This window comes from Parasteatoda tepidariorum, chromosome 7, assembly GCF_982258835.1.
Source record: "Parasteatoda tepidariorum strain Cologne lab strain chromosome 7, Ptep-v5.0, whole genome shotgun sequence".
In the NCBI taxonomy this organism is placed as follows: Eukaryota; Metazoa; Arthropoda; class Arachnida; order Araneae; family Theridiidae; genus Parasteatoda; species Parasteatoda tepidariorum.
In genome coordinates this window covers 16,982,468-17,126,646 of record NC_141761.1, presented here as the reverse complement: position 1 = coordinate 17,126,646, position 144,179 = coordinate 16,982,468, and the positions used below count along the sequence as shown (strand labels likewise).

Below are 144,179 nucleotides of genomic sequence, written 5' to 3'. Positions count from 1 at the left end.
GTATCGAAATCGTAAGAATTTTTCTAAGTACCGAAAACGTCAGAAATTTTCTAAGTACCGAAAACTTCTGAGTCTTTTCAAAGTACCGAAAAAGGCAGAAATTTTCTAAGTACCGAAAACGTCAGATATTTTCTAAGTACCGAAAAGGTCAGAAATTTTCTAAGATCCGAAATCATCAGAATTTTCCTAAGTACCGAAAACTTCTGATTGTTTTCTAAGTACCGAAAACGTCAGAAATTTTCTAAGGACCGAAGAGGTCAGAAATTTTCTAAGATCCGAAATTGGCAGAATTTTTCTAAGTACCGAAATCGACAGAATTTTTCGAAGTACTGAAATCAACACGATTTTTCTAAGTACCGAAATCGGCAGAATTTTTCTAAGTACCGAAAACTTCTGAATGTTTAATAAATATCGAAATCGTAAGAATTTTTCTAAGTACCGAAAACGTCAGAAATTTTCTAAGAACCGAAAACTTCTAAGTCTTTTCAAAGTACCGAAAAAGGCAGAATTTTTCAAAGTACCGAAAACTTCTGAATGTTTAATAAGTATCGAAATCGTAAGAATTTTTCTAAGTACCGAAAACGTCAGAAATTTTCTAAGTACCGAAGACTTCTGAATGTTTTCTAAGTACCGAAATCGACAGAATATTTCTAAGTACCGAAAACGTCAGATATTTTCTAAGTACCTAAAAGGTCAGAAATTCTCTAAGTACCGAAAAAGGCAGAAATTTTCTAAGTACCGAAAACATCTGAATGTTTTCTAAGTACCGAAAACGTCAGAAATTTTTTAAGGACCGAAAAGGTCAGAAATTTTCTAAGATCCGAAATCATCAGAATTTTCCTAAGTACCGAAATCGTCAGAATTTTCTAAGTACCGAAATCGTCAGAATTTTTATAAGTACCGACATCGTCAGAAATTTTCTAAGTACCGAAACTTCTGAGTCTTTTCAAAGTACCGAAAAAGGCAGAAATTTTCTAAGTACCGAAAACGTCAGATATTTTCTAAGCACCGAAAAGGTCAGAAATTTTCTAAGTACCGAAAAAGGCAGAAATTTTCTAAGTACCGAAAACTTCTGAATGTTTTCTAAGTACCGAAAACGTCAGAAATTTTCCAAGGACCGAAAAGGTCAGAAATTTTCTAAGATCCGAAATTGGCAGAATTTTTCTAAGTACCTAAAACGTCAGAAATTTTCTAAGTACCGAAAACTTCTGAGTCTTTTCAAAGTACCGAAAAAGGCAGAAATTTTCTAAGTACCGAAATCGACAGAATTTTTCGAAGTACTGAAATCAACACAATTTTTCTAAGTACCGAAATCGGCAGAATTTTTCTAAGTACCGGAAACTTCTGAATGTTTAATAAATATCGAAATCGTAAGAATTTTTCTAAGTACCGAAAACGTCAGAAATTTTCTAAGTACCGAAAACTTCTGAGTCTTTTCAAAGTACCGAAAAAGGCAGAAATTTTCTAAGTACCGAAAACTTCTGAATGTTTTCTAAGTACCGAAAACGTCAGAAATTTTCTAAGGACCGAAAAGGTCAGAAATTTTCTAAGATCCGAAATTGGCAGAATTTTTCTAAGTACCGAAAACGTCAGAAATTTTCTAAGTACCGAAAACTTCTGAGTCTTTTCAAAGTACCGAAAAAGGCAGAAATTTTCTAAGTACCGAAAACGTCAGATATTTTCTAAGTACCGAAAAGGTCAGAAATTTTCTAAGATCCGAAATCATCAGAATTTTCCTAAGTACCGAAAACTTCTGATTGTTTTCTAAGTACCGAAAACGTCAGAAATTTTCTAAGGACCGAAGAGGTCAGAAATTTTCTAAGATCCGAAATTGGCAGAATTTTTCTAAGTACCGAAATCGACAGAATTTTTCGAAGTACTGAAAGCAACACGATTTTTCTAAGTACCGAAATCGGCAGAATTTTTCTAAGTACCGAAAACTTCTGAATGTTTAATAAATATCGAAATCGTAAGAATTTTTCTAAGTACCGAAAACGTCAGAAATTTTCTAAGTACCGAAGACTTCTGAATGTTTTCTAAGTACCGAAATCGACAGAATATTTCTAAGTACCGAAAACGTCAGATATTTTCTAAGTACCTAAAAGGTCAGAAATTCTCTAAGTACCGAAAAAGGCAGAAATTTTCTAAGTACCGAAAACATCTGAATGTTTTCTAAGTACCGAAAACGTCAGAAATTTTTTAAGGACCGAAAAGGTCAGAAATTTTCTAAGATCCGAAATCATCAGAATTTTCCTAAGTACCGAAAACGTCAGAAACTTTCTAAGTACCGAAAACTTCTGAGTCTTTTCAAAGTACCGAAAAAGGCAGAAATTTTCTAAGTACCGAAATCGACAGAATTTTTCGAAGTTCTGATATCAACACAATTTTTCTAAGTACCGAAATCGGCAGAATTTTTCTAAGTACCGAAAACTTCTGAATGTTTAATAAATATCGAAATCGTAAGAATTTTTCTAAGTACCGAAAACGTCAGAAATTTTCTAAGTACCGAAAACTTCTGAGTCTTTTCAAAGTACCGAAAAAGGCAGAAATTTTCTAAGTACCGAAAACTTCTGAATGTTTTCTAAGTACCGAAAACGTCAGAAATTTTCTAAGGACCGAAAAGGTCAGAAATTTTCTAAGATCCGAAATTGGCAGAATTTTTCTAAGTACCGAAAACGTCAGAAATTTTCTAAGTACCGAAAACTTCTGAGTCTTTTCAAAGTACCGAAAAAGGCAGAAATTTTCTAAGTACCGAAAACGTCAGATATTTTCTAAGTACCGAAAAGGTCAGAAATTTTCTAAGATCCGAAATCATCAGAATTTTCCTAAGTACCGAAAACTTCTGATTGTTTTCTAAGTACCGAAAACGTCAGAAATTTTCTAAGGACCGAAGAGGTCAGAAATTTTCTAAGATCCGAAATTGGCAGAATTTTTCTAAGTACCGAAATCGACAGAATTTTTCGAAGTACTGAAAGCAACACGATTTTTCTAAGTACCGAAATCGGCAGAATTTTTCTAAGTACCGAAAACTTCTGAATGTTTAATAAATATCGAAATCGTAAGAATTTTTCTAAGTACCGAAAACGTCAGAAATTTTCTAAGTACCGAAGACTTCTGAATGTTTTCTAAGTACCGAAATCGACAGAATATTTCTAAGTACCGAAAACGTCAGATATTTTCTAAGTACCTAAAAGGTCAGAAATTCTCTAAGTACCGAAAAAGGCAGAAATTTTCTAAGTACCGAAAACATCTGAATGTTTTCTAAGTACCGAAAACGTCAGAAATTTTTTAAGGACCGAAAAGGTCAGAAATTTTCTAAGATCCGAAATCATCAGAATTTTCCTAAGTACCGAAATCGTCAGAATTTTCTAAGTACCGAAATCGTCAGAATTTTTATAAGTACCGACATCGTCAGAAATTTTCTAAGTACCGAAAACTTCTGAGTCTTTTCAAAGTACCGAAAAAGGCAGAAATTTTCTAAGTACCGAAAACGTCAGATATTTTCTAAGCACCGAAAAGGTCAGAAATTTTCTAAGTACCGAAAAAGGCAGAAATTTTCTAAGTACCGAAAACTTCTGAATGTTTTCTAAGTACCGAAAACGTCAGAAATTTTCCAAGGACCGAAAAGGTCAGAAATTTTCTAAGATCCGAAATTGGCAGAATTTTTCTAAGTACCATAAACGTCAGAAATTTTCTAAGTACCGAAAACTTCTGAGTCTTTTCAAAGTACCGAAAAAGGCAGAAATTTTCTAAGTACCGAAATCGACAGAATTTTTCGAAGTACTGAAATCAACACAATTTTTCTAAGTACCGAAATCGGCAGAATTTTTCTAAGTACCGGAAACTTCTGAATGTTTAATAAATATCGAAATCGTAAGAATTTTTCTAAGTACCGAAAACGTCAGAAATTTTCTAAGTACCGAAAACTTCTGAGTCTTTTCAAAGTACCGAAAAAGGCAGAAATTTTCTAAGTACCGAAAACTTCTGAATGTTTTCTAAGTACCGAAAACGTCAGAAATTTTCTAAGGACCGAAAAGGTCAGAAATTTTCTAAGATCCGAAATTGGCAGAATTTTTCTAAGTACCGAAAACGTCAGAAATTTTCTAAGTACCGAAAACTTCTGAGTCTTTTCAAAGTACCGAAAAAGGCAGAAATTTTCTAAGTACCGAAATCGACAGAATTTTTCGAAGTTCTGATATCAACACAATTTTTCTAAGTACCGAAATCGGCAGAATTTTTCTAAGTACCGAAAACTTCTGAATGTTTAATAAATATCGAAATCGTAAGAATTTTTCTAAGTACCGAAAACGTCAGAAATTTTCTAAGTACCGAAGACTTCTGAATGTTTTCTAAGTACCGAAATCGAAAGAATATTTCTAAGTACCGAAAACGTCAGATATTTTCTAAGTACCGAAAAGGTCAGAAATTCTCTAAGTACCGAAAAAGGCAGAAATTTTCTAAGTACCGAAAACTTCTGAATGTTTTTTAAGTACCGAAAACGTCAGAAATTTTCTAAGGACCGAAAAGGTCAGAAATTTTCTAAGATCCGAAATCGTCAGAAATTTTCTAAGTACCGAAAACTTCTGAGTCTTTTCAAAGTACCGAAAAAGGCAGAATTTTTCAAAGTACCGAAAACTTCTGAATGCTTAATAAGTATCGAAATCGTAAGAATTTTTCTAAGAACCGAAAACGTCAGAAATTTTCTAAGTACCGAAGACATCTGAATGTTTTCTAAGTACCGAAATCGACAGAATATTTCTAAGTACCGAAAGCATCAGAAATTTTCTAAGATCCGAAATCATCAGAATTTTCCTAAGTACCGAAATCGTCAGAATTTTCTAAGTACCGAAATCGTCAGAATTTTTATAAGTACCGACATCGTCAGAAATTTTCTAAGTACCGAAAACTTCTGAGTCTTTTCAAAGAACCGAAAAAGGCAGAAATTTTCTAAGTACCGAAATCAACAGAATTTTTCTAAGTACCGAAATCGACAGAATTTTTCGAAGTACTGAAATCAACACAATTTTTCTCAGTACCGAAATCGGCAGAATTTTTCTAAGTACCGAAAACTTCTGAGTCTTTTCAAAGTACCGAAAAAGGCAGAAATTTTCCAAGTACCGAAAACGTCAGATATTTTCTATGTTCCGAAAAGGTCAGAAATTTTCTAAGTACCGAAAAAGGCAGAAATTTTCTAAGTACCGAAAACTTCTGAATGTTTTCTAAGTACCGAAAACGTCAGAAATTTTCTAAGGACCGAAAAGGTCAGAAATTTTCTAAGATCCGAAATTGGCAGAATTTTTCTAAGTACCGAAAACGTCAGAAATTTTCTAAGTACCGAAAACTTCTGAGTCTTTTCAAAGTACCGAAAAAGGCAGAAATTTTCTAAGTACCGAAATCGACAGAATTTTTCGAAGTTCTGATATCAACACAATTTTTCTAAGTACCGAAATCGGCAGAATATTTCTAAGTACCGAAAACTTCTGAATGTTTAATAAATATCGAAATCGTAAGAATTTTTCTAAGTACAGAAAACGTCAGAAATTTTCTAAGTACCGAAAACTTCTGAGTCTTTTCAAAGTACCGAAAAAGGCAGAATTTTTCAAAGTACCGAAAACTTCTGAATGTTTAATAAGTATCGAAATCGACAGAATATTTCTAAGTACCGAAAGCATCAGAAATTTTCTAAGATCCGAAATCATCAGAATTTTCCTAAGTACCGAAATCGTCAGAATTTTCTAAGTACCGAAATCGACAGAATTTTTCGAAGTACTGAAATCAACACAATTTTTCTAAGTATCGAAATCGTAAGAATTTTTCTAAGTACCGAAAACGTCAGAAATTTTCGAAGTACCGAAAACTTCTGAGTCTCTTCAAAGTACCGAAAAAGGCAGAAATTTTCTAAGTACCGAAAACGTCAGATATTTTCTAAGTACCGAAAACGTCAGAAATTTTCTAAGGACCGAAGAGGTCAGAAATTTTCTAAGATCCGAAATTGGCAGAATTTTTCTAAGTACCGAAATCGACAGAATTTTTCGAAGTACTGAAATCAACACGATTTTTCTATGTACCGAAATCGGCAGAATTTTTCTAAGTACCGAAAACTTCTGAATGTTTAATAAATATCGAAATCGTAAGAATTTTTCTAAGTACCGAAAACGTCAGAAATTTTCTAAGTACCGAAAACTTCTGAGTCTTTTCAAAGTACCGAAAAAGGCAGAATTTTTCAAAGTACCGAAAACTTCTGAATGTTTAATAAGTATCGAAATCGTAAGAATTTTTCTAAGTACCGAAAACGTCAGAAATTTTCTAAGTACCGAAGACTTCTGAATGTTTTCTAAGTACCGAAATCGACAGAATATTTCTAAGTACCGAAAACGTCAGATATTTTCTAAGTACCGAAAAGGTCAGAAATTCTCTAAGTACCGAAAAAGGCAGAAATTTTCTAAGTACCGAAAACATCTGAATGTTTTCTAAGTACCGAAAACGTCAGAAATTTTCTAAGGACCGAAAAGGTCAGACATTTTCTAAGATCCGAAATCATCAGAATTTTCCCAAGTACCAAAATCGTCAGAATTTTTCGAAGTACTGAAATCAACACAATTTTTCTAAGTACCGAAATCGGCAGAATTTTTCTAAGTACCGAAAACTTCTGAGTCTTTTCAAAGTACCGAAAAAGGCAGAAATTTTCTAAGTATCGAAAACGTCAGAAATTTTCTAAGGACCGAAGAGGTCAGAAATTTTCTAAGATCCGAAATTGACAGAATTTTTCTAAGTACCGAAATCGACAGAATTTTTCGAAGTACTGAAATCAACACGATTTTTCTAAGTACCGAAATCGGCAGAATTTTTCTAAGTACCGAAAACTTCTGAATGTTTAATAAATATCGAAATCGTAAGAATTTTTCTAAGTACCGAAAACGTCAGAAATTTTCTAAGTACCGAAAACTTCTGAGTCTTTTCAAAGTACCGAAAAAGGCAGAATTTTTCAAAGTACCGAAAACTTCTGAATGTTTAATAAGTATCGAAATCGTAAGAATTTTTCTAAGTACCGAAAACGTCAGAAATTTTCTAAGTACCGAAGACTTCTGAATGTTTTCTAAGTACCGAAATCGACAGAATATTTCTAAGTACCGAAAACGTCAGATATTTTCTAAGTACCGAAAAGGTCAGAAATTCTCTAAGTACCGAAAAAGGCAGAAATTTTCTAAGTACCGAAAACATCTGAATGTTTTCTAAGTACCGAAAACGTCAGAAATTTTCTAAGGACCGAAAAGGTCAGACATTTTCTAAGATCCGAAATCATCAGAATTTTCCCAAGTACCAAAATCGTCAGAATTTTTCGAAGTACTGAAATCAACACAATTTTTCTAAGTACCGAAATCGGCAGAATTTTTCTAAGTACCGAAAACTTCTGAGTCTTTTCAAAGTACCGAAAAAGGCAGAAATTTTCTAAGTACCGAAAACGTCAGAAATTTTCTAAGGACCGAAGAGGTCAGAAATTTTCTAAGATCCGAAATTGACAGAATTTTTCTAAGTACCGAAATCGACAGAATTTTTCGAAGTACTGAAATCAACACGATTTTTCTAAGTACCGAAATCGGCAGAATTTTTCTAAGTACCGAAAACTTCTGAATGTTTAATAAATATCGAAATCGTAAGAATTTTTCTAAGTACCGAAAACGTCAGAAATTTTCTAAGTACCGAAAACTTCTGAGTCTTTTCAAAGTACCGAAAAAGGCAGAATTTTTCAAAGTACCGAAAACTTCTGAATGTTTAATAAGTATCGAAATCGTAAGAATTTTTCTAAGTACCGAAAACGTCAGAAATTTTCTAAGTACCGAAGACTTCTGAATGTTTTCTATGTACCGAAATCGACAGAATATTTCTAAGTACCGAAAACGTCAGATATTTTCTAAGTTCCGAAAAGGTCAGAAATTCTCTAAGTACCGAAAAAGGCAGAAATTTTCTAAGTACCGAAAACATCTGAATGTTTTCTAAGTACCGAAAACGTCAGAAATTTTCTAAGGACCGAAAAGGTCAGACATTTTCTAAGATCCGAAATCATCAGAATTTTCCCAAGTACCGAAATCGTCAGAATTTTTCGAAGTACTGAAATCAACACAATTTTTCTAAGTACCGAAATCGGCAGAATTTTTCTAAGTACCGAAAACTTCTGAATGTTTAATAAGTATCGAAATCGTAAGAATTTTTCTAAGTACCGAAAACGTCAGAAATTTTCTAAGTACCGAAAACTTCTGAGTCTTTTCAAAGTACCGAAAAAGGCAGAAATTTTCTAAGTACCGAAAACGTCAGATATTTTCTAAGTACCGAAAAGGTCAGAAATTTTCTAAGTACCGAAAAAGGCAGAAATTTTCTAAGTACCGAAAACTTCTGAATGTTTTCTAAGTACCGAAAACGTCAGAAATTTTCTAAGGACCGAAAAGGTCAGAAATTTTCTAAGATCCGAAATTGGCAGAATTTTTCTAAGTACCGAAATCGTCAGAATTTTCTAAGTACCGAAATCGTCAGAAATTTTCTAAGTACCGAAAACTGCTGAGTCTTTTCAAAGTACCGAAAAAGGCAGAAATTTTCTAAGTACCGAAATCAACAGAATTTTTCTAAGTACCGAAATCGACAGAATTTTTCGAAGTACTGAAATCAACACAATTTTTCTAAGTACCGAAATCGGCAGAATTTTTCTAAGTACCGAAAACTTCTGAATGTTTAATAAGTATCGAAATCGTAAGAATTTTTCTAAGTACCGAAAACGTCAGAAATTTTCTAAGTACCGAAAACTTCTGAGTCTTTTCAAAGTACCGAAAAAGGCAGAAATTTTCTAAGTACTGAAAACGTCAGATATTTTCTAAGTACCGAAAAGGTCAGAAATTTTCTAAGTACCGAAAAAGGCAGAAATTTTCTAAGTACCGAAAACTTCTGATTGTTTTCTAAGTACCGAAAACGTCAGAAATTTTCTAAGGACCGAAGAGGTCAGAAATTTTCTAAGTACCGAAATCGGCAGAATTTTTCTAAGTACCGAAAACTTCTGAATGTTTAATAAATATCGAAATCGTAAGAATTTTCCTAAGTACCGAAAACGTCAGAAATTTTCTAAGTACCGAAAACTTCTGAGTCTTTTCAAAGTACCGAAAAAGGCAGAATTTTTCAAAGAACCGAAAACTTCTGAATGTTTAATAAGTATCGAAATCGTAAGAATTTTTCTAAGTACCGAAAACGTCAGAAATTTTCTAAGTACCGAAGACTTCTGAATGTTTTCTAAGTACCGAAATCGACAGAATATTTCTAAGTACCGAAAACGTCAGATATTTTCTAAGTACCGAAAAGGTCAGAAATTCTCTAAGTACCGAAAAAGGCAGAAATTTTCTAAGTACCGAAAACATCTGAATGTTTTCTAAGTACCGAAAACGTCAGAAATTTTCTAAGGACCGAAAAGGTCAGACATTTTCTAAGATCCGAAATCATCAGAATTTTCCCAAGTACCGAAATCGTCAGAATTTTTCGAAGTACTGAAATCAACACAATTTTTCTAAGTACCGAAATCGGCAGAATTTTTCTAAGTACCGAAAACTTCTGAATGTTTAATAAGTATCGAAATCGTAAGAATTTTTCTAAGTACCGAAAACGTCAGAAATTTTCTAAGTACCGAAAACTTCTAAGTCTTTTCAAAGTACCGAAAAAGGCAGAAATTTTCTAAGTACCGAAAACGTCAGATATTTTCTAAGTACCGAAAAGGTCAGAAATTTTCTAAGTACCGAAAAAGGCAGAAATTTTTTAAGTACCGAAAACTTCTGAATGTTTTCTAAGTACCGAAAACGTCAGAAATTTTCTAAGGACCGAAAAGGTCAGAAATTTTCTAAGATCCGAAATTGGCAGAATTTTTCTAAGTACCGAAATCGTCAGAATTTTCTAAGTACCGAAATCGTCAGAAATTTTCTAAGTACCGAAAACTGCTGAGTCTTTTCAAAGTACCGAAAAAGGCAGAAATTTTCTAAGTACCGAAATCAACAGAATTTTTCTAAGTACCAAAATCGACAGAATTTTTCGAAGTACTGAAATCAACACAATTTTTCTAAGTACCGAAATCGGCAGAATTTTTCTAAGTACCGAAAACTTCTGAATGTTTAATAAGTATCGAAATCGTAAGAATTTTTCTAAGTACCGAAAACGTCAGAAATTTTGTAAGTACCGAAAACTTCTGAGTCTTTTCAAAGTACCGAAAAAGGCAGAAATTTTCTAAGTACCGAAAACGTCAGATATTTTCTAAGTACCGAAAAGGTCAGAAATTTTCTAAGTACCAAAAAAGGCAGAAATTTTCTAAGTACCGAAAACTTCTGAATGTTTTCTAAGTACCGAAAACGTCAGAAATTTTCTAAGGACCGAAAAGGTCAGAAATTTTCTAAGATCCGAAATTGGCAGAATTTTTCTAAGTACCGAAATCGTCAGAATTTTCTAAGTACCGAAATCGTCAGAAATTTTCTAAGTACCGAAAACTGCTGAGTCTTTTCAAAGTACCGAAAAAGGCAGAAATTTTCTAAGTACCGAAATCAACAGAATTTTTCTAAGTACCGAAATCGACAGAATTTTTCGAAGTACTGAAATCAACACAATTTTTCTAAGTACCGAAATCGGCAGAATTTTTCTAAGTACCGAAAACTTCTGAATGTTTAATAAGTATCGAAATCGTAAGAATTTTTCTAAGTACCGAAAACGTCAGAAATTTTCTAAGTACCGAAAACTTCTGAGTCTTTTCAAAGTACCGAAAAAGGCAGAAATTTTCTAAGTACTGAAAACGTCAGATATTTTCTAAGTACCGAAAAGGTCAGAAATTTTCTAAGTACCGAAAAAGGCAGAAATTTTCTAAGTACCGAAAACTTCTGATTGTTTTCTAAGTACCGAAAACGTCAGAAATTTTCTAAGGACCGAAGAGGTCAGAAATTTTCTAAGTACCGAAATCGGCAGAATTTTTCTAAGTACCGAAAACTTCTGAATGTTTAATAAGTATCGAAATCGTAAGAATTTTTCTAAGTACCGAAAACGTCAGAAATTTTCTAAGTACCGAAGACTTCTGAATGTTTTCTAAGTACCGAAATCGACAGAATATTTCTAAGTACCGAAAACGTCAGATATTTTCTAAGTACCGAAAAGGTCAGAAATTCTCTAAGTACCGAAAAAGGCAGAAATTTTCTAAGTACCGAAAACTTCTGAATGTTTAATAAGTATCGAAATCGTAAGAATTTTTCTAAGTACCGAAAACGTCAGAAATTTTCTAAGTACCGAAAACTTCTGAGTCTTTTCAAAGTACCGAAAAAGGCAGAAATTTTCTAAGTACTGAAAACGTCAGATATTTTCTAAGTACCGAAAAGGTCAGAAATTTTTCTAAGTACCGAAAAAGGCAGAAATTTTCTAAGTACCGAAAACTTCTGATTGTTTTCTAAGTACCGAAAACGTCAGAAATTTTCTAAGGACCGAAGAGGTCAGAAATTTTCTAAGTACCGAAATCGGCAGAATTTTTCTAAGTACCGAAAACTTCTGAATGTTTAATAAATATCGAAATCGTAAGAATTTTCCTAAGTACCGAAAACGTCAGAAATTTTCTAAGTACCGAAAACTTCTGAGTCTTTTCAAAGTACCGAAAAAGGCAGAATTTTTCAAAGTACCGAAAACTTCTGAATGTTTAATAAGTATCGAAATCGTAAGAATTTTTCTAAGTACCGAAAACGTCAGAAATTTTCTAAGTACCGAAGACTTCTGAATGTTTTCTAAGTACCGAAATCGACAGAATATTTCTAAGTACCGAAAACGTCAGATATTTTCTAAGTACCGAAAAGGTCAGAAATTCTCTAAGTACCGAAAAAGGCAGAAATTTTCTAAGAACCGAAAACATCTGAATGTTTTCTAAGTACCGAAAACGTCAGAAATTTTCTAAGGACCGAAAAGGTCAGAAATTTTCTAAGATCCGAAATCATCAGAATTTTCCTAAGTACCGAAATCGTCAGAATTTTCTAAGTACCGAAATCGTCAGAATTTTTATAAATACCGACATCGTCAGAAATGTTCTAAGTACCGAAAACTTCTGAGTCTTTTCAAAGTACCGAAAAAGGCAGAAATTTTCTAAGTACCGAAAACGTCAGATTCTTTCTATGTACCGAAAAGGTCAGAAATTTTCTAAGTACCGAAAAAGGCAGAAATTTTCTAAGTACCGAAAACTTCTGAATGTTTTCTAAGTACCGAAAACGTCAGAAATTTTCTAAGGACCGAAAAGGTCAGAAATTTTCTAAGATCCGAAATTGGCAGAATTTTTCTAAGTACCGAAATCGTCAGAATTTTATAAGTACCGAAATCGTCAGAAATTTTCTAAGTACCGAAAACTTCTGAGTCTTTTCAAAGTACCGAAAAAGGCAGAAATTTTCTAAGTACCGAAATCAACAGAATTTTTCTAAGTACCGAAATCGACAGAATTTTTCGAAGTACTGAAATCAACACAATTTTTCTAAGTACGGAAATCGGCAGAATTTTTCTAAGTACCGAAAACTTCTGAATGTTTAATAAGTATCGAAATCGTAAGAATTTTTCTAAGGACCGAAGAGGTCAGAAATTTTCTAAGATCCAAAATTGGCAGAATTTTTCTAAGTACCGAAAACGTCAGATATTTTCTAAGTACCGAAAAAGGCAGAAATTTTCTAAGTACCGAAAAAGGCAGAAATTTTCTAAGTACCGAAAACTTCTGAATGTTTAATAAATATCGAAATCGTAAGAATTTTCCTAAGTACCGAAAACGTCAGAAATTTTCTAAGTACCGAAAACTTCTGAGTCTTTTCAAAGTACCGAAAAAGGCAGAATTTTTCAAAGTACCGAAAACTTCTGAATGTTTAATAAGTATCGAAATCGTAAGAATTTTTCTAAGTACCGAAAACGTCAGAAATTTTCTAAGTACCGAAGACTTCTGAATGTTTTCTAAGTACCGAAATCGACAGAATATTTCTAAGTACCGAAAACGTCAGATATTTTCTAAGTACCGAAAAGGTCAGAAATTCTCTAAGTACCGAAAAAGGCAGAAATTTTCTAAGAACCGAAAACATCTGAATGTTTTCTAAGTACCGAAAACGTCAGAAATTTTCTAAGGACCGAAAAGGTCAGAAATTTTCTAAGATCCGAAATCATCAGAATTTTCCTAAGTACCGAAATCGTCAGAATTTTCTAAGTACCGAAATCGTCAGAATTTTTATAAATACCGACATCGTCAGAAATGTTCTAAGTACCGAAAACTTCTGAGTCTTTTCAAAGTACCGAAAAAGGCAGAAATTTTCTAAGTACCGAAAACGTCAGATTCTTTCTATGTACCGAAAAGGTCAGAAATTTTCTAAGTACCGAAAAAGGCAGAAATTTTCTAAGTACCGAAAACTTCTGAATGTTTTCTAAGTACCGAAAACGTCAGAAATTTTCTAAGGACCGAAAAGGTCAGAAATTTTCTAAGATCCGAAATTGGCAGAATTTTTCTAAGTACCGAAATCGTCAGAATTTTATAAGTACCGAAATCGTCAGAAATTTTCTAAGTACCGAAAACTTCTGAGTCTTTTCAAAGTACCGAAAAAGGCAGAAATTTTCTAAGTACCGAAATCAACAGAATTTTTCTAAGTACCGAAATCGACAGAATTTTTCGAAGTACTGAAATCAACACAATTTTTCTAAGTACGGAAATCGGCAGAATTTTTCTAAGTACCGAAAACTTCTGAATGTTTAATAAGTATCGAAATCGTAAGAATTTTTCTAAGGACCGAAGAGGTCAGAAATTTTCTAAGATCCAAAATTGGCAGAATTTTTCTAAGTACCGAAAACGTCAGATATTTTCTAAGTACCGAAAAAGGCAGAAATTTTCTAAGTACCGAAAAAGGCAGAAATTTTCTAAGTACCGAAATCAACAGAATTTTTCGAAGTACTGAAATCAACACAATTTTTCTAAGTACCGAAATCGGCAGAATTTTTCTAAGTACCGAAAACTTCTGAATGTTTAATAAGTATCGAAATCGTAAGAATTTTTCTAAGTACCGAAAACGTCAGAAATTTTCTAAGTACCGAAGACTTCTGAATGTTTTCTAAGTACCGAAATCGACAGAATATTTCTAAGTACCGAAAACGTCAGATATTTTCTAAGTACCGAAAAGGTCAGAAATTCTCTAAGTACCGAAAAAGGCAGAAATTTTCTAAGAACCGAAAACATCTGAATGTTTTCTAAGTACCGAAAACGTCAGAAATTTTCTAAGGACCGAAAAGGTCAGAAATTTTCTAAGATCCGAAATCATCAGAATTTTCCTAAGTACCGAAATCGTCAGAATTTTCTAAGTACCGAAATCGTCAGAATTTTTATAAATACCGACATCGTCAGAAATGTTCTAAGTACCGAAAACTTCTGAGTCTTTTCAAAGTACCGAAAAAGGCAGAAATTTTCTAAGTACCGAAAACGTCAGATTCTTTCTATGTACCGAAAAGGTCAGAAATTTTCTAAGTACCGAAAAAGGCAGAAATTTTCTAAGTACCGAAAACTTCTGAATGTTTTCTAAGTACCGAAAACGTCAGAAATTTTCTAAGGACCGAAAAGGTCAGAAATTTTCTAAGATCCGAAATTGGCAGAATTTTTCTAAGTACCGAAATCGTCAGAATTTTATAAGTACCGAAATCGTCAGAAATTTTCTAAGTACCGAAAACTTCTGAGTCTTTTCAAAGTACCGAAAAAGGCAGAAATTTTCTAAGTACCGAAATCAACTGAATTTTTCTAAGTACCGAAATCGACAGAATTTTTCGAAGTACTGAAATCAACACAATTTTTCTAAGTACGGAAATCGGCAGAATTTTTCTAAGTACCTAAAACTTCTGAATGTTTAATAAGTATCGAAATCGTAAGAATTTTTCTAAGGACCGAAGAGGTCAGAAATTTTCTAAGATCCAAAATTGGCAGAATTTTTCTAAGTACCGAAAACGTCAGATATTTTCTAAGTACCGAAAAAGGCAGAAATTTTCTAAGTACCGAAAAAGGCAGAAATTTTCTAAGTACCGAAATCAACAGAATTTTTCGAAGTACTGAAATCAACACAATTTTTCTAAGTACCGAAATCGGCAGAATTTTTCTAAGTACCGAAAACTTCTGAATGTTTAATAAATAGCGAAATCGTAAGAATTTTTCTAAGTACCGAAAACGTCAGAAATTTTCTAAGTACCGAAAACTTCTGAGTCTTTTCAAAGTACCGAAAAAGGCAGAAATTTTCTAAGTACCGAAAACGTCAGATATTTTCTAAGTACCGAAAAAGGCAGAAATTTTCTAAGTACCGAAAACTTCTGAATGTTTTCTAAGTACCGAAAACGTCAGAAATTTTCTAAATACCGAAACCTTCTGAGTCTTTTCAAAGTACCGAAAAAGGCAGAATTTTTCAAAGTACCGAAAACTTCTGAATGTTTAATAAGTATCGAAATCGTTAGAATTTTTCTAAGTACCGAAAACGTCAGATATTTTCTATGTACCGAAAAGGTCAGAAATTCTCTAAGTACCGAAAAAGGCAGAAATTTTCTAAGTACCGAAAACATCTGAATGTTTTCTAAGTACCGAAAACGTCAGAAATCTTCTAAGGACCGAAAAGGTCAGACATTTTCTAAGATCCGAAATCATCAGAATTTTCCCAAGTACCGAAATCGTCAGAATTTTTCGAAGTACTGAAATCAACACAATTTTTCTAAGTACCGAAATCGGCAGAATTTTTCTAAGTACCGAAAACTTCTGAATGTTTAATAAGTATCGAAATCGTAAGAATTTTTCTAAGTACCGAAAACGTCAGAAATTTTCTAAGTACCGAAAACTTCTGAGTCTTTTCAAAGTACCGAAAAAGGCAGAAATTTTCTAAGTACCGAAAACGTCAGATATTTTCTAAGTACCGAAAAGGTCAGAAATTTTCTAAGTACCGAAAAAGGCAGAAATTTTCTAAGTACCGAAAACTTCTGAATGTTTTCTAAGTACCGAAAACGTCAGAAATTTTATAAGGTCCGAAAAGGTCAGAAATTTTCTAAGATCCGAAATTGGCAGAATTTTTCTAAGTACCGAAATCGTCAGAATTTTCTAAGTACCGAAATCGTCAGAAATTTTCTAAGTACCGAAAACTGCTGAGTCTTTTCAAAGTACCGAAAAAGGCAGAAATTTTCTAAGTACCGAAATCAACAGAATTTTTCTAAGTACCGAAATCGACAGAATTTTTCGAAGTACTGAAATCAACACAATTTTTCTAAGTACCGAAATCGGCAGAATTTTTCTAAGTACCGAAAACTTCTGAATGTTTAATAAGTATCGAAATCGTAAGAATTTTTCTAAGTACCGAAAACGTCAGAAATTTTCTAAGTACCGAAAACTTCTGAGTCTTTTCAAAGTACCGAAAAAGGCAGAAATTTTCTAAGTACTGAAAACGTCAGATATTTTCTAAGTATCGAAAAGGTCAGAAATTTTCTAAGTACCGAAAAAGGCAGAAATTTTCTAAGTACCGAAAACTTCTGATTGTTTTCTAAGTACCGAAAACGTCAGAAATTTTCTAAGGACCGAAGATTTCAGAAATTTTCTAAGTACCGAAATCGGCAGAATTTTTCTAAGTACCGAAAACTTCTGAATGTTTAATAAATATCGAAATCGTAAGAATTTTCCTAAGTACCGAAAGCGTCAGAAATTTTCTAAGTACCGAAAACTTCTGAGTCTTTTCAAAGTACCGAAAAAGGCAGAATTTTTCAAAGTACCGAAAACTTCTGAATGTTTAATAAGTATCGAAATCGTAAGAATTTTTCTAAGTACCGAAAACGTCAGAAATTTTCTAAGTACCGAAGACTTCTGAATGTTTTCTAAGTACCGAAATCGACAGAATATTTCTAAGTACCGAAAACGTCAGATATTTTCTAAGTACCGAAAAGGTCAGAAATTCTCTAAGTACCGAAAAAGGCAGAAATTTTCTAAGAACCGAAAACATCTGAATGTTTTCTAAGTACCGAAAACGTCAGAAATTTTCTAAGGACCGAAAAGGTCAGAAATTTTCTAAGATCCGAAATCATCAGAATTTTCCTAAGTACCGAAATCGTCAGAATTTTCTAAGTACCGAAATCGTCAGAATTTTTATAAGTACCGACATCGTCAGAAATGTTCTAAGTACCGAAAACTTCTGAGTCTTTTCAAAGTACCGAAAAAGGCAGAAATTTTCTAAGTACCGAAAACGTCAGATTCTTTCTATGTACCGAAAAGGTCAGAAATTTTCTAAGTACCGAAAAAGGCAGAAATTTTCTAAGTACCGAAAACTTCTGAATGTTTTCTAAGTACCGAAAACGTCAGAAATTTTCTAAGGACCGAAAAGGTCAGAAATTTTCTAAGATCCGAAATTGGCAGAATTTTTCTAAGTACCGAAATCGTCAGAATTTTCTAAGTACCGAAATCGTCAGAAATTTTATAAGTACCGAAATCGTCAGAAATTTTCTAAGTACCGAAAACTTCTGAGTCTTTTCAAAGTACCGAAAAAGGCAGAAATTTTCTAAGTACCGAAATCAACAGAATTTTTCTAAGTACCGAAATCGACAGAATTTTTCGAAGTACTGAAATCAACACAATTTTTCTAAGTACGGAAATCGGCAGAATTTTTCTAAGTACCGAAAACTTCTGAATGTTTAATAAGTATCGAAATCGTAAGAATTTTTCTAAGGACCGAAGAGGTCAGAAATTTTCTAAGATCCAAAATTGGCAGAATTTTTCTAAGTACCGAAAACGTCAGATATTTTCTAAGTACCGAAAAAGGCAGAAATTTTCTAAGTACCGAAAAAGGCAGAAATTTTCTAAGTACCGAAATCAACAGAATTTTTCGAAGTACTGAAATCAACACAATTTTTCTAAGTACCGAAATCGGCAGAATTTTTCTAAGTACCGAAAACTTCTGAATGTTTAATAAATAGCGAAATCGTAAGAATTTTTCTAAGTACCGAAAACGTCAGAAATTTTCTAAGTACCGAAAACTTCTGAGTCTTTTCAAAGTACCGAAAAAGGCAGAAATTTTCTAAGTACCGAAAACGTCAGATATTTTCTAAGTACCGAAAAAGGCAGAAATTTTCTAAGTACCGAAAACTTCTGAATGTTTTCTAAGTACCGAAAACGTCAGAAATTTTCTAAATACCGAAACCTTCTGAGTCTTTTCAAAGTACCGAAAAAGGCAGAATTTTTCAAAGTACCGAAAACTTCTGAATGTTTAATAAGTATCGAAATCGTTAGAATTTTTCTAAGTACCGAAAACGTCAGATATTTTCTATGTACCGAAAAGGTCAGAAATTCTCTAAGTACCGAAAAAGGCAGAAATTTTCTAAGTACCGAAAACATCTGAATGTTTTCTAAGTACCGAAAACGTCAGAAATCTTCTAAGGACCGAAAAGGTCAGACATTTTCTAAGATCCGAAATCATCAGAATTTTCCCAAGTACCGAAATCGTCAGAATTTTTCGAAGTACTGAAATCAACACAATTTTTCTAAGTACCGAAATCGGCAGAATTTTTCTAAGTACCGAAAACTTCTGAATGTTTAATAAGTATCGAAATCGTAAGAATTTTTCTAAGTACCGAAAACGTCAGAAATTTTCTAAGTACCGAAAACTTCTGAGTCTTTTCAAAGTACCGAAAAAGGCAGAAATTTTCTAAGTACCGAAAACGTCAGATATTTTCTAAGTACCGAAAAGGTCAGAAATTTTCTAAGTACCGAAAAAGGCAGAAATTTTCTAAGTACCGAAAACTTCTGAATGTTTTCTAAGTACCGAAAACGTCAGAAATTTTCTAAGGTCCGAAAAGGTCAGAAATTTTCTAAGATCCGAAATTGGCAGAATTTTTCTAAGTACCGAAATCGTCAGAATTTTCTAAGTACCGAAATCGTCAGAAATTTTCTAAGTACCGAAAACTGCTGAGTCTTTTCAAAGTACCGAAAAAGGCAGAAATTTTCTAAGTACCGAAATCAACAGAATTTTTCTAAGTACCGAAATCGACAGAATTTTTCGAAGTACTGAAATCAACACAATTTTTCTAAGTACCGAAATCGGCAGAATTTTTCTAAGTACCGAAAACTTCTGAATGTTTAATAAGTATCGAAATCGTAAGAATTTTTCTAAATACCGACATCGTCAGAAATTTTCTAAGTACCGAAAACTTCTGAGTCTTTTCAAAGTACCGAAAAAGGCAGAAATTTTCTAAGTACCGAAAACGTCAGATTCTTTCTATGTACCGAAAAGGTCAGAAATTTTCTAAGTACCGAAAAAGGCAGAAATTTTCTAAGTACCGAAAACTTCTGAATGTTTTCTAAGTACCGAAAACGTCAGAAATTTTCTAAGGACCGAAAAGGTCAGAAATTTTCTAAGATCCGAAATTGGCAGAATTTTTCTAAGTACCGAAAACGTCAGAAATTTTCTAAGTACCGAAAACTTCTGAGTCTTTTCAAAGTACCGAAAAAGGCAGAACGTCAGAACTTTACTAAGTACCGAAAACTTCTGAGTCTTTTCAAAGTACCGAAAAAGGCAGAAATTTTCTAAGTACCGAAAACGTCAGATATTTTCTAAGTACCGAAAAGGTCAGAAATTTTCTAAGTACCGAAAAAGGCAGAAATTTTCTAAGTACCGAAAACTTCTGAATGTTTTCTAAGTACCGAAAACGTCAGAAATTTTCTAAGGACCGAAGAGGTCAGAAATTTTCTAAGATCCGAAATTGGCAGAATTTTTCTAAGTACCGAAATCGACAGAATTTTTCTAAGAACCGAAAACGTCAGATATTTTCTAAGTACCGAAAAGGTCAGAAATTCTCTAAGTACCGAAAAAGGCAGAAATTTTCTAAGAACCGAAAACATCTGAATGTTTTCTAAGTACCGAAAACGTCAGAAATTTTCTAAGGACCGAAAAGGTCAGAAATTTTCTAAGATCCGAAATCATCAGAATTTTCCTAAGTACCGAAATCGTCAGAATTTTCTAAGTACCGAAATCGTCAGAATTTTTATAAGTACCGACATCGTCAGAAATTTTCTAAGTACCGAAAACTTCTGAGTCTTTTCAAAGTACCGAAAAAGGCAGAAATTTTCTAAGTACCGAAAACGTCAGATTCTTTCTATGTACCGAAAAGGTCAGAAATTTTCTAAGTACCGAAAAAGGCAAAAATTTTCTAAGTACCGAAAACTTCTGAATGTTTTCTAAGTACCGAAAACGTCAGAAATTTTCTAAGGACCGAAAAGGTCAGAAATTTTCTAAGATCCGAAATTGGCAGAATTTTTCGAAGTACCGAAAACTTCTGAATGTTTAATAAGTATCGAAATCGTAAGAATTTTTCTAAGTACCGAAAACGTCAGAAATTTTCTAAGTACCGAAGACTTCTGAATGTTTTCTAAGTACCGAAATCGACAGAATATTTCTAAGTACCGAAAACGTCAGATATTTTCTAAGTACCGAAAAGGTCAGAAATTCTCTAAGTACCGAAAAAGGCAGAAATTTTCTAAGAACCGAAAACATCTGAATGTTTTCTAAGTACCGAAAACGTCAGAAATTTTCTAAGGACCGAAAAGGTCAGAAATTTTCTAAGATCCGAAATCATCAGAATTTTCCTAAGTACCGAAATCGTCAGAATTTTCTAAGTACCGAAATCGTCAGAATTTTTATAAGTACCGACATCGTCAGAAATGTTCTAAGTACCGAAAACTTCTGAGTCTTTTCAAAGTACCGAAAAAGGCAGAAATTTTCTAAGTACCGAAAACGTCAGATTCTTTCTATGTACCGAAAAGGTCAGAAATTTTCTAAGTACCGAAAAAGGCAGAAATTTTCTAAGTACCGAAAACTTCTGAATGTTTTCTAAGTACCGAAAACGTCAGAAATTTTCTAAGGACCGAAAAGGTCAGAAATTTTCTAAGATCCGAAATTGGCAGAATTTTTCTAAGTACCGAAATCGTCAGAATTTTCTAAGTACCGAAATCGTCAGAAATTTTATAAGTACCGAAATCGTCAGAAATTTTCTAAGTACCGAAAACTTCTGAGTCTTTTCAAAGTACCGAAAAAGGCAGAAATTTTCAAAGTACCGAAAAAGGCAGAAATTTTCTAAGTACCGAAATCAACAGAATTTTTCTAAGTACCGAAATCGACAGAATTTTTCGAAGTACTGAAATCAACACAATTTTTCTAAGTACGGAAATCGGCAGAATTTTTCTAAGTACCGAAAACTTCTGAATGTTTAATAAGTATCGAAATCGTAAGAATTTTTCTAAGGACCGAAGAGGTCAGAAATTTTCTAAGATCCGAAATTGGCAGAAATTTTCTAAGTACCGAAAAAGGCAGAAATTTTCTAAGTACCGAAATCAACAGAATTTTTCGAAGTACTGAAATCAACACAATTTTTCTAAGTACCGAAATCGGCAGAATTTTTCTAAGTACCGAAAACTTCTGAATGTTTAATAAATAGCGAAATCGTAAGAATTTTTCTAAGTACCGAAAACGTCAGAAATTTTCTAAGTACCGAAAACTTCTGAGTCTTTTCAAAGTACCGAAAAAGGCAGAAATTTTCTAAGTACCGAAAACGTCAGATATTTTCTAAGTACCGAAAAAGGCAGAAATTTTCTAAGTACCGAAAACTTCTGAATGTTTTCTAAGTACCGAAAACGTCAGAAATTTTCTAAATACCGAAACCTTCTGAGTCTTTTCAAAGTACCGAAAAAGGCAGAATTTTTCAAAGTACCGAAAACTTCTGAATGTTTAATAAGTATCGAAATCGTTAGAATTTTTCTAAGTACCGAAAACGTCAGAAATTTTCTAAGTACCGAAAACTTCTGAGTCTTTTCAAAGTACCGAAAAAGGCAGAAATTTTCTAAGTACCGAAAACGTCAGATATTTTCTATGTACCGAAAAGGTCAGAAATTCTCTAAGTACCGAAAAAGGCAGAAATTTTCTAAGTACCGAAAACATCTGAATGTTTTCTAAGTACCGAAAACGTCAGAAATCTTCTAAGGACCGAAAAGGTCAGACATTTTCTAAGATCCGAAATCATCAGAATTTTCAAAAGTACCGAAATCGTCAGAATTTTTCGAAGTACTGAAATCAACACAATTTTTCTAAGTACCGAAATCGGCAGAATTTTTCTAAGTACCGAAAACTTCTGAATGTTTAATAAGTATCGAAATCGTAAGAATTTTTCTAAGTACCGAAAACGTCAGAAATTTTCTAAGTACCGAAAACTTCTGAGTCTTTTCAAAGTACCGAAAAAGGCAGAAATTTTCTAAGTACCGAAAACGTCAGATATTTTCTAAGTACCGAAAAGGTCAGAAATTTTCTAAGTACCGAAAAAGGCAGAAATTTTCTAAGTACCGAAAACTTCTGAATGTTTTCTAAGTACCGAAAACGTCAGAAATTTTCTAAGGTCCGAAAAGGTCAGAAATTTTCTAAGATCCGAAATTGGCAGAATTTTTCTAAGTACCGAAATCGTCAGAATTTTCTAAGTACCGAAATCGTCAGAAATTTTATAAGTACCGAAATCGTCAGAAATTTTCTAAGTACCGAAAACTTCTGAGTCTTTTCAAAGTACCGAAAAAGGCAGAAATTTTCAAAGTACCGAAAAAGGCAGAAATTTTCTAAGTACCGAAATCAACAGAATTTTTCTAAGTACCGAAATCGACAGAATTTTTCGAAGTACTGAAATCAACACAATTTTTCTAAGTACGGAAATCGGCAGAATTTTTCTAAGTACCGAAAACTTCTGAATGTTTAATAAGTATCGAAATCGTAAGAATTTTTCTAAGGACCGAAGAGGTCAGAAATTTTCTAAGATCCGAAATTGGCAGAATTTTTCTAAGTACCGAAAACGTCAGATATTTTCTAAGTACCGAAAAAGGCAGAAATTTTCTAAGTACCGAAAAAGGCAGAAATTTTCTAAGTACCGAAATCAACAGAATTTTTCGAAGTACTGAAATCAACACAATTTTTCTAAGTACCGAAATCGGCAGAATTTTTCTAAGTACCGAAAACTTCTGAATGTTTAATAAATAGCGAAATCGTAAGAATTTTTCTAAGTACCGAAAACGTCAGAAATTTTCTAAGTACCGAAAACTTCTGAGTCTTTTCAAAGTACCGAAAAAGGCAGAAATTTTCTAAGTACCGAAAACGTCAGATATTTTCTAAGTACCGAAAAAGGCAGAAATTTTCTAAGTACCGAAAACTTCTGAATGTTTTCTAAGTACCGAAAACGTCAGAAATTTTCTAAATACCGAAACCTTCTGAGTCTTTTCAAAGTACCGAAAAAGGCAGAATTTTTCAAAGTACCGAAAACTTCTGAATGTTTAATAAGTATCGAAATCGTTAGAATTTTTCTAAGTACCGAAAACGTCAGAAATTTTCTAAGTACCGAAAACTTCTGAGTCTTTTCAAAGTACCGAAAAAGGCAGAAATTTTCTAAGTACCGAAAACGTCAGATATTTTCTATGTACCGAAAAGGTCAGAAATTCTCTAAGTACCGAAAAAGGCAGAAATTTTCTAAGTACCGAAAACATCTGAATGTTTTCTAAGTACCGAAAACGTCAGAAATCTTCTAAGGACCGAAAAGGTCAGACATTTTCTAAGATCCGAAATCATCAGAATTTTCAAAAGTACCGAAATCGTCAGAATTTTTCGAAGTACTGAAATCAACACAATTTTTCTAAGTACCGAAATCGGCAGAATTTTTCTAAGTACCGAAAACTTCTGAATGTTTAATAAGTATCGAAATCGTAAGAATTTTTCTAAGTACCGAAAACGTCAGATATTTTCTAAGTACCGAAAAGGTCAGAAATTTTCTAAGTACCGAAAAAGGCAGAAATTTTCTAAGTACCGAAAACTTCTGAATGTTTTCTAAGTACCGAAAACGTCAGAAATTTTCTAAGGTCCGAAAAGGTCAGAAATTTTCTAAGATCCGAAATTGGCAGAATTTTTCTAAGTACCGAAATCGTCAGAATTTTCTAAGTACCGAAATCGTCAGAAATTTTCTAAGTACCGAAAACTGCTGAGTCTTTTCAAAGTACCGAAAAAGGCAGAAATTTTCTAAGTACCGAAATCAACAGAATTTTTCTAAGTACCGAAATCGACAGAATTTTTCGAAGTACTGAAATCAACACAATTTTTCTAAGTACCGAAATCGGCAGAATTTTTCTAAGTACCGAAAACTTCTGAATGTTTAATAAGTATCGAAATCGTAAGAATTTTTCTAAGTACCGAAAACGTCAGAAATTTTCTAAGTACCGAAAACTTCTGAGTCTTTTCAAAGTACCGAAAAAGGCAGAAATTTTCTAAGTACTGAAAACGTCAGATATTTTCTAAGTACCGAAAAGGTCAGAAATTTTCTAAGTACCGAAAAAGGCAGAAATTTTCTAAGTACCGAAAACTTCTGATTGTTTTCTAAGTACCGAAAACGTCAGAAATTTTCTAAGGACCGAAGATTTCAGAAATTTTCTAAGTACCAAAATCGGCAGAATTTTTCAAAGTACCGAAAACTTCTGAATGTTTAATAAGTATCGAAATCGTAAGAATTTTTCTAAGTACCGAAAACGTCAGAAATTTTCTAAGTACCGAAGACTTCTGAATGTTTTCTAAGTACCGAAATCGACAGAATATTTCTAAGTACCGAAAACGTCAGATATTTTCTAAGTACCGAAAAGGTCAGAAATTCTCTAAGTCCCGAAAAAGGCAGAAATTTTCTAAGAACCGAAAACATCTGAATGTTTTCTAAGTACCGAAAACGTCAGAAATTTTCTAAGTACCGAAAAGGTCAGAAATTTTCTAAGATCCGAAATCATCAGAATTTTCCTAAGTACCGAAATCGTCAGAATTTTCTAAGTACCGAAATCGTCAGAATTTTTATAAGTACCGACATCGTCAGAAATGTTCTAAGTACCGAAAACTTCTGAGTCTTTTCAAAGTACCGAAAAAGGCAGAAATTTTCTAAGTACCGAAAACGTCAGATTCTTTCTATGTACCGAAAAGGTCAGAAATTTTCTAAGTACCGAAAAAGGCAGAAATTTTCTAAGTACCGAAAACTTCTGAATGTTTTCTAAGTACCGAAAACGTCAGAAATTTTCTAAGGACCGAAAAGGTCAGAAATTTTCTAAGATCCGAAATTGGCAGAATTTTTCTAAGTACCGAAATCGTCAGAATTTTCTAAGTACCGAAATCGTCAGAAATTTTCTAAGTACCGAAAACTTCTGAGTCTTTTCAAAGTACCGAAAAAGGCAGAAATTTTCTAAGTACCGAAATCAACAGAATTTTTCTAAGTACCGAAATCGACAGAATTTTTCGAAGTACTGAAATCAACACAATTTTTCTAAGTACGGAAATCGGCAGAATTTTTCTAAGTACCGAAAACTTCTGAATGTTTAATAAGTATCGAAATCGTAAGAATTTTTCTAAGGACCGAAGAGGTCAGAAATTTTCTAAGATCCGAAATTGGCAGAATTTTTCTAAGTACCGAAAACGTCAGATATTTTCTAAGTACCGAAAAAGGCAGAAATTTTCTAAGTACCGAAAAAGGCAGAAATTTTCTAAGTACCGAAATCAACAGAATTTTTCGAAGTACTGAAATCAACACAATTTTTCTAAGTACCGAAATCGGCAGAATTTTTCTAAGTACCGAAAACTTCTGAATGTTTAATAAATAGCGAAATCGTAAGAATTTTTCTAAGTACCGAAAACGTCAGAAATTTTCTAAGTACCGAAAACTTCTGAGTCTTTTCAAAGTACCGAAAAAGGCAGAAATTTTCTAAGTACCGAAAACGTCAGATATTTTCTAAGTACCGAAAAAGGCAGAAATTTTCTAAGTACCGAAAACTTCTGAATGTTTTCTAAGTACCGAAAACGTCAGAAATTTTCTAAATACCGAAACCTTCTGAGTCTTTTCAAAGTACCGAAAAAGGCAGAATTTTTCAAAGTACCGAAAACTTCTGAATGTTTAATAAGTATCGAAATCGTTAGAATTTTTCTAAGTACCGAAAACGTCAGAAATTTTCTAAGTACCGAAAACTTCTGAGTCTTTTCAAAGTACCGAAAAAGGCAGAAATTTTCTAAGTACCGAAAACGTCAGATATTTTCTATGTACCGAAAAGGTCAGAAATTCTCTAAGTACCGAAAAAGGCAGAAATTTTCTAAGTACCGAAAACATCTGAATGTTTTCTAAGTACCGAAAACGTCAGAAATCTTCTAAGGACCGAAAAGGTCAGACATTTTCTAAGATCCGAAATCATCAGAATTTTCAAAAGTACCGAAATCGTCAGAATTTTTCGAAGTACTGAAATCAACACAATTTTTCTAAGTACCGAAATCGGCAGAATTTTTCTAAGTACCGAAAACTTCTGAATGTTTAATAAGTATCGAAATCGTAAGAATTTTTCTAAGTACCGAAAACGTCAGATATTTTCTAAGTACAGAAAAGGTCAGAAATTTTCTAAGTACCGAAAAAGGCAGAAATTTTCTAAGTACCGAAAACTTCTGAATGTTTTCTAAGTACCGAAAACGTCAGAAATTTTCTAAGGTCCGAAAAGGTCAGAAATTTTCTAAGATGCGAAATTGGCAGAATTTTTCTAAGTACCGAAATCGTCAGAATTTTCTAAGTACCGAAATCGTCAGAAATTTTCTAAGTACCGAAAACTGCTGAGTCTTTTCAAAGTACCGAAAAAGGCAGAAATTTTCTAAGTACCGAAATCAACAGAATTTTTCTAAGTACCGAAATCGACAGAATTTTTCGAAGTACTGAAATCAACACAATTTTTCTAAGTACCGAAATCGGCAGAATTTTTCTAAGTACCGAAAACTTCTGAATGTTTAATAAGTATCGAAATCGTAAGAATTTTTCTAAGTACCGAAAACGTCAGAAATTTTCTAAGTACCGAAAACTTCTGAGTCTTTTCAAAGTACCGAAAAAGGCAGAAATTTTCTAAGTACTGAAAACGTCAGATATTTTCTAAGTACCGAAAAGGTCAGAAATTTTCTAAGTACCGAAAAAGGCAGAAATTTTCTAAGTACCGAAAACTTCTGATTGTTTTCTAAGTACCGAAAACGTCAGAAATTTTCTAAGGACCGAAGATTTCAGAAATTTTCTAAGTACCGAAATCGGCAGAATTTTTCAAAGTACCGAAAACTTCTGAATGTTTAATAAGTATCGAAATCGTAAGAATTTTTCTAAATACCGAAAACGTCAGAAATTTTCTAAGTACCGAAGACTTCTGAATGTTTTCTAAGTACCGAAATCGACAGAATATTTCTAAGTACCGAAAACGTCAGATATTTTCTAAGTACCGAAAAGGTCAGAAATTCTCTAAGTCCCGAAAAAGGCAGAAATTTTCTAAGAACCGAAAACATCTGAATGTTTTCTAAGTACCGAAAACGTCAGAAATTTTCTAAGGACCGAAAAGGTCAGAAATTTTCTAAGATCCGAAATCATCAGAATTTTCCTAAGTACCGAAATCGTCAGAATTTTCTAAGTACCGAAATCGTCAGAATTTTTATAAGTACCGACATCGTCAGAAATGTTCTAAGTACCGAAAACTTCTGAGTCTTTTCAAAGTACCGAAAAAGGCAGAAATTTTCTAAGTACCGAAAACGTCAGATTCTTTCTATGTACCGAAAAGGTCAGAAATTTTCTAAGTACCGAAAAAGGCAGAAATTTTCTAAGTACCGAAAACTTCTGAATGTTTTCTAAGTACCGAAAACGTCAGAAATTTTCTAAGGACCGAAAAGGTCAGAAATTTTCTAAGATCCGAAATTGGCAGAATTTTTCTAAGTACCGAAATCGTCAGAATTTTCTAAGTACCGAAATCGTCAGAAATTTTCTAAGTACCGAAAACTTCTGAGTCTTTTCAAAGTACCGAAAAAGGCAGAAATTTTCTAAGTACCGAAATCAACAGAATTTTTCTAAGTACCGAAATCGACAGAATTTTTCGAAGTACTGAAATCAACACAATTTTTCTAAGTACGGAAATCGGCAGAATTTTTCTAAGTACCGAAAACTTCTGAATGTTTAATAAGTATCGAAATCGTAAGAATTTTTCTAAGGACCGAAGAGGTCAGAAATTTTCTAAGATCCGAAATTGGCAGAATTTTTCTAAGTACCGAAAACGTCAGATATTTTCTAAGTACCGAAAACTTCTGAGTCTTTTCAAAGTACCGAAAAAGGCAGAAATTTTCTAAGTACCGAAATCAACAGAATTTTTCGAAGTACTGAAATCAACACAATTTTTCTAAGTACCGAAATCGGCAGAATTTTTCTAAGTACCGAAAACTTCTGAATGTTTAATAAATAGCGAAATCGTAAGAATTTTTCTAAGTACCGAAAACGTCAGAAATTTTCTAAGTACCGAAAACTTCTGAGTCTTTTCAAAGTACCGAAAAAGGCAGAAATTTTCTAAGTACCGAAAACGTCAGATATTTTCTAAGTACCGAAAAAGGCAGAAATTTTCTAAGTACCGAAAACTTCTGAATGTTTTCTAAGTACCGAAAACGTCAGAAATTTTCTAAATACCGAAACCTTCTGAGTCTTTTCAAAGTACCGAAAAAGGCAGAATTTTTCAAAGTACCGAAAACTTCTGAATGTTTAATAAGTATCGAAATCGTTAGAATTTTTCTAAGTACCGAAAACGTCAGAAATTTTCTAAGTACCGAAAACTTCTGAGTCTTTTCAAAGTACCGAAAAAGGCAGAAATTTTCTAAGTACCGAAAACGTCAGATATTTTCTATGTACCGAAAAGGTCAGAAATTCTCTAAGTACCGAAAAAGGCAGAAATTTTCTAAGTACCGAAAACATCTGAATGTTTTCTAAGTACCGAAAACGTCAGAAATCTTCTAAGGACCGAAAAGGTCAGACATTTTCTAAGATCCGAAATCATCAGAATTTTCAAAAGTACCGAAATCGTCAGAATTTTTCGAAGTACTGAAATCAACACAATTTTTCTAAGTACCGAAATCGGCAGAATTTTTCTAAGTACCGAAAACTTCTGAATGTTTAATAAGTATCGAAATCGTAAGAATTTTTCTAAGTACCGAAAACGTCAGAAATTTTCTAAGTACCGAAAACTTCTGAGTCTTTTCAAAGTACCGAAAACGTCAGATATTTTCTAAGTACCGAAAAGGTCAGAAATTTTCTAAGTACCGAAAAAGGCAGAAATTTTCTAAGTACCGAAAACTTCTGAATGTTTTCTAAGTACCGAAAACGTCAGAAATTTTCTAAGGTCCGAAAAGGTCAGAAATTTTCTAAGATCCGAAATTGGCAGAATTTTTCTAAGTACCGAAATCGTCAGAATTTTCTAAGTACCGAAATCGTCAGAAATTTTCTAAGTACCGAAAACTGCTGAGTCTTTTCAAAGTACCGAAAAAGGCAGAAATTTTCTAAGTACCGAAATCAACAGAATTTTTCTAAGTACCGAAATCGACAGAATTTTTCGAAGTACTGAAATCAACACAATTTTTCTAAGTACCGAAATCGGCAGAATTTTTCTAAGTACCGAAAACTTCTGAATGTTTAATAAATATCGAAATCGTAAGAATTTTCCTAAGTACCGAAAACGTCAGAAATTTTCTAAGTACCGAAAACTTCTGAGTCTTTTCAAAGTACCGAAAAAGGCAGAATTTTTCAAAGTACCGAAGACTTCTGAATGTTTTCTAAGTACCGAAATCGACAGAATATTTCTAAGTACCGAAAACGTCAGATATTTTCTAAGTACCGAAAAGGTCAGAAATTCTCTAAGTACCGAAAAAGGCAGAAATTTTCTAAGAACCGAAAACATCTGAATGTTTTCTAAGTACCGAAAACGTCAGAAATTTTCTAAGGACCGAAAAGGTCAGAAATTTTCTAAGATCCGAAATCATCAGAATTTTCCTAAGTACCGAAATCGTCAGAATTTTCTAAGTACCGAAATCGTCAGAATTTTTATAAGTACCGACATCGTCAGAAATGTTCTAAGTACCGAAAACTTCTGAGTCTTTTCAAAGTACCGAAAAAGGCAGAAATTTTCTAAGTACCGAAAACGTCAGATTCTTTCTATGTACCGAAAAGGTCAGAAATTTTCTAAGTACCGAAAAAGGCAGAAATTTTCTAAGTACCGAAAACTTCTGAATGTTTTCTAAGTACCGAAAACGTCAGAAATTTTCTAAGGACCGAAAAGGTCAGAAATTTTCTAAGATCCGAAATTGGCAGAATTTTTCTAAGTACCGAAATCGTCAGAATTTTCTAAGTACCGAAATCGTCAGAAATTTTCTAAGTACCGAAAACTTCTGAGTCTTTTCAAAGTACCGAAAAAGGCAGAAATTTTCTAAGTACCGAAATCAACAGAATTTTTCTAAGTACCGAAATCGACAGAATTTTTCGAAGTACTGAAATCAACACAATTTTTCTAAGTACGGAAATCGGCAGAATTTTTCTAAGTACCGAAAACTTCTGAATGTTTAATAAGTATCGAAATCGTAAGAATTTTTCTAAGGACCGAAGAGGTCAGAAATTTTCTAAGATCCGAAATTGGCAGAATTTTTCTAAGTACCGAAAACGTCAGATATTTTCTAAGTACCGAAAACTTCTGAGTCTTTTCAAAGTACCGAAAAAGGCAGAAATTTTCTAAGTACCGAAATCAACAGAATTTTTCGAAGTACTGAAATCAACACAATTTTTCTAAGTACCGAAATCGGCAGAATTTTTCTAAGTACCGAAAACTTCTGAATGTTTAATAAATAGCGAAATCGTAAGAATTTTTCTAAGTACCGAAAACGTCAGAAATTTTCTAAGTACCGAAAACTTCTGAGTCTTTTCAAAGTACCGAAAAAGGCAGAAATTTTCTAAGTACCGAAAACGTCAGATATTTTCTAAGTACCGAAAAAGGCAGAAATTTTCTAAGTACCGAAAACTTCTGAATGTTTTCTAAGTACCGAAAACGTCAGAAATTTTCTAAATACCGAAACCTTCTGAGTCTTTTCAAAGTACCGAAAAAGGCAGAATTTTTCAAAGTACCGAAAACTTCTGAATGTTTAATAAGTATCGAAATCGTTAGAATTTTTCTAAGTACCGAAAACGTCAGAAATTTTCTAAGTACCGAAAACTTCTGAGTCTTTTCAAAGTACCGAAAAAGGCAGAAATTTTCTAAGTACCGAAAACGTCAGATATTTTCTATGTACCGAAAAGGTCAGAAATTCTCTAAGTACCGAAAAAGGCAGAAATTTTCTAAGTACCGAAAACATCTGAATGTTTTCTAAGTACCGAAAACGTCAGAAATCTTCTAAGGACCGAAAAGGTCAGACATTTTCTAAGATCCGAAATCATCAGAATTTTCAAAAGTACCGAAATCGTCAGAATTTTTCGAAGTACTGAAATCAACACAATTTTTCTAAGTACCGAAATCGGCAGAATTTTTCTAAGTACCGAAAACTTCTGAATGTTTAATAAGTATCGAAATCGTAAGAATTTTTCTAAGTACCGAAAACGTCAGATATTTTCTAAGTACCGAAAAGGTCAGAAATTTTCTAAGTACCGAAAAAGGCAGAAATTTTCTAAGTACCGAAAACTTCTGAATGTTTTCTAAGTACCGAAAACGTCAGAAATTTTCTAAGGTCCGAAAAGGTCAGAAATTTTCTAAGATCCGAAATTGGCAGAATTTTTCTAAGTACCGAAATCGTCAGAATTTTCTAAGTACCGAAATCGTCAGAAATTTTCTAAGTACCGAAAACTGCTGAGTCTTTTCAAAGTACCGAAAAAGGCAGAAATTTTCTAAGTACCGAAATCAACAGAATTTTTCTAAGTACCGAAATCGACAGAATTTTTCGAAGTACTGAAATCAACACAATTTTTCTAAGTACCGAAATCGGCAGAATTTTTCTAAGTACCGAAAACTTCTGAATGTTTAATAAGTATCGAAATCGTAAGAATTTTTCTAAGTACCGAAAACGTCAGAAATTTTCTAAGTACCGAAAACTTCTGAGTCTTTTCAAAGTACCGAAAAAGGCAGAAATTTTCTAAGTACTGAAAACGTCAGATATTTTCTAAGTACCGAAAAGGTCAGAAATTTTCTAAGTACCGAAAAAGGCAGAAATTTTCTAAGTACCGAAAACTTCTGATTGTTTTCTAAGTACCGAAAACGTCAGAAATTTTCTAAGGACCGAAGATTTCAGAAATTTTCTAAGTACCGAAATCGGCAGAATTTTTCAAAGTACCGAAAACTTCTGAATGTTTAATAAGTATCGAAATCGTAAGAATTTTTCTAAGTACCGAAAACGTCAGAAATTTTCTAAGTACCGAAGACTTCTGAATGTTTTCTAAGTACCGAAATCGACAGAATATTTCTAAGTACCGAAAACGTCAGATATTTTCTAAGTACCGAAAAGGTCAGAAATTCTCTAAGTACCGAAAAAGGCAGAAATTTTCTAAGAACCGAAAACATCTGAATGTTTTCTAAGTACCGAAAACGTCAGAAATTTTCTAAGGACCGAAAAGGTCAGAAATTTTCTAAGATCCGAAATCATCAGAATTTTCCTAAGTACCGAAATCGTCAGAATTTTCTAAGTACCGAAATCGTCAGAATTTTTATAAGTACCGACATCGTCAGAAATGTTCTAAGTACCGAAAACTTCTGAGTCTTTTCAAAGTACCGAAAAAGGCAGAAATTTTCTAAGTACCGAAAACGTCAGATTCTTTCTATGTACCGAAAAGGTCAGAAATTTTCTAAGTACCGAAAAAGGCAGAAATTTTCTAAGTACCGAAAACTTCTGAATGTTTTCTAAGTACCGAAAACGTCAGAAATTTTCTAAGGACCGAAAAGGTCAGAAATTTTCTAAGATCCGAAATTGGCAGAATTTTTCTAAGTACCGAAATCGTCAGAATTTTCTAAGTACCGAAATCGTCAGAAATTTTCTAAGTACCGAAAACTTCTGAGTCTTTTCAAAGTACCGAAAAAGGCAGAAATTTTCTAAGTACCGAAATCAACAGAATTTTTCTAAGTACCGAAATCGACAGAATTTTTCGAAGTACTGAAATCAACACAATTTTTCTAAGTACGGAAATCGGCAGAATTTTTCTAATTACCGAAAACTTCTGAATGTTTAATAAGTATCGAAATCGTAAGAATTTTTCTAAGGACCGAAGAGGTCAGAAATTTTCTAAGATCCGAAATTGGCAGAATTTTTCTAAGTACCGAAAACGTCAGATATTTTCTAAGTACCGAAAACTTCTGAGTCTTTTCAAAGTACCGAAAAAGGCAGAAATTTTCTAAGTACCGAAATCAACAGAATTTTTCGAAGTACTGAAATCAACACAATTTTTCTAAGTACCGAAATCGGCAGAATTTTTCTAAGTACCGAAAACTTCTGAATGTTTAATAAATAGCGAAATCGTAAGAATTTTTCTAAGTACCGAAAACGTCAGAAATTTTCTAAGTACCGAAAACTTCTGAGTCTTTTCAAAGTACCGAAAAAGGCAGAAATTTTCTAAGTACCGAAAACGTCAGATATTTTCTAAGTACCGAAAAAGGCAGAAATTTTCTAAGTACCGAAAACTTCTGATTGTTTTCTAAGTACCGAAAACGTCAGAAATTTTCTAAATACCGAAACCTTCTGAGTCTTTTCAAAGTACCGAAAAAGGCAGAATTTTTCAAAGTACCGAAAACTTCTGAATGTTTAATAAGTATCGAAATCGTTAGAATTTTTCTAAGTACCGAAAACGTCAGAAATTTTCTAAGTACCGAAAACTTCTGAGTCTTTTCAAAGTACCGAAAAAGGCAGAAATTTTCTAAGTACCGAAAACGTCAGATATTTTCTATGTACCGAAAAGGTCAGAAATTCTCTAAGTACCGAAAAAGGCAGAAATTTTCTAAGTACCGAAAACATCTGAATGTTTTCTAAGTACCGAAAACGTCAGAAATCTTCTAAGGACCGAAAAGGTCAGACATTTTCTAAGATCCGAAATCATCAGAATTTTCAAAAGTACCGAAATCGTCAGAATTTTTCGAAGTACTGAAATCAACACAATTTTTCTAAGTACCGAAATCGGCAGAATTTTTCTAAGTACCGAAAACTTCTGAATGTTTAATAAGTATCGAAATCGTAAGAATTTTTCTAAGTACCGAAAACGTCAGAAATTTTCTAAGTACCGTAAACTTCTGAGTCTTTTCAAAGTACCGAAAACGTCAGATATTTTCTAAGTACCGAAAAGGTCAGAAATTTTCTAAGTACCGAAAAAGGCAGAAATTTTCTAAGTACCGAAAACTTCTGAATGTTTTCTAAGTACCGAAAACGTCAGAAATTTTCTAAGGTCCGAAAAGGTCAGAAATTTTCTAAGATCCGAAATTGGCAGAATTTTTCTAAGTACCGAAATCGTCAGAATTTTCTAAGTACCGAAATCGTCAGAAATTTTCTAAGTACCGAAAACTGCTGAGTCTTTTCAAAGTACCGAAAAAGGCAGAAATTTTCTAAGTACCGAAATCAACAGAATTTTTCTAAGTACCGAAATCGACAGAATTTTTCGAAGTACTGAAATCAACACAATTTTTCTAAGTACCGAAATCGGCAGAATTTTTCTAAGTACCGAAAACTTCTGAATGTTTAATAAGTATCGAAATCGTAAGAATTTTTCTAAGTACCGAAAACGTCAGAAATTTTCTAAGTACCGAAAACTTCTGAGTCTTTTCAAAGTACCGAAAAAGGCAGAATTTTTCAAAGTACCGAAAACTTCTGAATGTTTAATAAGTATCGAAATCGTAAGAATTTTTCTAAGTACCGAAAACGTCAGAAATTTTCTAAGTACCGAAGACTTCTGAATGTTTTCTAAGTACCGAAATCGACAGAATATTTCTAAGTACCGAAAACGTCAGATATTTTCTAAGTACCGAAAAGGTCAGAAATTCTCTAAGTACCGAAAAAGGCAGAAATTTTCTAAGAACCGAAAACATCTGAATGTTTTCTAAGTACCGAAAACGTCAGAAATTTTCTAAGGACCGAAAAGGTCAGAAATTTTCTAAGATCCGAAATCATCAGAATTTTCCTAAGTACCGAAATCGTCAGAATTTTCTAAGTACCGAAATCGTCAGAATTTTTATAAGTACCGACATCGTCAGAAATGTTCTAAGTACCGAAAACTTCTGAGTCTTTTCAAAGTACCGAAAAAGGCAGAAATTTTCTAAGTACCGAAAACGTCAGATTCTTTCTATGTACCGAAAAGGTCAGAAATTTTCTAAGTACCGAAAAAGGCAGAAATTTTCTAAGTACCGAAAACTTCTGAATGTTTTCTAAGTACCGAAAACGTCAGAAATTTTCTAAGGACCGAAAAGGTCAGAAATTTTCTAAGATCCGAAATTGGCAGAATTTTTCTAAGTACCGAAATCGTCAGAATTTTCTAAGTACCGAAATCGTCAGAAATTTTCTAAGTACCGAAAACTTCTGAGTCTTTTCAAAGTACCGAAAAAGGCAGAAATTTTCTAAGTACCGAAATCAACAGAATTTTTCTAAGTACCGAAATCGACAGAATTTTTCGAAGTACTGAAATCAACACAATTTTTCTAAGTACGGAAATCGGCAGAATTTTTCTAAGTACTGAAAACTTCTGAATGTTTAATAAGTATCGAAATCGTAAGAATTTTTCTAAGGACCGAAGAGGTTAGAAATTTTCTAAGATCCGAAATTGGCAGAATTTTTCTAAGTACCGAAAACGTCAGATATTTTCTAAGTACCGAAAACTTCTGAGTCTTTTCAAAGTACCGAAAAAGGCAGAAATTTTCTAGTACCGAAATCACAGAATTTTTCTAAGTACCGAAATCGACAGAATTTTCGAAGTACTGAAATCAACACAATTTTTCTAAGTTCCGAAATCGGCAGAATTTTTCTAAGTACCGAAAACTTCTGAATGTTTAATAAGTATCGAAATCGTAAGAATTTTTCTAAGTACCGAAAACGTCAGAAATTTTCTAAGTACCGAAAACTTCTGAGTCTTTTCAAAGTACCGAAAAGGCAGAAATTTTCTAAGTACTGAAAACGTCAGATATTTTCTAAGTACCGAAAAGGTCAGAAATTTTCTAAGTACCGAAAAAGGCAGAAATTTTCTAAGTACCGAAAACTTCTGATTGTTTTCTAAGTACCGAAAACGTCAGAAATTTTCTAAGGACCGAAGAGGTCAGAAATTTTCTAAGTACCGAAATCGGCAGAATTTTTCTAAGTACCGAAAACTTCTGAATGTTTAATAAATATCGAAATCGTAAGAATTTTCCTAAGTACCGAAAACGTCAGAAATTTTCTAAGTACCGAAAACTTCTGAGTCTTTTCAAGTACCGAAAAAGGCAGAATTTTTCAAAGTACCGAAAACTTCTGAATGTTTAATAAGTATCGAAATCGTAAGAATTTTTCTAAGTACCGAAAAAGGCAGAAATTTTCTAAGTACCGAAAACTTCTGAATGTTTTCTAAGTACCGAAAACGTCAGAAATTTCTAAGGACCGAAAAGGTCAGAAATTTTCTAAGATCCGAATTGGCAGAATTTTTCTAAGTACCGAAATCGTCAGAATTTTCTAAGTACCGAAATCGTCAGAAATTTTATAAGTACCGAAATCGTCAGAAATTTTCTAAGTACCGAAAACTTCTGAGTCTTTTCAAAGTACCGAAAAGGCAGAAATTTTCTAAGTACCGAAATCAACAGAATTTTTCTAAGTACCGAAATCGACAGAATTTTTCGAAGTACTGAAATCAACACAATTTTTCTAAGTACGGAAATCGGCAGAATTTTTCTAAGTACCGAAAACTTCTGAATGTTTAATAAGTATCGAAATCGTAAGAATTTTTCTAAGGACCGAAGAGGTCAGAAATTTTCTAAGATCCGAAATTGGCAGAATTTTTCTAAGTACCGAAAACGTCAGATATTTTCTAAGTACCGAAAAAGGCAGAAATTTTCTAAGTACCGAAAAAGGCAGAAATTTTCTAAGTACCGAAATCAACAGAATTTTTCGAAGTACTGAAATCAACACAATTTTTCTAAGTACCGAAATCGGCAGAATTTTTCTAAGTACCGAAAACTTCTGAATGTTTAATAAATAGCGAAATCGTAAGAATTTTTCTAAGTACCGAAAACGTCAGAAATTTTCTAAGTACCGAAAACTTCTGAGTCTTTCAAAGTACCGAAAAGGCAGAAATTTTCTAAGTACCGAAAACGTCAGATATTTTCTAAGTACCGAAAAAGGCAGAAATTTTCTAAGTACCGAAAACTTCTGAATGTTTTCTAAGTACCGAAAAACGTCAGAAATTTTCTAAATACCGAAACCTTCTGAGTCTTTTCAAGTACCGAAAAAGGCAGAATTTTTCAAAGTACCGAAAACTTCTGAATGTTTAATAAGTATCGAAATCGTTAGAATTTTTCTAAGTACCGAAAACGTCAGAAATTTTCTAAGTACCGAAAACTTCTGAGTCTTTTCAAAGTACCGAAAAAGGCAGAAATTTTCTAAGTACCGAAAACGTCAGATATTTTCTATGTACCGAAAAGGTCAGAAATTTACTAAGTACCGAAAAAGGCAGAAATTTTCTAAGTACCGAAAACTTCTGAATGTTTTCTAAGCACCGAAAACGTCAGAAATTTTCTAAGGACCGAAAAGGTCAGAAATTTTCTAAGATCCGAAATCGTCAGAATTTTCCTAAGTACCGAAATCGACAGAATTTTTCGAAGTACTGAAATCAACACAATTTTTCTAAGTACCGAAAACGTCAGAAATTTTCTATGTACCGAAAACTTCTGAGTCTTTTCAAGTAACGAAAAAGGCTGAAATTTTCTAAGTACCGAAAACGTCAGATATTTTCTATGTACCGAAAAGGTCAGAAATTTTCTAAGTACCGAAAAAGGCAGAAATTTTCTAAGTACCGAAAACTTCTGAATGTTTTCTAAGAACCGAAAACGTCAGAAATTTTCTAAGGACCGAAAAAGTCAGAAATTTTCTAAGATCCGAAATCGTCAGAATTTTCCTAAGTACCGAAATCGTCAGAATTTTCTAAGTACCGAAATCGTCAGAAATTTTATAAGTACCGAAATCGTCAGAAATTTTCTAAGTACCGAAAACTTCTGAGTATTTTCAAAGTACCGAAAAGGCAGAAATTTTCTAAGTACCGAAATCAACAGAATTTTTCTAAGTACCGAAATCGACAGAATTTTTCGAAGTACTGAAATCAACACAATTTTTCTAAGTACGGAAATCGCAGAATTTTTCTAAGTACCGAAAACTTCTGAATGTTTAATAAGTATAGAAATCGTAAGAATTTTTCTAAGGACCGAAGAGGTCAGAAATTTTCTAAGATCCGAAATTGGCAGAATTTTTCTAAGTACCGAAAACGTCAGATATTTTCTAAGTACCGAAAAAGGCAGAAATTTTCTAAGTACCGAAAACTTCTGATTGTTTTCTAAGTACCGAAAACTTCTGAGTCTTTTCAAAGTACCGAAAAAGGCAGAAATTTTTTAAGTACCGAAAACGTCAGATATTTTCTAAGTACCGAAAAGGTCAGAAATTTTCTAAGTACCGAAAAAGGCAGAAATTTTCTAAGTACCGAAAACTTCTGAATGTTTTCTAAGTACCGAAAACGTCAGAAATTTTCTAAGGACCGAAAAGGTCAGAAATTTTCTAAGATCCGAAATTGGCAGAATTTTTCTAAGTACCGAAATCGTCAGAATTTTCTAAGTACCGAAATCGTCAGAAATTTTCTAAGTACCGAAAACTGCTGAGTCTTTTCAAAGTACCGAAAAAGGCAGAAATTTTCTAAGTACCGAAATCAACAGAATTTTTCTAAGTACCGAAATCGACAGAATTTTTCGAAGTACTGAAATCAACACAATTTTTCTAAGTACCGAAATCGGCAGAATTTTCTAAGTACCGAAAACTTCTGAATGTTTAATAAGTATCGAAATCGTAAGAATTTTTCTAAGTACCGAAAACGTCAGAAATTTTCTAAGTACCGAAAACTTCTGAGTCTTTTCAAAGTACCGAAAAAGGCAGAAATTTTCTAAGTACTGAAAACGTCAGATATTTTCTAAGTACCGAAAAGGTCAGAAATTTTCTAAGTACCGAAAAAGGCAGAAATTTTCTAAGTACCGAAAACTTCTGATTGTTTTCTAAGTACCGAAAACGTCAGAAATTTTCTAAGGACCGAAGAGGTCAGAAATTTTCTAAGTACCGAAATCGGCAGAATTTTTCTAAGTACCGAAAACTTCTGAATGTTTAATAAATATCGAAATCGTAAGAATTTTCCTAAGTACCGAAAACGTCAGAAATTTTCTAAGTACCGAAAACTTCTGAGTCTTTTCAAAGTACCGAAAAAGGCAGAATTTTTCAAAGTACCGAAAACTTCTGAATGTTTAATAAGTATCGAAATCGTAAGAATTTTTCTAAGTACCGAAAACGTCAGAAATTTTCTAAGTACCGAAGACTTCTGAATGTTTTCTAAGTACCGAAATCGACAGAATATTTCTAAGTACCGAAAACGTCAGATATTTTCTAAGTACCGAAAAGGTCAGAAATTCTCTAAGTACCGAAAAAGGCAGAAATTTTCTAAGAACCGAAAACATCTGAATGTTTTCTAAGTACCGAAAACGTCAGAAATTTTCTAAGGACCGAAAAGGTCAGAAATTTTCTAAGATCCGAAATCATCAGAATTTTCCTAAGTACCGAAATCGTCAGAATTTTCTAAGTACCGAAATCGTCAGAATTTTTATAAGTACCGACATCGTCAGAAATGTTTCTAAGTACCGAAAACTTCTGAGTCTTTTCAAAGTACCGAAAAAGGCAGAAATTTTCTAAGTACCGAAAACGTCAGATTCTTTCTATGTACCGAAAAGGTCAGAAATTTTCTAAGTACCGAAAAAGGCAGAAATTTTCTAAGTACCGAAAACTTCTGAGTCTTTTCAAAGTACCGAAAAAGGCAGAAATTTTCTAAGTACCGAAATCAACAGAATTTTTTCTAAGTACCGAAATCGACAGAATTTTTCGAAGTACTGAAATCAACACAATTTTTCTAAGTACGGAAATCGGCAGAATTTTTCTAAGTACCGAAAACTTCTGAATGTTTAATAAGTATCGAAATCGTAAGAATTTTTCTAAGGACCGAAGAGGTCAGAAATTTTCTAAGATCCGAAATTGGCAGAATTTTTCTAAGTACCGAAAACGTCAGATATTTTCTAAGTACCGAAAAAGGCAGAAATTTTCTAAGTACCGAAAAAGGCAGAAATTTTCTAAGTACCGAAATCAACAGAATTTTTCGAAGTACTGAAATCAACACAATTTTTCTAAGTACCGAAATCGGCAGAATTTTTCTAAGTACCGAAAACTTCTGAATGTTTAATAAATAGCGAAATCGTAAGAATTTTTCTAAGTACCGAAAACGTCAGAAATTTTCTAAGTACCGAAAACTTCTGAGTCTTTTCAAAGTACCGAAAAAGGCAGAAATTTCTAAGTACCGAAAACGTCAGATATTTTCTAAGTACCGAAAAAGGCAGAAATTTTCTAAGTACCGAAAACTTCTGAATGTTTTCTAAGTACCGAAAACGTCAGAAATTTTCTAAATACCGAAACCTTCTGAGTCTTTTCAAAGTACCGAAAAAGGCAGAATTTTTCAAAGTACCGAAAACTTCTGAATGTTTAATAAGTATCGAAATCGTTAGAATTTTTCTAAGTACCGAAAACGTCAGAAATTTTCTAAGTACCGAAAACTTCTGAGTCTTTTCAAAGTACCGAAAAAGGCAGAAATTTTCTAAGTACCGAAAACGTCAGATATTTTCTATGTACCGAAAAGGTCAGAAATTTACTAAGTACCGAAAAAGGCAGAATTTTTCTAAGTACCGAAATCGTCAGAATTTTCTAAGTACCGAAATCGTCAGAAATTTTCTAAGTACCGAAAACTGCTGAGTCTTTTCAAAGTACCGAAAAAGGCAGAAATTTTCTAAGTACCGAAATCAACAGAATTTTTCTAAGTACCGAAATCGACAGAATTTTCGAAGTACTGAAATCAACACAATTTTTCTAAGTACCGAAATCGGCAGAATTTTTCTAAGTACCGAAAACTTCTGAATGTTTAATAAGTATCGAAATCGTAAGAATTTTTCTAAGTACCGAAAACGTCAGAAATTTTCTAAGTACCGAAAACTTCTGAGTCTTTTCAAAGTACCGAAAAAGGCAGAAATTTTCTAAGTACTGAAAACGTCAGATATTTTCTAAGTACCGAAAAGGTCAGAAATTTTCTAAGTACCGAAAAAGGCAGAAATTTTCTAAGTACCGAAAACTTCTGATTGTTTTCTAAGTACCGAAAACGTCAGAAATTTTCTAAGGACCGAAGAGGTCAGAATTTTCTAAGTACCGAAATCGGCAGAATTTTTCTAAGTACCGTAAACTTCTGAATGTTTAATAAATATCGAAATCGTAAGAATTTTCCTAAGTACCGAAAACGTCAGAAATTTTCTAAGTACCGAAAACTTCTGAGTCTTTTCAAAGTACCGAAAAAGGCAGAATTTTTCAAAGTACCGAAAACTTCTGAATGTTTAATAAGTATCGAAATCGTAAGAATTTTTCTAAGTACCGAAAACGTCAGAGATTTTCTAAGTACCGAAGACTTCTGAATGTTTTCTAAGTACCGAAATCGACAGAATATTTCTAAGTACCGAAAACGTCAGATATTTTCTAAGTACCGAAAAGGTCAGAAATTCTCTAAGTACCGAAAAAGGCAGAAATTTTCTAAGAACCGAAAACATCTGAATGTTTTCTAAGTACCGAAAACGTCAGAAATTTTCTAAGGACCGAAAAGGTCAGAAATTTTCTAAGATCCGAAATCATCATAATTTTCCTAAGTACCGAAATCGTCAGAATTTTCTAAGTACCGAAATCGTCAGAATTTTTATAAGTACCGACATCGTCAGAAATGTTCTAAGTACCGAAAACTTCTGAGTCTTTTCAAAGTACCGAAAAAGGCAGAAATTTTCTAAGTACCGAAAACGTCAGATTCTTTCTATGTACCGAAAAGGTCAGAAATTTTCTAAGTACCGAAAAAGGCAGAAATTTTCTAAGTACCGAAAACTTCTGAGTCTTTTCAAAGTACCGAAAAAGGCAGAAATTTTCTAAGTACCGAAATCAACAGAATTTTTCTAAGTACCGAAATCGACAGAATTTTTCGAAGTACTGAAATCAACACAATTTTTCTAAGTACGGAAATCGGCAGAATTTTTCTAAGTACCGAAAACTTCTGAATGTTTAATAAGTATCGAAATCGTAAGAATTTTTCTAAGGACCGAAGAGGTCAGAAATTTTCTAAGATCCGAATTGCAGAATTTTTCTAAGTACCGAAAACGTCAGATATTTTCTAAGTACCGAAAAAGGCAGAAATTTTCTAAGTACCGAAAAAGGCAGAAATTTTCTAAGTACCGAAATCAACAGAATTTTTCGAAGTACTGAAATCAACACAATTTTTCTAAGTACCGAAATCGGCAGAATTTTTCTAAGTACCGAAAACTTCTGAATGTTTAATAAATAGCGAAATCGTAAGAATTTTTCTAAGTACCGAAAACGTCAGAAATTTTCTAAGTACCGAAAACTTCTGAGTCTTTTCAAAGTACCGAAAAAGGCAGAAATTTTCTAAGTACCGAAAACGTCAGATATTTTCTAAGTACCGAAAAAGGCAGAAATTTTCTAAGTACCGAAAACTTCTGAATGTTTTCTAAGTACCGAAAACGTCAGAAATTTTCTAAATACCGAAACCTTCTGAGTCTTTTCAAAGTACCGAAAAAGGCAGAATTTTTCAAAGTACCGAAAACTTCTGAATGTTTAATAAGTATCGAAATCGTTAGAATTTTTCTAAGTACCGAAAACGTCAGAAATTTTCTAAGAACCGAAAACTTCTGAGTCTTTTCAAAGTACCGAAAAAGGCAGAAATTTTCTAAGTACCGAAAACGTCAGATATTTTCTATGAACCGAAAAGGTCAGAAATTTACTAAGTACCGAAAAAGGCAGAAATTTTCTAAGTACCGAAAACTTCTGAATGTTTTCTAAGCACCGAAAACGTCAGAAATTTTCTAAGGACCGAAAAGGTCAGAAATTTTCTAAGATCCGAAATCGTCAGAATTTTCCTAAGTACCGAAATCGACAGAATTTTTCGAAGTACTGAAATCAACACAATTTTTCTAAGTACCGAAAACGTCAGAAATTTTCTATGGACCGAAAACTTCTGAGTCTTTTCAAAGTAACGAAAAAGGCTGAAATTTTCTAAGTACCGAAAACGTCAGATATTTTCTATGTACCGAAAAGGTCAGAAATTTTCTAAGTACCGAAAAAGGCAGAAATTTTCTAAGTACCGAAAACTTCTGAATGTTTTCTAAGAACCGAAAACGTCAGAAATTTTCTAAGGACCGAAAAAGTCAGAAATTTTCTAAGATCCGAAATCGTCAGAATTTTCCTAAGTACCGAAATCGTCAGAATTTCTAAGTACCGAAATCGTCAGAAATTTTATAAGTACCGAAATCGTCAGAAATTTTCTAAGTACCGAAAACTTCTGAGTATTTTCAAAGTACCGAAAAAGGCAGAAATTTTCTAAGTACCGAAATCAACAGGATTTTTCTAAGTACCGAAATCGACAGAATTTTTCGAAGTACTGAAATCAACACAATTTTTCTAAGTACGGAAATCGGCAGAATTTTTCTAAGTACCGAAAAACTTCTGAATGTTTAATAAGTATAGAAATCGTAAGAATTTTTCTAAGGACCGAAGAGGTCAGAAATTTTCTAAGATCCGAAATTGGCAGAATTTTCTAAGTACCGAAAACGTCAGATATTTTCTAAGTACCGAAAAGGCAGAAATTTTCTAAGTACCGAAAACTCTGATTGTTTTCTAAGTACCGAAAACGTCATAAATTTTCTAAGAACCGAAAACTTCTGAGTCTTTTCAAAGTACCGAAAAAGGCAGAAATTTTCTAAGTACCGAAATCGACAGAATTTTTCGAAGTACTGAAATCAACACAATTTTTCTAAGTACCGAAATCGGCAGAATTTTTCTAAGTACCGAAAACTTCTGAATGTTTAATAAGTATCGAAATCGTAAGAATTTTTCTAAGGACAAAAGAGGTTAGAAATTTTCTAAGATCCGAAATTGGCAGAATTTTTCTAAGTACCGAAAACGTCAGATAAGTAAAGAAAAGGTCAGAAATTTTCTAAGTACCGAAAAAGGCAGAAATTTTCTAAGAACCGAAAACATCTGAATGTTTTCTAAGTACCGAAAACGTCAGAAATTTTCTAAGGACCGAAAAGGTCAGAAATTTTCTAAGATCCGAAATCATCAGAATTTTCCTAAGTACCGAAATCGTCAGAATTTTCTAAGTACCGAAATCGTCAGAATTTTTATAAGTACCGACATCGTCAGAAATGTTCTAAGTACCGAAAACTTCTGAGTCTTTTCAAAGTACCGAAAAAGGCAGAAATTTTCTAAGTACCGAAAACGTCAGATTCTTTCTATGTACCGAAAAGGTCAGAAATTTTCTAAGTACCGAAAAAGGCAGAAATTTTCTAAGTACCGAAAACTTCTGAATGTTTTCTAAGTACCGAAAACGTCAGAAATTTTCTAAGGACCGAAAAGGTCAGAAATTTTCTAAGATCCGAAATTGGCAGAATTTTTCTAAGTACCGAAATCGTCAGAATTTTCTAAGTACCGAAATCGTCAGAAATTTTATAAGTACCGAAATCGTCAGAAATTTTCTAAGTACCGAAAACTTCTGAGTCTTTTCAAAGTACCGAAAAAGGCAGAAATTCTATAAGTACCGAAATCAACAGAATTTTTCTAAGTACCGAAATCGACAGAATTTTTCGAAGTACTGAAATCAACACAATTTTTCTAAGTACGGAAATCGGCAGAATTTTTCTAAGTACCGAAAACTTCCGAATGTTTAATAAGTATCGAAATCGTAAGAATTTTTCTAAGGACCGAAGAGGTCAGAAATTTTCTAAGATCCGAAATTGGCAGAATTTTTCTAAGTACCGAAAACGTCAGATATTTTCTAAGTATCGAAAAAGGCAGAAATTTTCTAAGTACCGAAAAAGGCAGAAATTTTCTAAGTACCGAAATCAACAGAATTTTTCGAAGTACTGAAATCAACACAATTTTTCTAAGTACCGAAATCGGCAGAATTTTTCTAAGTACCGAAAACTTCTGAATGTTTAATAAATAGCGAAATCGTAAGAATTTTTCTAAGTACCGAAAACGTCAGAAATTTTCTAAGTACCGAAAACTTCTGAGTCTTTTCAAAGTACCGAAAAAGGCAGAAATTTTCTAAGTACCGAAAACGTCAGATATTTTCTAAGTACCGAAAAAGGCAGAAATTTTCTAAGTACCGAAAACTTCTGAATGTTTTCTAAGTACCGAAAACGTCAGAAATTTTCTAAATACCGAAACCTTCTGAGTCTTTTCAAAGTACCGAAAAAGGCAGAATTTTTCAAAGTACCGAAAACTTCTGAATGTTTAATAAGTATCGAAATCGTTAGAATTTTTCTAAGTACCGAAAACGTCAGAAATTTTCTAAGTACCGAAAACTTCTGAGTCTTTTCAAAGTACCGAAAAAGGCAGAAATTTTCTAAGTACCGAAAACGTCAGATATTTTCTATGTACCGAAAAGGTCAGAAATTTACTAAGAACCGAAAAAGGCAGAAATTTTCTAAGTACCGAAAACTTCTGAATGTTTTCTAAGCACCGAAAACGTCAGAAATTTTCTAAGGACCGAAAAGGTCAGAAATTTTCTAAGATCCGAAATCGTCAGAATTTTCCTAAGTACCGAAATCGACAGAATTTTTCGAAGTACTGAAATCAACACAATTTTTCTAAGTACCGAAAACGTCAGAAATTTTCTATGTACCGAAAACTTCTGAGTATTTTCAAAGTACCGAAAAAGGCAGAAATTTTCTAAGGACCGAAAAAGTCAGAAATTTTCTAAGATCCGAAATCGTCAGAATTTTCCTAAGTACCGAAATCGTCAGAATTTTCTAAGTACCGAAATCGTCAGAAATTTTATAAGTACCGAAATCGTCAGAAATTTTCTAAGTACCGAAAACTTCTGAGTATTTTCAAAGTACCGAAAAAGGCAGAAATTTTCTAAGTACCGAAAAAGGCAGAAATTTTCTAAGTACCGAAATCAACAGAATTTTTCGAAGTACTGAAATCAACACAATTTTTCTAAGTACCGAAATCGGCAGAATTTTTCTAAGTACCGAAAACTTCTGAATGTTTTCTAAGCACCGAAAACGTCAGAAAATTTCTAAGGACCGAAAAGGTCAGAAATTTTCTAAGATCCGAAATCGTCAGAATTTTCCTAAGTACCGAAATCGACAGAATTTTTCGAAGTACTGAAATCAACACAATTTTTCTAAGTACCGAAAACGTCAGAAATTTTCTATGTACCGAAAACTTCTGAGTATTTTCAAAGTACCGAAAAAGGCAGAAATTTTCTAAGGACCGAAAAAGTCAGAAATTTTCTAAGATCCGAAATCGTCAGAATTTTCCTAACTACCGAAATCGTCAGAATTTTCTAAGTACCGAAATCGTCAGAAATTTTATAAGTACCGAAATCGTCAGAAATTTTCTAAGTACCGAAAACTTCTGAGTATTTTCAAAGTAACGAAAAAGGCAGAAATTTTCTAAGTACCGTAATCAACAGAATTTTTCTAAGTACCGAAATCGACAGAATTTTTCGAAGTACTGAAATCAACACAATTTTTCTAAGTACGGAAATCGGCAGAATTTTTCTAAGTACCGAAAACTTCTGAATGTTTAATAAGTATCGAAATCGTAAGAATTTTTCTAAGGACCGAAGAGGTCAGAAATTTTCTAAGATCCGAAATTGGCAGAATTTTTCTAAGTACCGAAAACGTCAGATATTTTCTAAGTACCGAAAAAGGCAGAAATTTTCTAAGTACCGAAAACTTCTGATTGTTTTCTAAGTACCGAAAACGTCATAAATTTTCTAAGTACCGAAAACTTCTGAGTCTTTTCAAAGTACCGAAAAAGGCAGAAATTTTCTAAGTACCGAAATCGACAGAATTTTTCGAAGTACTGAAATCAACACAATTTTTCTAAGTACCGAAATCGGCAGAATTTTTCTAAGTACCGAAAACTTCTGAATGTTTAATAAGTATCGAAATCGTAAGAATTTTTCTAAGGACCGAAGAGGTCAGAAATTTTCTAAGATCCGAAATTGGCAGAATTTTTCTAAGTACCGAAAACATCAGATATTTTCTAAGTACCGAAAAGGTCAGAAATTTTCTAAGTACCGAAAAAGGCAGAAATTTTCTAAGTACCGAAAACTTCTGATTGTTTTCTAAGTACCGAAAACGTCAGAAATTTTCTAAGGACCGAAGAGGTCAGAAATTTTCTAAGATCCGAAATTGGCAGAATTTTTCTAAGTACCGAAAACGTCAGATATTTTCTAAGTACCGAAAAGGTCAGAAATTTTCCAAGTACCGAAATCGTCAGAAATTTTCTAAGTACCGAAAACGTCAGATATTTTCTAAGTACCGAAAAAGGCAGAAATTTTCTAAGTACCGAAAAAGGCAGAAATTTTCTAAGTACCGAAATCAACAGAATTTTTCGAAGTACTGAAATCAACACAATTTTTCTAAGTACCGAAATCGGCAGAATTTTTCTAAGTACCGAAAACTTCTGAATGTTTAATAAATAGCGAAATCGTAAGAATTTTTCTAAGTACCGAAAACGTCAGAAATTTTCTAAGTACCGAAAACTTCTGAGTCTTTTCAAAGTACCGAAAAAGGCAGAAATTTTCTAAGTACCGAAAACGTCAGATATTTTCTAAGTACCGAAAAAGGCAGAAATTTTCTATGTACCGAAAACTTCTGAATGTTTTCTAAGTACCGAAAACGTCAGAAATTTTCTAAATACCGAAACCTTCTGAGTCTTTTCAAAGTACCGAAAAAGGCAGAATTTTTCAAAGTACCGAAAACTTCTGAATGTTTAATAAGTATCGAAATCGTTAGAATTTTTCTAAGTACCGAAAACGTCAGAAATTTTCTAAGTACCGAAAACTTCTAAGTCTTTTCAAAGTACCGAAAAAGGCAGAAATTTTCTAAGTACCGAAAACGTCAGATATTTTCTATGTACCGAAAAGGTCAGAAATTTACTAAGAACCGAAAAAGGCAGAAATTTTCTAAGTACCGAAAACTTCTGAATGTTTTCTAAGCACCGAAAACGTCAGAAATTTTCTAAGGACCGAAAAGGTCAGAAATTTTCTAAGATCCGAAATCGTCAGAATTTTCCTAAGTACCGAAATCGACAGAATTTTTCGAAGTACTGAAATCAACACAATTTTTCTAAGTACCGAAAACGTCAGAAATTTTCTATGTACCGAAAACTTCTGAGTATTTTCAAAGTACCGAAAAAGGCAGAAATTTTCTAAGGACCGAAAAAGTCAGAAATTTTCTAAGATCCGAAATCGTCAGAATTTTCCTAAGTACCGAAATCGTCAGAATTTTCTAAGTACCGAAATCGTCAGAAATTTTATAAGTACCGAAATCGTCAGAAATTTTCTAAGTACCGAAAACTTCTGAGTATTTTCAAAGTACCGAAAAAGGCAGAAATTTTATAAGTACCGAAATCAACAGAATTTTTCTAAGTACCGAAATCGACAGAATTTTTCGAAGTACTGAAATCAACACAATTTTTCTAAGTACGGAAATCGGCAGAATTTTTCTAAGTACCGAAAACTTCTGAATGTTTAATAAGTATCGAAATCGTAAGAATTTTTCTAAGGACCGAAGAGGTCAGAAATTTTCTAAGATCCGAAATTGGCAGAATTTTTCTAAGTACCGAAAACGTCAGATATTTTCTAAGTACCGAAAAAGGCAGAAATTTTCTAAGTACCGAAAACTTCTGATTGTTTTCTAAGTACCGAAAACGTCATAAATTTTCTAAGTACCGAAAACTTCTGAGTCTTTTCAAAGTACCGAAAAAGGCAGAAATTTTCTAAGTACCGAAATCGACAGAATTTTTCGAAGTACTGAAATCAACACAATTTTTCTAAGTACCGAAATCGGCAGAATTTTTCTAAGTACCGAAAACTTCTGAATGTTTAATAAGTATCGAAATCGTAAGAATTTTTCTAAGGACCGAAGAGGTCAGAAATTTTCTAAGATCCGAAATTGGCAGAATTTTTCTAAGTACCGAAACCGTCAGATATTTTCTAAGTACCGAAAAGGTCAGAAATTTTCTAAGTACCGAAAAAGGCAGAAATTTTCTAAGTACCGAAAACTTCTGATTGTTTTCTAAGTACCGAAAACGTCAGAAATTTTCTAAGGACCGAAGAGGTCAGAAATTTTCTAAGATCCGAAATTGGCAGAATTTTTCTAAGTACCGAAAACGTCAGATATTTTCTAAGTACCGAAAAGGTCAGAAATTTTCCAAGTACCGAAATCGTCAGAAATTTTCTAAGTACCGAAAACTTCTGAGTCTTTTCAAAGTACCGAAAAAGGCAGAAATTTTCTAAGTACCGAAATCGACAGAATTTTTCGAAGTACTGAAATCAACACAATTTTTCTAAGTACCGAAATCGGCAGAATTTTTCTAAGTACCGAAAACTTCTGAATGTTTAATAAATATCGAAATCGTAAGAATTTTTCTAAGTACCGAAAACGTCAGAAATTTTCTAAGTACCGAAAACTTCTGAGTCTTTTCAAAGTACCGAAAAAGGCAGAAATTTTCTAAGTACCGAAAACGTCAGATATTTTCTAAGTACCGAAAAAGGCAGAAATTTTCTAAGTACCGAAAACTTCTGAATGTTTTCTAAGTACAGAAAACGTCAGAAATTTTCTAAGTACCGAAACCTTCTGAGTCTTTTCAAAGTACCGAAAAAGGCAGAAATTTTCTAAGTACCGAAATCGACAGAATTTTTCGAAGTACTGAAATCAACACAATTTTTCTAAGTACCGAAATCGGCAGAATTTTTCTAAGTACCGAAAACTTCTGAATGTTTAATAAGTATCGAAATCGTAAGAATTTTTCTAAGGACCGAAGAGGTCAGAAATTTTCTAAGATCCGAAATTGGCAGAATTTTTCTAAGTACCGAAAACGTCAGATATTTTCTAAGTACCGAAAAGGTCAGAAATTTTCTAAGTACCGAAAAAGGCAGAAATTTTCTAAGTACCGAAAACTTCTGATTGTTTTCTAAGTACCGAAAACGTCAGAAATTTTCTAAGGACCGAAGAGGTCAGAAATTTTCTAAGATCCGAAATTGGCAGAATTTTTCTAAGTACCGAAAACGTCAGATATTTTCTAAGTACCGAAAAGGTCAGAAATTTTCCAAGTACCGAAATCGTCAGAAATTTTCTAAGTACCGAAAACGTCAGATATTTTCTAAGTACCGAAAAAGGCAGAAATTTTCTAAGTACCGAAAAAGGCAGAAATTTTCTAAGTACCGAAATCAACAGAATTTTTCGAAGTACTGAAATCAACACAATTTTTCTAAGTACCGAAATCGGCAGAATTTTTCTAAGTACCGAAAACTTCTGAATGTTTAATAAATAGCGAAATCGTAAGAATTTTTCTAAGTACCGAAAACGTCAGAAATTTTCTAAGTACCGAAAACTTCTGAGTCTTTTCAAAGTACCGAAAAAGGCAGAAATTTTCTAAGTACCGAAAACGTCAGATATTTTCTAAGTACCGAAAAAGGCAGAAATTTTCTAAGTACCGAAAACTTCTGAATGTTTTCTAAGTACCGAAAACGTCAGAAATTTTCTAAATACCGAAACCTTCTGAGTCTTTTCAAAGTACCGAAAAAGGCAGAATTTTTCAAAGTACCGAAAACTTCTGAATGTTTAATAAGTATCGAAATCGTTAGAATTTTTCTAAGTACCGAAAACGTCAGAAATTTTCTAAGTACCGAAAACTTCTGAGTCTTTTCAAAGTACCGAAAAAGGCAGAAATTTTCTAAGTACCGAAAACGTCAGATATTTTCTATGTACCGAAAAGGTCAGAAATTTACTAAGAACCGAAAAAGGCAGAAATTTTCTAAGTACCGAAAACTTCTGAATGTTTTCTAAGCACCGAAAACGTCAGAAATTTTCTAAGGACCGAAAAGGTCAGAAATTTTCTAAGATCCGAAATCGTCAGAATTTTCCTAAGTACCGAAATCGACAGAATTTTTCGAAGTACTGAAATCAACACAATTTTTCTAAGTACCGAAAACGTCAGAAATTTTCTATGTACCGAAAACTTCTGAGTCTTTTCAAAGTACCGAAAAAGGCAGAAATTTTCTAAGTACCGAAAACGTCAGATATTTTCTATGTACCGAAAAGGTCAGAAATTTACTAAGAACCGAAAAAGGCAGAAATTTTCTAAGTACCGAAAACTTCTGAATGTTTTCTAAGTACAGAAAACGTCAGAAATTTTCTAAGTACCGAAACCTTCTGAGTCTTTTCAAAGTACCGAAAAAGGCAGAAATTTTCTAAGTACCGAAATCGACAGAATTTTTCGAAGTACTGAAATCAACACAATTTTTCTAAGTACCGAAATCGGCAGAATTTTTCTAAGTACCGAAAACTTCTGAATGTTTAATAAGTATCGAAATCGTAAGAATTTTTCTAAGGACCGAAGAGGTCAGAAATTTTCTAAGATCCGAAATTGGCAGAATTTTTCTAAGTACCGAAAACGTCAGATATTTTCTAAGTACCGAAAAGGTCAGAAATTTTCTAAGTACCGAAAAAGGCAGAAATTTTCTAAGTACCGAAAACTTCTGATTGTTTTCTAAGTACCGAAAACGTCAGAAATTTTCTAAGGACCGAAGAGGTCAGAAATTTTCTAAGATCCGAAATTGGCAGAATTTTTCTAAGTACCGAAAACGTCAGATATTTTCTAAGTACCGAAAAGGTCAGAAATTTTCCAAGTACCGAAATCGTCAGAAATTTTCTAAGTACCGAAAACGTCAGATATTTTCTAAGTACCGAAAAAGGCAGAAATTTTCTAAGTACCGAAAAAGGCAGAAATTTTCTAAGTACCGAAATCAACAGAATTTTTCGAAGTACTGAAATCAACACAATTTTTCTAAGTACCGAAATCGGCAGAATTTTTCTAAGTACCGAAAACTTCTGAATGTTTAATAAATAGCGAAATCGTAAGAATTTTTCTAAGTACCGAAAACGTCAGAAATTTTCTAAGTACCGAAAACTTCTGAGTCTTTTCAAAGTACCGAAAAAGGCAGAAATTTTCTAAGTACCGAAAACGTCAGATATTTTCTAAGTACCGAAAAAGGCAGAAATTTTCTAAGTACCGAAAACTTCTGAATGTTTTCTAAGTACCGAAAACGTCAGAAATTTTCTAAATACCGAAACCTTCTGAGTCTTTTCAAAGTACCGAAAAAGGCAGAATTTTTCAAAGTACCGAAAACTTCTGAATGTTTAATAAGTATCGAAATCGTTAGAATTTTTCTAAGTACCGAAAACGTCAGAAATTTTCTAAGTACCGAAAACTTCTGAGTCTTTTCAAAGTACCGAAAAAGGCAGAAATTTTCTAAGTACCGAAAACGTCAGATATTTTCTATGTACCGAAAAGGTCAGAAATTTACTAAGAACCGAAAAAGGCAGAAATTTTCTAAGTACCGAAAACTTCTGAATGTTTTCTAAGCACCGAAAACGTCAGAAATTTTCTAAGGACCGAAAAGGTCAGAAATTTTCTAAGATCCGAAATCGTCAGAATTTTCCTAAGTACCGAAATCGACAGAATTTTTCGAAGTACTGAAATCAACACAATTTTTCTAAGTACCGAAAACGTCAGAAATTTTCTATGTACCGAAAACTTCTGAGTATTTTCAAAGTACCGAAAAAGGCAGAAATTTTCTAAGGACCGAAAAAGTCAGAAATTTTCTAAGATCCGAAATCGTCAGAATTTTCCTAAGTACCGAAATCGTCAGAATTTTCTAAGTACCGAAATCGTCAGAAATTTTATAAGTACCGAAATCGTCAGAAATTTTCTAAGTACCGAAAACTTCTGAGTATTTTCAAAGTACCGAAAAAGGCAGAAATTTTATAAGTACCGAAATCAACAGAATTTTTCTAAGTACCGAAATCGACAGAATTTTTCGAAGTACTGAAATCAACACAATTTTTCTAAGTACGGAAATCGGCAGAATTTTTCTAAGTACCGAAAACTTCTGAATGTTTAATAAGTATCGAAATCGTAAGAATTTTTCTAAGGACCGAAGAGGTCAGAAATTTTCTAAGATCCGAAATTGGCAGAATTTTTCTAAGTACCGAAAACGTCAGATATTTTCTAAGTACCGAAAAAGGCAGAAATTTTCTAAGTACCGAAAACTTCTGATTGTTTTCTAAGTACCGAAAACGTCATAAATTTTCTAAGTACCGAAAACTTCTGAGTCTTTTCAAAGTACCGAAAAAGGCAGAAATTTTCTAAGTACCGAAATCGACAGAATTTTTCGAAGTACTGAAATCAACACAATTTTTCTAAGTACCGAAATCGGCAGAATTTTTCTAAGTACCGAAAACTTCTGAATGTTTAATAAGTATCGAAATCGTAAGAATTTTTCTAAGGACCGAAGAGGTCAGAAATTTTCTAAGACCCGAAATTGGCAGAATTTTTCTAAGTACCGAAAACGTCAGATATTTTCTAAGTACCGAAAAGGTCAGAAATTTTCTAAGTACCGAAAAAGGCAGAAATTTTCTAAGTACCGAAAACTTCTGATTGTTTTCTAAGTACCGAAAACGTCAGAAATTTTCTAAGGACCGAAGAGGTCAGAAATTTTCTAAGATCCGAAATTGGCAGAATTTTTCTAAGTACCGAAAACGTCAGATATTTTCTAAGTACCGAAAAGGTCAGAAATTTTCCAAGTACCGAAATCGTCAGAAATTTTCTAAGTACCGAAAACTTCTGAGTCTTTTCAAAGTACCGAAAAAGGCAGAAATTTTCTAAGTACCGAAATCGACAGAATTTTTCGAAGTACTGAAATCAACACAATTTTTCTAAGTACCGAAATCGGCAGAATTTTTCTAAGTACCGAAAACTTCTGAATGTTTAATAAATATCGAAATCGTAAGAATTTTTCTAAGTACCGAAAACGTCAGAAATTTTCTAAGTACCGAAAACTTCTGAGTCTTTTCAAAGTACCGAAAAAGGCAGAAATTTTCTAAGTACCGAAAACGTCAGATATTTTCTAAGTACCGAAAAAGGCAGAAATTTTCTAAGTAAGAAAACTTCTGAATGTTTTCTAAGTACAGAAAACGTCAGAAATTTTCTAAGTACCGAAACCTTCTGAGTCTTTTCAAAGTACCGAAAAAGGCAGAATTTTTCAAAGTACCGAAAACTTCTGAATGTTTAATAAGTATCGAAATCGTAAGAATTTTTCTAAGTACCGAAAACGTCAGATATTTTCTATGTACCGAAAAGGTCAGAAATTTTCTAAGTACCGAAAAAGGCAGAAATTTTCTAAGTACCGAAAACTTCTGAATGTTTTCTAAGTACCGAAAACGTCAGAAATTTTCTAAGGACCGAAAAGGTCAGAAATTTTCTAAGATCCGAAATCGTCAGAATTTTCCTAAGTACCGAAATCGACAGAATTTTTCGAAGTACTGAAATCAACACAATTTTTCTAAGTACCGAAATCGGCAGAATTTTTCTAAGTACCGAAAACTTCTGAATGTTTAATAAGTATCGAAATCGTAAGAATTTTTCTAAGGACCGAAGAGGTCAGAAATTTTCTAAGATCCGAAATTGGCAGAATTTTTCTAAGTACCGAAAACGTCAGATATTTTCTAAGTACCGAAAAAGGCAGAAATTTTCTAAGTACCGAAAAAGGCAGAAATTTTCTAAGTACCGAAATCAACAGAATTTTTCGAAGTACTGAAATCAACACAATTTTTCTAAGTACCGAAATCGGCAGAATTTTTCTAAGTACCGAAAACTTCTGAATGTTTAATAAATATCGAAATCGTAAGAATTTTTCTAAGTACCGAAAACGTCAGAAATTTTCTAAGTACCGAAAACTTCTGAGTGTTTTCAAAGTACCGAAAAAGGCAGAAATTTTCTAAGTACCGAAAACGTCAGATATTTTCTAAGTAAAGAAAAAGGCAGAAATTTTCTAAGTACCGAAAACTTCTGAATGTTTTCTAAGAACCGATAACGTCAGAAATTTTCTAAGGACCGAAAAAGTCAGAAATTTTCTAAGATCCGAAATCGTCAGAATTTTCCTAAGTACCGAAATCGTCAGAATTTTCTAAGTACCGAAATCGTCAGAAATTTTATAAGTACCGAAATCGTCAGAAATTTTCTAAGTACCGAAAACTTCTGAGTCTTTTCAAAGTACCGAAAAAGGCAGAAATTTTCTAAGTACCGAAATCAACAGAATTTTTCTAAGTACCGAAATCGACAGAATTTTTCGAAGTACTGAAATCAACACAATTTTTCTAAGTACGGAAATCGGCAGAATTTTTCTAAGTACCGAAAACTTCTGAATGTTTAATAAGTATCGAAATCGTAAGAATTTTTCTAAGGACCGAAGAGGTCAGAAATTTTCTAAGATCCGAAATTGGCAGAATTTTTCTAAGTACCGAAAACGTCAGATATTTTCTAAGTACCGAAAAAGGCAGAAATTTTCTAAGTACCGAAAACTTCTGATTGTTTTCTAAGTACCGAAAACGTCATAAATTTTCTAAGTACCGAAAACTTCTGAGTCTTTTCAAAGTACCGAAAAAGGCAGAAATTTTCTAAGTACCGAAATCGACAGAATTTTTCGAAGTACTGAAATCAACACAATTTTTCTAAGTACCGAAATCGGCAGAATTTTTCTAAGTACCGAAAACTTCTGAATGTTTAATAAATATCGAAATCGTAAGAATTTTTCTAAGTACCGAAAACGTCAGAAATTTTCTAAGTACCGAAAACTTCTGAGTCTTTTCAAAGTACCGAAAAAGGCAGAAATTTTCTAAGTACCGAAAACGTCAGATATTTTCTAAGTACCGAAAAAGGCAGAAATTTTCTAAGTACCGAAAACTTCTGAATGTTTTCTAAGTACCGAAAACGTCAGAAATTTTCTAAGTACCGAAACCTTCTGAGTCTTTTCAAAGTACCGAAAAAGGCAGAATTTTTCAAAGTACCGAAAACTTCTGAATGTTTAATAAGTATCGAAATCGTAAGAATTTTTCTAAGTACCGAAAACGTCAGAAATTTTCTAAGTACCGAAAACTTCTGAGTCTTTTCAAAGTACCGAAAAAGGCAGAAATTTTCTAAGTACCGAAAACGTCAGATATTTTCTATGTACCGAAAAGGTCAGAAATTTTCTAAGTACCGAAAAAGGCAGAAATTTTCTAAGTACCGAAAACTTCTGAATGTTTTCTAAGTACCGAAAACGTCAGAAATTTTCTAAGGACCGAAAAGGTCAGAAATTTTCTAAGATCCGAAATCGTCAGAATTTTCCTAAGTACCGAAATCGACAGAATTTTTCGAAGTACTGAAATCAACACAATTTTTCTAAGTACCGAAATCGGCAGAATTTTTCTAAGTACCGAAAACTTCTGAATGTTTAATAAGTATCGAAATCGTAAGAATTTTTCTAAGGACCGAAGAGGTCAGAAATTTTCTAAGATCCGAAATTGGCAGAATTTTTCTAAGTACCGAAAACGTCAGATATTTTCTAAGTACCGAAAAAGGCAGAAATTTTCTAAGTACCGAAAAAGGCAGAAATTTTCTAAGTACCGAAATCAACAGAATTTTTCGAAGTACTGAAATCAACACAATTTTTCTAAGTACCGAAATCGGCAGAATTTTTCTAAGTTCCGAAAACTTCTGAATGTTTAATAAATATCGAAATCGTAAGAATTTTTCTAAGTACCGAAAACGTCAGAAATTTTCTAAGTACCGAAAACTTCTGAGTCTTTTCAAAGTACCGAAAAAGGCAGAAATTTTCTAAGTACCGAAAACGTCAGATATTTTCTAAGTAAAGAAAAAGGCAGAAATTTTCTAAGTACCGAAAACTTCTGAGTCTTTTCAAAGTACCGAAAAAGGCAGAAATTTTCTAAGTACCGAAATCGTCAGATATTTTCTATGTACCGAAAAGGTCAGAAATTTTCTAAGTACCGAAAAAGTCAGAAATTTTCTAAGTACCGAAAACTTCTGAATGTTTTCTAAGTACCGAAAACGTCAGAAATTTTCTAAGGACCGAAAAGGTCAGAAATTTTCTAAGATCCGAAATCGTCAGAATTTTCCTAAGTACCGAAATCAACAGAATTTTTCGAAGTACTGAAATCAACACAATTTTTCTAAGTACCGAAATCGGCAGAATTTTTCTAAGTACCGAAAACTTCTGAATGTTTAATAAGTATCGAAATCGTAAGAATTTTTCTAAGTACCGAAAACGTCAGAAATTTTCTATGTACCGAAAACTTCTGAGTCTTTTCAAAGTAACGAAAAAGGCTGAAATTTTCTAAGTACCGAAAAAGGCAGAAATTTTCTAAGTACCGAAAACTTCTGATTGTTTTCTGAGTACCGAAAACGTCAGAAATTTTCTAAGGACCGAAGAGGTCAGAAATTTTCTAAGATCCGAAATTGGCAGAATTTTTCTAAGTACCGAAAACGTCAGATATTTTCTAAGTACCGAAAAGGTCAGAAATTTTCCAAGTACCGAAATCGTCAGAAATTTTCTAAGTACCGAAAACTTCTGAGTCTTTTCAAAGTACCGAAAAAGGCAGAAATTTTCTAAGTACCGAAATCGACAGAATTTTTCGAAGTACTGAAATCAACACAATTTTTCTAAGTACCGAAATCGGCAGAATTTTTCTAAGTACCGAAAACTTCTGAATGTTTAATAAATATCGAAATCGTAAGAATTTTTCTAAGTACCGAAAACGTCAGAAATTTTCTAAGTACCGAAAACTTCTGAGTCTTTTCAAAGTACCGAAAAAGGCAGAAATTTTCTAAGTACCGAAAACGTCAGATATTTTCTAAGTACCGAAAAAGGCAGAAATTTTCTAAGTAAGAAAACTTCTGAATGTTTTCTAAGTACAGAAAACGTCAGAAATTTTCTAAGTACCGAAACCTTCTGAGTCTTTTCAAAGTACCGAAAAAGGCAGAATTTTTCAAAGTACCGAAAACTTCTGAATGTTTAATAAGTATCGAAATCGTAAGAATTTTTCTAAGTACCGAAAACGTCAGAAATTTTCTAAGTACCGAAAACTTCTGAGTCTTTTCAAAGTACCGAAAAAGGCAGAAATTTTCTAAGTACCGAAAACGTCAGATATTTTCTATGTACCGAAAAGGTCAGAAATTTTCTAAGTACCGAAAAAGGCAGAAATTTTCTAAGTACCGAAAACTTCTGAATGTTTTCTAAGTACCGAAAACGTCAGAAATTTTCTAAGGACCGAAAAGGTCAGAAATTTTCTAAGATCCGAAATCGTCAGAATTTTCCTAAGTACCGAAATCGACAGAATTTTTCGAAGTACTGAAATCAACACAATTTTTCTAAGTACCGAAATCGGCAGAATTTTTCTAAGTACCGAAAACTTCTGAATGTTTAATAAGTATCGAAATCGTAAGAATTTTTCTAAGGACCGAAGAGGTCAGAAATTTTCTAAGATCCGAAATTGGCAGAATTTTTCTAAGTACCGAAAACGTCAGATATTTTCTAAGTACCGAAAAAGGCAGAAATTTTCTAAGTACCGAAAAAGGCAGAAATTTTCTAAGTACCGAAATCAACAGAATTTTTCGAAGTACTGAAATCAACACAATTTTTCTAAGTACCGAAATCGGCAGAATTTTTCTAAGTACCGAAAACTTCTGAATGTTTAATAAATATCGAAATCGTAAGAATTTTTCTAAGTACCGAAAACGTCAGAAATTTTCTAAGTACCGAAAACTTCTGAGTGTTTTCAAAGTACCGAAAAAGGCAGAAATTTTCTAAGTACCGAAAACGTCAGATATTTTCTAAGTAAAGAAAAAGGCAGAAATTTTCTAAGTACCGAAAACTTCTGAATGTTTTCTAAGAACCGATAACGTCAGAAATTTTCTAAGGACCGAAAAAGTCAGAAATTTTCTAAGATCCGAAATCGTCAGAATTTTCCTAAGTACCGAAATCGTCAGAATTTTCTAAGTACCGAAATCGTCAGAAATTTTATAAGTACCGAAATCGTCAGAAATTTTCTAAGTACCGAAAACTTCTGAGTCTTTTCAAAGTACCGAAAAAGGCAGAAATTTTCTAAGTATCGAAATCAACAGAATTTTTCTAAGTACCGAAATCGACAGAATTTTTCGAAGTACTGAAATCAACACAATTTTTCTAAGTACGGAAATCGGCAGAATTTTTCTAAGTACCGAAAACTTCTGAATGTTTAATAAGTATCGAAATCGTAAGAATTTTTCTAAGGACCGAAGAGGTCAGAAATTTTCTAAGATCCGAAATTGGCAGAATTTTTCTAAGTACCGAAAACGTCAGATATTTTCTAAGTACCGAAAAAGGCACAAATTTTCTAAGTACCGAAAACTTCTGATTGTTTTCTAAGTACCGAAAACGTCATAAATTTTCTAAGTACCGAAAACTTCTGAGTCTTTTCAAAGTACCGAAAAAGGCAGAAATTTTCTAAGTACCGAAATCGACAGAATTTTTCGAAGTACTGAAATCAACACAATTTTTCTAAGTACCGAAATCGGCAGAATTTTTCTAAGTACCGAAAACTTCTGAATGTTTAATAAATATCGAAATCGTAAGAATTTTTCTAAGTACCGAAAACGTCAGAAATTTTCTAAGTACCGAAAACTTCTGAGTCTTTTCAAAGTACCGAAAAAGGCAGAAATTTTCTAAGTACCGAAAACGTCAGATATTTTCTAAGTACCGAAAAAGGCAGAAATTTTCTAAGTACCGAAAACTTCTGAATGTTTTCTAAGTACCGAAAACGTCAGAAATTTTCTAAGTACCGAAACCTTCTGAGTCTTTTCAAAGTACCGAAAAAGGCAGAATTTTTCAAAGTACCGAAAACTTCTGAATGTTTAATAAGTATCGAAATCGTAAGAATTTTTCTAAGTACCGAAAACGTCAGAAATTTTCTAAGTACCGAAAACTTCTGAGTCTTTTCAAAGTACCGAAAAAGGCAGAAATTTTCTAAGTACCGAAAACGTCAGATATTTTCTATGTACCGAAAAGGTCAGAAATTTTCTAAGTACCGAAAAAGGCAGAAATTTTCTAAGTACCGAAAACTTCTGAATGTTTTCTAAGTACCGAAAACGTCAGAAATTTTCTAAGGACCGAAAAGGTCAGAAATTTTCTAAGATCCGAAATCGTCAGAATTTTCCTAAGTACCGAAATCGACAGAATTTTTCGAAGTACTGAAATCAACACAATTTTTCTAAGTACCGAAATCGGCAGAATTTTTCTAAGTACCGAAAACTTCTGAATGTTTAATAAGTATCGAAATCGTAAGAATTTTTCTAAGGACCGAAGAGGTCAGAAATTTTCTAAGATCCGAAATTGGCAGAATTTTTCTAAGTACCGAAAACGTCAGATATTTTCTAAGTACCGAAAAAGGCAGAAATTTTCTAAGTACCGAAAAAGGCAGAAATTTTCTAAGTACCGAAATCAACAGAATTTTTCGAAGTACTGAAATCAACACAATTTTTCTAAGTACCGAAATCGGCAGAATTTTTCTAAGTTCCGAAAACTTCTGAATGTTTAATAAATATCGAAATCGTAAGAATTTTTCTAAGTACCGAAAACGTCAGAAATTTTCTAAGTACCGAAAACTTCTGAGTCTTTTCAAAGTACCGAAAAAGGCAGAAATTTTCTAAGTACCGAAAACGTCAGATATTTTCTAAGTAAAGAAAAAGGCAGAAATTTTCTAAGTACCGAAAACTTCTGAGTCTTTTCAAAGTACCGAAAAAGGCAGAAATTTTCTAAGTACCGAAATCGTCAGATATTTTCTATGTACCGAAAAGGTCAGAAATTTTCTAAGTACCGAAAAAGTCAGAAATTTTCTAAGTACCGAAAACTTCTGAATGTTTTCTAAGTACCGAAAACGTCAGAAATTTTCTAAGGACCGAAAAGGTCAGAAATTTTCTAAGATCCGAAATCGTCAGAATTTTCCTAAGTACCGAAATCAACAGAATTTTTCGAAGTACTGAAATCAACACAATTTTTCTAAGTACCGAAATCGGCAGAATTTTTCTAAGTACCGAAAACTTCTGAATGTTTAATAAGTATCGAAATCGTAAGAATTTTTCTAAGTACCGAAAACGTCAGAAATTTTCTATGTACCGAAAACTTCTGAGTCTTTTCAAAGTAACGAAAAAGGCTGAAATTTTCTAAGTACCGAAAACGTCAGATATTTTCTATGTACCGAAAAGGTCAGAAATTTTCTAAGTACCGAAAAAGGCAGAAATTTTCTAAGTACCGAAAACTTCTGAATGTTTTCTAAGAACCGATAACGTCAGAAATTTTCTAAGGACCGAAAAAGTCAGAAATTTTCTAAGATCCGAAATCGTCAGAATTTTCCTAAGTACCGAAATCGTCAGAATTTTCTAAGTACCGAAATCGTCAGAAATTTTATAAGTACCGAAATCGTCAGAAATTTTCTAAGTACCGAAAACTTCTGAGTCTTTTCAAAGTACCGAAAAAGGCAGAAATTTTCTAAGTACCGAAATCAACAGAATTTTTCTAAGTACCGAAATCGACAGAATTTTTCGAAGTACTGAAATCAACACAATTTTTCTAAGTACGGAAATCGGCAGAACTTTTCTAAGTACCGAAAACTTCTGAATGTTTAATAAGTATCGAAATCGTAAGAATTTTTCTAAGGACCGAAGAGGTCAGAAATTTTCTAAGATCCGAAATTGGCAGAATTTTTCTAAGTACCGAAAACGTCAGATATTTTCTAAGTACCGAAAAAGGCAGAAATTTTCTAAGTACCGAAAACTTCTGATTGTTTTCTAAGTACCGAAAACGTCATAAATTTTCTAAGTACCGAAAACTTCTGAGTCTTTTCAAAGTACCGAAAAAGGCAGAAATTTTCTAAGTACCGAAATCGACAGAATTTTTCGAAGTACTGAAATCAACACAATTTTTCTAAGTACCGAAATCGGCAGAATTTTTCTAAGTACCGAAAACTTCTGAATGTTTAATAAGTATCGAAATCGTAAGAATTTTTCTAAGTACCGAAAACGTCAGATATTTTCTAAGTACCGAAAAGGTCAGAAATTTTCTAAGTACCGAAAAAGGCAGAAATTTTCTAAGTACCGAAAACTTCTGATTGTTTTCTAAGTACCGAAAACGTCAGAAATTTTCTAAGGACCGAAGAGGTCAGAAATTTTCTAAGATCCGAAATTGGCAGAATTTTTCTAAGTACCGAAAACGTCAGATATTTTCTAAGTACCGAAAAGGTCAGAAATTTTCTAAGTACCGAAATCGTCAGAAATTTTCTAAGTACCGAAAACTTCTGAGTCTTTTCAAAGTACCGAAAAAGGCAGAAATTTTCTAAGTACCGAAATCGACAGAATTTTTCGAAGTACTGAATTCAACACAATTTTTCTAAGTACCGAAATCGGCAGAATTTTTCTAAGTACCGAAAACTTCTGAATGTTTAATAAATATCGAAATCGTAAGAATTTTTCTAAGTACCGAAAACGTCAGAAATTTTCTAAGTACCGAAAACTTCTGAGTCTTTTCAAAGTACCGAAAAAGGCAGAAATTTTCTAAGTACCGAAAACGTCAGATATTTTCTAAGTACCGAAAAAGGCAGAAATTTTCTAAGTACCGAAAACTTCTGATTGTTTTCTAAGTACCGAAAACGTCAGAAATTTTCTAAGGACCGAAGAGGTCAGAAATTTTCTAAGATCCGAAATTGGCAGAATTTTTCTAAGTACCGAAAACGTCAGATATTTTCTAAGTACCGAAAAGGTCAGAAATTTTCTAAGTACCGAAATCGTCAGAAATTTTCTAAGTACCGAAAACTTCTGAGTCTTTTCAAAGTACCGAAAAAGGCAGAAATTTTCTAAGTACCGAAATCGACAGAATTTTTCGAAGTACTGAAATCAACACAATTTTTCTAAGTACCGAAATCGGCAGAATTTTTCTAAGTACCGAAAACTTCTGAATGTTTAATAAATATCGAAATCGTAAGAATTTTTCTAAGTACCGAAAACGTCAGAAATTTTCTAAGTACCGAAAACTTCTGAGTCTTTTCAAAGTACCGAAAAAGGCAGAAATTTTCTAAGTACCGAAAACGTCAGATATTTTCTAAGTACCGAAAAAGGCAGAAATTTTCTAAGTACCGAAAACTTCTGAATGTTTTCTAAGTACCGAAAACGTCAGAAATTTTCTAAATACCGAAACCTTCTGAGTCTTTTCAAAGTACCGAAAAAGGCAGAATTTTTCAAAGTACCGAAAACTTCTGAATGTTTAATAAGTATCGAAATCGTTAGAATTTTTCTAAGTACCGAAAACGTCAGAAATTTTCTAAGTACCGAAAACTTCTGAGTCTTTTCAAAGTACCGAAAAAGGCAGAAATTTTCTAAGTACCGAAAACGTCAGATATTTTCTATGTACCGAAAAGGTCAGAAATTTACTAAGTACCGAAAAAGGCAGAAATTTTCTAAGTACCGAAAACTTCTGAATGTTTTCTAAGCACCGAAAACGTCAGAAATTTTCTAAGGACCGAAAAGGTCAGAAATTTTCTAAGATCCGAAATCGTCAGAATTTTCCTAAGTACCGAAATCGACAGAATTTTTCGAAGTACTGAAATCAACACAATTTTTCTAAGTACCGAAAACGTCAGAAATTTTCTATGTACCGAAAACTTCTGAGTATTTTCAAAGTACCGAAAAAGGCAGAAATTTTCTAAGGACCGAAAAAGTCAGAAATTTTCTAAGATCCGAAATCGTCAGAATTTTCCTAAGTACCGAAATCGTCAGAATTTTCTAAGTACCGAAATCGTCAGAAATTTTATAAGTACCGAAATCGTCAGAAATTTTCTAAGTACCGAAAACTTCTGAGTATTTTCAAAGTACCGAAAAAGGCAGAAATTTTCTAAGTACCGAAATCAACAGAATTTTTCTAAGTACCGAAATCGACAGAATTTTTCGAAGTACTGAAATCAACACAATTTTTCTAAGTACGGAAATCGGCAGAATTTTTCTAAGTACCGAAAACTTCTGAATGTTTAATAAGTATCGAAATCGTAAGAATTTTTCTAAGGACCGAAGAGGTCAGAAATTTTCTAAGATCCGAAATTGGCAGAATTTTTCTAAGTACCGAAAACGTCAGATATTTTCTAAGTACCGAAAACGTCAGATATTTTCTAAGTACCGAAAAAGGCAGAAATTTTCTAAGTACCGAAAACTTCTGATTGTTTTCTAAGTACCGAAAACGTCATAAATTTTCTAAGTACCGAAAACTTCTGAGTCTTTTCGAAGTACCGAAAAAGGCAGAAATTTTCTAAGTACCGAAATCGACAGAATTTTTCGAAGTACTGAAATCAACACAATTTTTCTAAGTACCGAAATCGGCAGAATTTTTCTAAGTACCGAAAACTTCTGAGTCTTTTCAAAGTACCGAAAAAGGCAGAAATTTTCTAAGTACCGAAATCGACAGAATTTTTCGAAGTACTGAAATCAACACAATTTTTCTAAGTACCGAAATCGGCAGAATTTTTCTAAGTACCGAAAACTTCTGAATGTTTAATAAATATCGAAATCGTAAGAATTTTTCTAAGTACCGAAAACGTCAGAAATTTTCTAAGTACCGAAAACTTCTGAGTCTTTTCAAAGTACCGAAAAAGGCAGAAATTTTCTAAGTACCGAAAACGTCAGATATTTTCTAAGTACCGAAAAAGGCAGAAATTTTCTAAGTACCGAAAACTTCTGAATGTTTTCTAAGTACAGAAAACGTCAGAAATTTTCTAAGTACCGAAACCTTCTGAGTCTTTTCAAAGTACCGAAAAAGGCAGAATTTTTCAAAGTACCGAAAACTTCTGAATGTTTAATAAGTATCGAAATCGTAAGAATTTTTCTAAGTACCGAAAACGTCAGAAATTTTCTAAGTACCGAAAACTTCTGAGTCTTTTCAAAGTACCGAAAAAGGCAGAAATTTTCTAAGTACCGAAAACGTCAGATATTTTCTATGTACCGAAAAGGTCAGAAATTTTCTAAGTACCGAAAAAGGCAGAAATTTTCTAAGTACCGAAAACTTCTGAATGTTTTCTAAGTACCGAAAACGTCAGAAATTTTCTAAGGACCGAAAAGGTCAGAAATTTTCTAAGATCCGAAATCGTCAGAATTTTCCTAAGTACCGAAATCGACAGAATTTTTCGAAGTACTGAAATCAACACAATTTTTCTAAGTACCGAAATCGGCAGAATTTTTCTAAGTACCGAAAACTTCTGAATGTTTAATAAGTATCGAAATCGTAAGAATTTTTCTAAGGACCGAAGAGGTCAGAAATTTTCTAAGATCCGAAATTGGCAGAATTTTTCTAAGTACCGAAAACGTCAGATATTTTCTAAGTACCGAAAAAGGCAGAAATTTTCTAAGTACCGAAAAAGGCAGAAATTTTCTAAGTACCGAAATCAACAGAATTTTTCGAAGTACTGAAATCAACACAATTTTTCTAAGTACCGAAATCGGCAGAATTTTTCTAAGTTCCGAAAACTTCTGAATGTTTAATAAATATCGAAATCGTAAGAATTTTTCTAAGTACCGAAAACGTCAGAAATTTTCTAAGTACCGAAAACTTCTGAGTCTTTTCAAAGTAATGAAAAAGGCAGAAATTTTCTAAGTACCGAAAACGTCAGATATTTTCTAAGTAAAGAAAAAGGCAGAAATTTTCTAAGTACCGAAAACTTCTGAGTCTTTTCAAAGTACCGAAAAAGGCAGAAATTTTCTAAGTACCGAAAACGTCAGATATTTTCTATGTACCGAAAAGGTCAGAAATTTTCTAAGTACCGAAAAAGACAGAAATTTTCTAAGTACCGAAAACTTCTGAATGTTTTCTAAGTACCGAAAACGTCAGAAATTTTCTAAGGACCGAAAAGGTCAGAAATTTTCTAAGATCCGAAATCGTCAGAATTTTCCTAAGTACCGAAATCGACAGAATTTTTCGAAGTACTGAAATCAACACAATTTTTCTAAGTACCGAAATCGGCAGAATTTTTCTAAGTACCGAAAACTTCTGAATGTTTAATAAGTATCGAAATCGTAAGAATTTTTCTAAGTACCGAAAACGTCAGAAATTTTCTATGTACCGAAAACTTCTGAGTCTTTTCAAAGTACCGAAAAAGGCAGAAATTTTCTAAGTACCGAAAACGTCAGATATTTTCTAAGTACCGAAAAAGGCAGAAATTTTCTAAGTACCGAAAACTTCTGAATGTTTTCTAAGTACAGAAAACGTCAGAAATTTTCTAAGTACCGAAACCTTCTGAGTCTTTTCAAAGTACGAAAAAGGCAGAATTTTTCAAAGTACCGAAAACTTCTGAATGTTTAATAAGTATCGAAATCGTAAGAATTTTTCTAAGTACCGAAAACGTCAGAAATTTTCTATGTACCGAAAACTTCTGAGTCTTTTCAAAGTACCGAAAAAGGCAGAAATTTTCTAAGTACCGAAAACGTCAGAAATTTTCTAAGGACCGAAAAGGTCAGAAATTTTCTAAGATCCGAAATCGTCAGAATTTTCCTAAGTACCGAAATCGACAGAATTTTTCGAAGTACTGAAATCAACACAATTTTTCTAAGTACCGAAATCGGCAGAATTTTTCTAAGTACCGAAAACTTCTGAATGTTTAATAAGTATCGAAATCGTAAGAATTTTTCTAAGTACCGAAAACGTCAGAAATTTTCTATGTACCGAAAACTTCTGAGTCTTTTCAAAGTAACGAAAAAGGCTGAAATTTTCTAAGTACCGAAAACGTCAGATATTTTCTATGTACCGAAAAGGTCAGAAATTTTCTAAGTACCGAAAAAGGCAGAAATTTTCTAAGTACCGAAAACTTCTGATTGTTTTCTAAGTACCGAAAACGTCAGAAATTTTCTAAGGACCGAAGAGGTCAGAAATTTTCTAAGATCCGAAATTGGCAGAATTTTTCTAAGTACCGAAAACGTCAGATATTTTCTAAGTACCGAAAAGGTCAGAAATTTTCTAAGTACCGAAATCGTCAGAAATTTTCTAAGTACCGAAAACTTCTGAGTCTTTTCAAAGTACCGAAAAAGGCAGAAATTTTCTAAGTACCGAAAACGTCAGATATTTTCTAAGTACCGAAAAAGGCAGAAATTTTCTAAGTACCGAAAACTTCTGAATGTTTTCTAAGTACCGAAAACGTCAGAAATTTTCGAAGTACCGAAATCTTCTGAGTCTTTTCAAAGTACCGAAAAAGGCAGAATTTTTCAAAGTACCGAAAACTTCTGAATGTTTAATAAGTATCGAAATCGTAAGAATTTTTCTAAGTACCGAAAACGTCAGAAATTTTCTAAGTACCGAAAACTTCTGAGTCTTTTCAAAGTACCGAAAAAGGCAGAAATTTTCTAAGTACCGAAAACGTCAGATATTTTCTATGTACCGAAAAGGTCAGAAATTTTCTAAGTACCGAAAAAGGCAGAAATTTTCTAAGTACCGAAAACTTCTGAATGTTTTCTAAGTACCGAAAACGTCAGAAATTTTCTAAGGACCGAAAAGGTCAGAAATTTTCTAAGATCCGAAATCGTCAGAATTTTCCTAAGTACCGAAGTCGGCAGAATTTTTCTAAGTACCGAAAACTTCTGAATGTTTAATAAGTATCGAAATCGTAAGAATTTTTCTAAGGACCGAAGAGGTCAGAAATTTTCTAAGATCCGAAATTGGCAGAATTTTTCTAAGTACCGAAAACGTCAGATATTTTCTAAGTACCGAAAAAGGCAGAAATTTTCTAAGTACCGAAAAAGGCAGAAATTTTCTAAGTACCGAAATCAACAGAATTTTTCGAAGTACTGAAATCAACACAATTTTTCTAAGTACCGAAATCGGCAGAATTTTTCTAAGTACCGAAAACTTCTGAATGTTTAATAAATATCGAAATCGTAAGAATTTTTCTAAGTACCGAAAACGTCAGAAATTTTCTAAGTACCGAAAACTTCTGAGTCTTTTCAAAGTACCGAAAAAGGCAGAAATTTTCTAAGTACCGAAAACGTCAGATATTTTCTAAGTAAAGAAAAAGGCAGAAATTTTCTAAGTACCGAAAACTTCTGAATGTTTTCTAAGTACCGAAAACGTCAGAAATTTTCTAAGTACCGAAACCTTCTGAGTCTTTTCAAAGTACCGAAAAAGGCAGAATTTTTCAAAGTACCGAAAACTTCTGAATGTTTAATAAGTATCGAAATCGTAAGAATTTTTCTAAGTACCGAAAACGTCAGAAATTTTCTAAGTACCGAAAACTTCTGAGTCTTTTCAAAGTACCGAAAAAGGCAGAAATTTTCTAAGTACCGAAAACGTCAGATATTTTCTATGTACCGAAAAGGTCAGAAATTTTCTAAGTACCGAAAAAGGCAGAAATTTTCTAAGTACCGAAAACTTCTGAATGTTTTCTAAGTACCGAAAACGTCAGAAATTTTCTAAGGACCGAAAAGGTCAGAAATTTTCTAAGATCCGAAATTGGCAGAATTTTTCTAAGTACCGAAAACTTCTGAATGTTTTCTAAGTACCGAAAACGTCAGAAATTTTCTAAGGACCGAAAAGGTCAGAAATGTTCTAAGATCCGAAAGTGGCAGAATTTTTCTAAGTACCGAAAACGTCAGAAATTTTCTAAGTACCGAAAACTTCTGAGTCTTTTCAAAGTACCGAAAAAGGCAGAATTTTTCAAAGTACCGAAAACTTCTGAATGTTTAATAAGTATCGAAATCGTAAGAATTTTTCTAAGTACCGAAAACGTCAGAAATTTTCTACGTACCGAAGACTTCTGAATGTTTTCTAAGTACCGAAATCGACTGAATATTTCTAAGTACCGAAAACGTCAGATATTTTCTAAGTACCGAAAAGGTCAGAATTTTTCGAAGTACTGAAATCAACACAATTTTTCTAAGTACGGAAATCGGCAGAACTTTTCTAAGTACCGAAAACTTCTGAATGTTTAATAAGTATCGAAATCGTAAGAATTTTTCTAAGGACCGAAGAGGTCAGAAATTTTCTAAGATCCGAAATTGGCAGAATTTTTCTAAGTACCGAAAACGTCAGATATTTTCTAAGTACCGAAAAAGGCAGAAATTTTCTAAGTACCGAAAACTTCTGATTGTTTTCTAAGTACCGAAAACGTCATAAATTTTCTAAGTACCGAAAACTTCTGAGTCTTTTCAAAGTACCGAAAAAGGCAGAAATTTTCTAAGTACCGAAATCGACAGAATTTTTCGAAGTACTGAAATCAACACAATTTTTCTAAGTACCGAAATCGGCAGAATTTTTCTAAGTACCGAAAACTTCTGAATGTTTAATAAGTATCGAAATCGTAAGAATTTTTCTAAGGACCGAAGAGGTCAGAAATTTTCTAAGATCCGAAATTGGCAGAATTTTTCTAAGTACCGAAAACGTCAGATATTTTCTAAGTACCGAAAAGGTCAGAAATTTTCTAAGTACCGAAAAAGGCAGAAATTTTCTAAGTACCGAAAACTTCTGATTGTTTTCTAAGTACCGAAAACGTCAGAAATTTTCCAAGGACCGAAGAGGTCAGAAATTTTCTAAGATCCGAAATTGGCAGAATTTTTCTAAGTACCGAAAACGTCAGATATTTTCTAAGTACCGAAAAGGTCAGAAATTTTCTAAGTACCGAAATCGTCAGAAATTTTCTAAGTACCGAAAACTTCTGAGTCTTTTCAAAGTACCGAAAAAGGCAGAAATTTTCTAAGTACCGAAAACGTCAGATATTTTCTAAGTACCGAAAAAGGCAGAAATTTTCTAAGTACCGAAAACTTCTGAATGTTTTCTAAGTACCGAAAACGTCAGAAATTTTCGAAGTACCGAAATCTTCTGAGTCTTTTCAAAGTACCGAAAAAGGCAGAATTTTTCAAAGTACCGAAAACTTCTGAATGTTTAATAAGTATCGAAATCGTAAGAATTTTTCTAAGTACCGAAAACGTCAGAAATTTTCTAAGTACCGAAAACTTCTGAGTCTTTTCAAAGTACCGAAAAAGGCAGAAATTTTCTAAGTACCGAAAACGTCAGATATTTTCTATGTACCGAAAAGGTCAGAAATTTTCTAAGTACCGAAAAAGGCAGAAATTTTCTAAGTACCGAAAACTTCTGAATGTTTTCTAAGTACCGAAAACGTCAGAAATTTTCTAAGGACCGAAAAGGTCAGAAATTTTCTAAGATCCGAAATCGTCAGAATTTTCCTAAGTACCGAAGTCGGCAGAATTTTTCTAAGTACCGAAAACTTCTGAATGTTTAATAAGTATCGAAATCGTAAGAATTTTTCTAAGGACCGAAGAGGTCAGAAATTTTCTAAGATCCGAAATTGGCAGAATTTTTCTAAGTACCGAAAACGTCAGATATTTTCTAAGTACCGAAAAAGGCAGAAATTTTCTAAGTACCGAAAAAGGCAGAAATTTTCTAAGTACCGAAAACGTCAGAAATTTTCTAAGGACCGAAAAGGTCAGAAATTTTCTAAGTACCGAAATCGACAGAATTTTCCTAAGTACCGAAATCGACAGAATTTTTCGAAGTACTGAAATCAACACAATTTTTCTAAGTACCGAAGTCGGCAGAATTTTTCTAAGTACCGAAAACTTCTGAATGTTTAATAAGTATCGAAATCGTAAGAATTTTTCTAAGTACCGAAAACGTCAGAAATTTTCTAAGTACCGAAAACTTCTGAGTCTTTTCAAAGTACCGAAAAAGGCAGAAATTTTCTAAGTACCGAAAACGTCAGATATTTTCTAAGTAAAGAAAAAGGCAGAAATTTTCTAAGTACCGAAAACTTCTGAATGTTTTCTAAGTACCGAAAACGTCAGAAATTTTCTAAGTACCGAAAACTTCTGAGTCTTTTCAAAGTACCGAAAAAGGCAGAAATTTTCTAAGTACCGAAAACGTCAGATATTTTCTATGTACCGAAAAGGTCAGAAATTTTCTAAGTACCGAAAAAGGCAGAAATTTTCTAAGTACCGAAAACTTCTGAATGTTTTCTAAGTACCGAAAACGTCAGAAATTTTCTAAGGACCGAAAAGGTCAGAAATTTTCTAAGATCCGAAATTGGCAGAATTTTTCTAAGTACCGAAAACTTCTGAATGTTTTCTAAGTACCGAAAACGTCAGAAATTTTCTAAGGACCGAAAAGGTCAGAAATGTTCTAAGATCCGAAAGTGGCAGAATTTTTCTAAGTACCGAAAACGTCAGAAATTTTCTAAGTACCGAAAACTTCTGAGTCTTTTCAAAGTACCGAAAAAGGCAGAATTTTTCAAAGTACCGAAAACTTCTGAATGTTTAATAAGTATCGAAATCGTAAGAATTTTTCTAAGTACCGAAAACGTCAGAAATTTTCTACGTACCGAAGACTTCTGAATGTTTTCTAAGTACCGAAATCGACTGAATATTTCTAAGTACCGAAAACGTCAGATATTTTCTAAGTACCGAAAAGGTCAGAATTTTTCGAAGTACTGAAATCAACACAATTTTTCTAAGTACGGAAATCGGCAGAACTTTTCTAAGTACCGAAAACTTCTGAATGTTTAATAAGTATCGAAATCGTAAGAATTTTTCTAAGGACCGAAGAGGTCAGAAATTTTCTAAGATCCGAAATTGGCAGAATTTTTCTAAGTACCGAAAACGTCAGATATTTTCTAAGTACCGAAAAAGGCAGAAATTTTCTAAGTACCGAAAACTTCTGATTGTTTTCTAAGTACCGAAAACGTCATAAATTTTCTAAGTACCGAAAACTTCTGAGTCTTTTCAAAGTACCGAAAAAGGCAGAAATTTTCTAAGTACCGAAATCGACAGAATTTTTCGAAGTACTGAAATCAACACAATTTTTCTAAGTACCGAAATCGGCAGAATTTTTCTAAGTACCGAAAACTTCTGAATGTTTAATAAGTATCGAAATCGTAAGAATTTTTCTAAGGACCGAAGAGGTCAGAAATTTTCTAAGATCCGAAATTGGCAGAATTTTTCTAAGTACCGAAAACGTCAGATATTTTCTAAGTACCGAAAAGGTCAGAAATTTTCTAAGTACCGAAAAAGGCAGAAATTTTCTAAGTACCGAAAACTTCTGATTGTTTTCTAAGTACCGAAAACGTCAGAAATTTTCCAAGGACCGAAGAGGTCAGAAATTTTCTAAGATCCGAAATTGGCAGAATTTTTCTAAGTACCGAAAACGTCAGATATTTTCTAAGTACCGAAAAGGTCAGAAATTTTCTAAGTACCGAAATCGTCAGAAATTTTCTAAGTACCGAAAACTTCTGAGTCTTTTCAAAGTACCGAAAAAGGCAGAAATTTTCTAAGTACCGAAAACGTCAGATATTTTCTAAGTACCGAAAAAGGCAGAAATTTTCTAAGTACCGAAAACTTCTGAATGTTTTCTAAGTACCGAAAACGTCAGAAATTTTCGAAGTACCGAAATCTTCTGAGTCTTTTCAAAGTACCGAAAAAGGCAGAATTTTTCAAAGTACCGAAAACTTCTGAATGTTTAATAAGTATCGAAATCGTAAGAATTTTTCTAAGTACCGAAAACGTCAGAAATTTTCTAAGTACCGAAAACTTCTGAGTCTTTTCAAAGTACCGAAAAAGGCAGAAATTTTCTAAGTACCGAAAACGTCAGATATTTTCTATGTACCGAAAAGGTCAGAAATTTTCTAAGTACCGAAAAAGGCAGAAATTTTCTAAGTACCGAAAACTTCTGAATGTTTTCTAAGTACCGAAAACGTCAGAAATTTTCTAAGGACCGAAAAGGTCAGAAATTTTCTAAGATCCGAAATCGTCAGAATTTTCCTAAGTACCGAAGTCGGCAGAATTTTTCTAAGTACCGAAAACTTCTGAATGTTTAATAAGTATCGAAATCGTAAGAATTTTTCTAAGGACCGAAGAGGTCAGAAATTTTCTAAGATCCGAAATTGGCAGAATTTTTCTAAGTACCGAAAACGTCAGATATTTTCTAAGTACCGAAAAAGGCAGAAATTTTCTAAGTACCGAAAAAGGCAGAAATTTTCTAAGTACCGAAAACGTCAGAAATTTTCTAAGGACCGAAAAGGTCAGAAATTTTCTAAGTACCGAAATCGACAGAATTTTCCTAAGTACCGAAATCGACAGAATTTTTCGAAGTACTGAAATCAACACAATTTTTCTAAGTACCGAAGTCGGCAGAATTTTTCTAAGTACCGAAAACTTCTGAATGTTTAATAAGTATCGAAATCGTAAGAATTTTTCTAAGGACCGAAGAGGTCAGAAATTTTCTAAGATCCGAAATTGGCAGAATTTTTCTAAGTACCGAAAACGTCAGATATTTTCTAAGTACCGAAAAAGGCAGAAATTTTCTAAGTACCGAAAAAGGCAGAAATTTTCTAAGTACCGAAATCAACAGAATTTTTCGAAGTACTGAAATCAACACAATTTTTCTAAGTACCGAAATCGGCAGAATTTTTCTAAGTACCGAAAACTTCTGAATGTTTAATAAATATCGAAATCGTAAGAATTTTTCTAAGTACCGAAAACGTCAGAAATTTTCTAAGTACCGAAAACTTCTGAGTCTTTTCAAAGTACCGAAAAAGGCAGAAATTTTCTAAGTACCGAAAACGTCAGATATTTTCTAAGTAAAGAAAAAGGCAGAAATTTTCTAAGTACCGAAAACTTCTGAATGTTTTCTAAGTACCGAAAACGTCAGAAATTTTCTAAGTACCGAAACCTTCTAAGTCTTTTCAAAGTACCGAAAAAGGCAGAATTTTTCAAAGTACCGAAAACTTCTGAATGTTTAATAAGTATCGAAATCGTAAGAATTTTTCTAAGTACCGAAAACGTCAGAAATTTTCTAAGTACCGAAAACTTCTGAGTCTTTTCAAAGTACCGAAAAAGGCAGAAATTTTCTAAGTACCGAAAACGTCAGATATTTTCTATGTACCGAAAAGGTCAGAAATTTTCTAAGTACCGAAAAAGGCAGAAATTTTCTAAGTACCGAAAACTTCTGAATGTTTTCTAAGTACCGAAAACGTCAGAAATTTTCTAAGGACCGAAAAGGTCAGAAATTTTCTAAGATCCGAAATTGGCAGAATTTTTCTAAGTACCGAAAACTTCTGAATGTTTTCTAAGTACCGAAAACGTCAGAAATTTTCTAAGGACCGAAAAGGTCAGAAATGTTCTAAGATCCGAAAGTGGCAGAATTTTTCTAAGTACCGAAAACGTCAGAAATTTTCTAAGTACCGAAAACTTCTGAGTCTTTTCAAAGTACCGAAAAAGGCAGAATTTTTCAAAGTACCGAAAACTTCTGAATGTTTAATAAGTATCGAAATCGTAAGAATTTTTCTAAGTACCGAAAACGTCAGAAATTTTCTACGTACCGAAGACTTCTGAATGTTTTCTAAGTACCGAAATCGACTGAATATTTCTAAGTACCGAAAACGTCAGATATTTTCTAAGTACCGAAAAGGTCAGAAATTTTCTAAGATCCGAAATCATCAGAATTTTTATAAGTACCGAAATCGTCAGAATTTTCTAAGTACCGAAATCGTCAGAATTTTTATAAGTACCGAAATCGTCAGAAATTTTCTAAGTACCGAAAACTTCTGCGTCTTTTCAAAGTACAGAAAAAGGCAGAATTTTTCTAAGTACCGAAATTAACAGAATTTTTCTCAGTACCGAAAACGTCAGATATTTTCTAAGTACCGAAAAGGTCAGAAATTTTCTAAGTGCCGAAAAAGGCAGAAATTTTCTAAGTACCGAAAACTTCTGAATGTTTTCTAAGTACCGAAATCGGCAGAATTTTTCTAAGTACCGAAATCGTCAGAATTTTTCTAAGTACCGATAACGTCAGAAATTTTCTAAGTACCGAAAACTTCTGCGTCTTTTCAAAGTACCGAAAAAGGCAGAAATTTTCTAAGTACCGAAATCGACAGAATTTTTCGAAGTACTGAAATCAACACAATTTTTCTAAGTACCGAAATCGGCAGAATTTTTCTAAGTTCCGAAAACTTCTGAATGTTTAATAAATATCGAAATCGTAAGAATTTTTCTAAGTACCGAAAACGTCAGAAATTTTCTAAGTACCGAAAACTTCTGAGTCTTTTCAAAGTACCGAAAAAGGCAGAATTTTTCTAAGAACCGAAAACGTCAGATATTTTCTAAGTACCGAAAAAGGCAGAAATTTTCTAAGTACCGAAAACTTCTGAATGTTTTCTAAGTACCGAAAACGTCAGAAATTTTCTAAGGACCGAAAAAGTCAGAAATTTTCTAAGATCCGAAATTGGCAGATTTTTTCTAAGTACCGAAAACGTCAGAAATTTTCTAAGTACCGAAAACTTCTGAGTCTTTTCAAAGTTCCGAAAAAGGCAGAACGTCAGAAATTTACTAAGTACCGAAAACTTCTGAGTCTTTTCAAAGTACCGAAAAAGGCAGAAATTTTCTAAGTACCGAAATCAACAGAATTTTTCTAAGTACCGAAATCGACAAAATTTTTCGAAGTACTGAAATCAACACAATTTTTCGAGGTACTGAAATCAACACAATTTTTCTAAGTACCGAAATCGGCAGAATTTTTCTAAGTACCGAAAACTTCTGAATGTTTAATAAATATCGAAATCGTAAGAATTTTTCTAAGTACCGAAAACGTCAGAAATTTTCTAAGTACCGAAAACTTCTGAGTCTTTTCAAAGTACCGAAAAAGGCAGAAATTTTCTAAGTACCGAAAACGTCAGATATTTTCTAAGTAAAGAAAAAGGCAGAAATTTTCTAAGTACCGAAAACTTCTGAATGTTTTCTAAGTACCGAAAACGTCAGAAATTTTCTAAGTACCGAAACCTTCTGAGTCTTTTCAAAGTACCGAAAAAGGAAGAATTTTTCAAAGTACCGAAAAAGGCAGAAATTTTCTAAGTACCGAAAACGTCAGATATTTTCTAAGTAAAGAAAAAGGCAGAAATTTTCTAAGTTCCGAAAACTTCTGAATGTTTAATAAATATCGAAATCGTAAGAATATTTCTAAGTACCGAAAACGTCAGAAATTTTCTAAGGACCGAAAAGGTCAGAAATTTTCTAAGATCCGAAATTGGCAGAATTTTTCTAAGTACCGAAAACGTCAGAAATTTTCTAAGTAACGAAAACTTCTGAGTCTTTTCAAAGTATCGAAAAAGGCAGAAATTTTCTAAGTACCGAAATCGACAGAATTTTTCGAAGTACTGAAATCAACACAATTTTTCTAAGTACCGAAATCGGCAGAATTTTTCTAAGTACCGAAAACTTCTGAATGTTTAATAAATATCGAAATCGTAAGAATTTTTCTAAGTACCGAAAACGTCAGAAATTTTCTAAGTACCGAAAACTTCTGAATGTTTAATAAGTATCGAAATCGTAAGAATTTTTCTAAGGACCGAAGAGGTCAGAAATTTTCTAAGATCCGAAATTGGCAGAATTTTTCTAAGTACCGAAAACGTCAGATATTTTCTAAGTAACGAAAAGGTCAGAAATTTTCTAAGTACCGAAAAAGGCAGAAATTTTCTAAGTACCGAAAACTTCTGATTGTTTTCTAAGTACCGAAATCGTCAGAAATTTTCTAAGTACCGAAAACTTCTGAGTCTTTTCAAAGTACCGAAAAAGGCAGAAATTTTCTAAGTACCGAAATCAACAGAATTTTTCTAAGTTCCGAAATCGACAGAATTTTTCGAAGTACTGAAATCAACACAATTTTTCTAAGTACCGAAATCAGCAGAATTTTTCTAAGTACCGAAAACTTCTGAATGTTTAATAAGTATCGAAATCGTAAGAATTTTTCTAAGTACCGAAAACGTCAGAAATTTTCTAAGTACCGAAAAATTCTGAGTCTTTTCAAAGTACCGAAAAAGGCAGACATTTTCTAAGTACCGAAAACGTCAGATATTTTCTAAGTACCGAAAAGGTCAGAAATTTTCTAAGTACCGAAAAAGGCAGAAATTTTCTAAGTACCGAAAACTTCTGAATGTTTTCTAAGTACCGAAAACGTCAGAAATTTTCTAAGGACCGAAAACTTCTGAGTCTTTTCAAAGTACCGAAAAAGGCAGAAATTTTCTAAGTACCGAAATCAACAGAATTTTTCGAAGTACTGAAATCAACACAATTTTTCTAAGTACCGAAATCGGCAGAATTTTTCTAAGTACCGAAAACTTCTGAATGTTTAATAAATATCGAAATCGTAAGAATTTTTCTAAGTACCGAAAACGTCAGAAATTTTCTAAGTACCGAAAACTTCTGAGTCTTTTCAAAGTACCGAAAAAGGCAGAATTTTTCAAAGTACCGAAAACTTCTGAATGTTTAATAAGTATCGAAATCGTAAGAATTTTTCTAAGTACCGAAAACGTCAGAAATTTTCTAAGTACCGAAAACTTCTGAGTCTTTTCAAAGTACCGAAAAAGGCAGAAATTTTCTAAGTACCGAAAACGTCAGATATTTTCTATGTACCGAAAAGGTCAGAAATTTTCTAAGTACCGAAAAAGGCAGAAATTTTCTAAGTACCGAAAACATCTGAATGTTTTCTAAGTACCGAAAACGTCAGAAATTTTCTAAGGACCGAAAAAGGCAGAAATTTTCTAAGTACCGAAATCAACAGAATTTTTCTAAGTACCGAAATCGACAGAATTTTTCGAAGTACTGAAATCAACACAATTTTTCTAAGTACCGAAAACGTCAGAAATTTTCTAAGTACCGAAAACTTCTGAGTCTTTTCAAAGTACCGAAAAAGGCAGAAATTTTCTAAGTACCGAAATCAACAGAATTTTTCGAAGTACTGAAATCAACACAATTTTTCTAAGTACCGAAATCGGCAGAATTTTTCTAAGTACCGAAAACTTCTGAATGTTTAATAAATATCGAAATCGTAAGAATTTTTCTAAGTACCGAAAACGTCAGAAATTTTCTAAGTACCGAAAACTTCTGAGTCTTTTCAAAGTACCGAAAAAGGCAGAATTTTTCAAAGTACCGAAAACTTCTGAATGTTTAATAAGTATCGAAATCGTAAGAATTTTTCTAAGTACCGAAAACGTCAGAAATTTTCTAAGTACCGAAAACTTCTGAGTCTTTTCAAAGTACCGAAAAAGGCAGAAATTTTCTAAGTACCGAAAACGTCAGATATTTTCTATGTACCGAAAAGGTCAGAAATTTTCTAAGTACCGAAAAAGGCAGAAATTTTCTAAGTACCGAAAACATCTGAATGTTTTCTAAGTACCGAAAACGTCAGAAATTTTCTAAGGACCGAAAAAGGCAGAAATTTTCTAAGTACCGAAATCAACAGAATTTTTCTAAGTACCGAAATCGACAGAATTTTTCGAAGTACTGAAATCAACACAATTTTTCTAAGTACCGAAATCGGCAGAATTTTTCTAAGTTCCGAAAACTTCTGAATGTTTAATAAGTATTGAAATCGTAAGAATTTTTCTAAGTACCGAAAACGTCAGAAATTTTCTAAGTACCGAAAACTTCTGAGTCTTTTCAAAGTACCGAAAAAGGCAGAAATTTTCTAAGTACCGAAAACGTCAGATATTTTCTAAGTACCGAAAAGGTCAGAAATTTTCTAAGTACCGAAAAAGGCAGAAATTTTCAAAGTACCGAAAACTTCTGAATGTTTTCTAAGTACCGAAAACGTCAGAAATTTTCTAAGGACCGAAAAGGTCAGAAATTTTCTAAGATCCGAAAGTGGCAGAATTTTTCTAAGTACCGAAAACGTCAGAAATTTTCTAAGTACCGAAAACTTCTGAGTCTTTTCAAAGTACCGAAAAAGGCAGAATTTTTCAAAGTACCGAAAACTTCTGAATGTTTAATAAGTATCGAAATCGTAAGAATTTTTCTAAGTACCGAAAACGTCAGAAATATTCTACGTACCGAAGACTTCTGAATGTTTTCTAAGTACCGAAATCGACTGAATATTTCTAAGTACCGAAAACGTCAGATATTTTCTAAGTACCGAAAAGGTCAGAAATTTTCTAAGATCCGAAATCATCAGAATTTTTATAAGTACCGAAATCGTCAGAATTTTCTAAGTACCGAAATCGTCAGAATTTTTATAAGTACCGAAATCGTCAGAAATTTTCTAAGTACCGAAAACTTCTGCGTCTTTTCAAAGTACCGAAAAAGGCAGAATTTTTCTAAGTACCGAAATTAACAGAATTTTTCTCAGTACCGAAAACGTCAGATATTTTCTAAGTACCGAAAAGGTCAGAAATTTTCTAAGTGCCGAAAAAGGCAGAAATTTTCTAAGTACCGAAAACTTCTGAATGTTTTCTAAGTACCGAAATCGTCAGAATTTTTCTAAGTACCGATAACGTCAGAAATTTTCTAAGTACCGAAAACTTCTGCGTCTTTTCAAAGTACCGAAAAAGGCAGAAATTTTCTAAGTACCGAAAACTTCTGAGTCTTTTCAAAGTACCAAAAACGTCAGAAGTTTTCTAAGTACCGAAAACTTCTGAGTCTTTTCAAAGTACCGAAAAAGGCAGAAATTTTCTAAGAACCGAAAACTTCTGAATGTTTTCTAAGTACCGAAAACGTCAGAAATTTTCTAAGGACCGAAAAGGTCAGAAATTTTCTAAGATCCGAAATTGGCAGATTTTTTCTAAGTACCGAAAACGTCAGAAATTTTCTAAGTTCCGAAAACTTCTGAGTCTTTTCAAAGTTCCGAAAAAGGCAGAACGTCAGAAATTTACTAAGTACCGAAAACTTCCGAGTCTTTTCAAAGCACCGAAAAAGGCAGAAATTTTCTAAGTACCGAAATCAACAGAATTTTTCTAAGTACCGAATTCAACAGAATTTTTCTAAGAACCGAAATCAACAGAATTTTTCTAAGTACCGAAATCGGCAGAATTTTTCTAAGTACCGAAAACTTCTGAATGTTTAATAAGTATCGAAATCGTAAGAATTTTTCTAAGTAAAGAAAACGTCAGAAATTTTCTAAGTACCGAAAAGGTCAGAAATTTTCTAAGATCCCAAATCATCAGATTTTTTTTAAGTACCGAAATCGTCAGAAATTTTCTAAGTACCGAAAACTTCTGAGTCTTTTCAAAGTACCGAAAAAGGCAGAATTTTTCAAAGTACCGAAAATTTCTGAATGTTTAATAAGTATCGAAATCGTAAGAATTTCTCTAAGTACCGAAAACGTCAGATATTTTCTAAGTACCGAAAAGGTCAGAAATTCTCTAAGTACCGAAAAAGGCAGAAATTTTCTAAGTACCGAAAACATCTGAATGTTTTCTAAGTACCGAAAACGTCAGATATTTTCTAAGGACCGAAAAGGTCAGAAATTTTCTAAGATCCGAAATCATCAGAATTTTTATAAGTACCGAAATCGTCAGAATTTTCTAAGTACCGAAATCGTCAGAATTTTTATAAGTACCGAAATCGTCAGAAATTTTCTAAGTACCGAAAACTTCTGCGTCTTTTCAAAGTACCGAAAAAGGCAGAATTTTTCTAAGTACCGAAATTAACAGAATTTTTCTCAGTACCGAAAACGTCAGATATTTTCTAAGTACCGAAAAGGTCAGAAATTTTCTAAGTACCGAAAAAGGCAGAAATTTTCTAAGTACCGAAAACTTCTGAATGTTTTCTAAGTAACGAAAACGTCAGAAATTTTCTAAGGACCGAAAAGGTCAGAAATTTTCTAAGTACCGAAAACTTCTGAGTCTTTTCAAAGTACCGAAAAAGGCAGAAATTTTCTATGTACCGAAATCAACAGAATTTTTCGAAGTACTGAAATCAACACAATTTTTCTAAGTACCGAAATCGGCAGAATTTTTCTAAGTACCGAAAACTTCTGAATGTTTAATAAATATCGAAATCGTAAGAATTTTTCTAAGTACCGAAAACGTCAGAAATTTTCTAAGTACCGAAAACTTCTGAGTCTTTTCAAAGTACCGAAAAAGGCAGAATTTTTCAAAGTACCGAAAACTTCTGAATGTTTAATAAGTATCGAAATCGTAAGAATTTTTCTAAGTACCGACAACGTCAGAAATTTTCTAAGTACCGAAAACTTCTGAGTCTTTTCAAAGTACCGAAAAAGGCAGAAATTTTCTAAGTACCGAAAACGTCAGATATTTTCTATGTACCGAAAAGGTCAGAAATTTTCTAAGTACCGAAAAAGGCAGAAATTTTCTAAGTACCGAAAACATCTGAATGTGTTCTAAGTACCGAAAACGTCAGAAATTTTCTAAGGACCGAAAAAGGCAGAAATTTTCTAAGTACCGAAATCAACAGAATTTTTCTAAGTACCGAAATCGACAGAATTTTTCGAAGTACTGAAATCAACACAATTTTTCTAAGTACCGAAATCGGCAGAATTTTTCTAAGTTCCGAAAACTTCTGAATGTTTAATAAGTATTGAAATCGTAAGAATTTTTCTAAGTACCGAAAACGTCAGAAATTTTCTAAGTACCGAAAACTTCTGAGTCTTTTCAAAGTACCGAAAAAGGCAGAAATTTTCTAAGTACCGAAAACGTCAGATATTTTCTAAGTACCGAAAAGGTCAGAAATTTTCTAAGTACCGAAAAAGGCAGAAATTTTCTAAGTACCGAAAACTTCTGAATGTTTTCTAAGTACCGAAAACGTCAGAAATTTTCTAAGGACCGAAAAGGTCAGAAATTTTCTAAGATCCGAAAGTGGCAGAATTTTTCTAAGTACCGAAAACGTCAGAAATTTTCTAAGTACCGAAAACTTCTGAGTCTTTTCAAAGTACCGAAAAAGGCAGAATTTTTCAAAGTACCGAAAACTTCTGAATGTTTAATAAGTATCGAAATCGTAAGAATTTTTCTAAGTACCGAAAACGTCAGAAATTTTCTACGTACCGAAGACTTCTGAATGTTTTCTAAGTACCGAAATCGACTGAATATTTCTAAGTACCGAAAACGTCAGATATTTTCTAAGTACCGAAAAGGTCAGAAATTTTCTAAGATCCGAAATCATCAGAATTTTTATAAGTACCGAAATCGTCAGAATTTTCTAAGTACCGAAATCGTCAGAATTTTTATAAGTACCGAAATCGTCAGAAATTTTCTAAGTACCGAAAACTTCTGCGTCTTTTCAAAGTACCGAAAAAGGCAGAATTTTTCTAAGTACCGAAATTAACAGAATTTTTCTCAGTACCGAAAACGTCAGATATTTTCTAAGTACCGAAAAGGTCAGAAATTTTCTAAGTGCCGAAAAAGGCAGAAATTTTCTAAGTACCGAAAACTTCTGAATGTTTTCTAAGTACCGAAATCGTCAGAATTTTTCTAAGTACCGATAACGTCAGAAATTTTCTAAGTACCGAAAACTTCTGCGTCTTTTCAAAGTACCGAAAAAGGCAGAAATTTTCTAAGTACCGAAAACTTCTGAGTCTTTTCAAAGTACCAAAAACGTCAGAAGTTTTCTAAGTACCGAAAACTTCTGAGTCTTTTCAAAGTACCGAAAAAGGCAGAAATTTTCTAAGTACCGAAATCGACAGAATTTTTCGAAGTACTGAAATCAACACAATTTTTCTAAGTACCGAAATCGGCAGAATTTTTCTAAGTTCCGAAAACTTCTGAATGTTTAATAAATATCGAAATCGTAAGAATTTTTCTAAGTACCGAAAACGTCAGAAATTTTCTAAGTACCGAAAACTTCTGAGTCTTTTCAAAGTACCGAAAAAGGCAGAATTTTTCTAAGAACCGAAAACGTCAGATATTTTCTAAGTACCGAAAAAGGCAGAAATTTTCTAAGAACCGAAAACTTCTGAATGTTTTCTAAGTACCGAAAACGTCAGAAATTTTCTAAGGACCGAAAAGGTCAGAAATTTTCTAAGATCCGAAATTGGCAGATTTTTTCTAAGTACCGAAAACGTCAGAAATTTTCTAAGTTCCTAAAACTTCTGAGTCTTTTCAAAGTTCCGAAAAAGGCAGAACGTCAGAAATTTACTAAGTACCGAAAACTTCCGAGTCTTTTCAAAGCACCGAAAAAGGCAGAAATTTTCTAAGTACCGAAATCAACAGAATTTTTCTAAGTACCGAATTCAACAGAATTTTTCTAAGTACCGAAATCAACAGAATTTTTCTAAGTACCGAAATCGGCAGAATTTTTCTAAGTACCGAAAACTTCTGAATGTTTAATAAGTATCGAAATCGTAAGAATTTTTCTAAGTAAAGAAAACGTCAGAAATTTTCTAAGTACCGAAAAGGTCAGAAATTTTCTAAGATCCCAAATCATCAGATTTTTTTTAAGTACCGAAAACTTCTGAGTCTTTTCAAAGTACCGAAAAAGGCAGAATTTTTCAAAGTACCGAAAATTTCTGAATGTTTAATAAGTATCGAAATCGTAAGAATTTCTCTAAGTACCGAAAACGTCAGATATTTTCTAAGTACCGAAAAGGTCAGAAATTCTCTAAGTACCGAAAAAGGCAGAAATTTTCTAAGTACCGAAAACATCTGAATGTTTTCTAAGTACCGAAAACGTCAGATATTTTCTAAGGACCGAAAAGGTCAGAAATTTTCTAAGATCCGAAATCATCAGAATTTTTATAAGTACCGAAATCGTCAGAATTTTCTAAGTACCGAAATCGTCAGAATTTTTATAAGTACCGAAATCGTCAGAAATTTTCTAAGTACCGAAAACTTCTGCGTCTTTTCAAAGTACCGAAAAAGGCAGAATTTTTCTAAGTACCGAAATTAACAGAATTTTTCTCAGTACCGAAAACGTCAGATATTTTCTAAGTACCGAAAAGGTCAGAAATTTTCTAAGTACCGAAAAAGGCAGAAATTTTCTAAGTACCGAAAACTTCTGAATGTTTTCTAAGTACCGAAAACGTCAGAAATTTTCTAAGGACCGAAAAGGTCAGAAATTTTCTAAGTACCGAAAACTTCTGAGTCTTTTCAAAGTACCGAAAAAGGCAGAAATTTTCTATGTACCGAAAACTTCTGAATGTTTTCTAAGTACCGAAAACGTCCAGCGGCTAAGACCATGAGCTAGTTATTTACGCATGGAGCGAGGGGGCGTTGGTTCAAACCCCAGCTGTGGTCAATTTTTAATTTTTTTTATTTTTTTCTTATTTTGTTTATTTTATATTATATTTTTTATTTAATGTGTTTTTTCGATACATTAAAGGATTCTATAAGGAAAAAAAATTTTTATTCGGGAAATTTCAAATAATGCTTAAAAACTGGTAAAATCCCGGAAAATTAGTTTATTTTTATTATATTATTTTTTTAATCTCCTTTCACAATACTTTCATGATAGTTTAACAAGTGAAATATGTTGTTCTAAGTATGAAATCAAGGGTGTCTCTTTGTGAAAGAAAGCATAATGGAATAAAAAATAAAATAAAATAAAATGTCGGGAAAAAGGATCAAATTTCAAGCCAACCTACTTCCCTTTAATATTAAGTTATAATTTTCAAACTCGGACCGAATATAGGCCTCTATGTGCCGGACCCCTCTACCAAAGCAAAATTTTATAACCCAATTAGGGGGGCCGCAATGTCCCCTTAAGTCTTCCGTTTAGCAAACCGGGAGAGAGTACTTGAAGCTATGTTGCAGCGCGATCCTCGTATAAGCGTGGTCCAACGGCTAAGACCATGTGCTATTGATTTACGCATGGAGCGAGGGGGCGTTGGTTCAAACCCCAGCTGTGTTCAATTTTTAATTTTTTTTTTTTTTTTTCTTATTTTGTTTATTTTATATTATATTTTTTATTTAATGTGTTTTTCGATACATTAAAGGATCCTATAAGGAAAAAAAATTTTTATTCGGGAAATTTCAAATAATGCTTAAAAACTGGTAAAATCCCGAAAAATTAGTTTATTTTTATTATATTATTTTTTTAAACTCCTTTTACAATACTTTCATGATAGTTTAACAAGTGAAATATGTTGCTCTAAGTATAAAATCAAGGGTGTCTCTTTGTGAAAGAAAGCATAATGGAATAAAAAATAAAGTAAAATAAAATGGCTGATAAAAGGATCAAATTTCAAGATAACCTACTTCCCTTTAAAATTAAGTTATAATTTTCAAACTCGGACTGAATATAGGCCTCTATGTGCCGGACCACTAAACCAAAGCAAAATTTTATACCCCAATTAGGGGGGCCGCAATGGCCCCTTAAGTCTTCCGTTTAGCAAACCGGGAGAGAGTACTTGAAGCTATGTTGTAGCGCGATCCTCGTATAAGCGTGGTCCAACGGCTAAGACCATGTGCTAGTGATTTACGCATGGAGCGAGGAGGCGTTGGTTCAAACCCCAGTTGTGGTCAATTTTTAATTTCTTTTATTTTTTTCTTATTTTGTTTATTTTATATTATATTATTTATTTAATGTGTTTTTCGATACATTAAAGGATCCTATAAGGAAAAAAAATTTTTATTTGGGAAATTTCAAATAATGCTTTAAAACTGGTAAAATCCCGGAAAATTAGTTTATTTTTATTATATTATTTTTTTAAACTCCTTTTACAATACTTTCATGATAGTTTAACAAGTGAAATATGTTGTTCTTAGTATAAAATCAAGGGTGTCTCTTTGTGAAAGAAAGCATAATGGAATAAAAAATAAAATAAAATAAAATGGCGGTAAAAAGGATCAAATTTCAAGCCAACCTACTTCCCTGTAATATAAAATTATAATTTTCAAACTCGAACCGAATATAGGCCTCTATGTGCCGGACCACTCAACCAAAGCAAAATTTTATAACCCAATTAGGGGGGCCGCAATGGCCCCTTAAGTCTTCTGTTTAGCAAACCGGGAGAGGGTACTTGAGGCTATGTTGTAGCGCGATCCTCGTATAAGCGTGGTCCAACGGCTAAGACCATGAGCTAGTGATTTACGCATAGAACGAGGGGGCGTTGTTTCAAACCCCAGCTGTGGTCAATTTTAAATTTTTCTTATTTGTTTCTTATTTTGTTTATTTTACATTATATTATTCATTTAATGTGTTTTTCGATACATTAAAGGATCCTATAAGGAAAAAAAATTTTATTCGGGAAATTTCAAATAATGCTTAAAAACTGGTAAAATCTCGGAAAACTAGTTTATTTTTATTATATTATTTTTCTAAACTCCTTTTACAATACTTTCATGATAGTTTGACAGGTGAAATATGTTGTTCTAAGTATGAAATCAAGGGCGTCTCTTTGTGAAACAAAGCATAATGGAATAAAAAATAAAGTAAAATAAAATGGCTGGAAAAAGGATCAGATTTCAAGCCAACCTACTTCTCTTTAAAATTAAGTTATAATTTTCAAACTCGGACCGAATATAGGCCTCTATGTGCCGGACCACTATACCAAAGCAAAATTTTATAACCCAATTAGGGGGCCGCAATGGCCCCTTAAGTCTTCTGTTTAGCAAACCGGGAGAGGGTACTTGAAGCTATGTTGTAGCGGGAGCGTCGTACAAGCGTGGTCCAACGGATAAGACCATGTGCTAGTGAATATAGGCCTCTATGAGCCGGAATGTAAAATAAACAAAATAAGAAAAAAATAAAATTAGAAGAAAAGCAGTATAGGCTAACAGAGTTGGCCAAAAATGTAATCGATTACATTTTTTGATTACAGTAATCAATTTCTTGTAATCATGATTACAATTTTCAAAAATTTAGATTACAGCTGTAATCATGATTACAATATTGATTTCAGTAATCAATTACTTGTAATCGTGATTACAAAGTTTGATTACAGCTGTAATCATGATTACATAGTCGATTACAGTAATCAATTACTTGTAATCATGATTACAATTTTCAAAAAATTTTGATTACAGCTGTAATCATGATTACAATTTTGATTACAGTAATCAATTACTTGTAATCATGATTCCAAGTAATTGCGATTACAAGTAATCACAACAAAAACGATTACAAGTAATTATGATTACAAGTAATCAAAATATATGATTACAAGTAATTTGATTACATGTAATTTGATTACATGTAATTATGATTACATGTAATTATGATTATATGTAATCTAATTACTCGATTACAAGACTATTGTATTCTTATAAATGATTATATTTTACAGCAGATAGTAGAATGTATTTTATAATGATACATTTTGCACGTATTAACATGTACTGCATTTTGTACGTATTTGTATACGTAAACAACTGTGGACTAATACTAATTTTCAAAGTTGGACCATAAGTAGTACACTATTACCCGGTAATATAATACGTGTTCCAATTAAAATATTATGGGTCAATATTAAGGTTTTATATCGGGCCTTGTGCTAATATTGAAAAATGACTTCGAATCGCCCCGTTTTAAAGGTTTCTAGAAGACAAATTTCCTCATTTTAAAGCGATTGAACGCACTATTTAAGATATGCGTACATAGTAAACTACAGGGCCACATTGTGAACCCCAGATGAGGTTTATAATTACTTCCCTCTGGTAGGTTACACTTTTACCCGGTAATATAATACGTGGTCCAATTAAAATATTATTGGTCAATATTGACGTCTGGTATCGGGCCTTGCGTTAGTTAATACTGAAAAATGACTTCGAATTTTTAAAGCTCTTTAGAAGACGAATTTCCTCATTTTAAAATATACATACATAGCAAACTACAGGGCCACATTGTGTACCTGATACAAAGTCTATTATTATTTCCTCTGGTGGGGTACACTATTACCCGGTAATATAATATGTGGTCCAATTTGAATATAGTAGGTTAATATTAGAGGGAGGTATAGGACCATATTTTTATACAGGTTAAATGCAGGCAACACATATTTTTTTTTTACCTCGTCTCATATCATAAATGCAACATTATTTTAGAGACACCTGTTTCAACTACCTATTATTATATGGACAAAATAAAAATGTTCAATAATTATTTAACATATGTATCTGTTTTTGAAAATTTTGGCACCAGTCCTTTGACTCGGGATTTATATCAAAGAAGTTCCCTTGTGAACCAAAAATTAATTAAAAATCATTAATGTATCTATCAAATGATCCCCTCAAATGCAGCAATTAATAAAAATTAGAAACAAAAGAGAACAATGCCAATAACCGAAATAGACTCAAGTAGACACTAAATGAAGGGTACAGATTTTTTTTAAAACCCGCGTCATATCTTACTTGCATCATCATTGATTTTAGCAATACCAGTATCTAGGGTGAAATGGACAAAATAAAAAAATGTTTAATAAATATTTTTTTATGCTTTTGAAAATTTTGACATATATCCTTGGATTTGGTATTGATATCAATCTCTTTTGATCCAAAAATTATAAAGAAATTAGTGTTCGACCTCTCAAAGGCAGCTATTAATAATAATTAGTTGTAGTTGTCGCACTAGAGCTTATCGTTAAGACATGGTTCCCAGTAGATCATCGAAGTTAAGCATCACTGGCTTCAGTGTGCGGGAGGGTAACCATCTTGGCTCAGTCTGCGAAGGTTGTGAGACAATAATAATTCGAAAATAAAGGAGTGTAATGCTTATAATTGAAATAATTTAGATATAAATAGTTTGTAGTTTAAATATGAATCCTCATTCGATATCTTAAGGACAAACCCGACCTTCGATCCACACATTTATGAGGGTGTCGAGCTTGATTAAAAGCAACCATGTATAACAACTTTATTCAGTGATTAGTTTGTATTAATTGCATATTTATTTTAACCACTTTAAGTTAGAAACAGTTGCTCTTTGGTTACATTGTTATTAATTAATTATTATTAAGTAAATAATATAACTTTTATCTGAGCTTTGATTTAATAAATGTGAAAGAAATAAAACTAGATTTAAAAAATACGTTTTTTTTCTTCAAATAATTTCTGACAACCTTGTTTTCGGAAGTAAAGGAGAACACGCATTGAATTATATTTTTATTACATACAGAGCCATTAAAATATTTAGAAAATAAGTACAATATATTCTGCAATAGGTGAAAAAAATAACATTAATATAATTATTTCTTGTATCTTTTCTCAGAAGACGTTTCAGACTTAGCTTCTTTACAGGACTCTCGATACATATACTGCAATAAAAAGTAAATTGTTATTACCTTTTTATAACATAGATTTACAATTATAGAATGATAATGAAGTTTTACAGCCATAAAAGAAACTTTTATATACAGGGTATCTGCTACATTTCAGATTTTCAAATACATGACTTACCATGAATAATTTCAAGAAATTTTTATGAAGAAATTTTCACTTACTGAAGTTACAATTTTTTTACAAATTTCTTTTTAAAAGTGTAAAATAAAAATAATAAATAAATAAAAAAAAGTTGAAATCACTGAAGTTTAAAAGATAATTCCCTCTAGAAATGATGTTCTTTCTTTCATTTTTTGAAAGAACATCATAATTTTATAAAGAACAGGGAAAAAAAAAAAACATTTTATATTTTAATGAAATATGACTGTGAGTGGGGATTTTGTTACTAATTCAAATATTCTGAATTTTCAGTTTTAAAAAATAAGATTTTTTTTAAAAAAAAACTAATCATGACATTTCATGACAAATTTTGTTCAACACTGAAATCCGTGACTTTCCATGATTTTCAGGTGCTCGGATACCTCTTTTATAAATTGACATAGAACAAGTCTAGAATGACAGAACACAAGATACCAGGGCAGTACTATGAAAACTTTTAACTGAGTACAAATGCTTTAGGATCTTAACTCAAGTTGTCCGTAACCAAACTTGTTCACAGTTAACCATTTGAAGTAAATAAATAAATAAAATAAAAAAACGAGTATTTTCTTGTACACCGATGGCTATTATGAATTAAGGTGCGATATTATAACTTTGTTTAGATTCACGATGTAAGTTATTTTAATTAATTAATATTATTTTATAACTTAATTACCGCTCATTCTTAATGATACAATTCATGGATTCAGTTGGCTGGATTTCAATGAAAATATCTTGAAATACATTAAAAATAGTTTGCGAATTTAACTATATATACGTGGATCACACTCTAGAGCAATTGTACCCAAATGACATTCCGTGGAATTCTAGGGCTCTGTGGAAGAGTTAAAATAACTCCAACAGTCAAAACTTTTTAAAACGCTTTTTTTTTTAAAAAACATTTTTTGAAATCTGTAATTATATTTAAAGTAATATGTCAAAAAATGAGAAATGAAATTTTTTAAAAAAATATATAATTTTTCTAACAACAATTTAAAAAAAGTATGAAAAAAATATGCATTTATAAGAATTTGCAATAGTATTTTACATCGTGCTTTTCAAATCAAAATAAAATAACTGAATTTTTTAATAAAGAAAAATTTTTCCCTAATAATTATTTTCAATATTTAAAACAGTTTCCAATAGCAATATAAAAACAAATTTTCAACTAGACTAGATTCATCTCTAAGACAGTGTATTCAACTGTTGAACATAAAACCTAAATTAAAATTATTAAATTTAAAAAAAGGAAAATTTTCTATTTCTCTTTTTAAATATTAAAAGTTTAAAATAAAAATAAAATATTTTATTTTAATTACAGAGCTACATACTACCTTCCTTTAATCAGGATAAATATAAATACTAAAAGGTCTTTCATGCTCTATCCAATCTTTAAATAAAAATTAAAATGGATCATGAAAAAAAAAAACTATGATTACCACATATATTAAAAATTTAAAACTAAGTTGTTTCTTTATGTTTCACTGCACTTTAAAAATATTTTTGCACTAAGTTTGACTTCCCAGCATTTTACATCCTTACCATTCAACAGTTTCATGGCCACTAGTAACTCAAATAACATTTATTCTTAGTAGCAGCTGATTTAGAATGAAAAAAGAATATTTGTATGGAAATATTTAGCAATCTTGCTTAGGTATTTTGAATAATAAAGTAAGTTGAACCATTTTTATTGCTGTCATTAACATCCTTACCCTTTATGAGTTGATTTTAATATTATTGAAAATTTTTGTTTTTTATTAGTTTATACTAGATAAGTCTTTGTACAAAATATATAAAAGTTTTTACAAAAGTAACAATATTTGGTTTCCGGCAGAATATACTAAATATTTTACATATAGGGAATTTTCGGAATTTTTATTGTTACCAAAATACGAAACTTTTATTACACTAATATACATAAATGGTCTGCAATATTTTTCATTTGTGATTGACATTATATGAATTCGAAACTTTCAGTTTCATGTTAACTCATAATTTTAAATAGCAGTAGAGAAGTAAATAATCATTGATAATTAAAAGATTTTATAATTTAAAAAGGGTGTTCTGAAAAAAAAGAAAGTGAAATTTTTAGAACAAAGAAAAAGAAAGATAGGAAAGCTTTAAACTGATTACTCTAAGTAAGATCCACTTCATTATGTATTCACAATACTTATCTAAATATTCAAGCGAGACATAAAATGTATAAAAATTCTATTCTAATAGGGATTTTTTTTTACTAGAAAACTCCCTCAATTATAGAGAATTTTCAAAAATGTACAAAAACGAGGAAAATTTTTATTACATCCAGAAAAAAATGGCAAAATCCAGTAGAGTTGGTAGCTATGGTGTAGGACAAATTCCATACATCTTAAACTATATCATTACCATACATCTTAAAATTTGTATAAGAATGGTAATGACAGCTTGAGAATTTTAATGACAGAAATCAAAATAGAATAATACAATACAATTTTTATTTATTTTACAATCTTAATTTAAATTTAGTACATTGAATTGTATACATAATTTTACATGCTAAAATTTTGGCCATTTTTTGTATAATAATTTTGAATTTTAATATTTTATTTAATGTTAAATGGAAACTCATTAAAAATGTCTCTAAGTATTTTTAATACTTTTGCATTTTGTTTGATTTTATTTTTTATGATTTAAAATCGCTACAATAATTTGTAACCATCAGGGATACACTATTTTTTTTTATTCATCTCAAAGAGTCATTGACCATAGGATTAAGTTATAGGATATTTTTTAAAGACTCGGTCATCAAATGAAATAAAGCTCCTTTTTTGTGTGAATAATAAGCTATTTTTATAACTGCTGTGAGTTTGCAACAACTGTTGGGTCATCCTAGATGCCACTCAATTTCAGAAAAAAATTCCCTGATTTTTCCAGGTATATCAGATAAATTTCAATGGAAATTCATATCATATTTTATTAATACCAATACCATGCAATTTTTTATCAGAAAACTTTGATTTGTTTTATTCGTTACGTCAAAAATTAGATTTTGTGAGCAAAACCATATAATTGAATGAGAATGGATACATAGAAAAGTTTCACTTAAAAGTAGAATTTTATAAAATAATTCTAATAAACATTAAGCGTCCGACACTTAACTCGAATCTCAATAACTGATTACTGTTATTGAAAATTCTGAGAATGGTTATTTTCTAGGTATGATGTAGGAATTTTCCAGGTATTTTATAAAAAACTGTAACTTTCTCTGACTATTTCTTGTTTTTTAGAGTTAAAATAAAATTCTCTGAGAAATCCAAGTTTTCCCTGTCATCTATAACACATGAAAGGCCCCGTTCATGTTTGACCTTTCTTTAGCCAATATTATTATCCATGCTAATTCTGAAAACGAAGTAAAGCATCAATATGAAGAAAAGTCACTTTTGGGAAACTGGTTTTACATTTTAATACTTGAACAATTATTCCAATGCTACATTATCTGGGATAAGAATAAGTCTTCGATTTAAATCATTTTCATTAAGAAAAATTTCTCTAAGTTGATAGTTTTAAAAAAGCTGAATAACTATTAAAATATTTAAATTTTTTGCCCATTCTATAGTCAGGATAATTCACTAGGGCAAGATAGTGTTGTGATGCCACAATGGACATTACATATTTTCTAGCTTTTAAAATTTCTTTAATTTCTTAAACTTGCTTTTTTACTCATTCTTAATCAAATTATAATTAAATTAAATCAATTAGTTAATTTTTATAAATAGCGAATATAAAATATTTTATTCTTTTCTCATTGATCAATGTAATGGCTAACTTTTTATTTCAATACTAATGCAGACTCATTAATTCACTGTTGCGCTTAATAGAATTTTTTTTTATTATTTATAACTTTTTATTCTTAAAATTCTTACCACAAATATGTTTCAGTTACACAGTTATAGTAATTCTCACAGTCTTGCTGGCGATTTGTGACTACCAAGGTATTTCTCAAACCTAATATTGATTATGGGGGACTGGCTTTATTTTCGGCTATGTTATTTTTCGATAAATCACCAACCTCGGATCTCTTCTCATGATTCTAACTGTCTGTGGGGAACAATTCAATTACTTTTTAATTTAGCTTTTGATTAAGTAGGTCATGGGAGATTAAACTCCTACGGCCTGTCCTTATTAATATTATTGTGCAAAATTTATTTAGCTTAAAGTCTTATTGATAGAAAATAATTTTTGTATCTTGAGCTCAACAAATACTACTAAATAAAAGTTTTATTATAATTTATGATTTAGTTTTCATCTTCAACTTCATTTTTCATTATCCTGTTTTTCATCACTATCTTCAATTAGCTAATTATACCATACAACTTCCAACCACACCTGAATTTCGATTTCACAAATGCATATAATTGTAAATTCTCTTAGAGTGTAAGGCTGTGGTCAACTTTATAATCTTCTTCGTGAAAGAGCTTTAAAAAACACTCTTAATGTAGCAAAATTAAATTCCTTGCCTTGGACTAACAAAAAAAAAAGTATGTCAAGAGGCATTTTAACTGTTACACATGCTTCTATTTTACAAAGCATTACTTGATCAAATTCAAAACGAAAGAAAATAAAACAATTAAAATTTTCATTCATAAAATTTGCAAATAAAAAAAAAATTACTGATTAATAAAGTTAACAAGAGCAATGACTTTTAGATCCAAGAAGAATGCTTCAGTGCCAAATTACTAAAGAGAGTTACTTTATCATATACTTCCATGAAAAAAAAATTATATATATATATATATTTTTGTAAGAAAGATCATAAAAAATTTACATTGACCCACAAAAAAAGAGATTATAAAATGCAAAGTAAGGGGGGGGGGACCTAGCAGGAATACCTAGCAGATTGGGTAAAAACTTCACATAGGAAATTAATTTTTAATGGTTTGCTCTGTGCATCTTGGTCAACAACAACAATACCGAGCAAATACTTTCAAATTTTTTAAGCAAAATGTATCCGTAAAAGATGAATGTGTTAAAAAAAACATGCACATTTCAACATTAAACTTACACATTCTGGCATTTTTTGTCCTTTATTCCTTAGTATATTTAAGATGTTAGATTTCAAACATGAATCCATCATTACAGTTTTTCCTCAATAATTATCATCCATGATACTAAATTGTTTGTTTTCAAACTATTTATGATTGATTTTTTTTTATTTTAAGTTTCTTAAATGCCAAACTTTAGCAGTATTTTATGAAATAAACATTATTTAGGCATTAAGACTTTCAAACACTAAGTAAAAATAAAATAATATGTATTTATATCTGAAAAGTGACATAAATTCAGACTTTGTTCACATTTATAGGAAAAAAACTTACAACATTTTATTTTTTCTAGATACTTTTAGAGATTTTAAAACAACTCAAAAAAACTGAATTTTTCGAATTTATTCATGATTTATGACAAAGAATGATAAGAACAGTTTTTGACAAATTTATAAAATTAGGTTTTCTTAGCTTTAAAATAAATGTAATCTTTTAAGAACATTTGTAGTTCCCCAAATATATATATCTTGCCTTTATAAGAAATGAAAAACTGTTCCTGCAGTAAAAATTTAGGAATGAAAAATCACACATTAGAATATGTATGCTAGCTGAATAACCACTTTCATAGAAGGCGAATGAAAAGAAAATATTCAATGAATTAATACTGAATAAATTCGATATTTTTTGGAAATAAAAAAACTTTTTTTATTCTTTATTGTTTTATGACACAGTTTCAATTAATTTTTACATTAAAGATTTTAACAAAGTTGCCTTATGTATAGTGGACAAAATAAAAAAGAAACACCCTGAATGACTTTTGATTTAATGTGATCGGATTTTCACCTTCTAGGAATCAATCTTAATGGCTGACCTCAAATATGCTGATTAATTAATGTAGACAATATTTTAAATCACATACATAAACATACTTTCTCTGAATAACTATCATGAGTATATCTCTGAATAACTACTTTTTGACTATCATGAGTCATTTCCCGCACAAAATTTTTAAAAAGAACATACTTGAAACATTTTTGCTTAATAAAAATGAGTGATTTGAGTAAAATCAGCAGCTTATGACATAGATGGTATATACCAGATGGAGACAAATATATAAAAAATTATAAAATTATTTTTAACTTAAGTAATAGTAACAATATCATTAAAAATCTTATTCATTTAGAATTGAGGGTGCTAAACCCAGCTCATTTTTAAAAAAATCGCAAAGTCTAAAATTTTATAAAAGCAAATTTTGGTCTTAGTTTATTCATAATTGAAAGAGGTTATTGCTCTGCATCACTTTGAAAGTAATATTCACTCCTTCATGATTAGCATTTCTTCACTTTTGTAAAAAAGCCAAACATTGAAACAGCGACTCTTAAATTTGTAAGAATTTATTTTTTAAAATTAAATAATTATAAATTACTGCTACTGACTGAACTTTATGCATAAATAAAGCTCTTTATCACAATGTTCAAAGGTTTCATGTTCATTGAAACAAGAAATTTTAAATTTATTAAATAAGTTTCATAATGTTCATTTTGAACGAAAAGTAATAAAGACAATTTTAATAAATTTACTGGCATTTTGTATAATCAGGTAATCAAATCAAATAAACAATGAATGAAAATGCTTTTTTAAGAGTTTAAAAAATAAAAATAATTAATCAATGAGGTGAATTTTACATTTATTTATAGGTCTTTGAAGTTCCTTCTTAATTCTGAGAAAATATAAACTATCAGTCAAGTTTTTTGGTTATACAAATTAACAAAATTATTAGTTAAGACTTTTCTGTATTAGTAACTTTTAGTAAACAGATAATTAACTTACTTATACAGCAAATAAATAAATAAATAAATAAATAAAACAAAAAATAATTTTAAAAAAAACCTATAACTAAATGTTTCAGGTTTTAGTAGTCCAGGGCGAAGCATTTTATCAATATTAAAATCATGTTTTGTTTAAAAAAATACAGATTTAACATTGGAATTTTTTTATTTCAATCAGATTTTTTTTAAAACTCCTTTCACATTTCAAGATCAAAATTTTAATAAAATATTTGAATATTTACTATCATTTAAGAATAAAACTGCAACCAAAATTCTTAATACTAGTAATAATAAAAAAGTTAATATTATTTATCGAATTTATTGAATGCAGAGCATAAATGAACCTGACTATTTTACTATTATATATAATCGCTAAGATTGATTTTAACTTTAAAAAAAAAAAGAACTTCAATTTTAAATTAGTAAAAATATTAGTTAAGGTCATTCTGTCAAAGTAGTTTTAGCAAACAAACAATTTACTAGCATTGCAAAAAACTATATTAGGTAATTTCGTGTTTAGGGTTGTGGCGGCCCGAGCGAAACATCAGAGAATTTTAGCAGGGTTCATCAAAATCATATTTGTTAAAAAGATATATATTAAATATTAAAAACTTTCTTGCAATCAGATTTTTTTTAAAAAGTTGTTTTCACATTTAAAGACCTAAACTTTAAAACATATAAATAATATATAATATTTCTTAACAATACTACAATTAAAATTCTTAATACCACTAAAAAAATGTAAGATGATTTATTTACTGCAAACAAATTTTTAAACAAACTAAATCAACTATTTTTTGTTGGGTCATTCCATGTCAGTTCATCCAGCCATGGCACCCACCGTCTCAGATTTTGATGAAAATTTCTACACTTATAGAATGTTTGGTGCTGATTTCAAAAATATCAATTATATTTAAATTGTTTAAGGGGTTTAAAAGTTATAAGCATTTATATTTCTGCCAAAATGGCACATTTGCCGCCATCTTGATTCATACCTCAAAGGCTATTAATGATTGTAACTCACCTTATATTTGTCATAGAGCAATAATTTTTTTAAATTTTGTTCAGAATAAAGTAATCTGTCATTTAAACACTTTTTTTTTGCAAATAAGTATCATATTTATTTAGTAAATGGGTCTGTTTTACAGTTTTTTGATCAATGAAGTTGAGTAACTTCAGGCGATAATTTCTGATTTTCCTTACTACACATAGGTACCTATCCTCCTTGGTACACATAGCAATTAAAACAATAGTTAAATATTAATGTACTAGCAATAAACTTTCCTTTTTTTTTAACAATTAGACCTATAAGTTAAAAAATATCACTACTGATGTCATCTTTAAAATATTTGAAAATTTTTCATTAAATTTAAAACAATGGGTAATTCTTAACCAATCAGAAAATTCTATTTCATTTTTTTGCTCATTCTGCTTGAACAGTTTGCCATAGATTGTTTGAATAATGACAGTGACCTTCTTCATGCTCCAAATTATTGATATGGCAAATGTCATAGCTTTCAGATGGCTGATTTATGAATCTTTAAAAGACACATAGACATTCATTTATATATAGAGAGAATTTCTTTTTCTAATGATATTAACTATAAGGATCAGACCATAGCTAATGAAATGTAAAATAACTTTTATGTTTGGAAAAATGAGTACTTACATAATATTACCTCGTTTAATCACAAAACAAGGGAACTAGTTAAACTAGGGAACAAAGCTAGGGATCTAGGAACATTCTTTCAAAATAGAAGAACATGAAAATATTTAGAGGAAACCAGTTCATTGTTACAAAATCCGTATTTTAAAGAAAAATGCAGATATTTTAAGTTAGTTTTGCCACTATCTTAAGTTTACAGAAGTCAGAGTAGTGCAAAACTTAAATTTTGCTATCTAGACAAAGTAATTATTGTTTCTAATGAATTCGTTCATGTTAAATTGAAAAAGAGAAATCAAATCCCAATCGATAGAACTAAAAGTTTAGAAGTTAATGTGGTTTATTGAAAAAACAATGCAAATTTAGACTTTTAAATATTTAAGCATCTGACATTGCTGCCTGAGCAAGTGAGGTATTATCTGATATGTTACATTTATTTTATTCTACATAGAACATGATCAAAAGAAAATAAATAATTAAAATAGTTGTTCTAAATCCAAACGAAGTTGCTAGAGTTAGACCAAAATTTGAAAATATTCAAAAAGTCAATGATGAAATAAAAAAATTCTCAAAAGAAATCCAAACAGTCCAAAATGTGTTCAGCAGAAGACAAGAGTTTTAACGGCTTTATGTTTTGATTTAAACTTTTTAATGCATAGCGGTCTAGGGAAGTGGTTTTGAAAAGCAAAAAAGACAATACCCAAAATACAGATTTTATAATTTAGAATGAAAAACATAATTGTACCAATTTATGAGTTCAAAATTGCAATTTAAACAAGCGAGATATTATATTCTGCATATTGCTTTATTCTGAATGTGATTTTTTAAAAAAAGAGCCAAGAATACAAAACTAGGAGATTTACCTGTAAAAATTCTTAAATTACTATTTAAATAAAAAAATTAATTAATATACATCACGCAATGCTATCAAATATGCTGTTGAATTCTGAATGCTTCATAGTTTGGAAGTTAAAAGGGTTTTTATGTGCAAATAAGTTTAACTCATTATTTAAACCTTTTATACATGATAACCCTTATAATTACTAAATTGTTTATCCTATTCATTTAGGTTTTGATTTAATTTGATTTGGCATAAAAAAAAGCCATAGTTAATTTGCTAGATAATGTTTAAGTTCCCTCCACACCTTCCAGCTTACATATTATGCAACTTTTTATGACTTATTAAGATAATATTTCTTTATAATACAAATTTTTTTTTTTGATGTTTGGTTTTTACTAAATTTTTTTCAGCAATCTTTACAGTACTATGGTCATTATAAGTACTCAAGGAGCTTTTCTTTTGTGTTCTTTCAAATGCACAAATTTTTCAAAATTATTATTATCATCATCATTACTTTTTCCCATATCTTGTACCACTGTCAAGATAGGAACACAAATCTCCAGTTGGCATTTTAAGTAATATAATCATGTAGTACATAGCTATTTTACAATACATAAACAATCTAACAGCTGCAGGATCCCTTAAATGGCTGCAGCTGTTTGAAAACAAAAGTTAAAAGAGTGCACAGGCACTTGAACTTTACTGAGCACCATGTATTTATACTGTATTAAGTTATTGCTTTATACAGAAACTCCCCTGATTTTGATACACTTCAATTAAAAAAATAAACATATGTAAGATACATGAATAAATAAAAATAACCTATAATTTAAATGGTTTTATAATACCTGGCATAAATCATTATGTAATAAAAACCATCTACTTAAGTTAATGTTTGAATATGGATATTTAAGTTTAGAAGTCTAACAAAAAGTTTTTCTAATAAAAATGAAGGGTTAGTCAATGTTCAAAAAAACTTTAAGAGAGAAAAAAAAAAGAAGAAAACTCTGCTTACAAACTCCCATTATTGCACCACATTCTTTTCTTTTAAAGATTGATCTTTTCGCAAAATAAGCTTATTTCACGAGTAAAATACACAGTTATTATAATTTTATATTGGAACATTTTCTTAATATTTTATTTATAATGATATGAACGATTATCCTGACTTGAAAATAATACTCTACACTCGAGAAAAAATAAATTTAAACAAAGGAAAACAGAATATGTGATACAATAGAGGCTTTGTAGTGGGTCAAGGACAAATTAAAGAAAAAATAAGGAGATTTTCTGGGACGGCAGACATATGCCAGACTAATTTTAAAAGAGACATACAGTAAATTAAAAAACATATTATTTGCTCTACCAGGGTGCCCACTCAAATCAGATTTCAAAATTCCCTGATTTTTGCAGGTTTTCCAGATAAAAATCTTAAAATTTCCAGATTTTAGTTTCTTTATTCTAATAAAGTGTAGACAAGAAAAGTGTCTATATTATAAAATATTTTATTTAAAATGTTATTTTTTTAACATATCTTGAAAAAAATAATTTATTTTGACAGTTTGCAAGATTTTTTATTCATTTTTTAATGTTTTGGTACAAAATTCTGAATAAAAAATCATATATTGACCAACAAAAGAGTAAACTTAAATATTAGTATATAGTTAGTTCTTAAAAAAAACCTTTTTTTAAAATTAAAATATGTTATCAAAGGTTAAAATGAAATAGAAAAAATTAGTATTAATGCAACAATTTGTCGATAAACATTGCTGTTAGCGATTGTAAAAAAAAAATGCGTTATTGGTTGATTTGCTGAGAAAAAAATAATTCACAGATTTCTTTTAATGGGAATACAAAAGCTTTCAGAAAAAGAGTGCAATATAAAATCTATTACTATTATTAAATTATAACCAACTAATTTTTGGAGAATTTTATAAACTTAAAAATACAAAAACATTTTGTAAAAATGGAAAAAAATTACCACGAAATCATTGGAACAAACTTAAGCGATAAATGGATTCAGCCAAAAGACAGAATTTAAAAACAGAAGCTAATATCCTAATCCCTTCTTCCACCTCCAACACAATCTTTCCTAAATTGCACAGTCCATAGTGGTCAAAGGTTTCCATATTCATTTAGCAACAGTGGGAGAATTTCATGTGGCATTCTAGTCTAACAGAGCTGTAATGGAGCAAATTTTGATGCAAGCAAAGTATTGCTAAGTTGGTGATATTTCAACTGCTTGGAGATACATTTCCGTCTAAAAAAAGTGGGTATAACGGATGAAATAATTTAAATTAAGAAAATTAGTAAATAATTTAAATTAGTGAAATTAAAAAAATTTCCAGCCTTTCTTTAAAATTCCCTGATTTTTCCAGTATAAAAAAAATTTATTCCTAATTCCAGGTTTTCAAGGTTTTCCAGGTGGGAGGCAACCCTGTCTACTTAAATATATTAAAGGTTTTCAAAAAAGAATAATAAAATATACTATTTTTATTTTCCAAATTAACTTAAGAACAGAAAGTACACAGCAGTAGCTTTTATATTTCAATACAATTTATTAATGGAACATAGGATAATTTTTAAACGTTTGAGATCAAATATAAACAACTGTATAATGAAAATATTAGAATAATCCAAGTCATTATCAGATAAAAATAAAACATTTAATTTTTAAGGTCATTATCAGATAAAAATAAAACATTTAATTTTTAAGCATTATATGATGCATATATGCAAACAATATTTTCGAGAGGAACTTATTTTAAATCATACAAATTCACTATCTCAAAATTTGCTCATTTTTTAATAAAATGATTTATTGTTAAATATCAAAATATTAGAATATTCTATTTCTCATAAAATTTATTCATGGTCAAAATTATAGTAAATAGAAGTAATTATTTTAATGGTAGTTAATAGAAGTAATTATTTTAATACAAAAGTTAAAAGAAGTAATTATTAAGTAAAAGAAGTAAGTATAGTGGCTGAAACCTGAGCAGAATATTGGGGGGAGGGGGTAACCTAAAGGGTATAGTTAAAAAAATTGATTCAACATTTTCATAAATTTAAGATTCAACCTTGTGTTTTTCCAAAGCAAATTATATACGACTATTAAACAAAAGCTTTCAAGAATGTTATGATGCAAATTTTAATTGAATAAATGGTTTTCTTGAATTAAATTTGTTTTTATATGTATGAAATACATTTTGTAGGATGGATAATAAGGAAAGAAAGTTATTTTGATATTTGACGCATTACTTAGTTACTATATTAAATTTAACTAATTTTATTTGTAATTAAGGCATTTCAATTCTTTTTCTTGTACCAAGAAATTTAGGACATCAAAATTGTACTATGTTGAAAGAAATTAAGCAGAATTTGAAATTAAGATTCTAATTAGTCCATTTTTCAAGTACCGAGAGAATATTACTTAAGATTTTAGGAGACAAATAGTATTTTAATTCCTTAGCTTTAATCACAATTTCTTAAATACAGATTTAAGCACTAGCAAGCTTATCAATAATTACAATCACAGCGAATAAATTAATATTCAAAATGATTTCAAGGCTGTAGAATAAAAAATAATTCGATATTCATACTACTTAAACTAAGATTTAAAATTTCCCTGTAATTTGGCCTTTACAAACACATTTATTTAAACGTCGTAGATAAAATTTCCTTATAAAAGATTTTTTTTCCTTTTTTGCACCAAAACAACTTAGTTTGTTCCTTTAAAAAAAGAGAAAAAACAAACTGTAAGAAATCAAAAAAAAAAAAAAGAAGTTCTAACTAATAAAAGAAAACAAAAAAAAAGTTATGCAAATAGTAGTATTAAATTATTTATCCAGATGTATTAAGACACAATAGAAATACAGTGGAAAGTCGCGTATCCATAATCAGTGAGACTTTTGGAAGTTCGGATATTAGATTTTTCCGTATAATAGACCCCCAAGGTAAACAAAGCTTAAAAGAATCTAATAATCGATCTGAATCTAAGAAGCAAAAAATAAATAAACATTATTTTTCGGGCAATAATGTTTTAGTATTAGAATGATATCTAATCAATCAAAAACAAAATGTTAGAAAAAAATAATTATTGCTTAAAATATAGAAAAGAAAAAAAAATTGACAGTTATGAAAACATTCATTGCTCTCTCCGCCATTTTGAACTAGAAGGATTCAAGCAAGAAGGGGAAATTCATTAAGGTGGGTAAGTGGAGAAGAAAATTCATTTCCTCCTTATTTGTCATTCAAGTTGAGTGTGGGGCAATTACAAATTCTTATTTTCTCTCCCATCATTGGCCATCAATCAGGCATAAAGGCGCCGCATGCTGATTGGGTTCTCCTTATTTTTTCTTGTGTGACTGAAAGTGACTCCACCTCCACTTTAATGTTTGCTATGTTTACCCTTTTTCACAGTACTTCTTCTTCCCCTGACACTCTAATGAAACTGTTCTAGGAAATGCCTCTTTTACTAGACAGCTGCATCTGAAAGAAGGGGACTCAGTTGTGCTTTTTTTATAAAACAAATCGCCCTACTTTTTTGCATTCCTGAGGAGTAGCATCACTTACGGTTTGGGAGGTCTTCTCTTCCCCCTTCTGTTGATTTATGAGTTCAATGCATGAATCACTAGAAGCTGGAAAAGGAAAAAAACGTGTGTCCAAAGACTTTTTTTTTTTTAAAAAAAAGAGGGAAAGATAATAGATGTTTGTTTATTTTGATTGTTAAAAGTGTCCCGGAAATCGACCCTTCCAGAAAAGGGACGTCCGGATATGGGACGTTACACTGTACTTAAAAAATAAAACAGCCAAAATCTAAACATATTTAAATTAGACAATATATATATATCCTTATAATAAAAACAATTCTTGAATTTGCAAAAAACTATAAGAGGGTTCAAGAATATATTTTTAAGAAAAGTGAAAAATTACAGAGTTCGCAAGCAGTTTTTTAGACCATTTTATAAAATACTGAAGAAAATTAATCAAGTTACTTGAGAAATATGGGCATATCTCATGCAGAAATAATTTATTTTGTACTTTAATTATTTGAATCACTAAAATTATTAATTCAGTTTTTATAATGAGAGTAGATTGTATATCTTCAATTGTATAAAATCTTGCTTTATAACAGATATTTTTCAAACTTTTGAGTGAATTCCATATAATCAAGTTCCAGAAACAAAGGTTTCTTTTAAATATGGAATTATAAATACAGTAAAAGCTTTAGAGTATGGCATATAAAGACAAATCTGCTATTACGACAATTTTTAAGTCATCGTCAAAATTGTGATATTAAAAGTACAAGAATTATATATTTACAAGGAGTTAAAAATGTCTAGCATTCAATTATTGTGAAAAAAGTTTTTGAACAAAAAAAAAGTTAAAAATGAATATCAATTCACTTTATTTAATTCCTATAGCCTTAACCTTTATGTTTATAAAATAAACATGTGTAAGAAATTACAAGCCAAAATTATCTTCCACTTTAAGAAAGAAAAAGTCTTCTAATGCACATTTATATATACATAAAATATCAATGACAAGCTTTGTTTATATAAATGTGCGTAACAGTAAAGGTCAGCATAAGGAGAAAAAAAAAAGAGCCTAACACTTGGGAGCTATATTCTCTTGTGTGTAATGTGTTCATTCATTTGATCATTTCTCATCAAATTTATTTGTAGAGAAAAACACAGAATTTATGAATTTAGTTATTTATCACAGAAGTTCAAGTTTATGACCAATTCTTTTTATTAAATAAAACTCTAAAAATAATAAAATTTAAACAATGTAATGAAATTAATTTTAGGTAATAAGCTAAATGAATTTTCTTTAATAAATCAGTATCAATTCCAAAAATATTTTAGCATAATATTATATTCGTAGCCCTATACAATTTTTCTCAAAATAATAGTATTTTCTTCAATATTTAAAAAGAAATTTGTTTATCTAACTTTAATTTACTCTGATTATAAAAATTCATTTTTTAAATATTATTTTGTAATCAATGAAAACTCAAGGTATCCGACAGTAACAGCCGTAAAAAGATTTCTAGTAGAAGGAGTTGTACTTAATGATACTAATGGGTAAAATAATGAACAATTTAATAATGTATAAAATATGTTAGTAAGAGCAAAATGAAAAATTCATGAAATAAGCCCACATATTATTAAAAACTGTTTAGGAATAATAGGGAGTAAATTATGGCTATATCACACGAGAGAAAATATGTGCAACTGCAAGTGTAAGTGCAACTGTAAGTGAAATTTCTCCAAAAATTGCTCGTGTGATATAGAAATCACGGTTGCACGAAATATCTGCAACCGTTCAGGCAATTTCTTTCATGAACCAATCAGATCGTTTGCTTTTATGACGTTTCAATTTTATGTGATGACGTATACAAATGTAAATAAAAATGGCGGCGACGTTGGTGAAGAGTATGATCGGATGAAATTTTTTTATAGACGAAACGGAACAGTTTTTTAGTTTAATAATAACATTTTCTTTAAAATCAAAGCATTAAAAATACTTTCACACGATGAAATAACCATCTCAATGCAGTTGATGTACTACCAAAACAGGAACCTGCACATCATTTTAGTATCGGTGAGTATAGTACACTATTTTCTAGATAAATTTTCTTTTAAAATATTTATTTATTTTAAGCTAATAAAATCAAAACTTATTATAATTTGTTCCGATCAAAGTTTTAATTACTTTAAATAGAAATAATTTCTATTTTTATATATGTAAAGATTTATACTGGCGGAAAGCTTTACTTTGAAATATTCCCCAAACAACTCACCAAACTTTGTTACATTATTATAACATAAAATATAATAATGATTATATTTCTTTATTTTCAAATTTTAAACTTTATTACTGTTGATTGTAAAAGCATGTGTCCGATTATTTGAAATTTTTTTATTATTATAATTATTTGTGAATTAATTATTTTATTCTTCCCTAAGAATTCTTTTAATTTTTGAAAATCTAAAATGCAAATTTCCAATCTCCTTGTCTGTTTCTACATTCATCCCCTCAATTCTTTTTTTTGTGTGTGTGTGATGATTTACTAATGATACTTTACTTTTTATTTATACTTCACATTTATATTTTGATACTTAGCTTTTCTACAATGACAGTAATTATGTAATTGTACCTTACTAATTTTTCAATATACATAAATTTTTAATAGTCTTCGATCATAAATACAATCTATTTTTCTTAAAACAAATTTCAAACCAAACATAAGAACTACAAAACCAAATATACCTGCCATCTTTCATTAGTGTATAGAATAATCTTAGAACTCTAATCAAAATATCTGTCAAACTTAAAATAAGTTTAAAGGGGATACCTAAGGACTTAAATGATTTCAAATTAATGGTATTTAATCTCTCTTATTCTAATAATGTGTTGGTAAAATGTTATCATGAAAGTGATTTCTTTCTTTTATTTCAGATATTTCGTATAATCCTGTAAGGTTTGTCTGGTGAAGAAGGAAAGAGATGTAATACTGTTTTTATGAAAGAAATTAAAAAATAAGAAATGAAAATGAATAATGTTCTATATGTTTCACTTGACAATAAATGTTTTGTTTTTTAAATTGATTCTTGTATTATTTAAAATGCAAAACAAAACATGTAAAAGTCTGTAACAAAATAATATGATACATTAAAAGTATGTTCTTAATAAAATATTGTTTTTTTCACAGTTATAAATAAATTTTAATTTATATACTGTATATTACAATAAATTTGTCCTAAAATAAATCCTATAATTTTTAATTAAATTATCTCATATCAATAAAGAATGTTTTAAATTTTACAATAATAAATTGTAAGTATGACATTGAAAATCCTCTTATATTTAAAAAACAATTTTACTAAGAAATTGGAAAAAATAATTTTCATAAAAGTGATACTCCTGATATGCAATGTGTAAATTAATAAAATTGATGATCCCTTAAAAACTAAACTAAACTCAGCGGCACAGCCCACATAGGGCCAAGGCCTTCTGTGCCCATCTCAGTTTTCTTGACCTTTGGGCTCTGGGATGCAGGAGCATTTGTTCCGGTTAGGTAGTCAGCCATACGTGAAACCCCCAGTGTTTAGCTCCCAAGTATGCTTGGTACTCATTTATCGACCCACTGAAGGAATGAAAGGCTTAGTCAACCTTGCTCGGCCCGACGATCGAACCAGGGGCCTGTGGCACGACAGCGCATTGATTCTTTAATGCAATGTAAATTAATTTGATGACAATAAAATTCTGACACATTGTAGTATAGACATTAGTAGTATAGACATTATTTATTATGTATTTTTTAGACTAAATTAAAAAAATAGAATTGATTTGATAGAACTAATAGTTTTGATGTTATAAATATTTTATGAGCAAAAGGGAAGTCAAAAATTGTATATTTCATACATTAAACCCTCATTTCTTCTAAAGAATTATTTCAAAGGACTATGTTTTTTAATTAAGCTTAAAAAATTAAATTTGAAGAAATGCCTTACTTGTTTAGATAGCAATGTCAGTGGCATAAAATGGTATAAGTCATAAAATTGTCCTTTCTTCACATGAAACTTTTATAAATTTTCGAGTAGCTACACTATTAAATCAGACAACTTGTTTTTATTCTCATTCGATTTAGCGTATACATAGATAACGATACCGCACTTGCCTAGCTAGCATGTTAGATAGTAAATATATATAAATAAACTATGCTTTTACAGGGTGCGGAGCCAAATTCAACAAAAAATAAGCAACTTTTAAGAACATTTTAGGCACTCAAAAAATATTTTTAAGCACTATGTAAATTGACAAAATGCGAAATAAATCTCAGACTTCACATGATCATGATAAAATAACTAGAATTTGACAAAGAATTCTTTTCTTGATTATATTAGCCATTAAAAAATGATCAAGAGATTTTTCGGTTCGATTTCAGAGGGTGAAAAATAAAGCCTGAAATTGAGAATATCTTGCAAAATACAGCAGAGTTGCACATGAGAAAGCAAGGATCTCACCGAACCCAGCTCACTCGACGCACATGCGGACTCGCAAGTACTTCACCAAACCTGTAAAATGATTGGCGCTTTCATACGCTATGGACTGACGGTACGCTGAAATTGATCGTGGTTGAATGAATTCTGAAAACGTGAAATAGAAAAATGTGAAAAACACGTTTTTACATAATACGTGGCGAAAATCGACATTCCCTTTCATAAATTTCATTTTCGAAAAGGGAAAATAAAGCACCTTTTAAAAACACCCATTAAGAAAAGCACCTTTAAGGGCCTTTAAAAAATGAAAATCGAAAATAAGCACCTTTAAGCACTTTTCAAAAACGCTACGCACCATGTTTTATACCTTAGTCACTCAAATCAAGATAAAAAAAATTGTCAAAATTCTAGATAGTATTTAAGTCCATCCCCTTTCACCCCCTTATACTTTTAGAGACGCAGCATGTATTTAAGTCCATCTCCCTTTCACCCCCTTATCCTTTCAGGGACGCAGCATGAAATTCAATGATATCTTAATATCATCTCATATTATGAGGTAGAAATCATAATCCTTTTTATACTATGCTACTTCACTATTGGGGAATATTTTTTCATTAATAAATATTTCTGATAAAAATATTTTTTTTAAAAAATAGTAAAAAATAGTAACTTTTTAAATAATGTATAAAATTTTCACACTTAAAATAATACAAAATGCAGCAAGATTATTTCATTACACATGCTTTTAATCCATAACTAATAAACAGAGAGAAATCAACATGCTATTTAGATAGATGTGTTCTTTTAAAGTTAATTAATTGTATTCCAGAAAATTTCCTTAGTTTTCTTTTTTTTTAATTATATTATCATTGAAAAAGTGAATGAGTACTTTGAAACATTTCGAAAATGCATTTTTGAAATTACAAAATATTTACAATTGCGAATTTAGATATTTTTTTGCCAATAGTGATATCTCTAAATATCTTCAATGAAATTGGAGATATATAGAGATTATGATATATAGATTTGTTTAAAAATGTTTCTTGAGTTTTGAAAAATCAATTTATATTTTTTCACACAAAATACCTATATATAAGTATAATTTAAGGAGTTTACTTCTGCAGGTTTTATCACTTTTCTTACAAAATTAAAAAAAAAAAAAAAAAAATTTTTCATAAGGTGCAATATATGAAATAAAAGGAAACATTTTGGAGTAACTAGGGGATTTTCCTTGTTATTTCAAAGTAAACCAAAACTGAGTTTAAAATTCAGAAATTCTAACAGCACTAAGATTTTATATACACTACATACATGCAGACAATTTTCTTTTAGATAGAAGAAACAAAAAATTTGCTCACTCTAATAAAGTGGTATTCTAAATCTTTTGCTTCAAAAATGCATCTGAATGCTTGATTACTAAAACTCTGAGTGAAAATGTAATGTAGAATTTGTAGTAATATTTAAAATTAAAAAAAATTAAAAAAATTTTTGATATTGTTAAAAAAAATAATTCAGAAGTTTGTAAGGCTTGAATATTTTCTATGAGCATAAAAGATTTCCCCAGAAGTTAGGAATCTTCCAATCTTTTCATGAAAGCTGGCAGCTATGCAGTTTAATTTTTTTTTTCCTAGAGTTATTACGAAACATACAATGACTATTACCATACCTACATACATGGATATCAGAATAGGATTTCTGTTTTTTCCATTCAGCCATTCTTTAGCTGTAAGTGATGGAGTAGGTGCAGCAGTGTCAGGAACAAGTCTTCTTGAAATTGCTCAGACTAATTAAAAATAAGTTTTGAATACAATTTATAAGTAAATATATAAAATCAGTTACGATATATTTCTGATACTTAATGAATAAAATCAAGAAATACCATTAAGACAAGCGACAATTACTATAAGACATCATGACATGAATACATTGCCAGGCAAAAGGTGAAACAGTAACTAGAATCAAAAAAGGAATTCTCTGTTTTAAAGTAGAACTTAAGAGAATTTCCAAGGGCAGTTACGAAGTTAGTTATACCTAAATATGTTGATTACAATATCTTTTATTCTTTTGTGTTTATCATTTCCCACATGAACGAAAAACGTAAAAATATCAAAGTTTTTTCATATGAAAAAAAAAGGAAATACTGTCAAACCTCATTAATGCAAATCACTTAGGGTGAAATATTGCTTTACATGAAATATATGTTTGGTTCCGAGAGTCAGCAATAAATTATTATTGCGTTTTACATAATATTTAACATGAAAATTTCTTGCTGATTATCGCTTTAGATGAAAGGTCACAACACAGATAAGAAGCATGTGCATAATGCGCCAATTATTCATTTTGAGGAATGCTATTTCTATTATCCACGTTTGTTAGGAGTAGCCGATGGGAAAATAAATAAAATAGTCAAATAAAGTTATTAAAATTTTTAAGCTTATTTTAATTTGTTTGGTACACAAGCGTAGTATATGATATGTATTAACAGTAAGTAATAAATTGTGTTCATAATATATCGGATAAGATGAAATCTAGTTAACATAAATAATTATGATAGTCTCGCAAATTTCATGTTAATGAGGTTCAGAAGGAAATTTCGAGGAAGGAAATCTCAAAGTCAGAGGAGGAAAGTTTTTTCGTTACCAGTTTTTAAAATTATTAAATGTTTTCTTTTAAGAAACAAAATCATCCTTAGTAGTTAATGCGATATTTTACAAAAGGTATTTCAGCACTTCTACCGTCTAAGCACTACAGCCTGTTGTACATCAACCCTTCATTTTCTTCACCTGACATTAATCGAACACTATGAATCACCATCTGTTTTAGATCTGGCTATCTTGTGGGTAACCTTTGTTTCTTTTCACTGTTTTCCTTACTAAGTAGTTGGAAAAATTTGGTTTAGTAAAGTGATCAACCTTGTGCTAAACTCCAAAGTCATCTTTGTACAGTATCTTCCCTCTGACCTGGGTTACTCTGCCTTAGCTACCCTAAGATAACGCCTCAGCAACCCCAAAAACATTTTATAATGAAATGAAGGCCAAGAAACTTCATTGATTTTATAATATGCAATAAATTAGACATCATATGCATATTTTTTAGTTAAAATTTCTTTTGATTATTATTAAATAAAATAATAAAAATTAATAAATACTCACTAAGTATTATTATTTGAATGTTCTTATCTATGGCTAAAATTGAAAGCATTCTTCATTCTCTCCCTGGTTGTTTCATGATTACTGAAGTTGATTAAGGTTTTCCAGCAGTTGAATTATTGCAAGAAGCAACACAGTGAAAATGAGACCTACAAGTAATTAATATTATGATAAAAAGATTGATAAGTATAAAAGATTTAAAGAAATCAAAATAAATTAGAATAATGAAAATAATGCACAAGCTTCAAAGCTACAATAAAGCATTTATAATTAGGCAGATTTGAATATTTCCCATTATTTCTAATGTACGTTTTTTTTTTTGTAATGTTTTCTGTATTAAATATGTTCTAATGTAAATGTGTACAATTGTGTACTCCCAATGAAATTTATATAATTTGTAATATGTAGTTTGGATTTTTTTATGTTCCATATTTTACTTAGTTATATCATTTACTAGCATGATTCAATACAAGTTTACAAGGTTAATGAAAAGTTTTACAGTGAAATAAACATGATATTAAATAACTAAATATCCAAACGAATGTAACACAGTTAAAAAATGACATTGAGTTTTTTGTTTGCAGTGTTCACACCCCTCTCCGAAAAGTATTATGAGAAATAAAAAATATAAAAACAAAATAAATAAAAATAAACAACCAAAAAAATAATAATCTTTTTAGGATTTTTCAATGACTTTGAAGGACCTACTCAGTAACAGTCAGTATGGTAAAATACATGCCAACAAGATTTTATAACATTGATCAATTTTACATTGTTTAATAGTTCTTGCAATTTTTTAATATGTGTTGATCACATCTACCAATGCAAATGATTTGACAGTTGCACTGTGGTTTAATTAAGTTTGAAGATTAACAAAAAATCTCTAATTGACATTAGCATACATGCAAACTTTTAAAGACTGGAACCACTAGTGGTTCTAATATGCATCATAAATTTTTAATGAAAAGTCCTAGTTTTTAATGAAAAGTCCTAGTTTTTAATGAAAAGTCCTAGTTAGTCCTAATATTTAGCATATCTGTTTCAATTTTAAAAACACAATACCTTAGAATATCAGTAAAGCATTTTGGACATAGTAAAATTCTTTATAATAGAATATTTTGACAGATAACAAACTTAAGATTTACAAAACTATAGTTTCCTTAAAATAGATCATAAATTGAAAAACGTGATTGCTTAAATTTTTAGATTATAATTCACTATCCCTGGTTTTTTAAAGCATGCATATAAAAAATTGTATAATATGATGTCTGTAAATAAAATGACTTGAAACATAAAGCAAGTCTTACAGATCACGTAAATTATGAACAACATATGACTTGCAAATTGAAATGCAACGTATGTTCCGTAAATTGAAGCATATATGAATAGCAAATGATAAAGTTTGAAAAATGCACAAAGTAATAAGTCATAAATAGCAATGAAAGATTAATAAATCACAAAAGCGAGAACTTTGTCACATGATTCTTTAATTACTTTAATCAGGGGTCTGTCTAGGTTTTTCTGACAGGTACCTATTTTGTGAAAATTTAGACGTAATTTGTGAAAAATTAAAAATTATATTAAAAAATCAACACAAAAATATGGATTTATCGTTTCTTAAGGGATACAAAAATGAAATTTTAAGAAAAAGTATTATGTGAAACTACCGTTTTTCCTAAAATTGAATTTGTGAAGGTACCGCTAAACGGTAGTAAATTCGGCCTGGACAGACCCCTGTTAATGCAAAACACAATGCGTGATTTGCTAATGATTTTTACGCAAAAGATTGTCTAATGATTTTTACCAGATTATGCAAAAATTTATGCATAATCTGGTAATCATTGCAATTCAAAAGGAGATTCATAAATCACTCTGATGAAAATTGCCAACAGTAATTTTTAAATTCCTTTAATGCTATTCGCAATAGGCAAATTTTAAATCCTTCTAACACGAATCTCTGTGTGCGATTCGTAAATCACTTGAATAAGAATTGTGATTCGGAAAACACTTAATAGATGGGCTTCCATACGATACTCTAGTGTCCATGCTCCACGCTTAGAATAAAGTTATTTATTTTTCTTTCTGCTCCTTTTTGAGATGTTAATTTAATAGTTTGCTATACGCTTTTATCTCACCCCGTATGAACTTTGACTTCCAAAAAAATTGAAAAGTCACAGAAAACGAGTAAGCTAAAAGCGTAGAAATATTTTCATACAAATTGAAAAATATTTTTAGATAATCATTGAACCTCATCTTTAAACAGTCACTAACTTTTATTATTCAGTAATGCTCTTTTGGTTATACTTAATTTTTTAGATTTGCTAATTTCTTTTTCTTTAATTCAGTCAATTTCTTTTATTTTGCTCCATCAATTGAATTGTTTAAAAGTCTGAATTAAAATACTATGTATAATAAACTCCATAACTTTATAAATTGATGTTGCATAAATTCGTGATAAATTAAATTACTTTTATGTTTCATATTTTATGTTCACACATTGAAAGAAAATTAATCGCGATTTTGAAATTTTTAATTTCTTGCTCATGTTCTAATAGCTTGCGTTTCTTTGTTTATTAATGAATCTATTATTCAGGGTATCCGCACTCCTAGAAAGTCATGGATTTCGGTATTGAACAAAATTTGTCTTTATTTGTAACTATTTTTTAAAAAAAAATAATGGAAAGTCACTGGTATAGGTCGCGGAAAAATCTAATTTTTAAAATGGAATTTACCCCCTACTCTCCCAATATCATAATGTTCTAAATATCTAAGTTTGTTGCTAAATCCCCACTCACATTCATATTCTGTTAAAATTTAAAATGTTTTTATCCTGTTCTTTAAAAATTTTGGTGTTCTCTCAAAAAAGGAAATATAGAACATCATTTCTAGAGTGAATTATCTTTAAAACTTCTGCAATTTCAGAATTTTTTTATTTTATCAGTTTAAAATTCTAGTTTAGGCTTTTTGTATTACACTAACTTTAAAGATGAAATAATCAGCTTAATAACTACATATATATCTGACAGCATTTAGTTTTGTATTTTTTTCAGCTATTTTATTGCTTCAACTCTTTCTTTACTCTGTTTTTTTAAGTTTAAAATCAATAAATATGAAAATGCAGAGTATAACAGTTTTGGTTATACCTGTCATTTCAATAAGGGCTCATGATTTTTTTTTAAAAAATCAGTTTTATTTTTATTTAAATGCACTGTAAGAACTTTGATTTATGATTCAAAAAACTTTATAAATGAACTTATTATTCATGTTTAATCAAAATTAAATTACTATTGAAACTGGATTATAACAATATTTTAGAAGCACTAACTACCTCAAACAATTTTTCACTATAATACATAGTTTTGAATGCATAGCAACCATTTTGAAACAAATGCATGATTGAAATTTAAAGACTAGATGAAATAGAGAATTTAAAGAATTCTTTAACTATTAAAACAAAAATTCAATTAGCAAACCATAATTTTAATTTAAAATTGTGATTTCTTTTTTTTTTTTCTCTTTATTTTTAAAATGACAAAATAAATGCAACAGATTGTGTTTATAAATGTAGTCATTCATCAAAAAATAAATATTTAATCTATACATTTTTATGTTAAAGTATTCGTTTTTAATAATGTATCAAAATAGATAAGTTATGCTAAAAAAAAATTTTTTTTTTAAACCTATGTACTCATTGAAATTTTTTTCACAAAATTTCTTTATAGAAAATCTGATAATGTCAAAGATACTGTAAACGTATTATGAGAAGAAAAAAAGTTATTGATAAGCACAATTCTAATTCTGGGTTATTTATTTTAATAACAGACATTTTTATTCTGTGATTTGAAACTAATGTACGCATAGCTCATTCTAGGCAAGGTAAACAGGGAGCAGCACCCTGTTGCCCTTTTAGTCAAAAGAATCTACCCTGTTGCCCCTGAAGTAAATTAATGCCCTGATGTAATAGACTTCATACCTTTTTTGCCCTTTCTTTCCTCAACCCTTCTTTATTTGCAACTCTTTTTATTTAGTTTGTCATTACATAAATTTATATGGGAAAGGAAAAATAGCCATCACACCCCCTTGTTGCACTTGTCTTTGAAAGTTTGCAGTTGCTTCACTATCATTAAATCATAATTATTATTAATCATTTTAATTATTAAATCATCACTATACAGACACTTAAAAACATACATTTATTATTTTATTAATATATGCATGCATTTTATTTGAAATAAATTACTAAGCTAATTAGCTCATTAACTCGATATATATATGTTACTTTATTAAAAAAATTAGTAATTAATTTGCTTTGGTACTTTTAATAAAGTAAAAAAAAAAAAAAAAAAAAATTGACAATGTTTTTTAATAGAATGTGTAAAGCCCATAGAAAGAAATTATTGCCTTTTTAGAATAATAATGCCCTTTTTTTAAAAAACTTTTGCACCCTGCCCTTTTTTCTGCCTAGAATAAGCTCTGATATGTACGCAATATTAAGGATAACATAAATACAATAGTTTGTTATTTGCCACTAAGTTGTTTAAAAAGAAACACAAGTTTTCCAGCTCTCTCATTTCCTACGCGATTGTGCGGTTTAGAGTGTACTAAACCGACACAGCATTAAATGTTTACTTTAATGTGTACTTTCAATCTCAAGAATCAAAAGATTTTTAAAAATGTAATTTAAAATTTGTTGGAATTTAACTCACACCAAGTAAGTTCGTTAACCAAAATTAGTTAATGCAACAATTAATTTAAAATAAATTTCAAAACTAAAAGTATCAATAATTTAAAACACTGTTTTTTTACTTTTTACAAGCTGATTTAAATCAACAAACCCTGATTTCAATTATTGTTGTTATATTGCTTTTTTTAATTTTTTGTTGTGTTTTTGTCTGTGAAAATAGTAACTTCGGTAAGTCCTGAAAAATTCTTGGAATTATTCATGGAAAATGGTGGATTTGAAAATCCAAAATGTAGCAGAATACCCTGAACATACTTATGCTTCTTATTCTATTGAAAGGGTGGAGAAATGGGACGATTGTCTAAGGTAGAAAAGAAGAAGAGAGGATGGAAGCAAGATTTAGAAACTCAAAAAACTAGGCATCGATTTGCAGATACTAAATACAGAACGAAGGTGCAATTTTTATTTGAAAAAGTAGAAGAATTAGTGAATAATAATAAATCGGTGAAAACTAAGAAGTTGAGTAATTAAATTTGTGTATTAAATCAAATTTTTAATTAATAAATTGTCTATATTAGTAAATTGCTGATCAGTATTTGATTTGTATTATTACAGTTTTTTGCTAAAATGAATCATTGTGTGATTCACTTTAGCAGTGAATCAATCATAAGTGAAACTATGTCTGCTTAGAAGAAATTTGGGTCCGTTAACGAAATATCTTTTCATAAAAATGGAAGCTTCACAAAATAATTTGTCTTTTAATCGGACCCTTCGCAAATTCTTTTTAATATTAACCTGATTCATAGATTATTTATTTTAGTTTTATAATTGTAAAAATATTAGAGTAGCACTTGAAATTTTCAAAAGAATTTTTTTTCCCAATATGTGTTTTCAAAAATTTCCACTGTTTTGAATTCAATTACTTAAAAATAAAATTTTAGAAATTCACATGAAAATTTTCTTTACCACAAACAGGATGTCCATATTTTGCTCTTAAGATAATGAATTTGAACTAATTAATTAATAGAAAATCTGTGTAACAATTTTTCCCTTTCTCACCTTTTTGTATTTAAGTACATATAATTGCAAAGGCAGACCCATTCATGCATCCATTCATTCATCCACAGATCATAGTTTTGACCTGAACCAGAGAGTGATTAATCTCCAATTCAGGACCCCAGGAGGTATGATTTGTTATAGGAACACGGAGGACTTTCGGACCCGATAGATTTAACATGAACCAATCACCATTTACTACAGGGGGAGTAATGGCCTGGCGGAGATCGAATTCACAACCCCTACCAACTAGTCTATCCCAGCTAATGGTTAAGTTTTTACCCTCTAAATGTGTTAATCGAGCCTGGTTAGTAGGGCACTGTACCCACGTCCAAGAGTTCGTGGGTTCGATCCCAGGCCAGAGGAAGACTCCCCGTGTAGTAAATGGTGACTGATGCACGTTAAATCTGTCAAGTCGCAAAGTCCTCCATGTTTCCATAACAATTCGATGCCTCTGGGCGTACTGATCCAGGAGGTTTCTTGTCTTCTGGATTGGTTCGAAATTACAAGGCTACGGAGTTGAACCTTAGTCAGGGTTCCCACTCCACCGGGGGAACAGGGAAAACCTGGAAAATACATGGAATTACAAAATCAACTAAAATAAGAGGGGAAATTCAGGGAATTTTTAATATTTTCTTATACACTGAGAAAATACCAGGAATATTTATTTCTTATTTTCTTCTTTTACAAAATGTTGATCTCTCAAGGAACAATCTATAGGATATTTAAATATAGTTCAGCTATACTATACTATTTCATTGGCTGTATTATTTTCTTATGTATGTTGAACTGCTCCTTATTTCTCTAAAATTTTATAGCAATTAAAACTAGTATTAGTTATCCTAATAATAGCTCAGACATTTGCACAGTGATTGTGTGTTTCCTTCTAATATATTGTGTATAATATATATAGGGAAAACGCACGGAATTTTTTTTCCAGATTTGTGTCGCAACCTTGTTAATTGTCGTAAACCCAAAATTGGGTCGGCTGTTCAACAACGGGTATAAAATATAAATGTGTCAATCTACCTAAATCCTAATTTCTCCCTAAATCAATAAATTGCTTTTTCTGGACAAATTTCTACTCAATTCAATAGAATGCATTGTATCTTTGGAAAAGGACATAGTGTCAATTGCAGGTATGTTTAGAATTTAAATAAAGCAAATATTTTTTTATAATTATCTGATGTTGATGTATTTTCTGTATTTATATGCTCAAACAGGTTTTCATATACCTCAGGGAGATATTAAACCAATTATTATTTTTCTCATGTTTTCTTAACTGATGTACTTATTTGATTGTTGTATGTGCTATTTTTTAGAATTATTGCTCTTTATAATCGGGGAATTTTTTTGCAGGACCAAAGTATGAGCTTTGTTACATTTTAATCTAACCCATTAAATTAACAATAATGTTAAAACTTTATTCACTTTATTTATTTCCATGTAAATTTTTATAGGAAACAGAATTTTTCAAGAAAATATAAACCCTTCGTAAACTTTTACAATTGTAAAAATGTTTTTGAATATAAGGGGGAAAATATATAGAAATTTACATGTCAGAAATGATTTTTATTTGCAGTGACAAATTTTAAAAATATTTTCTTACTTAATTGTATTTTTGTGTTGACTTTTGAATATAATTTTTAATTTTCGCTAATTATGTTTTAAATTTTCAATAAATAGGTACTTCTTAAAAAAGACTAGACAGATTCCTGAGAACTTGAGCTAATGTGTTTTACTGTATCATAATAAATGCTCATTTTTTAAAAGACCATAAATTACAACAATGATTATTCTGAAAATTGCGTAGGAAATTAAATGAATCAATTAAATCAAACTCAATAGTATGAAATTCAATAATTTTCTGCTTGTTGATCATCCTGGAATAATATGCAGTCTGTGATATCATTGCTCATTCTAAAGCTCTTGTGTTTTATTAGAAAAATAAAACAATGGAATATTTTTTCATAATATATTCTTGTGTATAGTCAGGGGTCTGTCCAGGCCAAATTTACTACTGTTCAGCGGTACCTTCACAAATTCAACTTTAGGAAAAACGGTAGTTTCACAAAATACTTTTTCTTAAAATTTTATATTTGTATCCCGTAAGAAACGCTAAATCCATATTTTTGTGTTGATGTTTTAATATAATTTTTAATTTTTTACAAATTATGTCTAAATTTTTAAAAAAATAGGTACCTCTCAGAAAAACCTAAACAGACCCCTGATAGCAGGAAGGTCTTACTCATAAATGCATAAAATAATTTATAGCTGGGAATAGTAAAACAAATCTTCTAAGAGTGCATTCACTTGAAAAGTTTAAGGAACTTCTCATTGTAATGAGGATTATATTGAACTTCTATTTTTATTAGTGATATTATGATTGATTTATTCTAATATTGCCAATATCCAAGTTTCAATCATATTAATGTAGAAACAGTCATAGATAAGTTGCACTGTCTAAAAAAACATACCTGCCAAGTTTCCTGTTTTTTAACAACTGTGTTTTTTTATTATCTTCTGTTTACCCATATATTCTCAAATATCTCCATATTTATTGAAGAAATTTGTTTAAAAGAACTCGGTGATAAAATATCCGCTGATGGCAAAAATATTTCTCTTATTTCTCAACAGATAGTTACTATTGCCAGTACTGCAGTATGTTGAGTGTTAATGGTTTAAGTAAAAATATCCTAAGTGGTAGACAGGTCATGGGTTAAAGTCCCCTTGCCGTCAGGCTAACCGTGGGAGTTTTTCGTGGTTTTCCTCCCCGTGTAACAGAAATGCGGGTTAGTTCTATCAATAAGTCCTCCATGAGGATACATTTCTCTCAATACTTGATCCAGGAGTTCCCTTGTCTTCTGGATTGGGTTCAAAATTACAAGGTTACGGAGTTTAACATAAGTAGTTGTAAACCCCCCCAAAAAATTGGGTCAGCTGTTCAGCACCGATTATGGAATAAAATAGTAATTATAAATAATGATTTTAAAAAATCTTTTTTAGATTAAGATTTATATACATATATTTTTACCTTGCTTAATGTAAGAGCTTTCATTATTTCCTATTTTGAATTTCTCTTTTTGACTTGCATGATGTAAAACTTAACTAGTAGCCTAAGAAATGTCACTAGTAAAATCTCCGTTTTTTTTTTATTTTTGCAACATGTAAAATTGTTGACTTTTCTGTAAATCATATCTGTTGAAAAATTACACCTTATCTTTATTATCATTAACAGCTATTAATAAAAAATTTGAAACTAGTGGTTATCTAAAAAAAATATTATTTAATTATAGTTTTCAAAGAAAATATGTAGGTAATTATATAAGTTATAGTATATACTAGTTAATCATGAACAATTTACTAATGCTATTTATTTTGATTTAGGTATTGATTTGAACATTCTACAAACATATACTAAGGTTAATAAACAGCAGTTAATTAAATAAAAAGAAAAAAAAAGTATTTCAGAAGTACTTAACTTTTAAGTGTTGAATTAAAGTTTGTTAATAGATTGTAATTGTGTTAAAAAAATGTTTTTCATTACATTTGTTAATACATTGTAATTATGTTAAAAATGTTTTTCTTTGCATTTATCAATAATAATTGTTGCAAATAAAAAAACTAAAATAATAATAATAAAAAGAATTCTTTATATTTTTCTTTGATAGGGGAACAAATTATGAGAAAATGGAAGCAAGAATTTTTGGAATTTCTTATCCATGAACAAGCTTTTTGGTAAATATTTTGGTTCATTAAAATTAAGTATTGGTTTCTCTCACTTTTAAGATATATGATGTTTTAAATATGAAATTTCAAATTATTGTCCAGTAATATGTTTTATAATTCAATAATTATTATATAATATAAATAAGTATTAATATATTTTATAATCCAACTTAAGCAAGTTAATTACATACCTATTTGTGATCTCAAAATATTATAGCTTCCTCCCAAAAATATAATTTTGCTGTATCCTTGCCCATGTGTTGCTACAGACTGTCTCTAGAGATAAAATCAATGTTAACAGAAAGGTCCTCCTTAAGATTATACATTTGGAGAGGCCAATTACCATCATGTGGCATAACGTGGTTTCGAGACTAATATCAATGATAAATTCATTCTTGGACTAGATTTCTTACAAGGAAATAACTTTAGATTGAACTTCAAAAGCAACAACCGCTCGAGAGGAAGAACGGGAATTTAAAAATATCAGGAATGATGCAGGGAATTTTGAGTTTTTCCTTACAAACTGGGAATTCTATTTCATATTTTCTTCTTTTAAAAGTGGTGACAACTTAAAGCTCTATCTATGAGATATTTAAAGATGATATTTCAGCTATACTAAACTATTTTATTTACTTTACCATTATTTGTTTTTAGTATGTTAAGCTCTTCCTTATTTCTTTAAGTTTTTCCAACAATTAAAACAAGTATAGCTAGACTAATATAGCTGACACAAGAGCACAGTAATTGTTGTTTCCTCTTAATATATTGTGTATAACATGAACAGGGAAAACTCAGGAAATTTTTTTTCTCCAGATTTGAGTGACAACCCTTTGCACTCCAATGTCTTCACTGAGGCACCAGAAACAGTCACCACTTTAAAACTAAGAAATTTTATATCTTAATAATTAGTGACCACAATATTATAAGAATTTTAAAATTGTATAATGATACTATATTGTGTATTTCAAATACTATAGTGCTGATATTAGATCAAACAGCATTTAAAAGTACTTGCAAGTGCAAAGGGTTATAAGTGTATGATTTTGTAACTAACCCAAAATATCCTAATATGTGTCCATAATTGTTGAATACACTAAAGCATGGTCTGTACAAATGAAATAATATATTTAAGGTTAGGCCTCCAAACAATTAAGATCAAAAGGTATTTTGTGCACTGTATCTTTCATTTTAGTATAGTTTTCAGATGTAAACTAAACAATCTTTGTGTACAGGCCATGTAAGTTTCTTTGTTCCTTCCTTTTTTTATACCATGCACCATACCATGGAAGAAAAAAATTTCATTGCCAATTCTCTTTCTTCTTCATTACTAATTTAAAGTGGAGAAAAAGTAAGTTGAGGCAAACCTAGAGCAAGTCATGAAATTTCAATTGCTGAAAAAAGATTAAAAAATGCAAGCAAATTATTAGAAGAGAACTTCTCCATTGCGTAACTTATCATAGCATGATTTATTTTAGTTTGAATATTTTTAAATTTTCTTTTCAGTATTTGAAATTTCATAGCTTACTCTAGGCTTGTTTGAACTCACTTTTTCTGCACTTTAAATTAATAATGTGAGACGAAAACTTTTCTTTCGCCATAAGGCGTCCTCTTAAGTAGCTTTAAAAAAAATGGGTCGTGAGCTTGCTTTAGATTTAACTCTACTCTTAATTATATTTAGGTATCATTAACTAATGGTCTTATTTTAGAAATATCATTTATAATAGTAAGCAATTTTTCTCACAGGAAGAAAGAAAAAGTTCTATCCAAATGGTGGTCAAGAATCCAGATTATATTTTCATGTGAGTATTTTATTTCTGTTTATGACTTAAGTTTGTAATATTGATCTAGAGGTTTTCATAGTTTTTATCTCCATGTAGCACAAATTGCTTTGTCCATTAAAATATCATGAGAAGGTGGATTTTAGCTGAGCATACAAGAGGTTGCGAAAAGAAAACTTACAATTGCCTAGATTTAAGATTTTCACCTTGAGACTAGCTTTATGAAAGGATTTTTTCATGCTTAAATACGCTAAGTCAACCATGCTTTAAGGTTTTTATATGAAAGGTTGTTTTTAAGGCAATATGCGTAGAATAGAGCAGATATCGTAGGTTAGAGGGTTGAATTGTAAACTGTATAACAAACCTTTTTAGGTTTACATTAAAATAAGCATCAATCTAGGATGTTTATTTAGAGATAATACATTTTTCTTTATAACTTATGTTTGTAACTTAATTAATTAACAACCACATATATATATTTCACTGTACATTATAGTCCAACAAAGTAATAAGCTTTATATATATATAGTTTGTCTACGGTAAGAACTCCCCCGCCATAAAGTCTGAGGCCGTCTGCTGCTATGGAAACAAGAATAGCGCATTTCAGGGAGGGTACTTTCTCTTCCCTTCAAGACTAACACAACAGAATGAAGAAAAAGATTCCCTTTTTTTCGCAGACCCTACACCCCCTACTTGAAATAGTTATACCTCGATACCGTAGTCACCACCACAGGTCCAAATGAATGGCTAGGGCAGTTCTCACTTCAGACAAACTATAACCCTTGATTAAAGAGAATAAAATGGTATTAAAGTAAAACAACTAAATATTATAGACATATTAGGAAAAAGGAAATTTTTCTTTTATTATTTTCTCTCTGAAAAATTTAATTGTAATTTTTAATATTTGTATAGAAGTATTCTAATAAAAAAAGTCAGAAAAATTTCATGCCTGATATCAAAAAATTATTTGTGTTTCCAGTTATATTTTTGGTATTTGTTTTTGATGTCAAAACACTGTAGAACAGCATTGAGTACACAGATATCAAAAAGAAAACATTGACTTATGTAACCATCTTTGCATATAAAGAGACTAAATAAAAACGAATTCAACAGCAATAAATTTTATTTGTCTTTGACGAAACAAAAATGAAAAAAGAAAATCTATTCTTCAATTGTAATAAAAATTAGTATCTGTTGGGCTTATTACATACAAATAAAATTATTCAAAAAAGATCATACAAGTAAAAATATGAAATAAAGCTTTAGATACACTAAAGTGTAGCAAATACTTAGTTTTACAATAATTAAATTGAATTTAAAAAAAGCACACTCACACATCATTTTTCAAGTGTAAAGTACATATGGAAGCCCATTTTCTTCCAGTTGTAAAGACAAAAAATTTAAATAAAACACAAAATCATACTAAGAAGTTATCTTGCAATATTTACAAACAGTTTAAAATTATAAATACGTATACATTAATTTTGATATGCCATATTTACATGGACTCATTACCCCACTCATTTACATGGAATGAATACCGCCTTTTCATTGGTATTTTATTTGTCACACTAGAGCGATTGTCTGGGAAACATCCCTTATTTTGATCCAGACGTGCCATCCTCTGAAGCTCCCTTGCTTTGGTGCGAATGAAGTCGAGTACTTCACGGTAGAACAGACTTTCACTGATTTACATTAGTAAAAAATAAGCTTTTTCAACAAAGGATGTGTTTCCCATTTTTTTTACAAACATTGAGAGCAGAAATCTTGGTAGCAGGCGCTACAGATAATTTTCTTCTTTTAAAAAAGCAAACGAACAAATTGCTGAGACTCTTTAACTAAACTTTCTAATTAAAAACTAAATTGAGAGAGCACCACAAACACTGTTACTTGATTGCAGGCTTAACTGTATTAGAATTTCATTTCACTTTTTAGTATTGTTGCATAAAATTCAGTTTGAATTAAAACAATATAAAGATTTTCAGTGTTAATTTTTAGGAAAATTTTGTTCTTTATGTATGTTAGACTAAGCTGAATTCTTACAACAATAATCTTTGTTTGACTGTGTTGAGACACTTTTGGATTTATGCAGTGGATTCGGTCTTTGAAATTCCACTGCCAGGACTAGAATGCAACAATGACCAGTGGCGTAGTTTTGGGGATAAAACTCCCTCCAAAATTATACATTATTTGATCAATTAGCTATTGTACGGTAATAGGATGTAGTTTTAAAAAAATATTTCATTATTAATTTTTTGTAATTTAGGGAGAAAAAAAATATTTATATATATTGTCTCTATCGCTGTTGTAAAGGAATGTGTCCTAAAGAGAAACTTTCAATTTATCTTTTAAACTTTTCCATTTTTTTTCTTTATTTTTCTAATTATATTATCTATGTGTGTGTACATATATGCACACACTATGTGTGTGTATATATATATCATCTCAGGGAGGTGAACTCCTTCTAAATATACAATAAAACTACACCACTGATAATTATTAATAAAATTATTAATTATTTAATAAAAATTAAGGAAAATAAAGAAATTTTTGTTGGCCTATTTAGGAGTTTACTTTTTTTTATTTATATATTGCTTGTTTATTGTTAAGAAGAGACATGAAACAGATTGCAGCCTTCTCTTTTTAGTTGTAATACATTTCCTCAATGTTTTTCCCTTCACAATCAATAAATTAGTTCTTCTTATTCATAAATTTTAAGATTAAGAATTGGTCTCATCATATCTTGCTTTGTCCCAGGTTTTAATATTTATGTTAGTGCTTCTTTTAGCAAACAATTCTGTTTGGAAATTAATAAGTGTTGTTTTTATTTAATTTGATTATTAAATTGACCTTTTATTTTATAATTTTCTTTGCTTTGTTATCATCATTAATTTGATGATTTTAATAAATCTTTCTTGTATTATAATTTGGTTTTATTTTGTTTATTATAATTTTGACTTAATTTCAATTAATTTATATATTTTTCTTTCTTTATTTATTTTTTAGTTTGATATTTATTATTAAAATAAGATTTTTTTAAAATTATTTTATTAATTTCGCAATTTTATGATCTTAAGTAATCTTTTTATATTTATCCAACTTGTTAATGATTAGTTTTTTTTGTTATTGATTAGTTTTTTAGTCCAAAATCTTTACATATTGCATTTTTATTGTTTTTACCTCCTTCTATTTTTAAGTAAGTTTGTCAGTTGTTTGAATATGTTTTTATTTCAATTAAATACATATTATTTGTTCCATATTTTTAGTAATTTAGTATTTTTTATAATAATTTTTTGTGACTTAATCGAAAAAATGTTCTTTGTGTTGTTTTGTGGCTTAATTGAAAAATTGATTGTTCAGTTCAACCGTTATTTTTTGCTTTCTTGCACCTTTGTTTCATATTTTAGGATGATAATTTATTTTATTAAAAGTATGCAGTTTTTATTTTTTATTTATTTATAAATCTATTTATCCAATACTGATTTTTTTTAATTTTACTTTTTTTTAAATTTTACTTTTTTTATTTTATTTATTTTATTACACCATAGAAATGAAAAAGCTTAATCGGGAACCAAAATTATGATGATGCTTCTTTAAAGTCTGTGTTTAATGGGGAATGACCTCCCATTGGTACAGGTAATCGCTCTACAAAAGAAGGGATTTGATATTTCATTTTGCTGGATACTGAGTCACGTCGGTATACCAGGGAATGAGTTGGCTGATTATGCAGCACGATTTGCAACTACTAAATTAACAAAATCGGTACCATTCTCAGACATTAAACTACATATTCGGCAGCTCATCTCGTCCCTTTCGCAATAGCATTGGGACTTCAAACTCAAAATAAACTTTATAACATCAAGCCATATATAGATCCATTACCTGTATTGCGTCTACGTAATGCAGATGTAAAGCTAAATTGTCTGAGAATTGGCCACACTCGACTCACGCATATTCATCTGTTGTTTGGAGAATCTCCTCCCAAATGCGACTCTTGTAATGTTTTACTTACGGTTCATCACATTTTAACCATTTGTCCTTGTTTTAACCAACATCGTCTTACCTTTTTTAATAGCACTATGTTATGTATGAGGAATTTGTTAGATGAAATTCATCATCCTAGCATTTTCGCATTTCTGCGAGTTATTGGTATTTTGTATTGTATATAACTGTTTTATCTGTTTTTATTCACTCTTATTTCTTACCCATGTACCGTTTTACTTTTACTGTGTATTTTATGGAATTACGCTATTTATCGATTTTTATGAACTTTTAAAAATACGTGTCTACAATTTTATTAGTTTCATTTATTTTATGACAATTGCTAAATTATTGTGTGCAATTTACCATTAGATCTGACTCAACAAATTGTTTGGCACTGCATATCCTCCTTCGGATCTTGTGCCATAAAACTTCCACATTCGATCAATCGGCTGCATGATCTGCTACCTCTGTTTTAACTCTATTTGTACCTTTCTTAGACACAAAAACTTATATTCGACAGTTCATCACATCTGTTTGGCAACAACAATGGGATCTACAAATTTTTAACACGTTGCACTCAATAAAAACATATTTTAGCCCATATCCTGTATTGAGTCTGCGGCATGCAGATGTAAAGTTAAGCCGTCTCCAAATCGGCCACACTGGCAGACCCACCTACTTTTGTTATTTAGGGAACCTCCTCCCCAATGCAACACTTGTAAAGTTTTACTCACTATTCATCATATTTTAATCATCTGCCCATGTTTTAACCGTCATCGTCTTACTTTTTTCGGTAGTTCTATTTTAACTCTGCGGGATTTGTTAGGTGACTCTCATCGTCCTAACATTTTTGTGTTTCTATGCGCAATTGGTCTGTTATACTGTATATAACTGTTTTATCCTATTCACAATTTTATCTGATTTTATTCAGCTTTGAATACATCTGTTTTGTTGTATCTAGTTTAATAAATTCCGTGTGATTTTAAATGAGGAAAATTTGTAATATACATTTACCTAAGATTTACATTATAATGTACATTTACCTATGCATTGTAATATATATACTTGTAATATACATTTACTTTTATTTTAGAACCGTTTGTTTGGCGCAGCATGTCCTTTGGGTTTTGTGCCATTAAATCCTACATTCAATCAATCAAACCCATTGGTACAGGATTATCCTATTTTTTATTTTCTTCTGAACTATAGAAAATATTGATGTCTACCTATTTTAATCAAAAAATCTCTAAAAGAAGAATATTTGCTATAAAGTCTTTAATTGGAAGAAAACTTTTTATATCTAAGAATTAACAACATAATAAAAATATATTTTTTTGCCTGAATAAATGTTATCAATGTTTAATATTAGAAATGTGTTTAGAATTTTTTTTAAGATTAGTTGTCTTTTTGTTGTATAATTTGTTGGTATGAAAATCTTGCAAATTTTTTAATTCCTTGTTCAGACTCTCCCTATATCTTGTTCAAATTTTCTATCGTTAATAAAATACTTTTTATTCATCCGCACAAATTCAAATACATTTTTTAAAACTTGTTGTGCATGACAGTTGATGTTAATACAGTTTTTTTAAATACTAATTCATTAATTAAATTTAATAAATTGATTTTAGTTTTATATGGTAGAAAAAATTGAAATTATTTAATAAAAAGTAATTACAATAAAATTTTTCTTCATTGACCTAAGTAGGAATTGACTTTAAAAAAGTGTTTTTTTTTCTATTACTTGTTTATTTTGAAAAAGTTAGCATTTATACCATAACTTCTTTGTGGATAATTAGGAATCAGGCAACCAAGATTCCACTTCATTAATATTAGGAGTTATAATTTGGTGTTGCATTTAATTTGACTAAAATTTAATAAAGTTTTAACTTTTGTCATAGGTTAAATGTAAAGAGTTTTTTTTTGTTACTGATAATAGTGTATTTATTTTGCGATTTTGAGTTTTATATTTTATTCTTTTAGATAACAAATCAGAAATACTAGAATTCGAAACTCTTAGTGGTACATTGAAAGCTAAACGCCTAAATGATAACAAGATACAAATTGATTTGCCTGCCTATAATTTTACATCAGTAAGTTATTTTTTCTAAACTTATAAGTCTACTGACTAGTTTTCATTTATTTTCATTTCATAGGTCTCTATTTTTAAAGGGTCTTCTTAATTATAAGTGCCATTTTAGTATGTGTCATGCGTATCTTTTAGTTTTTAGCGAAATTGTAAAAATGTCTATAAAAAAATCTAAAAAATTTTTTTAAGGGACGAACTTATATAATAATTATTTTGTACATGTTTTATGTATAAATGTGCATGCTTTAAATGAATGATGTTAAATGTATTTTATTATTTTTTGTAAAAATATATTAATTTTGTTAAATTTAAAATTAAAATATGTTTTGTGTAACTTTTCCATTTCTCAAAGTGCTCGATAAGAAAATTTTTATGTTTAAAAAGAAAACATAAAAAGAGTTGTTTTTTTTTTAAGTTTAAATAACTGTAGGAATAAAATATATTTCTATTATGGAGAAAATATTTTTAATGGAAAATATTTTTAATATTTTTCATATAAGTATAAAAAACCTAGTAAAACTTCTTTTTTTTAACATTCATATAAATGTCATCAATTTTTTATATTAAAAATGAGTTGTAAAAAATACCCAATCAATGTGAAAAAATTGCTTATGTATAATTTTTTTCTTGTAATGTAATTTTTAATGTAACCAGGTGGATTTGCTCTCCTATCCCTTTGATTGTCAATTTATTTGATATTTTCAATTTATACAAGTTTATTTTCAAAAATTGATAAAAATCATAGATCCCAAGGAGAAAAATATAGTCAGACCTCGATATAAGGTCACCTGCATATAAGGTCACCCCGCATATAAGGTCATTTTTCCAAAGTCCCGGCTCACTGAATAGGAATTCTTTGTTACAGATTATCGGTTATATGTTCAAGTTTTAGAAATCGTTATCGCTTATAAGGTCATTTTTATCTGAGGCAAGGGGAGCTCTTTTCTAACAAAAGCCTATTTAACTTCCTTAGAAGGCAATTTTAATTTTAAAGTCACCCCGCTTATAAGGTCACTTTTGTGATGTCCGTTAGGGTGATCTTATATCGAGGTCTGACTGTATATAGTTATTAAAATTTTATGCTAGCACATTTTATTAATTTGTTAATCCTAGCAGAATGAATGATTCTCTGGATTTGAAAATAATCAATTATACTTGAAAAAAGGAAACTTAGGAAAATTTTGTTACATTATGAAATGAAATGAAGTATTTTTATTTGATTGCAATAAGTAATGATGTTATATAACAGTTTAAATTTGAAATTTTTCTTTTTTAATTAAGTCTTTTATATTTTTAAAAATTTAAATAAAAGTGTTAAGTTATACTTGGCAACAACTAATTCTAATTCTCTCTCACTCTTTTTTTTTTTTTTTACTTTCAACATCAACTCAAGTATGAGCATGCAAAATCATACCCTCCAACTGCTACGGAATTTCCGTAGTTTCAGAAATCTTCTTTTCATACGGAAGCAAAATTAATGTCTTAATATTTTAACAAAATTAATTTTAGCGTAACTTGTCCACTATTACTTATAAAAGTGCAGGCCATATGGCTAGATTCTTAAGTTCTGATAAAAGTTTTATGAGAGATCCATTTGCTTTAAAAATTTCTACTTTGGTTCGCTACCACTAGAAAGAATTATTTTCAAAATCCTCATAAGTTGGAGGGTATGCAAAATGAAGATCTAAAGAGAGAGATAAAATTGTCTACAACAGGAATAAACATGTATTATTTATAGCAAAAGGAATGAAAAAAATTGCTTTAGAAAAGCATTTAAAATTGCAGTAATTTTTTGAAGAAATTGAAATTTTAAAGTAAAACAAAACTCAAGTTCATAAATTGTCCCTTTCATCACGTCAAAATTCAATTCTTTAGTTGCATACCTGAGGGTTGCAAAGTAACTCGAAGAGTATCTTTTAATTCAAATATAACAGTAACTGATTTTCAAACTAAATATCAAATTTAAAATTCCTTGTTAACCTTGTACATTTTTTACACTGCTCTGTAAATTCAAGTTTCTAAATCTAACACAGGGTGTGCAGCCTTTTTAAAAAGTGCTTAAAGTTGCTTATTTTTGATTTACGTTTTTTAAAAGCCTTTAAAGTTGCTTTTTTATTCGGGGTTTGTAAAAAGTGCTTAACTTTCTATCTCTTAAAAAGAGATTTTTTTTTGCCGTGTCCATTGTTATTCTAAATTTCAAAAAATGCATGATTTTCACTTTTTTCTCTGCAATATTTATCAGAAACTATTTATTTTATCATGTGTTTGAGTTTTATTGATTTAATGTTGATAAATAAAGAACTTTAAATGATAGAGAAAAAAAAATTGTTTTTAGTGCACAGATCCTAATTGTGATTTTCTTTTTTTTTTGGAAAGGGATTATAAATATTTTTGAGTGCTTAAGAAAAACTAAAAAAAGGCTTATTTTTTGTTGAAAAATCTGACTACGCATCCTGTTATAGATTTTGTGCAGAAAAACAAAATATAGGTTGAACATCCAAAACAGCTATAGCTGGGTCTCTTACAATTTTTGAATATAAAGAATATCTTTTGATTTTGTAATATTGACTGCTATAAATTGTTGTTTTGTCTGCAAATTTATTTTACTCAAATAGACTAAATTTTTAACATAAAAGCCATGTTTCAGACACTGAAGTAATGTTGATTTAAATGCTAAGTTTTACCTACATTTTCTATAAGACATATAAAATCTTTGTCTTAAAGGCAATTTCTGAAATGCCAAAAGTTAGAAATTGTGTTTTTTACACTATGTGGAGTTGTAGAAATCAATCCTTAGAGCCAGGCATGTGATTCTTCTGCTAATTCATGAAATTCTGTGAATTAATAATTTATATTCTCACAAAAAAAAAATCTAAAATCTTCTAATCTAAAACTTACGTTTAGTTATTTACACATACCTGCCAACTCTCCTGTATTTTACGACTATTCCTGTTTAAATAAATGTCCTGTTAAATTAAAAAATTTTGGCCATAAAATATCCGCTAATGGTGAAAATACTTTTCTTATTCCTCAACAGAAGGTGCTATTGCCATTACAGCTGTTGAGTGTTTATTAAGTAATTATAAATAATGGTTTTAAGAAAAATATTCTTTAGATTAAGATTTATATACAAATTTTTTACATCACTAAATGTAAATGCTTTTATTATTTCCAATTTTGAATTTCTCTTTTTGACTTACATGATTATGCATGATGTATCAAAACTTTACTCATAGCCTAAAAAAATGTCACTAGTAAAATCTCTGTTATTTTATTTTTCTGATGTTGACAGGTATGCTTTAAGTGAAATCTGGTTGACGCGACACTTATTCTGTCTTTGACACTTATTTTGCCACCCTCTTTTGTTGTTCTTAAGAAGTTCTCATTCACACGTGATAATGACTTTTTAACTCAGATTTAGCTGAGAAAAACGCAACTCTGGAATAACTTCAACAACACATGAGTGAAAAAAAAACTTCCATAATAACTTAGTCTCAAATTAATGATCAACTGAGGCAAGCACTAAAGCATAAAGATAATCTAAAAAGTAATTCCTAAATAGCAAACGTTTAAAACTTTTTTTTCTCATTGTTTTTGAAACTTGTATTTTTTATGAGTAGCAATTTTGTTGCCAATTCTGATTTTGAACTGAAGAACTATTTTATCCAATCTGATATATTTGCTACAATTAGATTGAATTAATTTTTATTAAGATATTACTATAATCAGAATACAAAGAAATCAATACGAAAATTTCGAATTGCGCCTGTTAGTCGTCGTTATACTAAGAAGATTTAAATCCATTTTATAGTAGTCCATGATATCTCTGTGTTTTTTTTTAAATCCTAATATTCTCATAAAATATTATTTAAAAAAACTAGTAATTCAAATCGCACATTTATGTAAATGCCTTTTGACACGTTTGATTTGCACTACATCCCTACAGCATTTAAATCTTCTTTTTTTTGGCAGTTATTGCTGCTGAATTTTCAAAAACCTAATATTATGATACTATCTTATGATACTTACTTATGATAGCTATATCATCAATCTCAGTTTTTGCCTTAAATTTCATGGTTTTTAAAATCCTTTTTTTCCCTCTTACTTTTAATGCTATGAGGACTCATAAAAATGTGAAAAAGGAGTAATTGTATAATGTTTTCAATATAGATATTCTTTTCTGTGTTGATAAGAAAAAATATATTATGTAAAAAAAATTTCTATCTCTTTTTAAATTTTGTAAATGTTACTTTTGAGTTAAAAAAATTACCATCTTTTAAATATCTTCTATGTTTAATGCACACAAAGGAAAGATATATCACCCTAAATAACTTTTGTGCTAATGTTCAAATTTTCACATACCAAGTGTCAATCTAAATGGTTTCTGGGGTGACCTCAAATACGCTAATTAGTGCTAACTATTTATTAAGTTACGAAATCAAACACAAAAATTTACTTTCTCTGAATAAACATGTATTTTTTTTTACATATTTGGATTCTTAACCTTCAAAATATCGGGAGCAGCTGCACTCTGGGAAATATGGTCTTCTTAGTTTGGTTCGGACAACAATACAATGTTTGGACCCCTTATTGTTAATTTCACTTTTTGCGTTTTTAATCATATTTTTAAAAATAATAAAGACATTTTTATATTAATATTTTTAAAAAGTAGTTCTATGTGAGCGATTTTCATAGAATCTTAAGAAATCTAATGTTTTAAAAATTCAGTAAAAACATTCTGAAAATACTTATTTTGATATTCTCTGTTTGCGTTCTGTTACAATTTACTGTTGCACTTAAATTTTCAGGCAAGAGTTTGAATCATTCAAAAAATAATGCAAATGAATTATTATTTGCATCTTCTGAAGTGGCTGGCGTGATAGTGACTTTGGAAGCAAAAGACAAATTCGATTGCAAAGATGATGCTGGAAATCAGTATGATTTTATATCCCGTTACTTTGCACCCTGGTTGGGAGTAGCAGAGGACCCAGTGACTGGTATTTATCTTATCTTAATTATTTTGTATAATTAATGAGTTAAATTTACGATTATGCAAGAAAAAAAGATGAAATAAGAGAGATTTTGTAATTTTTGATGGTATATAGCCATTAATTCTTTTGTGTGTAAACAGGTTGCAATATTACTTTGCCTCTATTGATCTCTTTTTCTTTTAAAGTAAATGATCCCAAGAAACTAAAGCTGGAAAATATATTTCCTAATGAAAAACAAAAAACTTCATTAACTTGAAATATGAGGTAAGAAAGTTTGAAATGTCTTAGGTCTCTGGTCACCAGCCTTTAGATAAATAAGATCAAGTCCCAGCTCTGTTTTGTCTCTGCACCGCCATTGTTTCTCTTCTTGACCGTGATTTTTCTTGTCTTTCACTTTTTTTTCTTTTCTGGAAACTTAGCATTCCTTCCTTCCTTTTTTTTATTTTTTATTCCCCATTTATTCTGGTGGGTCTTGAGAATGGGTGACTATGTTTTGAGTGCTCAAAGCATGTCAACTTTTCCTACTTTAATGATTTTTGATTGTGTTGGGAGTTGGTCACAACACAATGAAATTAAATATTTGAGAAAGTAAGAGAGGCTAACATATGAGGTTCACTTTTTTTCTCTAATAGTGTAAATTATTAAATATTCTGCAAATTTTTGCTGCTGAGGGCCATTGTTTTTGTTTTCAAATCATTATTGTTATTTTTCATTGTGTAATAGATATTATTGTCTTTATTACGACATAGATTTATTATAAAATGAGTAGCTCTCATTACTGAGGCTATTAGCGTTTTTTCATTTCCTTTTTTATGTCCTTTGTTTGTTTCGTTTTTGTGTCAGTATGCAATGCTGTTTAAGCTTAGCCTGCTGTTTAATGTTGTTGGTGTTGCTGATTTTTCCAAATTTTATTTTTAAAATAGTACAAGTGTAATTGTTAAAAATATGCAGTTGATAAGTACTGGGTGCCTTTGTGTTTCCTGTATTTTGTATTTATCAGTATATTGATTTAAAACCACAAACCAACAAAGAGGAAAACTTTGTTTAATGCTGGTTGTGATCAAGCTGGAAGCATAGGAATCTATCTAGAGAAACATATGATACAATGTTTGGAAATGAGTGATTTTTAGAACAGTTTTGGGCGTAGAGAGATTAAAGAGACCTGTTTTTGAAGTGAAGGATCTGAGGCCTGGTTATTCAAAGCATAGTAATATTTAATTTTTTTTTTTTATTTTGTAATATTTGCTTGATAAGAGAATTTATCTTTTCATCATAAATTTAAGTGTCATATTTTTTTGCTAAATTTTTTTTTTTTATAACCATCGTTGAACAGCCGACCCAATTTACAACTACTAATGTTCAACTCTGTAGCCTTGTAATTTTGAACCTAATCCAGAAGACAAGGGAACTCTTGGGTCAAATATTAGAAGAAATTTGTCTTCATGGAGACTTTTTTGATGGAAATAGCCAGTATGTCCTTTACATTGAGAGAAAAACCTCCCACAGTTAGCCTGACGGCAAGGGTATCTAACCCATGATCCATCAGCCACTGAGGATATTTCACGTCAGCGCTGTGGTCGGTGCAAGCTGGATGCGTTTCGACCAGCCGTTGCTCCAGATTTGAACCTAGCCTCACTTCATTGGAAGGCTCTATCTCCATCACGGCTTTCTAAAAATTTAATGAGGTATTTTTTTGTGAAATATGAATACATACTTTGTTTTCTGCATCTTTGTTATGTTTTATTATTTAAGAATTTACAAAATGATGTTGCTAGAAAAATAATATTAACTCAAAAGCAAATTAAGATTAGTTTTCTTTTAAAAAAGATGCATGAATTTAGTTTTGTAAATAACTTTTTTTTTAACCTTAAAGTTTATTTTCTCTTTGAATTTTAATCATTTTTACTTTTATTCACTTTATAATTGAAAAATCTGTTGTTCTAGAGTTGGCTCCAGTTCTAACTTGTTCTGATTGATACTTTATTGTAATCATGGTTAGAAGTTAAGAAAATTTAGTCACTAGTACAACGAACAAGTATTAATTCATACGCATTTTCAATGGTCTTTTGTCTCTTTTTGAATTTTTATGTTAAGTTAATAGCTGGAATGTTAACATGAAATGTTATAAATGCAGAGAATATAAAACCATAGAATATGGAGAACAAAAAGAAATACGAAATAAATGGAGAATAGATTATGGACAAGGATTATAATATAATATGGAATCGTCAATTGGAGCTTCATTCTCAATTATGAAAAAAATCTGTTATTTTGTGACTAAAAAATCATATAACCAAAACTGCCATTTGTTAACATTGATTGCTGGTCAAGGAGGCCATGGATTATTTATTTTATGATTCAAATTTTAGGGATCACAAACCATCATTCATTTTGAGCCTTGGTTGTGATTTTTTCAATTAAAGATATCTTTTTGTTAATCTTAAATTATTGACAGTAACTTTGAGTGTTAAAAATTTTTACCTTTTTTCATTTTGTTATTGCGAACTATGTTGTCTCGAGTTCAAATTAATTTGAATTCTTTGGCTATACTTCTTTTTGTTAAAAATTAAAAAAAAATTTAAATCATATTTTCATGTTTTAGTCATATGTTTTGACTTTTATTAAAATTAAATTACTTTTCAGGCTCTGCTCATTCAGTGCTTGCACCATATTGGTCTAAAACTCTTCAACAGAATTCTTTTTATGGTATGTAAAATGTGTTTATTTTGAATTCGTTTATCTGTAGCCTAATTATAAGGATGCACAACTTACGGCACTCTGACTGTTGATGTGCGGACCGCGGGAACTTCTGAACTCAATTAAAAAAATTCTTTTAATTTGGCTTTTGTTTAAACATTATGAATTTCCTTTAATTAAAATATTTAATTCAAATCTATATTACTCTATAAAATGCATATATTTTTTGCACTTTCATTCTTAAAGCTTTTTTTTGGTTAGAATTTATATCGTCATATATATAATATATATATCTGTGTGTGTGTATGTGTGATAAATTAATTAATGTGAAAAATAGAAAAAGTTTTTTTTTTTTTAGTTTTCAATAAATTCAAATAATCAAAATTATTTAATTTTCTGCAAATATGTTATTAAGTTTACTTAAAGAAATATTTAGTGCTTCATAATGTTTATATAAAAATCATCATATTTGCCACTAACAGGACTAAATATGCATGCGGCCCTTTGTTGATCTACCTGCTGTACAAGTGGCCCTTCACTCAAAAAGATTGAGTACCCCTACAATAAGTTTTTTTTCCATACGGCTTTTGAATTAATTTTATATTGGAACATTCTACTCAATGCATGTGTTGATATTTTTGGAGAAGGAAGATTTTCTCCAATTTTACTGAAAGGTTTTTCTCTCTCCATGAAATATTATATTTTGTTTTGTGAGATGCTTTGAGAGATATCTAATTTTGGCGCATATACCCATTGTCTGTCCCCTGTCAATGACACCCATGAATTCTAGTTTTATTTGAAACTTCTAAAAGTGAAATAAATATCAAAATTTGCCAAGCAACGGACGAAATTTTTCCACGGAGGGCATTATTATCATTCCTGGTGTTCGTAACTAAATGTAGAATTAGTTTTGAAATTAATATTTATTCTCTAGAAAAAGTAATCATGATGAATTACAATATTGCTGTGCTACAGAAAAATCAATGTATGCCACAAAAATTTCAAAATTGAGATATTTATATTTGTGATTTTTTTTTAATTTTATTTCTACTTGTATAAAATTAATCTACACATTTCAAAAATAACTTTTTTTTTTTTAGTTTTCTGACATTATATTATAGCATTGGTAGTACCTGTACCGCAGCTACACCTGTCCCCTAAATCAGATAAGTCATGAATTTGATAAAGATCCCGAAAAGTCATGATTTTTTTGACCAAAGTCACAACATTATACATAGCTACCAACAATACTGGATTTACCAGTTCACTACTGAATTTCGCCTGTCTCTCCTGGTCTTCTGGTTAAATAAAAATTCTACTGGTTTTTGTACATTTAACAAAATTACCTAAAATTTATTACGTTTTCTAAAAATAAATAAATCTCTAAGTAGTATTTTTACACAATTTATTGCTTGCTTGAATATTTAAATAAATATTACTAGTACATAATGTAATTACATGACATATTTATATCTTTGCATGACATATTTTTATTATGAGAAAGTCTTTTTTTTTTAGTATAATTTAAAACTGTTACATCAATATATTTTTGAACTAACTTGAATTTTTACTGCCAAATTATTCTTGTGTGGAATATCAATTTGCATAAAAAAATAATTATATTTGAAAAAATAATAATTAACACAGTATTATTCCATATGTCTACTTGAATAATGTGTAATGCTTCAGAAAAGCATTTCACCTAATAAAATATCAGTACATTTGGTTGATGATAGATCGAAAAATGTCTACTGTTTTTTATACTTTAATGATAACATGAATGTAAAATACTTTCAATAACATTTACGCATATTGAATAATTTCTATTAAAAAAAAATTTAAGCAAATTTTTGTGAAAATTGGGTCATGAAAATTTGTTTTGATGTCAAGAATTTGTCTTTTCTTGACGTGGTACAAACCTTGTAGTGTTAGCAGTTGTTCGCAAGTACTTACATAATTTTTTTAACTGTAAATCAGATTTTTTTAGTGTAAAATACATATATACAGTATACTCTTGATGTCTCAAAGTTGAAGGGCCAGTAAAAGATTTTCGCGATAACAAATTCAGAATTAAATATGTTCTAAAAAGTAGAAAAATATATTCTAAGATTGTACTTTAAAAAGTTCAGTCATGAAACATAAGAATAACTACTATAAAATATGTATGTAATGATAGTTGACCATAAGTAAGAATACAACAATCATAATTTTATTGTCCCGCAGTGGACTGATCGTTAAGACACGGTTCCCAGCAGATTACCGAAATCAAGCATCACTGGCTGCGGTCAGTGTGCGAGTGGGTGACCACTTGGATCAGTCTGCGTAGGGACCGAGGGTGTGCGATATTGGTCCTCACTAAACTTTTCTACTGTAAAGTGCTTGACTTCACGTGCAGGTCGTCGGGCTACCGAAGCGGGGGTGCCATCCCCTCTGCAGAGGATCAAAATTGTGATGGCATGTCTTCGGATCATCCTCAGGGATGTTTCCCAGACCGTCGCCAATAGCTCATTGTGCAGCTCTAGTGCGACGTAAATTAACTACAACTACAACTATCATAATTTTATTTTTAACTGTAAGACAAAGGTAACTATGCAGTAAATAGAAAATAATTGGTTTGCTAATAAATTTATCTCGTGATTTGTACGAAAAAATTAATTTTTTATTTCGAAAGAAATTTAAGATAACAAGGTTTTAGAAGAAGCTCTTCGATGTAAAAATTCAAATTAACATTAGATGGATATATAATGCATAGCTGCCTACTCTACTGGATTTCGCCAGTTTCTACTGGTTTAATTAAAATCGTCCTTGGTCTTGTACATTTTAGAAAAAACTCCTTAACATTGAGTAAGTTTCCTAAAAAGATACATATTGAAATAGAATTTTTGTACAGATTATTGCTTGAATATTTAAATAAGTGTTACTAATACATAATGAAGCAAACCTCATTTATAGAAATCAGTTTTTTTGTTATAAAGTGTTCAGTTTATTTTTATTTAGAACTCTCTTTTTAAATTAAATATAAAAAAAAAATCTTTTAACTATCTTTGAGGAATTGTTTATTTAAAAGTTTGAGTAAACATGTTACATAATATTTCAACCTCATTTAATGTCAATCATATTTGGAAAATATTGCAGTTATTTTTTACTACTTTGATGACTATAAAAATCCTTAAAATTTCCTATGTGTAAAATATTTAGTGCAACAATTATCATGAAATTTATATTATTCTGTAAAATGTACTGGATTTTTCCCTTATCTATGTTTTCATCTATGAAAATGCTAAGAAAGAAATTTTTTTTGACATAACAAAGTTATCAAGAAGATTCACTTAAATGTTTTTTTTTCCATAGCTTGACAGTGTTCTGCTCGGGGTGGTGACCTAAATATGAAGCTTGTTGATGACAGAGTCCTTATCAGTGACAATGCTGTAGTTGTGATTCAAGGAAAAATCAACTTTTAACTACACTTGTTAAATTTTATAATAACTTCGTACGAGTTGAAGAACTTAGTTAAAGAAGGGTGAATTTGAAAATAAGGTTATTGATTTTAATAATATGCTGTGCTGCTAAAACATTAAAAAAATAGTTTTTGCTCTATTTTCCAAAGTTGATGTTCACACAAAGGGCGCATAGCGTTTTTAAAAAGTGCCTAAAGATACTTAATTTTGATATACGTTTTTTAATAGTCCTTAAAGGTGCTTATATAATTCGGGGTTTGTAAAAAGTGCTTAATTTTCTGTCTTTTAAATAGAAATTTTTTCCTTTGCTATGTCAATTGTCATTCTAAATTACAAAAAATGCATGATTTTTTGCAATGCAATTTTCTCTGTAATATTTATCAGAAAATAATTATTTTATCATGATTATGTAGGATTTTTGAAAATGTTTTTGAATTTTATTGATTTTATATTTATAAATTGAGAACTTTAAGCAGTAGAATTTTGTATTTTTTATTACTGCATAGATTCTAATTATGATTTTATTTTTTGGAAAGGAATTACAAATATATTTTGAGTGCTTAAAAAGTACTTAAAAGGTGTTTATTTTTTGTTAAAAAATCTGGCTACGCACTCTGATAAACATACTTCCTCTAGATTTTTCATATCAAAGAAATACCATTTTATATTCTTAATCTTAAGTTTTTTTTATTATATATTTTATTTATCTTATAGTTACATCTGTAATTTTATACTGATTATACTTATTACTGATTAATACTGTTAGTAATTTTATATTTTATTTATCCTACTGTTATATAATTGTTTTTATTTTATACTATTTTGTTGATTTCGATGAGTAAACCACTAGTATTTCTTTATCTTTTTTTTGTCTGATTTTGACTATCAGTATATTTTTTGCTAATATTACAAATTTTCTAATTTTAGGGTTTAAAATTTTTTTTTTTATTTGACTTGTTTATCTATTATGTTAATGTATTTTGTTAATTTGATTATTGTTCAATTTGCTGTGATCATTAATAATTCATTTTGATTCAGTTATCTAGTCACTGCTTAAGTTTTAAATGTGTAAGTTAATGTTAAGTTTTTCTGCTATATAAGCTTGGAATGCTTGCTGTTTTTATTATTTTAAGAATGTTGTAAGTACAAAAAAAAAAAAAATATTTTTAAAGCTATTTTTTTAAAAAAAAAAAAACTTTATATATTAAACTGTTTTATGTATTTAAAACTGTTTTATATATTTAAAACTATTTTATATGTTACAAAACTATCTTATATATTAAAAAAAGGCTGTGTTTAGAAAAATGTTGTTTCCACAAAGGGATAATTTAAAGCTGTAATTGAATGTGTTAAATAAATAACAAAATCAATAAACATCTTATTAGACTCCTTTTTTATCGATGATCTAATCATCTTTATTTTTCTTCCTTTTCACAAATAAATAATGAATGTTATGAAAATACTATTGTGTTTGCCAAATAATATTTAATCAGTTAATTGGTGCAGCATGTTCTAAAATAAGGCGAACAATGTAAGGCTTTAAAAATGGTTTTGTTAAATATCTCGTTTTAAATCAATCCTATGTAAAATGGCATCAGAATGCGTACTGTTTTTATTTTACTAATGTTGTAAGTACGAAAAAAAACATCTAAAAATTTTTTAAAACTATTTTATATATTGAACTATTTGATGTATTTAAAACTATAACTATTTAGTATATTATAAAACTATTTTATATATTTAAAAAATAATTAGTATTATTTTTTTGTGTTTAAAAAAATGCTGTTTCTACAAAGAGATCATTCTGCTGTGTCTAAAGCTGTAATTGAGTGTGTGTAAAACTAATATGGAGAATACATGGCAAATTAATGTGGTAGATAAGTAACAAATTCAATAAACATCCTATTAGATCAAAAATCCTCTTTTGTCAATTATGTGCTAATCTTTATTTTTCTTCCTTTTCATAAATAGATAAGGAATGTTATGAAAATACTATTATGTTTTTCAAATAATATTTAATCAGCACATTGGTACAGCCTTTTCAAAAATAAAGGGAACACTGTAAAGCTTTAAAAATCGTTTTTAAATAATTAATATCATTTATTTATGCTTTCAGGTTCTGTTAATTATCTCATTTTAAACAGATCCCACATAAAATGACAAAAGATTTAAAAAATAAACTGAAATCAAGGCTTACAAGGTTGTTATGTGTCTCTTTTGGAGGAAATTTCTCCTATCAGTTACCCCACACGTTTAATAGGTATTTCATTGCTGTATTTTCAATTTGTTGGAACTCCTTGAAAGCTGCTGTAAATTATTTAAATACAATATCATATTTTGGTTTTTATTAATGTTATTTTGTTAAGATAAATATGAATAGTATCTGGGTTGAACTTTTAGTTTAAAAAACTATTTGTATAATTTAAATATTATTAAAATTCATATTCATGAAAATTCAGTACATTCCAAAAATTTTGAGACAAAATCATGTAAAAATCATACAATTATTTTGCTTTAACTTCTACTTCGTAGAAATTTTAGTATAATATAACATTTAGTTAAAATAATGGTATAATTTAAATATTATTTCTTACTTTTGCTTAAACCAATGTCATTCTTTACAATGGACAGAGGAAATGTATGAGTAGGCTGTTGATTTATAATTCTCAAAACTTATTTTAAAATAAAATTTCTTTTCAGTACTCAAATTAAGCATTTAGCATTGGTGTTATTAAGCATTCATTCCATAATACAAATTAAGCATTGTACATTGAAGCAAATAGAAACATATTTATAAGAAAATTATGCTACATTTCGTACAAATTGTGAGGCATGAGAAAAATACTGCATTAATTAAATAATTGTTCAGTTGGTGAAATTGATATTAAGAATGTATTTTCAAAAAATTTGGCATTGAAAACACTTTATATTAAATAACTATCAAATAAAAATAGCAATACTTATATAATTACAAGAAACTCTAAGGGATTTCATTCATCATTCGCTGTGGCACATTGATTATTCATATGGAATTAGAATAGAAAAAAAACAACTTAATAAAAGTATTAAAAAAATTTTGAATTATAACTGAATTTTTTTTGTATTTGTTTTATGGAAAAAAACTGTATCGAGGAATTTATGCTACAATCTAATGTATTTTTCTTTTTTTTGTGAATATTTTCTTGGCAAGTAAGTTTTAGAAATTTAATTTTAGCATTGTGGGCAAATGTGAGATGCTCTAGAATTAAATGCATCTTCCCTTTTACATTTCTCTTTCTTAAGTTTTGATAACAATTCCTCTTCCAGAACACAATGACTCATTTATTTTCCTTGAGTTTTTTGGTAACAGTTTTTACATATTGCAACAGCGCATATATTGGATGGCTTTATTACATATTTAATTTGATTATAAGCGAAACTTTTATTTTAAACTTTAACAAAAATCTTAAAAAGCTACAAAAATGAATGCCATTCTAAAAATTAAATCAGGCATGGGATTCTTCCGCCAATTGTCCCGCAGTGGACTGATCGTTAAGCATCACTGGCTGCAATCACTGTGCGGGTGGATGACCACCTGGATTAGTCTATGTAGGGATCGAGGGTGTGCGGTATTGATCCTCGTTAAACTGTTCTACTGTAAAGTGCTCGACTTTGCGAATGCTCGACTCCGCGGGTTGGCTGGCCACCTGTGGCGACCAAATTTCGAATTCTGGGGAGGGAAATCCATAATAACTTCACTTGGAATTAATGAACTACTGGCAGAGTGAGTCACGTTTTTAAAAAGTGCTTATTTTCGTTTTTTAAAAGTCCTTAAAGGTTCCTTTTTTATCGGGTGTTTTTAAAAAGTTTCGCCACATATTATGCTAAAGCGTGGTTTTCACATTGTTCTAATCAACTTTTTAACAAATCATTCAAGCACAATGCGACACATTTCGACATACCGTTGCGCCAATCATTTTATATGTTTGATTAAATGCTTTCGGTGTTAACATGTGCATATACTGAGCTCGATTCAGTGGGAATTATTATTGCACTATAATGTGCAACTCAGTTACAGTCTGCAGGATATTATCAATTTCAGGCTTTATTTTCCACCCTCTGAAATCGAAATGAGAAAATCTCTCGATCTTTTTATGGTGGCTAATGTAATCAAGAAAAAGAGTTCTTTGTCAGAAACTAATTTTTTTTTAATCATGATCATGTAAAGTCTTTGAAAATTATTTTGAATTTTGTTAATGTTTATAGTGCTTAAAATTTTTTTAATATATAAGTGCTTAAAAAGTAGGTGCTTATTTTTTGTTGAAAGATTTGGCTTCGCACCCTAACTGAGTAATCTAGATAATAATTAGTCATAAATTTTTGACTCATTCAATTTGAGCTAAATCCATGCCGTGTTTTGATCGGTTTATTTTTTATTTTGGCAGTTATCGCTGTTGATTTTCTGATGTTTTTTTTAAAAAGAAAATCTGGATATTATTATGATAAAGGAAATTTGTATCATGCAACTGATTCACTTTTTGACGCGATAATTCTATGTTTATTTCAGTTAATTTTATAACAGTTATCATAACTTATTTTCGTTTTTTTTTTTTTTTTAATTCTCGATATTTTAAAAATATTTATTGCAGACGAGAATCTTGAAATATACAGTCGATGAACCCCTTTGTGACGCGTCCGATTCGTGTGATTTCGTCATTAATACATATTGTTATTTATTTATTACTTTTCGTATACGATGACGACTCGCAAACTGAGAAAAAGAATCTTATTTTCAATGCATATATTCTTTTATGCGTTGATGTGAAAAAAAATATTAAATAATTGTTTTTGTTTTAAATAAAACTTTTTTTTAAGTTTCATGCATGCTACTTTCGTGCATAAAAATAAGTCTTTTATTTCTCTTCTATATACAAAAAAAGGGAGCAAAAAA

General features: G+C 30.6%; 1 protein-coding gene and 1 long non-coding RNA gene across 18 annotated transcripts; one reads left to right on the top strand and one right to left on the bottom strand.

The window, feature by feature from the left end:
* Positions 1-88,947: 88,947 nt before the first annotated feature.
* LOC147806924 (uncharacterized) lies at positions 88,948-112,874 on the bottom strand. Of its 7 annotated transcripts, none has more exons than XR_015435385.1 (5): positions 112,248-112,874; positions 110,793-110,938; positions 109,307-109,423; positions 103,205-103,269; positions 88,948-89,112 (listed from the first exon to the last, which is right to left on the bottom strand). It is a non-coding gene; the product is annotated as an uncharacterized LOC147806924 (long non-coding RNA). The 7 variants fall into 7 exon arrangements; XR_015435387.1 differs by lacking the exon at positions 103,205-103,269 and adding an exon at positions 100,611-100,889; XR_015435384.1 differs by lacking the exon at positions 88,948-89,112 and adding an exon at positions 102,447-103,120.
* Positions 112,875-112,989: 115 nt separating this feature from the next.
* On the top strand, positions 112,990-140,640 carry LOC147806923 (phenazine biosynthesis-like domain-containing protein). 11 transcript variants are annotated; one of them, XM_087167412.1, is made up of 7 exons: positions 112,990-113,072; positions 115,810-115,923; positions 120,198-120,264; positions 121,999-122,054; positions 132,912-133,100; positions 135,738-135,800; positions 136,892-137,320. In XM_087167412.1, exons 3-7 carry the CDS (start codon positions 120,209-120,211, stop codon positions 136,897-136,899), a joined length of 372 nt encoding a protein of 123 aa, XP_087023538.1. In that variant the 5' UTR covers positions 112,990-113,072; positions 115,810-115,923; positions 120,198-120,208; the 3' UTR covers positions 136,900-137,320. The 11 variants fall into 11 exon arrangements, with proteins under 11 accessions (XP_087023538.1, XP_087023531.1, XP_087023539.1 ...); XM_087167405.1 differs by having other exon boundaries at positions 112,991-113,072; positions 115,810-117,665; positions 136,892-137,311; XM_087167403.1 differs by having other exon boundaries at positions 113,004-113,072; positions 115,694-117,665; positions 136,892-137,311.
* Positions 140,641-144,179: the final 3,539 nt, after the last annotated feature.

Coding starts and splice junctions, on each gene's coding strand:
- LOC147806923 (XM_087167413.1), top strand. CDS start 120,209: ATGAGAAAATGGAAGCAAGAATTTTTGGAATTTCTTATCCATGAACAA. Junction 122,055..132,911: donor AATCCAGATTATATTTTCAT/GTGAGTATTTTA, acceptor TTAAATTTTCAG/GCAAGAGTTTGAATCATTCA. Junction 133,101..135,737: donor AGCAGAGGACCCAGTGACTG/GTATTTATCTTA, acceptor ATTACTTTTCAG/GCTCTGCTCATTCAGTGCTT.